This window comes from Catharus ustulatus, chromosome 4 (genome assembly GCF_009819885.2).
Source record: "Catharus ustulatus isolate bCatUst1 chromosome 4, bCatUst1.pri.v2, whole genome shotgun sequence".
Taxonomy (NCBI): Eukaryota; Metazoa; Chordata; class Aves; order Passeriformes; family Turdidae; genus Catharus; species Catharus ustulatus.
In genome coordinates this window covers 10,779,971-10,924,149 of record NC_046224.1, presented here as the reverse complement: position 1 = coordinate 10,924,149, position 144,179 = coordinate 10,779,971, and positions in this window count along the sequence as shown.

The following is a 144,179-nucleotide window of genomic DNA, read 5'->3' as shown; positions in this document are numbered from 1 at the left end:
TCTGAAGCAAGTAATCACAGATCTCCTTTCACCATGTTCTTCTGGGCTGATTTATGATCTCTGTGTAGGGCCCCTGGCAAACAGTTACAGTAAGACAGTGAACTCCCCGGAGGCAGCCCTGGTGAACCCTGCAGCCCCTCACAAGGGCTATTTTCTGAGGTCCTGTACAGTTGATGTTGGATTGAATACATCTGGGATAGATTTAGACCAAGTTTATTTCCAGCGGAGCTGTCCAACTGTTCAACACTTATTGAAAATCATTCTTATCCTTGAGATAACAGCGATCTATTTATCATTTTCTAATAGGTAGAGACCCATGAAAGGGATTATGATTCTGTGACAATTAGGAGGAAAGAAAAATAAGAAAAAAAAAAAAGGAAATCCTCAAAGTAAATGGCAAGCTGAGAATGTAAACTAAAATGGTGTTTATAAACTTCCTCTAAGGGCTGTTCACTATTTTCCATGAGTGTATTTTGTTGGAGATGTTGTTAATTGCAACAAAATGAAAAAAGTCAGGAAACCCTGAAGGGTTGTGTTCATTACAAGCTAAGAAGAAGGATGAAATCCTCCTGCTGTCCTCCCTGAGAGCAGATGGCAGCGCAGCAAAACATCAGAGTTCAAAGAAGAACTTTCAAATCAGCTGCACTTGGTATAAGGCTACAGCACTGCTGTTAGAACACTGACCAGCACCACACACTCTGGCATTATCAAAATCTCTCCTTATTCATCCTGAAGTGTACCTTACTACAAACATTCAGCAATTTGTATAATTTAAACCATGGTGTATAACTTTCTCCTGTTGTATTTCCTCACTTTATTCCCAAATTTATTAATGGGCAGAAGAAAAAGATAGCATAGCAAATAGAGTCACTACAGATGTGTGAAGTTAAGGCAAGAATAGATAAACCTATTAATAGGAGCTAGTCAAAATTGTTGTGTTTCAATAACTGCATATTCCCCGAGCTCTTGGACTGGTCTGTGCCTTTCTGCTACCTAGCAAACTAAAAAAAGTAGGCTTGTCTGTTTTTTTATATTTTTGTATTATAAAGAAATTGCTTGTTTCAATCTGAAATATGTAATTTTATGTTCCTTCCACTATTATTCAAAAGTTCACATTTTTCCTTGTCAATTTAATGTAATGCTTTTACAAAATGAAAAAAAAAAACAAAAACAAAAACAAGCACCTCTTGGATAGATAGGGTGTTAAATGCCCGTTAAAAATAATTCTTACCAAAAAAATTACTTTCTAAAGTAAAATATTTCCTTTTAAAACTTTTTAGTTTAGTATGCATTTCATGTGTGTCTCAATTTTGTATTAAAAATAAGACTATTCCTTTACTTCAGTGAGATAACAAAAAAACCCCCACAAATTGTGAATGATATTTGCAGAAAAATTAGAGAATTTTTTTTGTGTTAACTTTTTTGAAAAACAGTGTAACAAATAAAATTATTTATTTTTTTAAAAAAGGAGAAAAAAGGAAAAAAAAGGGAAAATTTATATAGTTTCCTAGAATCATAGAGTCATTCAGTTTGGAAAAGATCTTTAAGATCATTGAGCCGACTGATAACCCCGCACTTCCAGGTCCAGCACTGGATTGTGCCTCTGGGCAGTGCATGTAGAAATTTTGTCCTAGTATCCAACCTAAACCCAGTGAAATCAGAGGCCATTTACTTTAGTCCTATTTCCTGTTACTTGGGAGAAGACACTGCCCCCCATCTGGGTAGAACCTCCTTTCAGGTATCGATGAGAACAGTAGGATCTCACCTGAGCCTCCTTTTCTCCAGGCTAAACAACCCCCAGTCCCTCAGCCACTCTTTGTAAGACTTGTCCTCCAGAGCCTGTACCAACTTTTTATTCTTCTTTGGACACACTCCAGAACCTCAAGTCTTTCTTGTAATCTTATTTCAGTTTTATTGTGTTGCTACAACCTAAAAAAAAAAAAAAAAAAAAAAAAAAAAAAAAAAAATCAGATGAACAGATACCTCAGTGGGGAGTTTCCAGAACAACATCCATTTTTATTTTTTTCCATTTTTGGGGGGACAAACATTATGATTTGTTTGCCCTCAAATTTTATTTTCATTTTTGTGATTTAAACTCATATTGCCATGCACCCTTGAAAATAAGTTTGAGTTTTATTGGCTATATTGACTACATTACTCCACAGAGATGTCCTTTTAAACACTTGTAGCAATTTAAAGCTTAAAACCAAAAAGAACCAGTCATTATAAACAGATTGAGAGTAGAGAGTAAGATGGTAGATAGCAAGAAATGAAACCTCCTGACCTGATATACAGCTGATTACAGTCAGCACCTCTGGAGCTAATCATAAAAATATTAATCCTCAAGATTTTTCCCATCTATTAAATAACATCAGAAATCAGAAGTCTTCATTTTATGCACATGGTTATTTTGAATTCTAATACAGCTCAGATATGAAAACATCACCTGTTTCTTTTCAAAACTAAAATTGCCTGGATCTCAGGGTAGGATCCTGAATTGTACAGAAAGTCTTGAGCAGGCAGGAGGAGGGATAGGAAAAAAAGTTGGGGTCAGTATTTTGATTGAGATTGTTAATATCTGTATGGAGCTAAATTCAAATATCCCAAAGAGTAAGAACAAGAGGAATATACTTGGATAAAAGGGGAATATAAGAAGAAAGGTGGGAAAAACAGCTTGTTTCCTATCAACTTTAATAAAAGATGTTATATTTAAATCTTCTTCTTTAATTGTAAATCATACATAAATATATCCTTGCTCTATCTGGCTCAGACTACACCTTACAGGAGTTCACTTTGCACTATGGATCCTGAACCATACACTTGCTGTGTTTCTGGAAACTTCTTTCAAAAATATCACAAGAATCATCTGACCAAAGGCAGGCATCTGAGTGTGGTGTCCTGTAGCAATTCCAGGCTGATATTATTTGCTACTGTTGAGTTAGAGCTAAGTAAATTAATTGTCCCCTGAAGCTGATGATTTCTGTACAGCAGCTATGGAAAACAAGAACCATTTTAATGAGTTATAGGCATCTCGGGTCAAGTGAGTCAACAAGTATCATCACAAATGTTATTTAAAATTATTTGCTTCTTGAAAATTACCTGCTACTTGTTTGATAATTTGAAAATGAGATACAAGGGATTCTTTAGGGTGATTTTTTTAAAATTCAAATTTAGTTTATATTTTAAAGCTATATCACTAAGAATAATAATTTTACTATGGAAGTTCTTTTTTCATTTTGTGAGCATTTCTGTGGCCCTAAAATTGTGTTAATTAGAAAAACAAAGGATAATTGAATTTTTATACTAGATTTTCAAAATTAATTTTGAATTAATTTATTAAAATCTTCAAATAAATTGCAATCAGTCTATAGCTGTGATTGCAGGGAATTTTAAATGGAGTCTCTTTAACGTTATAATTAATTTATGAAATTCAGCAGGATAAACTTTGTGTTTCAGAATTATAAGTACAGATTTTTTTTGTATTTTTTGTAGCAATTTAAAACTTAAAACCAAAAAGAACAAGTCATTAGAAACAAATTGAGAGTAGAAATAAAGATGGGAGATATCCAGAAATGAAAGCTATTCTGTATATAATGCATGCAGTGATGCAGTGGCTTCTATGAAAATACCTGTTTATTTCTGAGCTGTAGCGATATTATGCAGAAATGGTGCAATTATTTGTGCTGACAAAAATTAAAAGCATGCATTTTTATGAAATTATGAAATACAGTTTTATTATGCAATTATTCTACATAATATCTGTATTGGTTACAGGAGACACAGCTGTGGTCTGGATATAAAGGACACATTTTTAAATCATTGTGGAATTTTAAATGCTCCTTTTAATATCAAAAGACCATCTGGGGACCACACAAGGTATGGTGTTTAAACGATTTGGAAGATCATAATAGAATGAGATTGCTGACTGCTCCAAGCTTTGAAAATTTCTAGAGGTCCCTGGCTATTAATCCCATCATATTTATTATCAGGAAGCACAGTACTTCACAGGTTTAGATGTAAATTTAATGATTCTTCATGAGGAAAAACTTCAGGTACAGGTAGGGGAATATATTGTCTTCTTGTCCCAAAAATTTAATGTTTCTAGCAAACATTTTAAAGTACCAAAAACTTAACCTTTTAAATGATTGATTGTTTTTAAGTTAATTTACACATTATGGGCTTAGACATTTGACTTTACAGGGAAGGTTTCTTCAAGACACAGTGATTCTAGATTTTCTTAATGCATGTTGGGCTGCAGTGTGAATATTTTTGCTATTAGCAAAGGACAATTACTAGTGTCAGTCCAGGGGAAAAGGTTCTCTGCCTAATTTCTAGGTGCAGCTGTTGCTGGTCACGCCCAGCCAACCTCTGGAGGCAGCTGGAGGAGCTGGAGGAGCGCGTTTCACCCAGGGGCTGACCCTTCACTCCCAGATGGATGAGCTCACCCAGCAGCAAAGCCTGGCCTTTCACCAGCAGCACGAGAAACTGGGAACAGAGACAAAATTTATGGCGTGGATCTTGCAAGACTGAAGCCCAGCTCTGTTCCTGAAGCTTAAGGAAAGGGAGGGGTTTAAAGATGCTGTCAGCAGATTATCCCATCTGAGGCATTTGGAGCAATGATACATTTTACCTGCAAGGATAAGCCTGTTCCTAATTTTTACATCCTTCTTGCATGGAGGAAAAATAATTAAAAGCAGCAATAAATAGAACTTGATTTACATTTGTTGGTTTTAGTTATTTACTTATCAATTACTGTCAAAGTATGCCACATTTCTTAAGTGTACCCAATACCATATTGTAATGATTTCGGCCAAATTTTGTCTGAAAGTTATATATGCCTTTACACTTTCTCTGGGATAAATACAGGAACAAACCATTTTATAGATCTTAATATATTTTTCTGGTCCATGCTTTTTCCTTACTTCACAATTCTTCCTGATTCTTCTGTGGTTCAGAGTAACTTTTATACTCTTCTAAGTGTAAAATGCAGCTAAAGGAAAACTTTTGTACTTCAGGAATGTTAATCCGTGCAAAGCCTTAATATCCTTAAATTAAAAACATGTTTTTAAAAGAAGAGTTCTTATTACACTAGTATTTCTCATAAAATGATACTTTATATAATTTATCCTATTTTACTTCGTTGAAATTTGCATCTTAATTGTGGCTCTATGAAGTTTACAGAGCTACATGCATATAGCCATGTATATGTTTTGTACTGTTTTTATTGTGTGGATGTAAAAATGAAGCCTATTTCTTGAGCTTGTCAAATTTTCAGAACATTTTATTTGTAATTTCATCTATTTGGTGTCTCATTAATTCTTGTAATTTTGGATTAATGCCATTTTTCTAAGCATTACTGATACAAAGACAATACCTTGGCAAAATAACAAAAGCTTACTAAGAACTATCACACTTTTTAATATTTCAATTACTTGCAATATTAAATTTGGTATCTGCATTTATTTTTAATATGAAGTCAATAATAAGTTATTACATAATTTTTAAATTTTACTCTCATCTCGGGAGGAAGGAAGGAAGGAAGGAAGGAAGGAAGGAAGGAAGGAAGGAAGGAAGGAAGGAAGGAAGGAAACAAGAGGAAACAATACTTGTGAAAAATAGACTATTAATGTATTTTTTTTTCTATTTGCTAAAATATCTATTTGAAGCAATCCAGAATGACATTCCTTTATAATTTCCAAAAAAGAAAATTTTGAAAATTGCTTGTCTCTTTTTGAGTGATGAAGAATATTCAAAATTAAAATTCCCTCTTTCTGGTCACTCACCAGGCAGATGCGTTTGGATTTACACACTGATTCTGCATGTTGAGAAAATATGTTGGGTTCAAGGACTGGATGTTTCTCTAGCCACCAATCTGTTTCTAGAACACAAATCCCTCCAGCCCAGCTCGCTCATGTTTCCAGGGTGTGTCAACACTTTGCAAACCTCTGCAATACCTGAAACACGACCTTTCCAAAGTACCCTGTCCCCATCTCCCCAGTCTATCACATCTTAACAAGTTAGGGACGTAGGAACAGGAGTGGAAAACCTGAATCCCTGTGGGATGATGAGTACTCTGATGATTTTTTGACAATCAGAAAAGCATACAAAAGCAGCCCTGACTAGTAACTTTATAGAAAGAGACAATAATTTTGCAAGTGGTGTAAATTATCTATTCTTTAGATTTATCGAATAGAATTGGACAAAAGAAACATGTAGAGATCTCCAACTTCAGATTGGAAGAATTAAATAAATTCCCATTCAAACAGAGAGAGTTTGATGTGAGCAGTGAGAAGCAGAATTGTGAAGGTTCCTTTTGTTGTTTATACAGTATAGTACATAGGCGTGGAACCTTCATTTTCATCTCAGTACATAAACTGTTCCGTCTGGATGGTCACATCCATGGGGTGGTCAGCAGCTCAGTGTTTTGATGGAGATTGGTGACACAGTTCCTACCAGATGGAGTCAGGAGTCCGTACCAGGATGGCTGCTGTCTAGTATCTTCATCAATGAGATAGACTGTGGGATCAAGTACACCCAAAGCAAGGTTGCAGACAACACTTAGCTGAGCTGTGTGGCCAATGTGTCCAAGGGATGGGAGACCTCCCAGAGGGACCCGGACAAGCTTGAGGAGCTGCCCATGGGAACCTCTTGAGTTTCAACAAGGGCAAGTACAAAGTCCTGCACCTGGCTTGGAGCAACAGCTGGTGTCAAGACAGGCTGAGGATAAACAGATTGAGAGCAGCTCTGTGAGAAGGACTTGTGGGTGCTGGTGGATGAGAGGCTGGACATGACCCAGAAATATGCACCAAAAACCAGTCTTGTCCTGGGCTGCATCCAAAGCAGTGTGGCTAGCAGGGAGAGGGAGGGGATTCTGTCCCTCTGCTCAGTGCTGCTGAGAGCCCACCTGCAGTGCTGCATCCAGCTCTGGGGTCCCAGCACAGGAAAGGGCGGAAAGGGCTGAATCTGCCAGAGCAGCTCCAGAGGAGGAACATGAAAATGATCATAGGCATGGACACCTCTCCTGTGAGGAAAGACAGAGAGTTCTATTGATCAACCTGAAGAAGAGAAGGCTCCAGACAGACTTATCTTAATTAAGACTTTATCTTAGAGTACCTAAAGGGGGCTCATAAGAAAGATGGGCATAAACTTTTTATCTGGGCTTTTTGTAATAGGACAATGGGTAATGGTTTCAAACTAAAAAAGGGAAATTTAGACTAGATATATGAAGGCTGTTTTGTAGTTGCAAAAATGACTGTTGGTTATGAGGCAGAAGAGAAACCACTTGGACAAAGCTGCAGAACCACTGAGAAGGGGAAACTGCTAGAAGTTTGATAAGACTCTAGGCTACTTTTCTTTCCTTAGGTAAGAAGTTTCTATTTTTTTCTTTTGATAAGACAGAGACCATTAGAAGAGTTAAGTGCTGAGGTACAGCCCCTTGCAGCATCCATGAGGATTTAGGAAGGAAGGAACTTCCCCAAAATGGCAGTGTTCAGTAAAATCTATATAACTCTTTACATACAGAAAGGGAGACTTATGAATTCAATAAAGCTTTTCCTGGTCAATAAGAATGAATATTTAGAAAAGCAGCACATGTTTATATAAACAAATTCTTCATATTTTAATACTGGCTTTTTAAAATCTTAACAAATATAGCAACTATTTTCCTCCCAAAATGTCTCCCAAACCAGGCCAGCAACACTATAAATTGATCAATCCTGTATGAAAGAAGTTTTTATAAAGAAGTCACATTAAAACTGTTTTGAAAGTATATATTTTTTTTTCTGGAATGCTAGCTATTAGCTATTAGTCTCCACTTTCAATTGGTGTTATATACTATAAACACCATTACAGAGATCAGGATACTTTGGAATACTGGTATGGAAAATAAAAGCCAGGCTTTTGATATTTGGGGTGGGATTCATACAATTTCCTTCCAACTCAGGATGTTCTATGATTCTAAAGTTGACAGGTCCTGAGTTGTTTATTAAAGCTGTAGAATATTTGGCGTAGCTACCTTGGCATGTCATGAGCCCTTTGTTGAAATCATTTGGGGTGGTTACAGGATTTCAGATGGTGCAACCAAGATTCCTAGGACCTTTCAACACAAATTTAGAGATCCCGTGTTTCTTTGATTATTTAATTTCCACATAAAAGTAGAACTTCATCTTACTGGGAAAGCTGCTGTTCACCAGATGTCTACCTTCTGAATTAGAACTCAGATTAGGTCATAGCCCAGTCCAAAGCTCTTGTTAGACATTTCTCTTCCTCCAAGATGCCCTGGTAGCCTGAAAGAATCAATTCCTTCCGTTAAAGTGGTACTTGTGCTTCAGAAAGATAGCTAGCAAGGACCTAAGTTATTGTTTGCTGAAGATTAAGTTCTCCAGATACTTGGTTCCCAGAAATTAATTAAATTCAGACTGAATAAAATTTTGAATTGGGATGGAGCCCGTTCTTCATTCTGTCAAATCACTAAAAATTATAGGCATAGAACCTTTTAAACCAAAGAGCCGCTGAATATCCTCATGAAAGCCATACACTTTGGTATAGCCTGGTAATGAGAACTTACTCCGTTGAGAAACAACAAATTTACCTTTTCATTTCCTCAAACCAATGAGGATATAGTACACAAGAATATTGTAGAAAAATTATAGTTAAACTATTATGTATTATTTGTTAATTTACAGGAACAGAAAGACTTCATGAAACACTGTGTGTAAAACCTGGGTGCTCTAGCCAAGGGAAGTCCCAGAAGGAGAAGGTGACATCCATTTGTAATTTCACATCCACACTCACACAACCTCTTCACAATATGGAACATATTTTATTTACATTTGTCATAGCTACTCTATGTTAACTTTTTTCATAGTAAGCAATATGAAACATTGCCGTGAGTTGATTATTGGCTGTGGTCAAACTTTTAGCTACTGTTTGTAAATTGAAATTAAACAGGAAAATTTGAGTCCTTTAAAGCTGTATATACAAACATACCTACACACAGACTTTGAGGAAGGTTAAATTTTAAATGAGTTCTGAAGGAAGGCCACCTCTAGTTCAACACAAATCCATCTAACTCTGAAATAGCTCCTTCAGTGTTAACACTATAACTCTTAAGACAGTTTTTCCACACATTTATTTGGCAACCTCAAAGCCTCCAACAAGGTAGCAACCATTTTCTAGGATTTTGTTTCTTGTTACCTTTTCCTACTTTCTGGTTGTTATAAATAGTACTTTTCTTCAGTCCTCTGCAACCCAGTTATATTTACAATCACATAGGACTGATACTCAAAAGCCATCTGGACGTGGTCCTGGACAACCTGGACCAGCTGACCCTGCTTGAAAAGGGGGCTGAACCATATGACCCCCAGAAGTCCATTCCAACATCAACCCTTCTGTGCTTTTGTCATTTTGTGTCTGCCATCATCAGTAATTTATCTTCTACACTTTCCCACCTTGTTACAAACTTCCAGGTTCTGCCTGTAATGAAGGGAAGTACATTGCACTGTTGAAAGGCAAGTAAATTACACCATTGAAGAGCTGATTTTAAAGAGTGAGTTTGATTGTGCACTGGTTATGAGGTTACAAGGGAGATAATCTGTGGTTCTTAAAGAGAAGAAATAAAGATGTTCAACATTTTGTCAAGGGGGAAGAAAAAAACAGATGGAGGAGTCAATAAAAAGAATGACTTTATCTTCCTTTTTTCCTTTGTCTAAAGTGGTGAAAGTAGACATATGTGTCACCAAAGACAGAAAAATTGAGACATAAAACACCTAGGGAAAAGACCAACTTGTGTATCATGTCCAAAAGTTATTTGGCCTAACATCTATCAGCTGGCTGCTTGAATTATTGCAAGTAAATAAAAGATTCTGTTTGAACTCTGTTGAAGTACACAAACTCAAATTGGCTTGAGATCTAAAATAAAGTAATTACAAGTTTTCCTTAATTTATCTTTCATTGTGATAGATTATAGAATTATTAGTTTTGGACGTTGCTTTATTTTTCCTCCATACTGTGTCACTCCTACATGCAGAATAGAAACCCCATAATAATAGTCCCTCTGTATTAAATATTCCAATTCAATCATGGACTTTTAACATTTAGGAATACTTGTCAAAGGAGTCATCTTTGTATGAATGGAAAGGGTGACTGGGACCCAGCTAACAGCACACCACTTATTGGGAGTTGGAAGAATGTCGTCAGTTTGATAGGAAATTGAGAAATTAAGGAAATTTTTCCACAGTTCTGAGGGAAGGCTTTTGATGTAATCACAAGCATCTGTCTTGCATGTCCCACTTTGTCATCTCCAAATATTATTGCAGCATATCATGCAGCTGTAACTAATTGAAAGTACAGTAATTTCACGAATACAAGCCACACTGAATGTAAGCCGCATCGACGGGTGTTGGCAAACATTTTGTTTTTTGTCCATAAATAAGCTACACCTGAGTATAAGCCGCTCTGTCGTTCGCAGGGAGGACCCACGTGCAACAAAGTTGCCAAATAGTAACAGAACTGTAGCAGGGCGGGGTTTACTGTCTCAGCTCGGCTGTGTGGGCTCAGGGCTACCGACAGGGCTGGGTGGCCCAGCTCGGCGCTGCCGCTCAGTGGGGCGGCTCGGGGCCAGCTGCTCTGCCGCTGGGCTCGTTCGCCCCAGCCCGGCGCTCCACCGTGGTGGCGGGGGGGCACAGAGCCCGCCGGCACCTGCGGCAGCGATGGGAGGCGGGGATGGAGCCACCTTGCTCCTGTGGCGGTGGCACACGGGGACAGGAGCCCCCCGAGCCGCGGGGCCAGCAGGAGAGAGCTGCCCCGCCTTCCTCACCCCGGGTGCTGCCTGCACAGAGCAGCTCCACCCACTACGCAACAGAGTAACCAATTTGTAACAACCGCGTAAATGCCAGGTTTTACTGGTGGGTGCTCGACTTTGCAGTTTACTCTGACTGGGTTTGCACTCCCAGGGTTGAAAATGTCAGAAAATTATTCACATATTGGCCGCTCCTGAGTATAAGCCACATTTCTGGTGTGGGAGCAAAATTTTGGTCAAAACGGTGCGGCTTGTATTTGTGAAATTACTGGTATTTCCACTGACCCATTCTAAAAGCAGCATAGCCAAAGAAAAAAAAACTTCCCAGACAGCAGAATCACAGGTGTACTGATAGTACCAGTGTGTGAATCCTTTTTGCAGGTGACTGCAGCTGATGTCTCAAAGTAGCTTTTTCACATCAAGTTGTGGTTCCTGAAGGGTTGGTGGCAGTAGTGATGCACATTCAGTAATTACATACTTACGTACAATTTTTTTCTAGCAAAAAATGATTATTCCACCATAGAAAGTATCATGGTAGCGTCCACATTCATAAATTCTTTCCTACACTTTTTTTTTCCTGTGTCTAACTTTGCATTTACATTTGGAGTTAAGAAATTTAACAGTCTTATTTGTTCCTTAAGTTATAGAAAGAGTTAAATATTTTATTCTCCTATTCCAAATATTTATCCTAAATGTATTCCTATAGCATTTCCCATCCTCCCTTTTTTTACTCCTCCCTTTATTTTGGAAGCTTCTCTTTTCCTTATTATCGTCTTTCTCAAATCAAATCTCTTAATCCTGTCTCAAGCACAGACTGATGAGTGCCAAAATACTGCTTTGGAAAATAAGGACATGACCTTTCCTTCCTCTCCCTTCTTTGAATTCCCTGGTTTGGCATAGTATTTTGCTACAATAAGCAGTCACATCAGTTTGTGTGGAGTGGGCTGCCCAGGGAAGTGGTGGAGTCACTGTCCCTGGAGATGTTCAGGAAACAGCTGGACATGACACAGTGCTATGATCTGATTGACACAGTAATGATTGGGCAAAAAATTGAACTCTGTGATTTCCAGGGTCTTTTCCAATCTAAATGATTCTGTAATTATATGAGTACCTGTGGTCAATATTAAAAGAAATGTCAGAAACAGTCACAGTGTGGTCATGAACATGTTTAGCATGCTTATGTCTATGCAGTCTTGAAATCACCCTCACATTGTGATTTCACAGATCATTCACTCCTTGACGTGGGGAAACCTAGTGCATACACAGATACACCTGAACAAATTGGACCATGGAAAGGAAATATTCACATTAGACTATAAGATGCTCATGTGTTGTGTCATATGGTGGCTGATCTTCAGAGCAGGGTGGGAGAGCATGAGACAGGAGCTTCAGATCAGGTCTGCCCCGAGAAAGCACAAACTCTCTCAGTGATGTTGGATTATAAAATATAAGTAAACTACACCATGCACAATTTTTGGAGTTTATAAAGTGGAAGAGTTCTAAAATAAGCTGAAGTAGGCATTATTGCATTGTTAGTGAAGAATTCAGATAGTAAAAATATTTTAGGAATCAAAAAAATGATCCCAAAACAGTCCAGACTGAAGATGTATCTTATGAAGTAGCACACTGTAAATCAAACTTACCTGCATGACAAAGATGTCGAATTCAATTCTTTACTATAGAACTTATTTTATGATGTATTATAAAATTCTTTTTTTTTAATGTTTTCTTCAGTATGTAATTAATGTACATTCACATTTTCATCGAACTCAGAATGGGTTTTCCTATCCTTTAGGCTTTTTTGTATGGCATTCATGCTATTGATTCAGTCAAGGATTATAGACAAGACAGGACCATTAAGATCTTTTCATCTGACCTCAGCAGACATAAATTTTTCCCTAGTAATTCCTAAAGTAAAACACCTTTCAGCCACAGTAATCAATTACAGCATTAACCTTTAACATTTACAGCCCACTAATATTTATAATCAGGGCTCTGAAAAGTATATGAGCAGTCAATTACGGTGTTTCTCTCAGAAGGAAAACTTCTTAAATTTTGTCTGGGGGTTTCTATAAATTCAGAAAACCCACTTTTTTCAGATAACTCTTGGAAAAAATAAAATTTAAAGAAAATTTAAATTTTTCTTAGGCTAAGTAGAGTGTGACATGTGTGGGAAATCATCCAGAAATATTTTTAAGTTTCTAATAATTAGAATAATGACTGATGTTTTTGTGAGTATTCACATGAAGACAAAGCTTCATTTGCTGGTGATCTTTGTAAGAGAGCACTGATTTTTGGCAGAAGCTAGGAATTTATTGCTTTAACATTCTCAATTGAGCATTGAATCATCCCTAAAATAAAAAAAAAAAATAATTGTGTCTCATTTTTTCTTAAAACGTATTTTATAAAGCAATATGGAAACCAAAACACTGAGATAATTATGTGATGAATGTTTTCTGGCTGTACTTTATGCCCTATAATACCTCAGAGAGACATTCTTATAATCACCACACCTCTGTTTTTGCATTTTGGCTCACAAAAATTGTATCTGTGAAGGCAGGATGTGCTACACTGAAACAGACTCAGTTTGCTCAGAGCTGATTTCATTCCTGCCTCTCAGAAAAATATCCTTAGAGACTTGTCAGGTGAGAGTGCTTTTGGACAAATTAAATCTTTGCATATTTCACTGAGTTCTGCAAACCAAAATTCTTATAGCTTGTCTCAATTTGGCAGGAGAAATCATAGGAATTGCATCTGTAAAAATGGGCTTCAATAAAACTTCTGTCAAACTGAAAGCAGATTAAGAAGTTTTTGACCCCTAGATAATTTTGATTAACCATGTAAGGTAGCCATAAGTCACCTTTTCTGTCAGTTGTGACTGTTTTGGGGTCGCAATTCTTTGAGCACAGTGATCCCTACATTTATGGGATTGCACAAACACCACAAAGTATATCTAGAAAATAAACGACAGGATCATAGAAATTTTGAAGACCTGAGTTTCAAGGATCATGAACAATACTAAAGCTGGTCAGCTATGGCTTTGCATATAGTTACATCTTGAAGAACTCCAAGAGATCCAAGCCTCCCTGGGTGATATTTTCTCAGTGAAAAATTCCTGATACCCAGTCTGAATCTTCAGTCTGTGGGGCTTATTATAGTCTTTGATAGTAGTGAGAATATTTTGCCCCATTATCTTTCTAACAGCCTTCAGAACTGTGCATTTAGATGTTAATTTAGTTTCCTCTAGACCAGACTAAAGAAACACATTTCCCTCAGCTTCATCTTGCAGATCACATGCAACTGGTGCTCAATATCTTTGTAGCCTTAAACTGAACCCTCTCCAGTTCCTTGACATCCTTTTGGAATAAGGGGGTTCCAGACCAGGCACCATATTCCAGCAACAGCTTCATGATGAGTAGAAGTATTATCTATCTGCTTGCCACACTCCATTTAATGGAGTTCATTATACAAATTCCATAATTTGTGATTTTTTTTTTTTATTCTTTGTCATTTGTGCATTCATCTGACCTCCACACAACACATTAGCACTTTCCAGTAGGGAAGCTGGAACTTTAGTTTAATTTATTTTAGTACTTTCCAGGATGTTGATGAAGGGGTTGAAGAGTATGTCTTGCAGTAGCAGTTCTGGGGTGCACACATCAATATTTACCACCATTGAATAATAACTTTGAGTAAAACTTTTGTACCCAGTAGCCCATTTAACTGGTATATAATTTCTTAGCAGTGTTTCTGCCTATCAATATTGAAGAATTGATCATGGAAAAGTGTTCCAAAGGGTTTGATAAATACGAAGTAAGTTAAGTGAATAGTTTTCCGGGGCTCATTTCCAATCCAAAATGACAAGATTTCTTATGGATTGTGATTTTTGAGAATACAGTAATTTCACGAATACAAGCCGCAGCAATTTGACAAAAATTTTGGTGGAAACCCGGAAGTGCGGCTAATACTTGGGGGCGGCTAATATGTGAATAATTTTCTGACATTTACAATCCCAGACGTGCCAGCCAGGGCGCCGAGCCAAGCACCTGCCAGTAAAAGCCGGCATTTCGCAATTGTTACAGTGTTACTGTGTTGCCCTGGCTCCCTGCAGGCAGCAGAGGGAGCGGGGAGAGAGGCAGGAGAGCTCCTTCTTCCCTCCTCTGCCGCAGCCCGGGGGAGAGATGGGGGGACCCCGCTCCGCCATTGTCGTGGCTCGGGGAGGAGGGGGGGCTCTACCCCCGCCCTCTGCCACCGTGGCAGGAGCAGGGGGTGCTCTGTACCCGGCCGGCGCCACGGCGTGAGCGGGGCCGGGGAGAGCGAATCCAGAGGCGGCGGCCAGCCCCGAGTGGCACCACCGAGCTGGGCCACCTGGCCCCGTCAGCAGCCCCTAGCGGGCCGAGCCTGCACAGCCTTAGTTGAGCCAGTAAACCCCACCATGCCGCGGTTCTGTTAGTATTTGGCAACTTTGTTGCACGCAGGTCCTCGCTGCGAATGACAGAGCGGCTTATATTCAGGTGTGGCTTATTTATGGACAAAAAACGAAATAATTGCCAACACCCATAGATGTGGCTTATACTCAGTGCGGCTTGTATTCGTGAATTTACTGTAACTGGATTATGGGATATTTGAGCAGTACTGTTTGATCAGCAGAATTTCTGGGGACCGAGAGAAGTGAGAAAAGTCTCTGTGGTTCTGCAGAGAAAAAAATGCCATGATAAATGAATCAGTCTTCCAAAGGAAGAATAAGATCATGACAAACTCATGTATTTGGAGTAGTCCTGGGAAGGACAGGCAGAATATTAATTATGTTCCTCCATTTTTGGTATGAATAAGAGATGAGACTCTAAGAAGATTTATCCATCAAATGGCACCAACTCTCCTCCACCCCCCAACCCCCAAAACCTCACCAGATATTTTATAACAATAAATATTTTATTAAAATATATCTCAGGAATCTATATGTGAGATAAGCAACTAATACCTACTGAAGGAAGCACCAGGAAAATTACACGCTTTCAAATAAATGTGTGATACTATAGCACAATAAACTCCCAAATCTTGCTCTGTATCAGGGTCATCACATAGCAGTGCCTACACCAAAAACTCAAGGCTAAGTTTGCTTGTCCCTAAAAATATAATTTTCTAGTTCCTGCTACTTCTCACAAACAGCACATCTTTATCACAAAGCTAGCTGTGGAGAAGAAGCTTCTTCTAGAATATTAATGAACAGCAGCAAAAATATTCTGGACCAACATTTATGTCCTGACAAAGAAATGGAATTTCTGCTTCTACAGGAAGAGGATTCAGTGTCAGGTTTGGCTCACTCAAGGTTGGCAATTATGGGCTTTGATCTTCACATACAATACCTTTAGATACATACCATGTTTCAACAGTTTAAAACCATATTTAATCCTATGCCTCTTCCTGTTAACTCAATACCAAAAATCTTTCTTCCATTTCACAGGGCAGAGCAGAGAGTGATTAAGCCTTCCCTATTCCTATTGCTTCCAACTCCAAAAAGCCTTATGATTTAGAGTGTATTTCATAGTCCAAACTTATTATAATGATAGACAGATGGAGATTTTCTAAAGGAAAAATAGCCAGAGGAGCAAGACAAATTATGGGCTACATACAATCCCAGCTTTGTTCTGGAAGAGAAGAGCCTCACCCACATGAGGTATTAGTCCTTGTATGAGAAAATAGCAGACTGCCTACACTTCATATGTGTGCGCATACATATCTCACTTCTTAAAAAACAGGTCACAAGAAAAATAAGATATCATATTTAACACATTAACACCACATGCCATTTCAGACAGGGAGATAAGATAGCATGGTGAGCAGGCCTTACTGTTGGTATTTAAACTATTAATCATAACTTCTCCTTTCTAGCAGCATGGGGGGAAAAGTTAGCATAGTTAACATATTTCTCATGCATATGCTAGTCTGCACTTCTGCACTGTAAATGAGCCATCTTTACAATACCTTGATTTGATCCACCGTGTCTTTTAATTTCATTGTGGATTACAGTAATCAATGGCAGCTGCAAAGGGAAACATTATTTTCATTATTTCAGACCAAACTGAAAACAAACTTCAGGGTATATGTCATGGAATAAGTTAAATCTTTTGTACTTCAGATTACATTCTAATTGTGATACATCAATCACACCCTCTGTGTGTTTTGTGGGCCCCTTTTCCATCATGTTCCTGGGTGACCTTTCACTCTGTTTAAAGGATAATATAACAAAGTAGTGTTACAGAGGTCATTTTACATCCCCCTCTTACTTTATATGCTTACAATCCATTGCAATAAAAACACATTAGAAATCTAAATCAAACAGACCTACATTATATATGTTCAACAGATCAACCACTGGCTGGTCTGATTAGGCAGCAGAAGTTTAAGAACACAAGCTACAACTTGTATAAACCACTAATATCAGTTCCAGTCAACTTTGAGTATTCAGAGTTCAGGGATTCATGTGGAAGTGCATTGAGTCTAAGGCCTGGTTTTGGTCTGAATACCTTATTGCAGAACAGTCAGGAAATGCAAGATAATCCTTGCCTATTTTTTCATTTTCCAAATCAATGCAATGGTTTCTGCAACTTATTTTGCTCATCTCCAGATTTTCCTACCAAAACTTATGTTTCAGTAGCTTGATTTTTAGGGGAGGGTGGGTGGGGGAAGGTAGGAAAAAGTATGGTAAAAATTAATCAAGCAAACAAAAAAGTATTCTAATGGATAATAAGGATGGTTAAACAATTATTAAACCTGTGTAGCTATAATTTTATGTTTCTCTATTTCTGAGAGATGACACTCAATCTAGGAAATGTAGCCCTAAACATATATACAGGCATTGGGCTTTGTATTCACCTTTTAAATCAATAAAGTAAAAATGCCCCAAATCTTACTGAGGTTAATAGGACAGCCTTTGATATATGCCTTTAAGATCCAAAGAAACCTTCATCTACTATTTTGCCTAATTTTATTGCAGTGAAGGCAAAAACTATTTTATTAAACAAGCATAATTCTTGTTTCATGAACCAGTACAGAACAAATCAGTTTCACTTTGATGTTTCCAAATGTACTGAATTTTGTTGTGATACTTATATCAAATGCATATTTTCAAAATGGAAATATCCCGAAGAATGACTCCTGGTAGCCCTTATTAGATTTCAAAATAATTTATTTGCGTTAATTCCTCAAGCTTGCAGAACAGTCTCACAATCATCCTAGAGCTTCTCTCCACATCAAGAGGAAGTTATCTCAAAGCAGAAATGGACAGGCTACACTTTAAAACACAACCACATACGTTCTATTTTTTTAATCAAAATGGAGCAGTTTATAGATTGGAAACCCTTGCTAGCTTTTCTTTTTCCCTCGTGCAAGAATGGCATGGACCAAGGCAGCTGCAATCTGTTCTTCCTTAACTCAAACTAATTTTCTATTTTCAGAGTTTCTCCTAAAGAACTTTAAAAGGTAAATAAGGACTTGACTTAGTGCCACATACTGCAAACCTTAAGTCTGCCATCAAGGAATTTGATTTTTTGTTATTCAGTGTGGAATTTGAGTTTCCTTACTTTTACCTCATTACTTTTTATTATGGCAAGTAATGATAATTTTCACTAAGGACGGGGCTTATTTTTTAGAGGGAAGGCAATTTAAGCCCATTTGAGCTCCTGATGGTAGCAGGAGTAATTTTCACAACTAACTTGTGGTGCTTTGCTTTTGCTGTACAATTATGTTGTTTAACTTTTCTATTTCTACAAAATGCAGGGGAAATTCAGATATATTGATTGTAGACTCATTGGAATGAGCCCATTTATCCCCACCCTGAACACATTCTTCCTTGTGAACTTTGTGACTGATATGAGTTTCATTCAAGTCAATAGGCAAATTTCAGCACTGCAAGGTTAGGGTCATAACTATTCTATTTCTCTGGGATCCTATATAAGTCTTAAGAGCATTTATTGTAAAGTCAAAGTATATTAAATGCAGAAGTCATATGATTGCCAACAATGTCTAAGAGAACATAAGCTACTGTAAGATGTATATCAAATACTGTGGGAAATAACAATATTTAAAGTTGTTATTATTGCTACCTTTAGAAACAGTTCCCTAATGTAAATTTCTTTGAAAAGCCACTCTCACAGAAGTCCATAGGCTGTAATTTAACTGCTGTTGCTTTAACAAAAATGACCAAGCTGCTGACAGAGCAGGGCAGGGCTGTGCTCTATCACTGAAATAACATCTCTTGAAATGGCTCTAAGTGTATTTCAGTATCACATGTATTTATTCAGTACAACTTGTTATAGAAAAGGTATAATACCCTTTTGACTGTAACATCATTATATCAGTTTCAGATATAAAATATGTATGTGTAATAACACATTTCTATACTGCAAACAAAAGTGTTTGTGATACTACAGGAAGAATGAGAAAGAACTGGTGGTTGGGGTGTTTTTTTAAAAGAAATGTTTCTCATTTAACTATTGTATTTCTACTTATCTTCTGCATTTTTTCTTTGGTAAAAATCCTTAGGATTGAGGTATAGGGTGGTTATATGTTTTGTATCCAAATGGCAAGTAAGGAGGCAATCGTTTGATACATAGCAAAATTTGGATAGAGTGGTAGGAAGGAAAAGTGGTATGTCAAGTCAGTGTCTAAAGAAAGGAAATTTTATGATGACTGTGGATATAGAACTTTTGACCAATACTGTCATCTCCACTGTTATCATTAAGCTATCCAACCTAACTTGAAGAACTGCTTTTTTACCTAGGATACAACATGGTCTTCCCAGTCTTCTTTTTTACTTTTTATAACGTAAGTCCTTTTGTACATCTCACACTGTGAATATTTTGTGTACTATAAGCCAGAAGTCAAGACAGGATAACTGGAAACTAGTCAGGTAGTAAAAATGACAGCAGGCACAATTACTTTGAAAGTATCCTGACTCTATAACTCAGTTTCCTGCTGAACATAAGTATATGGTCATCTCACTTTGACTGCTAAGTGGGAGGAACTGGTTTTGTCTCATAGGAGATGGTGAACAGGGATCATTAAAAACTTTAAGGTTTGCATGATGTAGCTGGCTTGTTTTGAAATCAAAGTTTTCTTTCTATCCTTCTAATTTTAAGTGGTTATAAATATTTCAACTACTTCTCATTTAAAGATTGCAATTTGAAAAAGGGAGGAATGCAAAGAGGATGTTTTCAATTGAAACCTGCTTTAGAGATGCTGTGTATCACCTTGCCTGCTTTAACAGACTGGTTAGCCTGGTGCCTGCCTGCAGAATGAGGCAATGAAGTGGCTCCAAAACTGTTCCTGGTTTGGTGATTACAGAATCTGTCAATAACCAGTATTGGTCTGGTCTGATAAACAGTTCACAGGAAATTAAAGCAATTCTAAATTGCAACAGCTGCATCAGTTCCATCTGGATTTCCAGAAGCCAGGGACTAGCAGTATAAAACCAACTGTTCATATCTCAGCAATGTTACACTCAAGACCTCGTTATGGCTAAAAGGGGACCTTTTGTGTGAAGCCTAGAATTTACTGTAGGCTGAATTGAAAGCTTTAGCAGTACAACCAAAATGAAACGAGCATGTACTATTATTAGTCCAGATACACTGCTGCTAATACAATAGAAAGCAAGCCTTGTTAGCAATACCACATTTCAAAAGTTTTATTTAAGTTAGCCATCTACCATCAAACTTTTATTATCTTTGTTTTTAGCCTCACCTTTCCACTGTTCTCTGCAGCCTAAAGTGAAGAGTTCAGCCTAGAGACAATTATGGAGATTCATGTGCTCCTTGAAACCTCTGCTGCAAAACCATGGTGCTAATGATGGAGGTTAATTCGTTTTCATTTTCAGATGGAGTGCAATGTTAATGGTTTCTTCTGTCCTCTTTATGCCATTTTGGTGTTTTCTAATGTGCTTTACACCCTGATCTTTTATCACTTTGCATTGTATGCTTGTTCCTTTTCCTTTTTTCCCCTACCAACTCCTGAGTTTTGATTTTTTAATTAACTGATAACTGGTGAGTTATTGATAGCCCTGCTACCACTGGGATCACATTGTGCCCTAATCTTCAAGGCCTCTGCTGTCATCTAAGCTTTGTCCTTTAAGCTTCATCATAATTACACTACAGTAGTTCACTTTTCTGTAACATAACCACAGGCATCTCACCACATAACCGTAAAATGCTAAATAAACTGAAACTGAGTAGCAGCCACCTTGTCATTTATCAGTTGTGAAGGCCAAACAAGCTGGCGGAAGGCAAGCCAAGTCCAAACAAAGCACATGTGATGGCCCCAGGCTTGCAGCCCAGCTCAACTTTCTGCAGAGCCAGAGCTCTGCTGTAGTGGGGATTCTGTAGCTGCTGGCCAACGAGATTACAGCAGACAAAAGTGTATTTACTGACTGTAACACATAGGAATTATCTCCTGGCATAGGCACCACAAATCTCAATCTGCCTTTGAATCCCAACAGCTAAATTATGTCACTGGTGCAGAAGTCCTGGCCCAGAACACTGAGCAACTGTATAGCAATGTACATTTTCAAATACTGTATGTTTATGTGCCTAAAAATTGCAGTATTAAATCATCAAAGATCCTTATTATCTTTACATTTTTACATTATAAAGTGACTTTGTGTGGTTTTTTCTTTACTTTTTATAAAACAAAAGAAAGTGAAATGAAAATTAAAATAATATTTAAATATGCAAGCAAAATATATACCACTTTTAGGGAGGGAGTTTAAGGAATTTTGAAGAAAAAGATTTGCTGGTCACCATAATCATATAAATCAAAGCTAGAATTCCCAATGACTATAAGACCTTTTCTTTTTTTAATTATGCTATAATTAAAATAACCTTTATATAAACCTTTGTAATTTGTGCCTTTGCAGATACACAAACTGTTCAATTTCAGCCTGAGCATAGATTAGAAAAGAAAGTTGTTTCCTTAAATAGGATTTCAAATTTGAAGTTCATGGAAGATTTTAGGTAACTGAAAATCTGTACGCATTGAAATGTCTCTACATGTTGAAAATAACCCTGTATGTAAAATAATAATTCTTTTCCTAAAGACTATGCAATAGCTATCTCACTGTAGCAGTTCAGAAGAGCTGTGTTGAAGGGGACCTCTTAAAGACAGGAAATGACAGCTTCCACTTGGGTAGGATCCTGCTGGTGTGAATATACAAAATTAGGGTCCATGATTCTATTACTTCTATCCTAGTTACTTCTTGCCTTCTCTACAAGCATCTGGAGAATAATATCTCATCTCCCCCTTGGACTCTGAAATCAGATGCAGGAAAACAGACTCAGAGTCTCATTAAATTAGATTTCTATTATAGCACTGGAAATTGTTTTAAATAGAAGTGGTCAGTTTGTCAGCTGCTAGAACTGGAGATGATAATACTTCACAGTACATCCATTAACTTTTGTTCACCAAGGAATCACTAAGGATTTTCTTGTCCCAAAGATGTTTGGGGTTTTTAAAAGAAAAACATTCAATGACACCTAATTTTCATTTGTTTGGGTACCTGCTGGGGTAATCACAATGGATCACTGAATTTGATTGTTAAAATTATGCTAAAATGTCCAAATCTTATGTCTTACATAGGTCACAAAATATGGCACAGATGCTCATCTTAGGAGTCATGTTGGTGGAGCTACTTCCAGCTTCTTTTGTATTTTAAGATTTGTGAATTCCCTCCTAGAGTATATGAGACTATAGCTCAAGTAGGTGAAGGGCCAACAATTGCACAAGTTTAGGAGCAAAAAGACAGTCGAGCGGTCCAAATTATGTCAAAGCCAAAATACAGCTGAAAGTGAAGAGATCTCATATAAAGCACGTACTTGTAGCAGTATGTAGACCTCTATACAGAATGCCTTGTTTGGCTGATGGAAGTGTAATTAGTTTGGTCTAGAAATCCATAGTATGAACAATGATGCAAGCTTCAGCTACACAATAAACTGATTTTCAGTCAGTTATCTAAAGAATTAAAAATAATCCCAAACCAAAAACCTGAAATATTTCTTATATATGAAAACATTTATGTGTCTCTGTTCTATATATACCTAAACTCACTCAGAAAAGCATAACAGGAACAAAATAAATGCAATATTTGCACTCTTTCTGTCACCAGTATGCTGTCACTCGCAGCAGGTCACAGGCATGAGAGACTACAATGGAGGAAGTGTGTGTGACACTCCCGTCCAGAACTCCCTAATAAACACTGGGGACCTGCTGTGCCAGAAGTGATGGCTCTGAACTCGCTTGTAGCTTTCAAGGGATTTCTCTCCCATGAACTTACGCAAATTGAACCTGTATATTCATTTGACATTCAGAATACTGCAGAAAATACCAATATGTAAATTCATGTCAAATGGATAAATATTTCTCTACTTAATTTTGAACCTAAGAATCCCCTGCCCAACCCGGTTTCATCTGAGAATCTTTGGTCCTTGAAGTTGAAGGTACAATGAATGGATATTTTCAGTTCAGGGTTTCTTCCATCCATAATTTTGCATTTTTCTATCATACTTCCATCATACTCCTTTCAGCCATCACCCTGTAAGGGCAAAGGACTCTTTTAGATATTCTGATTTTGATTTTGAGCAGGCTTTTGATCGGTGTCTGCACCACCCTTCTAATCCAGAAACTGTTCTCCTCTTGCACTTTCCCCAGTTCCTCTACATCTTCATTTTTACACAGTTACAGAGGTATAAAAAATGTTCTTTGTTTTGATTTCCACCTGGTAACCACAGGATCTCTTCTATCTAATTCATTATCTCATTTTGACATCATAACAGGTAAGTCAGAGCTATTCAATATAAATCTAGGGTTGATTTTTTTTTTTTTCACATTTATTCATATTCTCCCCCAGATACCCAGGCTTGGAAGTATTTTCTGCAAAACTTTATGGTCAGCTGTTGCTTTAAGTGCCCAAACACACAAAAATTGTCAGTTTGCCTTTTATTCTCCATTCTAAATCAGTGATGTTAACATCAGCTTTTTCCACAGATCTTTGAAGGATTTAGCTGTTTATCTCCCATTACTGTGAAATTCCATCACTAGTTTCCCATCTTCTAGCTAGTTCATTAGCAAAATGAATAACTCCTGTCATGTTCCATTGACTAGAATTAGGGCTCCAAAATAAGGAAATACCAAATTGGACAATTTCAGTATTTGTATTTCCTGTGCAATTTCAATATGACAAAGTCTTACATGTAATCTTCTATTTAAGTCTTCCAAAATTGCCTTGTCTTAGTTACAGCACAAAATCAGCCAGAGTTCTGTCCGGATGTTGCATCTTAACATTCCCACAGATACAGAAAATTAGTATTGAATGACAAGGGTTAAGTATGGGAAAATGAAGTGCTGTTGAACTTTGCCTTGAGAACCTCTAGTCTGCATTTGCCTTGAAGACAATCAATATTAGAACTCTTCTTCAGTGAAATTTGTCTTGAATGTCAGTAGCTGTTTTTTTTGATATTTATTTCTGTGTTCATCCCTATTTTCTGGTAAGAAATTTGCAAATACACTTAGTGTGTTTTGAACAGTGGCAGTGCTGTGTCATGTATATACTTAAAAAAACCAAACATGCCTCAAATTAATCTCACAGTCACCAATACCATCAAAGATGTGAAAATTAGTGAGCAAATGCAAAGGACTTGGATGTCATAGTGAGGAATGTCATGACAAAGCACATGCTGATTTTAATAATCTATTGCTACTCCTACATTTTGGGTAGCAAACATAACTTGGACTACACAGTAAACACTGCACACCGTATACACAATGTTGATTAGCTGCTCCCAAGTGAGCATTCCCCATTCACTGCATGGAATAAATAACATAAGATTATATAATATATCATACATTGTAATGAATACGTAAAGGACACCAGAATGAAATAACAAGAGTAATTTTAGTCACAATCTTTTCTAATCTGATGGCTTTACAGTATAGATTTATTTAAAAATATATATTCACTTAAATAATTGACTTGATTAATTATAATTGTTTATGAACTTTTTTTCAGAGAATTGTCTGAAGTCAGCAAATACCCAATAGCCGAAGTTGGCTGGTTCTAAATAGTGTAAGTAAATTTCCTTGACAATAGTTCACTGCAGTTATTCATGCTATTTCCAACTGGAGGTTTTACACCAAAATAATTTTGACAGAAAATATAATTTTTTAAAAAGTGAATCTTCCCAAAGTATCATAGTGAAGACAGTATTTTTTTTTTTTATGAAAGTTTTTTGATCAGGCAAGAGCTAATGTTTGTCAAAGCAAGTAGCAGACTAAGATAAGAAAGGAGGAAGGAAAAGAGAAGGATGCAGAGGAGAAGGGATTGACAGGGGTTAAGTGAGTGAGGACTTACAAGTAAACATGTCTGGCATGTTTCAGACCAAGGACTTGAATCACCATGAGTACAATTTGGGACTATTATTGAATGAGTTTATTGTAGTTTGTGTTGGTGATGTTGTCCCATTTTTAGTAAATAATTTCGTATTCCCAGAGACAGAGAGAATAATATTTTCTCTATGTCCACAGATATAGACATGTGATAGGGATATTCACCTCAACCATGGAAAATTAGGTCCAGGACTGAATAGAAAGTGCTAATTTAACACTGTTCAAAAGTTTCTTTTCTCTTCATTGTACAATGAAGGAATAAAATTTAGTGTCTCCTAATCTGTTACCTGGTGAACAGCTTATCCAACTAGTTTGTGGGTGCCTCATATTCAAGTTTCTCACATATGTCATGCAGAGTGGAGATGCAAGCTTTTGTACCTCCAGTAGTACTCCAATAATAGTACTAATACTAATATTAATAAATACTAATACTAATACTAAATCTATTTTGAGAACTAAATTTTATTTCAAAAAGGCCTGTAGATTAGTTTGTCAGTCATGAATAATTTTTTTTATTTTCTATTTAAATTTAAATTTCATATAATTTGACTTAACATTGCAATTTGGCAAGTGATATGAATGAGCACTTGAGAAACTAGAAAATTCTTTTTGGTCAAAAGGTAGTTGAGATAAGCTTATCCATAGAAGTTCTACTGCAGCTTGTTTAGATAGTTGTAGAAATCAGTTATGAAAGCATAGATTCCATTTCAGGAATCTTAAACACACCAGTGATCTCAGACATGTTCCAAGGCAAGTAGTCTGGATTGAAATTCATATTAACACAGTTTCACTAGTATTGTTAAAACAACAAAAATAGTGAGATCTTTCAGCTAACACTTGTTAGGGCATTGTCTGAAAGAAAAGCTATGGATTTGGTAGAGAAAAATGTGAGGACAAAATTAAGAACCATTAAAAATAAACTAACCTTTAAGGAGAGAAAAGATAGGCGAGTGAAAAGAGAAAGAATATGTCAAAAAAAAAATAGATGCAGAGAAAATGCTTGGTAAATTATGTAGAGCTGAAGACAAGAACAATGGGAAATGTATCAGGACCAGAAATCACCCTTCCTAAGATTGATTCAAATCACAGGGTTACAGGTCAGGATAACTGGGGAAGAGGAGACAGAAATAGTAGAGATAGAGTCTATGAAAATAAGGGTTTATAGCAATGGACAAAATCTTTCAGACAGGAATAAATCTGCCAGAGCTCAGGAGGGGTTAGGAGAAAGGATGTCTGAAGTTGATGCAAAGACTGAATAGCAGTGTGTGACAAAGAAGAATTGTAATTACTGGAATTAAAAAAGAAAAAAGAATGAGAAGTAATAAAAAATGTCTCATCATTCAGATCCAGCACTAATCAGAGATTAGCCTGTACTTCATTAAATTTCCATATTGTTACAGTAATTTAGAACTGCTTATATTTTTCTGCTATACACAGACTGAAGAGGAAAGTGTGAAGAAATGTGCTGCACACTGACTTTGAACCTTAGCACAACCCAGTTAAAGACACAAAAATAAGTGAGTACTTAATGTCAGGTTTCAGGGAGAATAATTATGTTTGGGTAGAGAATTAAAGGCAGATGAAAATGAGAATGTGAAAATGAAAACAACTCTTGGGCAGCAACAAAACCTAAAGAGGTATAATGTTCTCAAAATGGGAAGCCAGCGTATACTCATTGCAGTGTCATAAAAAACTGGCACGTGAAATCACAGACCCAGCACCAGGTACTGTTTAATGAAACTCATACAGAAGTTCTGATGTCTAGTGGGAGTCATGCAAGAGAAAAAAAGATATATTTCTCAATTGCATGCATATATTAGAATGAGCTATGGAGGTGGGGAATAATTAAAGACATAAGACAATAACAAATGAGGTAAACTTCAACATCTGTTTTCCAAAGGCAAATCTTCTCAGAGATCTTTGAAAAGGTAACTTTCTTGATAAGGAAATTCTTTTCCAAGCCAAAAGAAATGTTGCAGCTTTTGTTTCTGTCTACTTTGGTAAGGGATTAGATACAATGGCCCAAAGGAAATTCCATCTGAAACTGGAGGAGATGGGGATTAGCAGAGGAACTGAATATTGAACAAAGGGATGACTCAAGAAAGACAGTGATTGAGGAAGACAGTATCTGGCTGGAAAAAGGCTTTTAAGGGGATGTCTCAGTTTATAGACTTTAGAACAATCTGAGTTAAAGTTCTAATAGGAAAATTCAACCCTTATTAAAAATATTATTGGAAACCAGTAGGTACTGGGAAACAGCATAATTACAGAGGAAGGCTGGAATCACCATCCAAAATCTGAATGACTATGATGATCAAAAAATCTCTGTGGAGAGATCTCTGCTGAAGAAAATTAATTTAAACCAGAGGAGATTCCAAGTATGGCTACTGGGCTATCAGAAAGAGGGAAAACCTGCGATATATGGGGAGACTTTAGGAGCAGAGAACCTTAAAAACAAAAAAAATACTAAAGAAAATAATTTCTGCTCATAAATATATTAAAAAAAAAAAAAAAAAGAAGAAATGAAGCTACTAGAAAGCCCACAATACTATACATAAAAGCATATAATGAGGAAAAGGTGATATAATCACTAAAAGGGCTTTTGATTTTTGAGCAGATATCTGTGGTTAAAAACAGTATTTATGACATGGAGGTATAAAAACACACAGAAACAGAAGTGTTGCTGTTCCCTGCCACAGCAGGGCACCACATTTGACTGGAGGAAGACTGGGCAGTCTCACATGTTATATTACTGCCCTGTTTGATGTGTGGTCAAAATTAATCTTGCAGCTGTGTTTCAAAATTATCCACTATTAAAGGCTATTAATGTAGAAAACATCTATTACATTTAGTGTTGTTTAAGAAGGTACAACATTCAACTTCTTTGTGAGGCAATGTGTCATTTTGACTCACAGCAGATTATACTACTCTGGTGCCAATACTGGATTATTAGAAAGTTTATTTTGATTTTGAAATGTCAAAATCTGACTGCCACACCAAATCTGAATGTGACCTGTTTTGGTCCGACTGAGATCACTGGACAAAATAAAAGCTTTTGTTGGCATATCTTCCCTCTTGCCCAGCCAGATACACAACAAAAGAACTTTCTTCCAAGCTACCTGAGCTCCTGGTTTGTACTCCCAAAAGTTCATTGATGCAATTTATAAAACCAAGACTGTTGCCTTGAGCTCATTCAGGCTACTAATATATATATATATATATATGTATTTTTTTATTAGGCAAGCCCACAAATACTACAGAAAAGACATATCTATCTTAGCTCTTAGCCCCCTTTAAAGGACAAGGTTTTCTTAAATTTGATCAATTATTCATGTGCTATTCACAAAATGTTTTAGAGATTTGATCTTAAGTGCCTAAATGCCTAAAAATGAATGTTAGAGTTTTGCATTTCAGCTAGAGGTGAGTTTATTATATTAGTTCCTGGAAGACATGGTGCTCCTATGTGGCTTTTTTATTTAACATCAAGACAAGAGATCTGTGGTACTTAATGACTAATTTATAATTTTTAAAATATACACTTTTGACAGGTTTTAAGTAGTTTGCTACACCATTCTGTGACATTTTTGGCTATAAAAGAGAGTATTCCAGATATCAGGCCAAATAAGTGAATAGAAAAAGGAATTATGCTGACCCCAGATATGATGTCTTTGAATGTGAGTAGCATTTGTTACTTGTATCTCATCCTTTTGGTGTCTTCAGTCTGCAGCTTCCAGCCACCAGAGTAGTCACCTAGAGAAGTAAAAGCCACAGAATGAAGGTCAGAATGAATTGATTTAAATCACTTCAGGATGTAAATGACTGTCATGAATATTTCCATATTTAAAATCAACTTTTTCTTAATCTATATTTTTACTCTCCCACTAACATTTAGGATAAAAAATCAGAAAATACACATATATGCCATATATTTACATAACACTTGTCAGCAAATTTTTAAAATTGTCACTTCCTTCTCTTAAAAAAAAAAAGAAAGAAAAAAATAGAGGAAATCTTATTGTCTACATTGATTTTGTCCCAATATCCTTCTAAAATGTAAGTCTATTAGTATATTGGCATTGAATGATTTTAAGCATTTACTAAGAAGATGCATATATACAATCCTAGATGAAAACCTTTGGATATCTTTATTTTACTGCCACCTTTCCCACTTATTGGGGTCATCTTCAATAGGTGTGTTTGTGCTGGTCAAACATAGCTGGTATCTAAATTCCTGCCTACTCACTCATCTGTCTGCCTCAAAGGATGGGCTGCCTGTGAGGACTTGAGCAGCCTCAGCTGGTAGGTAAGATGTTTGCTGACGTTCAGGTGCTCATACTGCTGCAATATGAATTCAACTGCCTTAATTTTGTTTTAAAAGAGCGTTTCCATGTGATCTCATTAATGAACGCAGTTTTCCTGCTTTTCACTCTTCTTGAACTTGATTAACTGGATTATGCAAGCTACATGCTCCCAAGGAGGACAAAACCATTCTATGTCAGAGGCAAAAATGCTTCAAATAACCTTTGCATTGCTTTTTCTAGATTTGTACAGAATATAAAATATTTTTTTTGTTCAAACTTGAGTTCAAAATGTGTTTGAATTCTTAGAGCAGTCAAACCGTTTTTGTTATGTCAGGTTTTGAATTTTATTTTTCAGATATACTGATTTCTTTTATGTCTTTAATGCTAAGAGAATAAGGGAAAAAAAAAGATGAAGGAAGATAATGGATAGTGATGTGCTTGAATCAGTCTGGAATTATTAAAATCAGCAGGAGATTCTTCATACTGTTTTAACCTGACCAAATGAAAAAATAATCATGAACAAAATAATGATTTCAAAATGCTTGAGGGTGACATTTAATCTGTAGTGATTAGCATGGGGCTTACAATAACAAGCATTACCTCATTTATCCTTTAAACCAGGAGGGGCATTTTGTACTTTCAGGATGGCAACATTTTGTATTTCTTTTGTTCTTAATCCTGATGAAGTTGTAGCCATAAATAATAGGTGTATTTCAGGCTAAGACACTACATTTAATAATCCAAATAATTTTGCAATCTACAGAATTACTTTGTCATTAGAAACAAAGACAATTTGAACTTATTTATAAAGAAATGTTCATTACTCCTCAACCACATTCTCAGTAGGTGTTAATACATGTGTCAATGGAAAAGTAACTGCTTTCAGTAAAATTTAATTTCTCCCTTTTGCAAGAAAGAAAGTTATTTAAATATGTTTGGTCTCCAACACTTTCAGAAAAACATTGCTAGATTTCATGTTAAAAGAGAAAAGCATAAAAGATGTCTCACATAAAATTTTAATAATATGCAAAATCAAGTAAAACCCAGTAAGAAAGTTAAGAGTTAGTGATAAATGTATGACAGTAATACCAATTAAGCCCTTGCATGCATACAAGAATTGCAAAAAAAAAAAAGAGACACCTTTGTGTATGCCTGTAAAAATAAAAACATGCAAAAGAAATGCCTTGAAAAAAAATTCAGAAAAGGGATCTTGTAGCATAATGGAGCAGCACTATTTCTATTGTTGGTGAAGAATTGGTATTTTGCAAATATTCTCCTTCAGGCCCATTTTAAGGTGATGGATGGTGGGTTCAATCATGGATCTCCTAAAGACTAAATAATTCTGGGGTTGTTGCAGGAAGGACATTTAACTGATTATATTTATTTCACTTTTTCAGTAGAGAGCATATGTTTAAATGATTTATTGTAACTTTAGATTTGACTAAACCTTCCCTCCTATTTCAATTTACTATGCCAGATAGTAATTGAATAAGAAACTTTCCTTTGGATTGTATCTATTTTTTTACCCAAATTCTGAAATAAAAAATTCAGGAAAACTAAATTAATCTAACTTACATTAGCTTATTAAACAACAATTATGTCACAGCTTAATTGTACCTAAGATTTTTCAAGTAGTTACACACATCATTATTTTGTCAAGGGTAGTAGCTGCCTAATTTATAGAGTAGATATATTTACTGAAGTAACAGAAACAGACAGGTTTTTTGAGTTTGAGGCATCAAGGAAAATACTTTTACTACCATCAAAGAAAAGGCTTTTACTACCATCTGGAAGAATGTTTAATAAAACATAAAGTGTTTCAAAATCAAAATATTAAAAAAGAAGCTTCTAAACAACCTTAAGATAATTCAAAATTTCTCAGTAAATCATGCTCTGGAGCTAATGCCCCTCAAGAAGAAAGGGATGGTACTTATTCCAATGGAGTTCATGCTCTGATAGGTTGAGAATTTTTGATAGAATTGCAAAACTCTATAGAAGCACAGAGATTGGTTTCCAAAACAAGAATTTGTCTTATAAAGTTAAGGTACAAAGATAATAGTGGTCAACCTGCCACCACCACTATTTCATCTAATTTAAAAGAAAGACAAACATATCCACCATTTAAAATTGCTTGCATGCCCACAGACACAAAAAAATCTGCATCTAGCTCTTTTGCAAATATTCTTCACTGAATATTTATAACCCCCTATTTTTTACAAACTTGTGATAGCAAAGCCAGGTTGTGTCATGATTTTTCAATTATGAATCACAATTTGCAGAAAAAGACACTCATATTTCAAGTTACCAACACAAAGTTCTGATTTTGATGGACTATTAAAATGATATTCTGCTAATAGAGCTAAGAATCAAGGCAATAACAATTTTATTTTTTTTTCCTTTCAAGCAAATAGAACTTTGTTCTAACTCTTCAGTTTTACAGAGAGTCATTCAATCATTTTAAAGTTCAGTTAGCTGGACTGACTTTTTAAATATTTAGAGGATGATCCTATTAGAAACAAGTTCTACATGTGCTATGTATTTCCTCATATTAAGCAACTTTTTTGTGAGTCATAAGGAGGATTATCTATATAGTCTCTTTGGAGGCTCTTCTCTCTTCAGGATTTGCTATAAACTTCTTGATGTAATTTCACCTCTCTTTTGGCCTATGTTTATTAGCCATTTCATCTAGATTAAATCCATCCATAGGAATTAATGGCAAGTGAGCAAATCTAGTCAAACATGCAAATCCTGCTAAATAACTCAGGACAGGTAAATAAACTATGCACTTGAAAAATAAGATCAAAATAGTAAGTTTTAGAATGTTTCAGAGAGGTGTCTCAGTACCTCAGGTCAGCACTATGCTTTCCTCCCACTCAACGTGACTGAGGAATCTGTGTCCAAGCCAACCTCCCCAGGCTGACTCTGAATCCACACAGGAAATGTGAACCTCAAAAGGTGAATCATCTGACACATAACAATGCTGCTATAGATACCACGAGCAGCTCTCTGCAAGGGGATATTTCTCTCTGTTAACACAAAAACCCTCTGCAGGAACCAGCTGAAAAGCAGTTGAACATTGGAAGAGTTCATTTGGAGTGTACAGCTGATGGTCTCAGGTTTGCTGTACCCTGCAGTGGGGCTGAATCCTCCTTTAGAGCAATTCTGTGTTGGACACCTTCCTGCCCCTCTGAACCCTTCACACCTGATTTTTACAATTTAAGCAACAAAAAAGAAAGGGTAAAGCTCCTGTACCTCTGAGGATGTTATTAGAAGTAGGAGCTGCTCTTCAGCAATCAGAAAAAAAGGGAGTAACCCTGTAGTTCCACAGCAGCACCAAAATGAGCAGGTAGATTTTCTGCAAGTTTGCCCTACAAATTCGCTTATCTCTAAGAAGCTTTAGATAGCCAATGGTATTTTCACAGTTAAAAGTAATATATGCATGAAAGGGGACCATGTAGGCTTTCCTTACCTGCATAGGTGATGAAGATCTTCAGTATTTAGTATGCATGAATTTTTTTTCTGACTGGAGGACTAATTTGTCTCTTTTTTTTTAAAATTTTTTATTTTTAATTTTATTCAGATATTATTACAATAACTTGTTTATTTTAATGTATTCCTGTTCAATTTAAAACCTCATTGCTCCATTTAAATTAAACTTTTTTTACTACCAGTAATTACTTCATATAAAATTATAGATTTTGTGTTTTCTTTCCCTCAATATTAGGGTTGTCATAATAGTTCATCCCTGTGAACCTGCTTAGCTATCAGGAGTTCCAGTGCCAGCCATAGATGCACTCTTTTTATAACCCACATTAATCTCAGCAGCAGTGCCAAAATAATGCTTTTATTTGAACATTTTTGCTTTCCCACCCTATCCTAACATAGCCTATATATCTCAAAGTCTGCATTTGATCTGAATAAATATAATGGACTGCTGAGTGTTCTTACTGGGATGGGATGTCTCAGATTCATTCCACATGGCCTTGTTTGCTTTTTCATTTCTTCTGTATTTTTCCCTGTTTTCTATTGTGAATCTTTTGAAGTTTACAAGCCAAGCTCTCTCATTTATACAAGTGCAAACTCATCAACTCAAATGGGTCTAAGCTAAGACAGGACTTGGATCTATTCCTACCACTTGCTGAAAATTGTAGTCCCCTTTCTAGACAGGTATCTTAGCTGCTGGCCTCATTCTCCTGTTTCTTTTCAATTCATCTCTAAGAATGTGCAAGGATAAGCATTTATCATAACATGCCATGGATTCTGGAGTTTCTTTAATAAAAATAGCCCAGCATGTGCCTGTCACAAATTTCAGAGTCTGCATATTGCCTACTCAAAATAAAACAGCTCTTCTCCATACTTTGACCAGAGATGGACAAATAAGAAATTAAAGGCCAGCCAGGGAGATCTTAAGAAGTGCCTGCCAAATTCAAGCAACAAATACCCAAAGAATTTTTCTTCTTGGTTTTTGTTGTTGTTTGCATGTTCATTTTTTGTATGGGAGCAATTTTTAACATTCTTCTTGTTCAGCTAGCACAAGTGACTACTAGGTAGACAGTTATTTCCACTTAGAAATCTGGTTTAATAGGAAAACATGTATTTCTTATGTATGCAAATCAGTATTTATGCTGATGAATCTAGAAAACTGTGTTATTCATCGTAGATGAAAAAAAAATTCCTCCCTTCAGAAATCATACAATGCTTCCAGCTTTGCAACATGCTTATGAGACTGGCTGACTCCCCTACAATACCTACTGGGGTATGTTCATTTCAAATGTATTCCTGGCCAGCCACCTCAGTGGTTAGGAAATGTTGATTCAAATAGAAAAAGAGGTGAAAATATGCCATTAAAATTTGAAGTAAGGTGAAAAAATAACAGACAAAATCTGATAAAGAGAGGAAAGAGTATAAAAACTGAGAGATTTGGAGATATCTCTTGCCTGGAGAGGTTGTGGAGCCTCCTTCACTAGAGATATTCAGGAACTGTTGGGATTCAATCCTTTGCCAATCCTTTGCCAGGTTCTCTAGGGTAATCTTGCTTGATCAGGAAGGTTGGACCAGATGAACATCACCAGTGATCTCTTCCAATCTCAACCATTCTGAGATTCTGGGATGGGTGATGATCAGGTTCATCTACAACCTCAGCCTTGATGTTATGATCAAGAAGATTTCTTAGAAAAAGAAAGTAATGGGTAAGAGTCCCTGATCCTTAAATAAAATATTTAACTATAACATTTCATTTTTAAAGAGCAGGTTTCAGCTTAAACACTGCTTTCAGCCTGCTTCTAATTACAGTAGTTTCACGAATACAAGCCGCACGGATTATAAGCCGCACTTCCGGTGCCTCGACAATGTTGCTGTCTTTGTCAATAGATAAGCCGCACCCCGAATATTAGCCGCACTTTCGTTCGTCGCGAGAATCCGTGCGCAGCTTTCACAAATTGGCCAATTAGTAACAGGATCGCGGCATAGCGGGCTTTACTGGCTCGGCCTGCTCATGGTTGCCGACGGGGCCGGGTGGCCCAGCTCAGCGCCACGGCTCGGCGGGGCTGGCCGGGTGGTGCTGCCGCCGCCGCCGGGCTCGCTGGCCCCCCTCTCCCGTCAGCACCGCCCCGCTGCCGTGTTCGCTCGCCTGGCCAGCGGGCTGCCGCCGCCGCCGCCGGGCTCGCCGGCCGCCCCCTCCCGTCAGCACCGCCGCTGTGTTTCCTCGCCCTGGCCGGCACTGCAGGCCCCCGCACCGCCGGGCTCCCCCACGCTGCTGGCCCCGATTCTGCTGGGCTTCCCCCGCTGCCAGGCAGCCCCACCCGCCGGCCTTCCTGCTTCTGCCATGCTCCCCTGCACTGCTAGCCCCAGTTCTCCCGGGCTCCCCCGCCCTGCTGGCCCGGGCTCTGCCGCCCCCCTGCCCCGCCCTGCTGGCTCAGGCTCTGCCGCCCGCCCCCACACTGCTGGCCCCGCCTCTGCCAGGCTTTCCCACCTCTGCCGGGGCCGGCCGGGCTCCAGCTTGGCTTGGGGCTGCCGCGGGCTCTCACTTCCATGTTGGCAGCTTTTAGAATTTTGTTCATGTATTAGCCACCCCGGAATATTGACCGCACTTCCGGGTTTCCACCAAAATTTTGGTCAAATTGGTGCGGCTTGTATTCGTGAAATTACTGTAAGTTTGGAGTTTTAAAAATTTTAAAAATGTATTTTATCACCTATCTTACCTTTTACTCCAATGGTTTTCTATGTAATCAGAAACATTCTGCATCCCTTAAAGACACATTGTATAAAAAGTTTTGTTAAAAATGTTGGCAGACCCTGATTCCGGGCTGAAGCCTAAGTTAATGAGCAAATAAAACTGTTTTAATGTTTGTGACCACCTCCTTGAACAGGCAAAATTTACACTAATTCAGAGAAGCAATTGTTCATCTTCTGAATCTCATGGTTTAACCTGACACATGAATGCAGCCTGGTTTTAATCAGTTCATAGTGTAGTTGAATCAAAGTTATTAATATCACCTGGAGGTAAGTGGTCTTCATTTATTCAAATCTCTTTGAAATATCATAGTCTGCTTGAGTAAAGGCCAAGGAAAAATAAAAAGACTCTTCAATGAAATTAAACAATATGATGAACAAATTCTCCAGTGAGGAAAGCTTATGGAAAAGCCAGTACCATCAGTGCTGTGACTGCAGTGTACAGGGTACATTTGTTAATGTACTCAGTAATGATTTTTTTAACCAGAAATGGCTGGAGACAGGGCCAGTAAATCTTTGAAAAAGAGAGAAACATCTCCTTAAATAACTACTACAATAGGAAATTGCTACTTCACATTTATCATCTGATCAGAGCTACTAAAATTTGTGTTCTGTCAATGCCCTTTTTATCTGTTACCCTTACACTGGTTGCAGTTAAATAAGTGATGCCCATCCTATTCCAGGTGCTTTAAGTTTGATGGTTTTGCCTGCTCTCCCTCACCTCCCAGCAGCTGAAGGCCTGGGTTCAGTAACAAAACAGTCCGTGTTTTCAGCATAGACATGTCTGAAAGAAACTCATGGCAAGCCTGAGGAGCAAGATCATAAAAAATTTGAGAGCAAATCTGAGGTTGGGGACTCTCCTTACTCAGGTTTTTTGGTTTTTTTGGTCTTTAGTTGTCAAGATATTTTAATATTTGTCAATTGCTTTACCCGTCATGGTCTTTTTTTTCAGTAGTGAAAAAATATTTTCTTTCATTCATTTAGATTCTTACACTTCACAAAACTCTCTCTCAAGAAAAAAAAAGGAGGAGGAGTTTCTGATCTCCTCCATTAACACCTTCTGATTTTCCAACGCTGTGTGATTTTTCAGCTGCTGTACCTTAGTTTAGAGTTAACTGACCACAGGCTGCCTGCCTGATTAGAGTTATTTGGTTTGGTAATGTAATTATTTATTAACCATTGCCAGGATTCTCAGGAGAATGCAGAAAAAGAATTAAGTTACTGGATTAAATGCTCCCTCTGCTGTCAAAGGGAAGTAGTGGAAGGTTTGTTACTAATGCTGCAAACACTACCAGGGACAGAGGATATCACAATCCATTAAGTGTTTTTCTGACTATACTGGTTAGCTGTGCAGTCTCCAAGATCCCAGCTCTTACCTGTAGTCTGAGGAAACTTAATATCTGAGTTTGAATGCTTCCTCTTGAGCATTCAACATTATTAAAAGAGATAAAACAAAACCAGCCTAGTTCTTGCACCATAAATCCCACTGTTAATCTATTTCAGGTACATCACAGACAGGCAGCAGCTGCTGAAAAGTCCTTTAACAGGCACAAGTTGTTCTCTTGACTTTGGTGGGTTTTGCACTGGACTGTCAAATAAAGTTTATCTCCATTTAATTTCAATTTGATTTCAGCAAACAATCCAAGCAATCAAGAGAAAGTTATGTCCTGAGAATTAGGTGGAAGTAAAGGATGGAATAATACATGAATTTATGAAATAACTATTGAAGCCAGGAAGTAGGAGAGCTGTCCCTCAGTTTATCAGGGCTAGAATATCATCCAGGGAACTCTCCAAGAACAATGATCTTCTCATTCTTGCTACAGTAATGCTTATCTTTGAATCTGCAAAAGTGCAGTTCTGTACATTGTGCAGAAACCCTGTCGGCATTGGCTCTGTCCTGCAAAAATGTGATCATAAATGTTCATGTACCAGGCGCCACATGTATTTGCTTTGATAATGTTCCTAAGTTCTTTTATTCACCTTTTGAGAACTGTTGTACAAGCAAATATTTGTTCACAAGACCATTTCCAGAATGTGAAAATGTGAAGAGCACTCATGCAAGCAAGAATGTGTGCGAATGTTTGAACAGTGATTTTTTTAAAAGTCCTTCTGGGGTAAATAATCCAAATGCGAAAGAACAAAATACCTCATTTTAAAAAGTCAGTAAAAAGAAAAAAAAGAGTCCAAAACCCAGCAAAATTTGGAGATTCTCCAAATCATAATGTTTTCTTATAACATTACTATACCAGACAGCACTGTAATCTCTTTTTTTTCTCAATCTCTTCATCAGGAGCCTAGATGAAGTCAGTCTTATGCCAACAGAAGAGGCCTTTTGAAATATGATTTAATCCAATTAGGACATTCAATCAACAGCACTTTTTCTTTTTTTTTTTTTCCCTTTTTTTATTTTATAAGGATCATGAAGAAGGAAAAGTAGCCTGGAGGAACCCCAAGCTCACTAGCACCAGGCTTCAGCTACTCATTTCTCTGTCCTGAGTCCAGAAACTCTCCATATGTCATTTATAGATTTTATAGATTATACAATTTTGGGATAAACCCCATAATTTATCTTGACAGCAGAGCCCTCTGCTGCTTCACACCCAGCATGATACTCTATACTCTCTAGGAGTTCCAGGCATGGTTTAACCATTCTCTCCTTTTGAGGGTATGAAGTGCTGAGGGTGTAAGGATACCACAACCCCTCAGTTGCTTATAATTTGTAGTCTGGCCATTATAACATTTTTCTGTGTGAGCAAATAGGATTGAAACCTCCATAGGCTTAGGAAATCCTTGAATTCAGGTCTTTTATTTCTGAGTTAATGTTCTACCACACAGATGTCACCACTGCAAGCAAACAGGAGAACCAACATGTTTATGCTCTGAATGTGCCCAGGAGCACATCAGGGATTCTGGGAGGCATGCAGCAGGAGAAGGACCTGTGTGAACTAAAATCCTTGAAGATACTGCTGAGGACATCATTAACATGATTTTAGGATGCTGAAGAAGTCTCTTTTTTTTCCCCTTCTGAAGTCTAAGACCTTACTGATCAATTGAAGAAGTCAGTCAAGTTTTCCCTGCCTTGCCTTCTCATACTCATATATTACTGTCTAAATTCACAGTTTCTGGGTGTAAGTGAATGCTTACCTGGAAGGCTGAGTACAGAAGACACCATATTGCTACAGCCTTTTAATTGCCAACAAAGCCTCATTTATTGAACAAATAGTCCATAAAACAATAGCACTGAAATGTCCATTCCCTTTGGCAGATATACCTGGAAAATGGGGACAGTACCTAGACAAAATAACCATTGTATCTGCCCTGAAGTCAGGAGCCAGGCATTTTGAGACCTATAACTCCAGAACTCCCTAGAGTTTTCAGGAGTTTTTCTTGGAACAAGGTGAACCTCACTGCAGGTGGGGTTTAACTCCTGACCCTGCAGATGGACTCCCCTGTTACAAACCTGCCAGTCCTGGCTCACCTCTTGATGTCAGAGCTCCCAAAGCTCCCAGGGAACAGGTTGTGGAGTTTGCCCCTTGGCAGCAGGGAGCCAGAGCTTTGGAATTTCTCTTGCTGCTCTGTGACACTGGTGCTATTGTCCCTTCAAGCTCCACCAAGCTGGATGCCAATTTCCCAGAGCAGCCACCCATCTCATTATCCTACTCTTATTTTCATGTGGTTCATAAACAAAGCATGGATTTTAGAAAAGGCTGTGTGTCATCTCACACCTTTAGGCACTATCACAATAATTGGACAGTACATTCAAGTACTGCAAGGAGTATATTAAGCTGTTTATCACTGGTACATTAAAACAGTAAATCAAACAGTAGACTTGGAGAAGCCAACACAAGATTTGTGTCTATTAGAGCAAAGCCACAGGCCAGAACCTCAGCAAAAAGGCAGTGAATTAAATTAGTCAAAGAGTAAGCTGCACTTTTCATGGTTGTGTGCAATTACATGCAGATTAACTTTCTTTGAAAGAATTTGACAGGAGAAAATTTAAACTAAAAGTTTCTGGTAGACCAATAAATCTTGCTTTCCATGACTCATATCTCTGTCCCCTGGCCAAAAAAGAAGCCAGATATTTTATCTGTGTTTTCATATGTGGCTAGAATTATAAAGCCCCACTCAAGAAAACCTAAAGGGGAAAATATGATATTTCATAGTATTCTTTGAATATAAAGGCCGTGTTCTTATTCAGTTTCCATTACACAAGATATTACAGTCCCATTCATGAGAAAATTCAGGCACAATAAAAGTATATTACATCTAGTCCAGAATTTTTTGATCTATCAAAATGTTAAGCCTTTAACTGAACAAAGATGTCTTTGTTATTTAGGAGTATACACTGTAGATTATAAGATCTTGATGCTAAAATCAGAGTTTTTGAGAGAGATTAATTATGTTTATTTTTCTTTAAATATTTAATTGTGTATAAAATGTGTGTTTTAATAAATGTTATTGATTTTCTCTTCAGGTTCCTTTCCTTACCTGAAACTTTACTGCCTTGCTTTGTGTATAACTAATTCCATAAAGCTATACAAATCCTAGTTTTTAAAAAAATTAATCAGGGTAGAGCCAAAGCAAGTAAAAACAAAGTCTGGAGCAGAAATCACAACCTTGTTTATCAGATGTATTTAACATGAGATATTCAAATCACAAATTATTTGGAAAAAAAGGAGCCCTTCATCAGCTGAAAAATGGGGAAGAATTTCTACTTTGTGGAGGATTTTGCAAGACTCTATAGAAGAGAATTATTGCATCTCATTTTGTCAAATATTAGGTTCCTAATTTAGGGTCTCAAGATTGTCCCCAAGAAGCATTTGTCTTTCTCCATTGATTACCCAGTTAGTCTTGGACCCTGACATAGATATCTTCAAGAGTATTTATCTGTTAGGAAAGTGGTGATTAACACATAGATATATTAAATATAAAATGAATAATAACTTCAATTAAAAACTAAGGGTTAAAGATGCCTAATTATGTTTTATATATGCTACATTTATCTATTTTGTCTGTGTCAAAATCAAGTGGGAAAGCTGAAGAAGAGGTAATGTGCTAGAGGTGACATCAAGGTTAGTAAATCTTGTGGGACCTCCGTTAACTCAATGTGACAAGTCTCTTGCACACACAAGGGAGTATCCTTGCTCCTCAAAGGAAAGACTGCTGGGAATAGTCTGTCTGACACTAACCCCTAAATAACATCCAATGTGAAGGTAGGCTGGAGGCAATGATTCTAACAAGTTGTAAGGCTGGATTTTCTCAGGGCAGGTCACTCGCACATGCTTTGGTCCTTTGTCTTCCAGTACAGCCCAAATGTCCTTGTACCTAAATCACTTTACCTATCTCTTTGTTATGTACAAAGCCAAAAATATCTCATGAGTTTACAGCGTAGAGAAAGCATGTGCTCCCTCTGGGTCAGGCAGGTCAAGGATCCAGGATGCTGAGATGGATAAACTAATTTCTACCTAGGGAAACAAGGGCCAGAAAGGGCCAGAGAGGCCAAGGGAAGATGTCATTCCCAGCCTCAGAAAGTCAACACCTGCATCTGCTCACATTTTTACACTATGAAATGTCCAGAAACTTGGCCTTTCTGAAGAACATTTCATCAAACACCTGCACATTTTAAAGCTAATAAAGCAAAGGTGGGAAAGACAATAAAATGCTGAAAGTCCCCACTCAGGACATTTGTGTCTGATTTCCCCAGCTGCTGAGCTGGGACTCAGCAATTGTATCAGGCTCAGGACCATTCACCATCAGTTTTATGCCAGGCACTCCTGTTGCCAAGCACTGAGCCCTCCTCCCAGTGCCCCAGGAGAGCATCCAGCACAGCCCATGGTACCCCTTGTGCAGGCATTCACCAAACCCCTTTGTTACCCCTCCCTGGCAGTCTGGCAATGCCTCACACAGGGGAGCACCTCAGGAGCACTGCCACAGCCAGAAGCAAATATTGCCAGAAGGATTTAATTTCCTCCTCTCACAGTTAGTAGAATTTTTTTGCAGATCTACTTACCCAGGTACCTTTGAAGGCAAAGCAGTTTGCTGCAGGCCAACAGCTCGTGAGCCAGTTACCAGCTCCTGTATCTGCAGCAATACACACATTACAGAAAACAATTTGGCTTTCAAGGTCAGTGTCCTGGGTTAGAGAACCACTGGTGTGATGAGAGAGGGAAGGAGGCAAGCCAGCATTACTGCTGCCAGGAGAGCTGAACAGTCTATAGCTTTTCCATTCCACCCTATGCTTGCTCAGTAATGAATGAGCAGTTATTAGAGTTGGAGAGAAATTTCCCATTGAAATGTGTTGATGAGAAAAAAAAGGAGATTAAATACGAAATTTTCCATTCAGATACTTCATTAAAACCTTAGAAAAGATCAAGATAGGAGTCAAGAATAGACATTGACACCAGAAACACAGTAAAGCACTTTGTGATTTTGATTAAACTGCAATATTATGACAAATGGTATATAGAGACCTGGTTTAAACTTGTGTTGGATAGAAGGGTTTTTAGAGAGAAATAAAGAATCTGCAAATAAAGTGCTGCCTGAGTTCTTAATGCATACTTTTGAGTGAAAAATATAGGCTTTTTCCCTTTCTTTTATTGGACCATCTCTAGGGTTATAAATAATTACTGTATTTTTGCATGCACTTACCATCTTTTCCTCACCAATTAACACCATTTTTCATGTCTTTTAAATGCAAGACTCAGAAATTATAGTAGCACATCACCATAGGCAGTTTGATATCTCTATATCTCTTCTATCTCATACTGAAAACAAATTTCCATGTCTGTTGTGTTACGTATGAGGTGACAGCAGGGCACACCCATAATGCTTCTTTCCAACTCTTGTGATGAATCTGTTCTAGTTCTAGCTCCCCTTGCATAGTTTAAACTGTGTCTCACAGGCTTATTCCAGATTCCACTGAAGACAGAAATTTTGTAGATCAGAGAATGATGGAATCATAGAATTCCCTGAGTTGTAAGGGCACATCAAGGATGGTTGAGTCCAACTCTGCCCCAAAGGATCACACCAGGGGCCTTCTCAAGCTCTGTGAGGCTTGGTGCTGTGACAACCTCCCTGGGGAGCCTGTTCCATGCCCAGCCAATGCCTAACCTAAACCTCCCCTAGCACAACTTCACACCGTTCCTATCACTGGTCACTGCATCAGTGCCTGCTCCTCTGCTTCTCCTCATGGGGAAGTGCCAGATGGCCATGGGGTCTCACCTCAGCTCCTCAGAAACCTCTGGTGCAGACCCCTGAAAAATGGGAAAAACTCTTCCCTCTGTAAGAGCCAAACAGAGGCCCCTTCTGAACCCCACACATTCCAGACAATGCTGGCTAATGGCACCTAAAGCCATGAAGGTGTCTGATGCCTCCTGGAATCTGTCATTTTATGTGAAACCTTGAAAGACCTGTCTGCTCAGGACTTGGCTGATATGCACATTCCTTCACACACAAGTGTGTGTGGTGAAACAAAAGTGAATCTAAGATTATCCTTCAATAACCGCGCTTCAATAAACGTTTTCTTACAAGATTTTTTCATTTTGTTTTGTTTCTTCTGAACTTCACTTTGATGCTAGACAATAATATCATCTAACTGAGAACTAAAGACCAAGCTATACAAGCACACTGTGCATTAAGGTAATTTTCCTTGCTTCCCAGTGATAAAGCATATGAAAGAAATTACAGCTTTTCCCTATTATTCATGGGGCTGATCCAAAGCCCATTAAAATCAATGGGGAACTTTTGCATTAGTATGTGTTTCAAAGCAGATTTTAGGTGATTTGAGATGCAAGGCCAGTATTTTCAAGGGTGTCAGAGAAGAAATTTAGGACATGGGCAAGAAACAAAAAACAAATAAAGGATTACATAGTTAATGAGTTACCACTCAAGAGAAGAACCATAGTAACTGACAGCATGCAGAATCTCAGAATTTTATGGATTCACAAGAAAATGTTAATTTAATTATTTTTTAGCTGCTATCGACTCAGGATAATCATTTATCCACAACACTTCATCTAGGGATTCAACTCACTGACTCTAACTTTCTAAGTGGCTGAGATTCAAGCTGCAGGGTATCCTGTGCTGCCAAAGGAGTTTTTTTTACAGCTTCTCCCATTACAGTTTCTCTGCTTACTTTGAAATGCTATAACATTCATCTTTCACTGGAAAGAAGAAAGGAACAGGACTTTTCATGGTGAATTGCCTAAAATTTTCTCTAGCCTTTTAAACCTGTGATTATTGTATGCAATATAGAACTGATAAAACTTCAACAGGAGAGATTGAGAAGGTGCCTAACTCTTACACCAGTGTTTTAGCAGAATGGCATTCTGAGCAATAGCATCACCTAACTAAAGCCCATCTAGTGAAGCTGGATTGTTGCAGGTTTCAAACAGTGGGACTACAGGAGCATAGCACACTAAGTAACTACCCAGCAGCATTTATTTTTGTGCTTCAACACAGAATCAGGCTGAAGCAAATCACACTCCAAGTGCTGCTTGAATTGCTTTTATTCTAGAACAGCAAGCTTTGACAAGAGTGAGGAACTGAGTTTTCATGGATTTCCTGTCACTGAAAAGGTTTGGCAACTTGGGAGAGGCTACCAAGCTCGAAGTTGCAGCATCAACCATTCATTCATTTTCCTATTTCTGTTAGCTTCACATATATGCAAAAGCAGCACAGTATCACCATGATTAGATAATTTTATTCAGAAAATATCAGAGACTGGAACAACAGGAGCACTGCTATTCAGGGATTGAATGCATTGGCCAGACTGAGGATTTTAAAAATTATGCAGCACTTCATCTTGACAGTATGCCTTGGCTTAGCCAGAAGCTGCATTTTGTGATTAGTATAGTCAGACACTTTCTTTTCTTTATGTTCAGAATCCAACTGTTCTGCAGATCTGAGAAACAGAGCAAAATGAGAAATATGCTTTTAAAACCAGTCTGACAACTGCAATTAAATCAATCACCCACTCAATTTCAGATATTTGTAACATCAAGCAATTTAACAAACACCTTTCATCCATAACAGCTCAAGGCATGTTTGCTTTAAAAGCACTTCAGTAGAAAATTCCAGCATTCCACCCCCACTAAGATCCCCTTATGAAGAATGCACTTCTAACTATAGAGAATAAAAAGGGTTGAATACTCACTAGTATATAATTTTCAGCACGGTTCACAGACTCCTGAGCTATTCCGAGATGAGGGCAAATCCACTGCTTCTTGAGGGAATACGTTTAAAAATAGCAAAGAAATTATTATAGAATCATCATAAAATATCCTAAATTGGAAGGGACCCGCAAGGATCACTGAAGTCAAATGGCACAGGACGATCCCCAAAATCACCCCATGTGCCTCAGAGTGTCATCCAAACACTTCTTGAACTCTGTCAGGCTTGGTGCTGTGACAAATTAGTATACTGAACTACAAAACAACTAAGTGTAAATAGAAACTTCCCTTTCTGTTGTGCTTTTGTGCAATCCTACTCAGCTATGAAATCAGAACAGGTGCTTGAGTTCCATCCTTGACAAATTGTCTTCCAGCAAAATTGCTGGAAACTTTAGTCTCTCACAGTTTGCAGTCCTGTTCTGCAGGAGGTCAAGAGGAGCTGAAACCTATATGGATATGTCCAGCAGAGCACACCATTAGTGGGATACTGCTTTGAAGTATTGTAAACTAAACAGAATCATTTTCTCATATATTCTCCATCTTTGTGCCAGGAGAAGATACACCTCAAGGCATGGTTAAAGGTTGCTAGAAGTTTTGCTGACATGACAAACCATGACATAATTTTTCACAGTCTTTGTACAGTTATGATGAATGTTTATCAGTCTAGCAGGCCTAGAAATTTATTTGGTCTTTCTTTTTTAAACAACTACCTAAATTTTCTGCCCTATGGAGAATACAATGTACAGTAAATTCACGAATACAAGCCGCACTGACTATAAGCCGCATCTCTGGGTGTTGGCAAACATTTCGGTTTTTGTCCATAGATAAGCCGCACCCGAATATAAGCCGCTTTGTCGGTCGCAGCGAGGACCCGCGTGCAATTAGTAACAGAACCGCGGGAGGGCGGGGTTTACTGGCTGAGCTAAGGCTGTGCAGGCTCGGCCCGCTAGGGGCCGCTGACGGGGCCAGGTGGCCCAGCACGGTGCTGCCGCTCGGGGCCGGCCGCCGCTGCCCCTGGGCTCGGTCACCCCGGGTCGGCGCTGCCCCGCGGTGGCAGGCAGGGACGGAGCTTCCCCCGCTCCTACGGCAGCGGCGGCGGGCGGGGACGGAGCTTTCCCGCGCCCGTGGCGCCGGCGGCGGGCACAGACAAAGCACCCCGCCTCCTCCCCGAGCTGCGGCAATGACGGTGTGCGCTTCCCGCCCCCCCCCGGGCCGCGGCAATGGCGGCGCAGGGCTCCCGTCGGCTCCCCGAGACGCGGCAATGGCGGTGCGCACTTCCCCCCCCCTCCCCGGGCCGCGGCAATGGCGGCGCCCCCCCCCGTCGGCTCCCGGAGCCGCGGCAATGGCGGCGCGGCTCCCCCGCGTCCTCCCTGAGCCGCGGCAATGGCGGCGCCCCACCCCCGTCGGCTCCCGGGGCCACGGCAATGGCGGCGCCCCCCCCCCCCGTCGGCTCCCTGGGCCGCGGCAATGGCGGCGCCCCCCCCCCCTCCTCCCCTGGGCTGCGGCAGAGGAGGGAAGAAGAGAGCTCTCCCGCCTCTCTCCCCGCCCCCCGTGCTGCCTGCAGGGAGCCAGGGCGACACGGTAACACTGTAACAATTGCGAAATGCCGGCTTTTACTGGCAGGTGCTCGGCTCGGCACTCTGGCTGGCACGTCTGGGGTTGTAAATGTCAGAAAATTATTAATATATTAGCCGCACCCAACTATTAGCCGCACTTCCGGGTTTCCACCAAAATTTTTGTCAAATTGCTGCGGCTTGTATTCGTGAAATTACTGTAATACCCTCAGCCCTGTAGTTATGAGTAGGATTCAGAGCTCAGGAGGATGCATAGGCTATGTGCTTAATCAATGAGATAAATAATTGCAGTCTGATGAAAGATCTATTTAACTCCAAAGCACTTTGTTGGCTGCATTCCTGCCATGCTCCTTCCTCTGGCAGACATTGGTGGTGCCTTTATGGCAGGAACTGACCTCAGGACTATGCAAAGGGAGACCAGCTGCGCAGCAAATGTGTGTTCTATCATTCCTTTTAGATATGAGTGTGGGGCTAATCTTTTAAAATTATAATTTTGGTTTTTTATGTTTGCTTTTTTAAAAAAAAATATTTCATTTAAACCTCGTGTTAGAATAGGAATATAAGGGGAGATGAATAGATGGCAATGGTTTTATATACAGAAGTAAACTTGCATAGAATAAAAACAGATCTAGGAAAATCCATTAGAAAACAGTGGTAAACACAAATGACAGCAAGAACTCTTACCTGTGTGTTACTGGTGCTATGCAGCCAGTAAAATAAAAATAATTACAAAAATAAAATTATTTTCCTTTTGGTTCTTAAAGTCTTCTAGAGAATATGGGATGCAGATTGGAACATTTTAATTTTATTAATAAACTGGATTTTTTTTTTTTTTATTTCCCCAACAAAATAATGCACTTAATTGGAAGAAATGTGTGTATCCTAGATGTACCTCTTTAAACCTGCAGAAAACTAAACAATGAATAAATACTTCAACAACATGATGACTTACCTTTTAAAACATTCTCACTTTATTTCTAATTATTTCTCTGCATACTAAAATTTTTACAATAAATAATTTCAAAGATAGCATATTTATAGCAGATAAGGAAGAGAGTGAACATTTTGCAGATTACCTGAGCTGAGTTTCTAAGAAAATTATTAAAGAACATCTGAAGTAAAAAATGGCACTGCAGAATTCTTATTTAAAAAATTATGATCTTAGACCATAGCATGACTGAAAACCAGACCTCAAATAACTTCACTTTAATTTACTTCATAAGTTATAATAAATAGAATTTCTGGCTATATAAAATTACAGGTGAAAATTACCAAGTCAAAATTAATTTCTCTCAAATATGAGAAAATAGTAATTATTGATATTAGCAAAATTCTCCAAGAACCAGACTCCTTAAGCATCATATAGCTAAGTAAACACAGTAAGAGCATATAAATGATATGACTGTACAACTTTTCCTAAAATCTTAGAATATCATTAATTAAAAAATGAAAATAATAAAATTAAAGCTCTTGTTACACATACAGATGCAATGTTATTTCCCTGACATCAACCTGAAGACCCTACCAAAGAAAATCAATTATATTAATCAATGGTGTTAAATGGTGTTGTTTGCCACTCTTACAGGAGAAGCTGAAATGATAGAGCATGACATTAGAGAGATAAAACATAAATGCTTTATTTTTTTCCAAATGTATGCAGCAGTTAAAATAATAAAAAAAAAAAGTGGTGATTACATCCTTTTCTGTCAATGCAAGAAATGTGTTTCATAGGAGAGATACAGTGGTCTGCAGGTGTGTCAAGACACACACATGCATAATATCTGACTCTGGTTGCTGGTTAAGTAACTTCTCAGAAGTTTCTGTCCCATTTAGGCATAATATGACAACTCTAGCCATGATGTCAAAACACTCTTTAAGAGTATAGAGATGCTTAAAATTCTTAGAAGAAGCTGATTGCTCACCACACTATTTTACTAATCTTGGGCATCCACAACATTAAGACTCCTTAATATATTCTTGATATAATATTTCTATAAATCAGAATGTTTTACAGAAAAAGGTGTTTTTTCTATAAGCCTCTTTTGAGAGAAATGGGTTTGAAAAATAGGTAAAACACACAAAGCACTTAGCTATGCTTATCTGAAGAGCTGTTCTATAAAAATAAGCAGTATGATACAAGAAGGATGATTCACCCCCAGCAGGTGGTGAATTTGGTCGACTGAGCAAAATCCTTTGCTCTATTGTCTCTTCAAGGAATCTAATAACCTGCTTAGAAGGTAAAAGCTAAAATTATATAAAAATAATCTAATTCCAGTACTAAAACACTTTTCCCTTTGTTCTTAGCACTAACCCATCCGAGGTCCTTCGCTTTATGACTTAGAAAATATCTGTGTCAAGTTGTGGCTTAAAAATGAGCTTCAAGTGCAGAGACAAATAGGAGAATTCAGAGTCAAAACCTTTTCCAAACAATGGAAAAGAGCTTCTAGAGCTTCTCAGAGAGATGCTGAGAGAGGTGGTAGATGCCTCATTTCTGGAAACATTCAGGGTCCAATTGGATGGGGCTCTGAACAGCCTGAACTAGTTGAAGACTTTGCTGGTCATTGCAGGGAGCATGGACTGGATGACATCTAAAGATCCCTTCTGACCCAAACTACTCCATAGTTCTGTGTTTATATTATTATACTAACACTAAATCAGTTTCACAAAGTTCTTCAAGCAGGACAGCCACCTGTCCCCTGTGTCAGCAAAGAAATGGCAATATATATCACAGCCCTCTGAAGTTGCATGGAGGGAAAGAAACAGCTGTGAGAATTTAATCAAAATATTATCCTATATGAAAGCCAGTAAGACTCGTGACATTTCTCTAAAAATGTTATACCCTATCTATTGCTGTTGCAATTGAGTCACAGCTGTGGCAGGATGCTGTGCACGTGCTGCCAGACTTGCTGTGGTCATCCTGAATCCTGCACTGCATTGGAAAGGACCACACAGCTCAGAGACAGTGATGGGATGGAGCCACTGCAAAGTGTCTTCACCCCTGGATAGTATTTTGGGACAAGTTTTGAGCAAATGAAGCAATAAAAGTATAACAATCAGGGAACAATAAGAACTGGATATCCTAAATGTGGGTTTTTCCCATTGTCTATTTGGTTGCTTAGCTGTATGTATATATGTGTGTATATATATTCACTGACAAGGAACAGTAGTATTACTTGGATCATCGAGGGACAGCTCTGAGATAGGTGAGAGCTGCCATAAAATATTCACTGATTTTTGAAATTTTGAAGCAAATTTTTCCAGTCTCTCTGAAAGCATAGGCATGAGGGTCATTGATCCTTTAGAAGTAGCAGACAGGATCTGAAATCTTGCCAGCCTGGTTGGCAATTGCTTTTGCTGCTGGAAAACAAACACAGACAGCCAGTTATTGTTTAACATACGAGACCTTGAAGAGTTTCCAGCTGCACAAGACTTTGATTTAAAGCAATATATAGGAAATAGCAGGGCATTTTGAAGCAGTCTGGTGGAGCAGGAATGGAATTGATATTTCAGTGCTGCTTTTAGCTACATGTATCAATACTGTAAAAAACACCTACTCTAAATTATGGAAGTGCTAGCAGATCCTAAGTATATTGATCTAACAAAGACAATGACGATGGTGATGATGATGGTGATGATGAAGGACTCAGACAACTTTGGTGAGGCTGTTTGCTTTAAAAGGCTCTTTTAATTGAACTGTTCCCATAACCATGAGAAAAACAGCAAAATAGACCTGAACGTGAACCTCTCTACCAGAGACAAAGTTTGTTCCAGAGTTTCTGCACCATTCCCTTTTCTTTGGAGGGTTACTGCATAGGATAAGTAGTCAGAAATGTAAATGCTGCAAGACACCTCTGAATGATAACAAATTATCCTTTACACTCTGTAACAACCATAATTTATTAAAAGACAAGGTTTCCAGTTTTTAGTGAACTCAACAGATATAAGAATCCTGTGTTCATAGGCTCTCTCTGTCCAGCTTGGACTATGAGATAAAATTCATGTCTCCTGTTTTTTGTTAAAAAGAGTTTGAGGAGTGAGGGAGGAAAGCAATGCAACTCTGGAGCCATTTTAAATTACATAAACCTGTTTGTTACGCTGGATATCATCCATCATTAAAAAATGACTTGGTTTCCCCTGAGGTATGCAGGACATGTGAATCCTTCTGCCCATTCTGTCTGCCAGAGAATATGGAATATAACCTCATAATATCTGAACAAAGCACACTCTGTTCTTTCATTTACTCTAATATTAAATGGTTTGTAACTGAACATAACAATTTGCTCTTCAAGAAGTTGAAAACATTTCATTCAATCAAAAAAAAAAAAAAAGATTGTCTGAAAATACCACAAAAATCAGTTTTATTTGCCGCTTACATCTGAATTGAGAAACTTCAAGATATTATACATACATGTTTAGTCTTAGGCTTGCCCTAACATGGAATGGGAATTTTCTAAAGGCATTAACATTTTTGTGGACAGGAAAGCCATTTCTATCCAGCTAAAGTAGAATCATGAGAACATAATATAACTATTACATGTGACAACATGATTATGCAGATTGTCTGCAGATGTGAACCAGAAGGGCTTTAATGAATACAGTGGGGTTCTGCTGATCTGCATTACCTGATGATCTCAATTTGCTGCATTTGGGATGAAAGATAGAAACAATTTGCCCTTATTCTTTTTTCAGAGATCCTAGAATACTTTCGGGAATCTCCAGTCCGCATATTCTAATTAAGCTCTGTCTTAGAATGTCAGACTACTTTCCCCTGCAGTACTATCCAAAATAATCGCAGAATAGGTTTAAAAAGCAAGAGACTCTGCCATTGGTAAAGCAGAAATGGAGTACCACAGTAAATTTTTGAGTAGACAGCAGTAGATTAAAAAAAAAAAAGAATTAAGTTCAACCAAATCCTGTTGGCTCCATTTGTACAAGTTCTCACAACACTATAGGTTGGAGTCTATCCTTCTAGTGATAACACTGATAATGATTTTGTTGCTATTGCACTTCATCAGCAACCATATTGCATATTGGTTACATTGAGCTCAGGGGTGCTTCAAATGTAGACTGCCATTATTACAGGTGTCTTGCAAAAGCTTGCTCAGTGGGGGTGATGAAGAAATTGAATTCAGAATGAAGAATACTTAATGTAGATAGTTTGTATTGTGGAGTTAAGTTCTCTACTACAGTTCTTTCTAGGGAGAACACTTGTTCTGCACTGTCTGAAAATTTCTGGCTGATGAGTCTTATATCTAGGTAACACTGCAAAATATGTGTCACATTTTCAGCACTTAATGTTATATGATGCTATGGACTCCAGGACAGGTCTTCAGATTTTGTGATTGTTCATTGCTTGATTAAATGGAACCATTGCAACTCAGTTTAAATTTTACCTCAGTGGAAAGAAATTTGTCATCAGTTTTTACCTAAAGTTAGCAGAAATAGAAGGAGATAGATGGTAAAATTTTAAGATGAGACTTGAATGTAGTAATAATTCTACAAATCCTATTATTCTGACTCTACTCTGAAATCCTTTTCAGGAAGGACTGATTTGTAAATAGTTGTTCTGGGAAGAAAGATTTACCCCAATTTCTTGAATCTTGCACCTTCTCCTGTCATGCAAACTGATGCTTTTAAAATCTGTGTAGTTTTGGATGTATCTGTCTTCATGCTGTGAAGCAGACTCTAAAGCAGAGAGTTCTGAATGCACACTTAGCAGAGACGTTGTCAACCATATGAATGTGGCAAAAACCTTGTCAGTAAACAATGTACAGGTGGCTTTTCTGTTCTTTATAGCAAAGCAAAAGTTAGAGGAAAATAATCTTTTTCACAAGCAGGAAAAACTCTAGCGAATACATCAAGAGAGAAATTTCAGGGAGTTTCTCTCTTCTCCATAAGAATTCTATACAAGGGTTACATTGGTTTTGTAAGTCTGCCTGGTGTAATTAAGACTATCTGTGTTAAATTTAACAACAAAGAGTTGCTATTTTTAAAACCCACATGCTTTTATTTTCTGCACTAAGGCAGTTTTCTATTTCTCTGCTTTTAACTTCTTTTAAGAACAATGAGATCCAAATTCTACAAGGAAGAAGTATTAAATCTTTATAGAAGCAGATGTTGCATGCTTGTTGACTGCATGAATTATCAGGTACATGGCTCTTAAAAAGACTGGTGTGCTTGCCTACAAACATTTTGTGGCTTAATAAAATGTTTTTATACACTATCAGATGTGTGTGTTTGCAGTAGGGCTGTGCTGCATTACAGCTGAATAAATCAGAGGCCAAACTTGAGCTGGTATTATATTCTAGGAGTCAGAACATGTGCATTAAAGACATTGTAACTACTTTAAAGACATTGTAACTACTAAGAGGGTGCTGCACTATCATGTCAAACAGTATGCATTTGCTCATTGCGGTTTACAAATCTTTTTTTTAGGACTGTGAGGTCAAATTCTATGCAGTAGTTAATACTACTGACTTCAGTTCTGCGTTGCTGTTACTATCATAGTGTGTTTCTTAATAAGAAAAGATATTATTATAGGAAAAATGGTATATTTTCTTATGTTTTCTGTTACAAAATCCTTCTGTAAAGCCACAACTAAAGGTTTCCCAGAACCAGTGTATCAGGAAGGAGAATGTAATAGAGTGTATGAAATGCTGAGTTCCCTCATGCTGGAATTACTTAATCATGAGAAAGGGTTATATAAATCTAAACCTTATAGAGTGCATTTGGAAAACATTTCAGGTTACTGAAGTTGGGTTCTTCACGTGAAAAAGGAAGAGTGAACCAACATATTCTGACAACAGCACCGTGCAGAGATTCCTCCACCAAAATCCTCATGTTGAACGCACCTGATACAGGAGAATGGTTTCTTAAAGTCTATTTACAAACTGCTTCAGATGTTAATCATTCTTTCATGGTACTATTTCAGATTTAAAAGAGATTTATTGCTAGCATTTGCTGGGTGACTATCAGAGAAGGACAATTCACTGCAGAAAGCAGAGAGATTATGTAAAAACCTATGGGCAGCTTGAGAAGAGTTTCACCTGCCCAGGAATCAACTTGGGCATCCAGCAGTTGGATGCTTATGCCTGAACTAGGTATTCTGTGTGTATTAAATGGTCAATGGAGAGAAAAAGATAACTTCAAAAGGGGAATTCTTCTGACCTGACATGTTTGGATTATAAAACACTTCTCTCCACAGAGACATTACTATAACTTAGACTTAATGTGTTCAGCTATCAGTATTCACAGATGAGATGGGTTCCTCTTATTTAGACTGGAAGATTAAGTTACTGATTTATGGAACTTAGGTGTCACATTTTTTTCCTTTCTTTTTCCCTGTTCTGATTCACTCACCCACAAATCCCTCACAGTTTTGAATTAGGACTTGAAGAGAGCTCCTGAGATCTTTGTTCCTACAACCTTAGCCTAGGAAACAGCTTTTCTAATACATTTCTCTAGCTATTTTGTAGTGTCCACAAGTGTTTGTAATACCCGACTCAGAGATAAAGAGATAAATAGAGAGATAAAGAGATAAGAGATAAAGAGAAAATTGTAAAACTGAAGATGTGCAGGCACTCCAAAAGTGGTGATGTGTCTCATGGATCCTGTGAGAGACAGATACAGAAAGTGTTCATTTTAGAGGCCCAATCATGTTGATGAAATGTAGAATGAAATTCAATACTTCTAAATACAGATTTGCCATTGCCCTCGAGCAGGACTGGCTAAGTAATCCTCATTCTCCCATCACCACAATAAAGAAATTAAAATATTACTATTGAGTTTTTTATTTGCAAAGCTGTTTTGGTAATTTTCTAATTCTTATAATATATTTGAACATGAGCTATTATAAGACACCATTTAGTACTACCTAGATATGAATTCAATTATGGCTCATATTTCAGCTGAGAAAAGGATTTCTTAGTTTTTCTTTGCTTTGTACAACTGATGCCATTTTTTATGCTTGTACTTGGAATTAAGGCTTTGAAGTACATTATTGCATAGGATTTATTAACATGTTTAATGGTGGATATTTGATAGCCTTTTTTGTAAATTAATAGGGCAGCTAGAGTGTTTAAATTTAGGAATATTCAATGCCTCTGCCTATGGGGAAGAGTAATTATGTGCAAAGAGGTTTTAAAGAAAGTTTCACCACGCAAAAAAAAATATTTTCATACTACTAAACTTTCCCAAGTAGAGGAGACCAATATTTGTGTTACCTCATTTCAAAGTTACTACAGGTTTTCCTGAGAAGCTTGGCATATGCCTAGTAATTACTGTAAAACTGCAAGGAAATCAGCCATTCCAATTTGCTTAGATAAAGTTTCTTTGAACTCCCTTCCAACACTGGGCTCCATTCATAGCACGTTTCATTCTAACAGTGTTTCCACTGTCTGCTATAGAGGGGCAGTTTGCATAAGTTTTATGAAGCACAGCATATGGAATTCCACATGCTATTTGTTACAACCAGTGCATAAATTACATGCACTTTACCAAAGACCTTTATCCACAGTGATAAAAAGAGGTGTGTTTTTTCAACAAGATGATATTTTCAATCAGGGTAGTTTCCTCCTGATTTTTTATCAATATTAATGCCATTTTAAGTGATTTTCTGAAGCTTATTTTATAGGCATACGTTGCACTCCAAGAGCTTATCTGTTCTTATAATATTCATATTCAAAAGTTGGAAAAGTTAAGCAGCCTCCTACTTAAAATCTCAGGTGGATTACTGCAGGTGTCTAGCAGGCACAAAACAAAAACCCAAGAAAACAATCCAAACCAAAATAAATCCAAAACTCAAACAAACAAACAAAAACCCCAAAGAATCTAACATTTTAATTCCCAGAAGAGAAAAAGGTTTAGTTTTCAAAACTAATGGAAACTCAATGACAGTCAAGGTTTAGAATTAGAGATGGATCAACTGCTTCATCAAGGGGAAAAATTTATATCTAACTCCCCTTCATAAGAAATGAGCCCTAAGTTGTAAAATTAAGTGAGCTTTTTAATATGAGAAACCATTTATTGTGTGCAAATTAAACCATATACACTTCCAACCAGTAACACTGCATACCTATTAATATTCTAGCTCCCAACAATCAAGTATGTGATATTTATGGCTGTTCAATTAAAAAAAAAAAAAAAAGCAAAACCAAGATGCACACTGTGCATATAAATATGTTTTTATTTGCATTTCATATTGTGATTGTTCTTCATTTCTAATTTGGAAGAAATAGAAAATTTACAGGAGCCAAATGTGAAATGCGTCTTTCCTGATTCTGAACAGGATCCAGTCTGTTGAAAAGATTCCTGTAATAATGACAGATTGCCTCAGTACAAGATGAGATAACTTAGAATTTTCTTCTATCAACCATGGGTAGAAGCAAAGGTACATTTTTTTGATTGAGAAATATCATCAAAATTATTAAGCAATGAGATTTAAAACTAGAAATCTGCAAAAAACAAGGGGATTTTGCAATGGTCTGCATTCAGCAATTTCTAGAAACCCCAGGTAAATATAAATTAGTACCACGAAATAGGATTTAAAAAAAATTTTAAATGTTAACCCATTTTTGTTCTCTTTTGTTGCAATGTATGGAACCACTTACTGTGAAAGGATTGCAATAGGAGGTACTGAGCTTCAACCAAGTGTTCTCCATTAAGTGCTTTTGAACCTGCTTCTAGGTACTGTATTGAATGTGAAATGTGGGCTGAGCCCACTTTTCTCCTCTGGCAAGGCCAGCCATTGGGAACCAGCCATGACCCAGTTGCTGAGGAGCTCTGTGCCAGCAGAGGAATTACTTTTAATGACAAAGACATATTTTTCTCAGACTTAAAGTTGAAACCACTTCTGAAATCATCATCACCTTTGTTGGTGTGTGGATACTCCTTAATTTTTTGCTTTGCTTATACAAGTTGTACCCAAGTTGAAGCCATAGTTGAAACCAAGCAGTTAATATTATTGTAAACTGGGGATAGCTTGAACTTTAGGACATTAAAAATAAGGGCATATGGCTTTTAGAAACACTGGATGCTTTATTATTCATTCTCCTCTTTAATATTTTAGTAAAGATTTTAAGCTGACTCAGATTTAGGACTTCTTACAGATATCAGATTGCAGGCACAGTGAAAAGCAAAACAATTATTGGGTGTTATCCATTAAGAAGAATTCAAATAGCAACTGTTAACAATCTGTAACACCAGGGTAGCTGTGGGCTCTTCTCTATGCTATAAAAGACCCTCAAAGTTACCATAAAGCTTCATTCACTTTTAGTGTGATAGGTTACACATGTGATGGTTTATTTTACAAGCAAAATCTGCATGTAAACTGTAAAGTGCCTGAATGCTTGGATTGCAAGATGGAAAAATAAACAACTGCAATTAAGGGATCAAGCATTCCAATATTGCTCCTATTATATGATGTGATTTTATTTTCCTAAAAGTACTTCAGAGAAATCTACTGCCAAATTAGGACCTTTGATGTCTTCTGAGATGATCAGTGATACATGGATATCCTATTCAGAAAAAAAGCATTAACACATAGACTATTGAAACCATTTTCTGTAAAATCTCTTCTAGTAATTTGAAAGCTTTACATAAAAGTTTAACTGCTGAAATCATCTGTCTAGTTAAAATATAAATTATTTAATTCTAATAAAAATTTTATAATAATTTTATATATAATTTCATTTTAATAACATTTTTCTTCCTCTGAAGGATTATTATACACTCTGCATTTTAGCCTAGAAGAGTTATTAAAAATAAAAAAATGTTTTAGAGTTTTTATAAATTTGGAAAGCACCCATGAAATTGGGTGCAATACAGCAAGTACTTTTTCAATTTATATCACATTATATGCTGATTGTGAAGTTCATGCAGTTCATTCTATTTTCCATGTTAAAAAGATTTAATTGAATATAGTAAAAAGAGTATTGCACAATGATATTGCAAAGAATTCTGCAAAAGGTGCTTCCATGTATTTGATTTGTAAGTAAAACTCTAATTCTGAATTCAGGTACCTGACAAAAGCTTGACTAAGCAAAGTCTGCAGCACTGGAGCAACTGGAATCCATCAGTGATATATTCAAGTACACATATTTTCACCAGTTATTAACACTCACCCTACTCTCTCAGGCACTTCATTTTTTGAAATACTTTGTGAGTATTAGCTTTTAGAATGTCACATATTCAGAAAGGCAAGAGATTATTTATGTTGATGTGTTTAAAAAAATTTATTTAAAAACAAAAGAAATTCTCCAAAAATATCCTTCCAGGTGGTGTAAGATTTCTGACTTCAGAATGGCTTTGATTTTACAAATTTTATTAGCATTAGCAAAAAAAATGAAATATCAAGTTTTAGTTTTAAAAAAAGTTGTATTTTGCACCATATTCAACTGTTTAATCTAATTAAATCACTAAGATGAAGGAATGCCTAAACATTAAGGAAAAAAATCTTAAATAAAAGAAGAAAAAAAAAAACGTGCTATTTTTCTCCAACATTGCTATCTACTTGGCAAGGCAATATTATGTGTATTTTCCTATAAGTACAGAATCTTTAAACACTGCAGAGACTGTATGAAGAATATTATATACATCTTCAACAGACTTTTACTACCTCAGCACCCTAAACGTCTGTCAAGAAAAAGCTATATATGGATTTTGAGGGAATAGTGCCACCTGCTGAGCCAGTATCTTCCATTTCTGCAGCATTCCCTAAATATAGATTTAATCCAGTGCAGTGAACTTGAAAAATCTTCCATTTCTTAATCTGTGAATATTATTCTTATGTTTATAACTAATTGGGTGTTGTTTGGGGTTTTTTTAATAAATTCCACTAGCACCTAAATTAAAGGCTCGGCTCCTTGGATGTTCCCCATTCCTACCAATGGGCTTGTGCTCTCTAGCACGGGAGGCTCAGAGCCTCTGTGATATCACAAAGTGCTGCTGGAATATAAATAATGACAAATATGGGTCCAGGCTCTTATCTAAGGAAGGAAGTCTACTCTTTCCAGTTGAATTATACTGGCAAACCTCAGGTTTTTTGCAAGTAACTAAGCCAAGGAAATTGGTTTAGCATATCTTAAATAAAATGTATCCTATGCATAGCAATGATATTTAGGTCTATGCAATGTTTTAAGTAGTTTTTTTATTGGACTCTAAAGAGAAAAAAGATGATCCAAGTAAAACAGAAATACAGAAGGTTTGTCTCATTTGAGAATATTTTATTTCACAGCCTTAATTATGTACAGTAATTTCACGAATACAAGCCGCACCAATTTGACCAAAATTTTGGTGGAAACCCGGAAGTGCAGCTAATATTCCGGGGCGGCTAATCTATTAACAAAATTCTAAAAGCTGCCAACACGGAAGTCAGAGCCCGCGGCAGCCCCAAGCCAAGCTGGAGCCCGGCCGGCCCCGGCTGAGGTGGGTAAGCCTGGCAAAGGCGGGGCCAGCAGTGTCGGGGGCGGGCGGCTGAGCCTGAGCCAGCAGGGCGGGGCAGGGAGGGCGGCAGAGCCTGAGCCAGCAGGGCGGGGGAGCCCGGGAGAACTGGGGCTAGCAGTGCAGGGGAGCATGGCAGAAGCAGGAAGGCCGGCGGGTGGGGCTGCCTGGCAGCGGGGGAAGCCCAGCAGAATCGGGGCCAGCAGCGTGGGGGAGCCCGGCGGTGCGGGGGCCTGCAGTGCCGGCCAGGGCGAGGAAACGCGGCGGCGGTGCAGACGGGAGGGGGCGGCCGGCGAGCCCGGCGGCGGGGCTAGGGAACGCGGCGCGCCGCGGCCGGCGAGCCCGGCGGCGGGGCTAGGGAACGCGGCGCGCCGCGGCCGGCGAGCCCGGCGGCGGGGCTAGGGAACGCGACGCGGCCGGCGAGCCCGCCGGCGGGGCTAAGGAACGCGGCAGCGGGGCGGTGCTGACGGGAGAGGGGGGCCAGCGAGCCCGGCGGCGGCGGCAGTACCACCCGGCCAGCCCCGCCGAGCCGTGGCGCTGAGCTGGGCCACCCGGCCCCGTCGGCAACCATGAGCGGGCCGAGCCTGCCTGGCCCCGCCCCGGGCCAGTAAAGCCCCCTATGCCGCGATCCTGTTACTAATTGGCCAATTTGTGAAAGCTGCGCACGAACGAAAGTGCGGCTAATATTCGGGGTGCGGCTTATCTATTGACAAAGACAGCAACATTGTCGAGGCACCGGGGGTGCGGCTTATAATCCGTGCGGCTTGTATTCGTGAAACTACTGTACTTTGATGGGATCAAAGGGCGTATAAGTTCAGTTAGGAAGTTTATAATTCAATAAAAAAGCATCCAAAGTAAATGGACTAGAAAATAAACATTTTTCTTAAAAAAGACATTTTTATCAAAGTAATCAAGGCAAGACATGCGATGGCAAAGGGAATCAGTCTATTACTCAGTTATCCCATCAATTTAGGAGAAAGAGAAAGGCCCAATGTGAATGGAGCTGTGGGGTTTATATCCTTAAAAAGTTGTTGAGGCATCAGTAGTTAAAAATTGCATTTGAGTTTACACAGAAAGGAGATTTGAAAACCTCTCCTTACATTTTGTGGACTGAATTTATTCCCCAAAATCATCATAATAACTCTTAATAGAAAATTTTATAAAACTTTTTCTTTAAATATTTAGTAGCAAATCTTGTAGAAAAACATATTTGAGTATTCTCATTTTTCAGTCTTCTCATATTTCTTTCTGTTCTGTATGATCACTTTCCATTAGTGTTTCTACTACATTTGCAGGACAAATAACTGAGAGTAACTATGAATTTAGGACATATCATTGTGTGAAATCCTGAGATTATTGAATCAAAACTTCTAGATCTCTAGTGTTCAATCATAGTTCTCATATTTTGCTGATCCATTTATAAATGTGTTTCCAATTAACACATAATCTGTGATTTATGACTGTGATGTCTGAGTTATAATTTTCTTCCATTTTTTCTGCAGTTAATGAAGGATGACAAAGAGCAGTGAAAGAAAACTTCTGCAGGAGATCTGTTCTTATCAGTAAAGAATGAATATGAGAACTCAGAATTAAGTGGAATTTCCACTTGGTTTTCAAAATTAATTTCCTGAAGAGTAAGAGGAAAAAAGCCAGAAAAATGAAGTGATTTTGTGTAATGAAAAATAAAATTAAAAAAAAAAAATTCTGCATTTGAATGAATGAAATAATAGATTAAACAAGAGTAGTATCATATTCTAAATTGCAGTTTAGCACTTTGGAATTCTTGGTTGGAAAATTATAAGGACCACAGCATTATCGGCTGTGCCTTATTTCAGAGTGACCAGGCATTACTTTGCAAGAAAACATCCAAATGTCCAAGTGTGCATTCGCAGGATTTTATATTCTAATGTAAAATGTACCATTACATTTCAATTTAATTTTGTTCTCCCTATTTGTTCATTAAGATTTGTCATGGAGCAAATTCAGGGACCATTTGAAAACAAGCAAATCAGATCTGTTCCAGCTGGACATCTCCCTTTACATTTAAGAATGTGAAACAGGACAGAATTCAGCTCCTACTCTATGACTAGCAAACAGCTTATTCTCAACATTAATTGTTCAGCTGAAGCCTACTTTTGAGGATAAATAGTTAGAATCCTCTTGGATTCAGTAGTCTTTGCTAAATGTAGTAGGAGCGAAATATTATGAAACTTTTGTGTCATAAATTTGAATGAAATGAATAGAATAGAATAGAATAGAATAGAATATTAATTTTCCTAATATATACAATAAACCCCTGTATCTGTATTCATCAGAGGGAGGACTGAAACCTTCCCATTTGAAATAGAATTCCTTTTTAGAAAAATCTGGAAAGTGTTTTCTAAGGGGGCAAGGGGGACACAAGGGTAAATAAGAGTATTAAGTATTCCAGCATGAATAGTGTCTAGGTTGTGTTCCTCAAAGACCTGCACTTGACATTGGAGACAGGAGTCTATTATAGAAAAATAAAGCAGATTTTATAGCAGTTTTTACAAAAAACAGTCAAGAATTGTTCAAGGAGAGGGGATTTTATTAGCTACAAGTGAAAAAAAAAATCGTCATAAGACCCTCTTTCCATTAGGAAGGGGTGGCCCTGGTGCTGTTTTTTAAATGCCAGTGGCATAGCAAGTGAACACGATCCATTAGACTCCTACAGCTCATCTTGAAGTGTGTTCTTGGGAAGTTCACATTTTTTTTAATAATTTAACGCAGGTATAGTTCATGACATTTCTCATACTTATTAAATCCTTATAATAATACTATAATGATATAGTTTACAGATTGTGTCTAAAAAGAAAACTCCCACAAAATTTATAAAGCGCTTTGGTTTTATCGTATTACAGTTAGAATGGTTAAGTCAATCTTTTCCCAGCTCTGGCTGTGAACCAAAGAAGCAGGTACTTTATTTTTACTTGATCAGAGAGAAGATGAAAAATAACAACCTTGCTCTACATTAGAATTTCTAGAGTTACATTGGTAGTATTTGGTAAACCACACTATACAAGTCTTTCCACTGTGATTGCAAGAGTATAAATTTGGGTTCTAATGCAGACATTTACGTGCTTTTTTTCAATTTCATTTTCTATAACTAGTGTATAGTATCTTCTGTTTCTAGATTTTATTGTTTTTTTGAAAATTTTGACCTCTGCTTCTCTACAAAAGACAAAGGAGCATTAAAACTGTTGCAGGGAACTTACTGGAAATGAATCATAAAACAATAAACCCCAAGAAATTGAGTACAGAAGGAGAATCAAAGTGCTGCCATTATGTGATGATCTTTACTCAATTAATACATTATACATCTCTTCCTCTACTTGATATGAAAGATCATGATACAAATAAATCAGAAATTACTGTAGATAGGCATGAGTCACAATTGTGACAATTTCTACTAACTGAGAATCTGTCTGACATGATCATTTGTCAAGGCATGAAATAAGTTATATTTTTTAATACAATAGCAGAGAGGAAATTTAATGACAGAAATTTATTTCCTTTTGCCATGCTCCCTTAACTCCCACTCGTGAGCTGTTTTGCTCCACGGCAGAGATGTGCCCCTTTTCAGACAGGGCATGTTCCAGTTCCTGCTGAGGCTGGGTGGATTCAGTGGGATTTAGGTCATGTTCTTAAAATGGGTTCTGAGCAGTCAGCAAAGAGCACGGATCAGCTTTTTGTGAACCAGTTTCATTGCAGTCTGGCATGTCTGAGGTAACACTTCTCCCACTGCCTTCTCCCAGCCCAATGGCAAGTTGACCATCTGTCTATAAAGGAGAAAGCTTTGAAATGAATGAGCCACTCAGCTTTTACTCAGCTTGGGAGCATTCTGAAATGCTCTTGGAAAGCCTACTATGACAGTTTTATGAATGGAGTCCATTGTAAATTTAAACTTTGAAATAGAATTTATGGACTATGCTTAATGCATAAAAAAAGAGTCATCTGGGCCAGGTATCTTGGAAAATCTCTATGGTTCATGAATAGCTAGCTCCAACTTTTGCTTTGTGCTTCAGGGAATTATTTTTTAATTTTAAGATTTTTAATTTTTAAATTTAATTTTAATTTGTTTTCCTTCATAGTGCTGATGAAATAAAGTAAGGAGAAAACATTAAAAGAAAGAAGAAAATAGAAAAGAAACCATTAAAACCTAAAAAAAAAAAAATTAAATTCCTGCATCAACATATGCACAAGAAATTAAAGTAACAAAACCAAAAATCAGTAAAATATACTTCCTTATTTCTAGAGTAATTTTAACTTTCCAGGAAGGTTAAAGAGCTAGAAGTTCATATTGAGCTATTCATGATACTACCATGCAACAGGCATTACTTTGTTCTGAAAAAGAACCTTGGAATGAAGGTTTCCTGCGTGCACAATTCAGATGGAGATTTGAAGGCTCTGACACCTTTTATGGATGGGTTTTCCTTTGAACTTTAAGGATTATTAACATAATCTAACAAACATTTATTTCTAGAAACAACCCATTGATTGTTGTTAATGGCATCTTGAAGCTTTTTTTCTACCTTAACTACTACTCCTCTGCCTACTTTAGCTGTCTGATCCAAGAGCTTTCATCATTTAACTACACATTTTTCAACTGAGTTTCCACACTTTGTCAACTCTTCTTTCCTTCATCCCTGAACCCTCCCATACTTTTCAATTTCCTTTCTTTCCTTTCCATTTCTTTCCAACTGGTCAAATGATCCCCTTCCTCTACTGTCACCTCAAACCATCAAGGCACTGTGTGATTGGTTAACCCCAGCACATCTTTTCTATGTAGGCATTTTGCCTGTTTTCACTGTCATCTGACTTGTGTTTTAGATTTTGCGCTTACTAGCAGAGACAAGCTAAGAAAGTTGGTTTGGCAGAGCCAAAAGAATTAGTTTTGATTAGTGGCTCTGCATTACAGATTTTCTTTTATACAGTCTTTGATCTAAGTTTTTGATATGATTTATTTTGCATTTATAGTAAAATGGTGGTTCAGCTAGACAGTCCACTGGATACCTACAAGAGCTGACTATAGCATCTCTTAGTCAGGCAGCTTTGGAAATACTTAGTCAGTCTGGAAATACTGTTTTTTCACAAACTGCTTCACTTTACTGTTCCTCACACTAGCACATCCATTCTGGGACCTAGAACTGGCCAGCTTCTGCCAAATGAGCAAAGGCAGCACTGACCCATCCTCCCAGGGACATATCTGGAATATGATTAAGGGAAAAAGAATTTTTGTTTAATTTACTCTGAATCTTCTTTAATGTTTAACTCCAGAAAATATTGTAATGTTCCAGACTATTTTAGCATGGAAGAGATGTTGCTATTGAAGTAAAATTTTCCTATATTTTCTCAAGTTAAATATGTCTATAATACACTGGACTTCAATGACATTTCTTACATCAGAACCTTTCAATTCCTCAAGCCAGTATAGCCTGCATCTTAGATTTTCCCTCAGCTGCACATTGCCTCGATAACTTGTCATAGTTCATTATAAACATAGACTCAGATTGCCATTCTAAAGATGTTTTTCCATTTTCTCCGACATTTATAGTGAATTGTTCTTATCTCAAATTCTAATAATACTCTTGGAAGCAGCAATGTGAAGAACGTAGGGAAAGATGTTTATTAAAAGTGCAAATTATTACACATACAAAAACAAATTGTTGAAAAGAAACTACATAATTTTATCCACTGCATAAAAAACCCCACTCATCTTTTACTTTGTTTTTCAGCATATTATATATTGAAAAAAAAAAACCAAACAACTAAACATCAACCATTTAATAAAGAAACAAAGATAATTTCTTTCCATTATATATGTAAGGGAATGCCTTATTTATTCCCCTACTGGTGGTTGGAAGGAATTCATAACATTGAAGGCTGATACAGCATAGAAGCCTGAATACTGTATCTGCTTAAATAATTTATTTTTTCATCAACAATAAAGGGATGGAAGCTGGCCAAGAATGATCAGCACCGGCCCCAAAATGAATATGCATCTCAGTGTCCACTGGTGTCAGATTCTGGAATGGTTTCAGGATCTGGCTGCATGGTAACTATATGTGCCACTTAGTAAATTATATTAGTAATTTAATTCAGCAAAAGGACAAAAGAAACTAGTGAAGTCAAATCAATGGTGAATTTGAACCCTTTCATCAAAACACAAACATGATTTGATTGAAACATTTGCATTAGGCAGGGTGATTTGTGAGTGAATTAAGTGTAGGATTTCTTTCACTATTAACCCTTCACCACACTTGGAAAAGCCTAAGAAATTCAGAACAGTTTTTCAGAATGAATGAGGAACATATTCAGAATGTATGAGGAACATAGTATGACCACTGATTTATTTTTCTAAATATGTATTAGTTGGGGCCTTTTTGTTGTTTGTTTTGGGGTTTTTTGGTTGGTTGGTTTTGGTTTTGTTTTGTTTTGTTTTTTTTTGAGGGGGGGTTGTTTTGGTTTGTTGGTTTGGGTTTTGGTTTGGTTTGGTTTGTTTTTTGGGTTTTTTGGGTTGTTGTTTTTTTTTGTTTATTTTTTTTTTTTCGGTAATCCAAAATGTCTGAAATAGCAAATTCCTTGTATAAATCTTAAGATTACCAATCTCTCAAGTGGCCAATGTCACTTTGTCACTTGTTGAATAGGAGAGTGAATCATAGTGAGTAGCACCCTGACCTTCGAGTCAAGTACTGATTCACACAATGCATCCTCTCTTAAAATCCAATAAGAGGCATTATTGGCAATTGAGCTTGTAGAATTACTTTTCAATTGTAGAGACCCAGGTCTGAAGTTTAGTCTAAAGACAAGCTTCATTAGTTATAGCTGCTCCTTGTTTCCCATATATTTCCTGTCCTAGGAAAAAGTTATTCAGACAAATTATATGATAGTCAACTCCTGTGTGAAGCTGTAGCCAATAAATTCATGCTCAGATTTATCTTTTGTTTAAGATGAATTCATATCTCTCTTTAAAGCCATGACAGTACAGGTAAGCATCACCTTTAAATGACTGAGGGAATAAGAAACATGGTGATGGGTTTCTTTCTGTTTTAGAGATTGTCGTCTAAGGCCAAAAAGAGACTGTGAACAAAGGTTTTGAATGTGAAGTAAGTTAAGGCAAGCTTGTCACCAGATAGCACGTGGTCAGTTAATTTATCAGTCTTTTTGGATTTATCTGGCCACAGGATAAGCTAGGACACACTTGAAAGGAACAAAAATAATCTTGCTTCAGTAATTCCTTTAGCCTGAGAGCTGAAAGTATTCTCATCGTGTTTGTAGCCAGAACAAAGCTAGATACAAATGAAACATAAAATGGTCTGGTTCAATCATACACATCAGCTTCTGGAGGGAACACTGTGATTTTCATGGCTCCTGAGCCAGTCATATCTTACACTTGAATTGGACTCAAAAGGAGAATGGTGCTTGATAAGATAGCCTATGATTAATAAGGCGTTTACGTGTGTGAAAATATTCCCAAATTCCTGTGTACCAACCTCCCATCAGATTGGCTTTGCCTTCTAAAAGGATTTGGTGCAACAAAGGAACAAGGTCAACTATACTAGACTAGTATTTCTTCTTACTTTTCCAAATGTTTGTTTGAAAAGGGAAAGGGTTTTTCTTTAGCATTTATAAAGTCATTAAAGTCAGGAAATCATTACCAAAAAATGTAAATTATTATACTATTAGTATGGTTTTATCTACAGAAATTAGGTTAGATTTTCATTCTCCTATTTTGTATTAGTATAGTCTTTTCAACCCTACTCTGATTCTAGCATCATTTGGAATTTCAAACACTCCTTTTACTTTAATCATCAGGAATAAAATCAGATTCCAGAGTCACATGCTGCTTTATTCTACTGGAAATGTTCACATATTTCTTGATTGCTGTAAGTGATGAGACCGCACACAAAGTGAAAGCAGACTAAGGAAATTACAGAAAAAACCCTATAACTCTATCCCTTATGCTTATCATGTGGTTTGGACAGAAAAAAGCACAGTGTGACTCTGTCTCATAAATAAGCTTATCCTAGGATGGCAAATTCTGTACCTCTGAATACAAATAGGCTGGTGGTGGCAATTTGGTTTCAAATATCTCCATTCAGATCCTTAGGCAAATGTGTGTGCTTTGGATTTTTGAGCTGGGAATGTTAAACCTTCTCAACAGATTTCCAACAATTTCTGGTTTCAGCCAGCATGGAAACAGCCTCTGAGAATTTAACTTACAGATGTGTTCATTAATCAGCTCAACCACTGGCATCTAAAGATCTGTAAACTCTGCAGAATTATGACATCCCTAAAGTTTTCTTTCCCTGCCCCTGCAAAAAAAGTAATATTTGAACAAGCAGCAACTGTAATTTGCAATGTAAATCAATAGTTAACCCAGAGGCTGGCTAAAATCTCTGCTATTATTAAATGTTGATTAGACAAGCCTTGAGAAAACACTCTCCTGTTTGGTTTTTATTGTGTTGGGTTTTTTTCTTTTTTTTTTTTTCTTAAACATTTGAAAGAAGTGGGAACTTTAGACATTTGTAGTAATATTAGTAGACCTCAGCTCCCTTGGTTTTCCATAACAAGAAGATTATTAATTCATCTGTGACATATATTGCCCACTACTTTAAAAATTGCAAGGGTTTACTTGAGTATTTGCTTGTCTCTGTAATAACCTTCAGAAAATAAATCATGTAACCACTCAATCCCAAAGGTACCTTCAAGACATTTCCTCCTGGTGTGAACTGAAGTTAAGCTACTTTGAGCATCAAGCTGCTGAAGGTTCCACTTTCATGTATTTAAAAAAAAACTTGCATCAAACTTAGCTAAAAAAAGAACCTTATCTGTTACTTCCAGTAGACTGGATAATATGAAATCTCAACAACATTGCAATTAAAAATTTAAATCAAACAGTTTTTTTGAAAGGTAAAAACCACATTTTGGGATGGTTCATCTGCGCAGTAAACTTGTCTCATTGTAAGTTGATAAACACAACTGGCTCTGTGACAGGTCTCAACCGGCTTCGTGTATTTCGTCTAGGATCGTTATTTAAAAATAAAAAGTTCTTCTTCTGACAATATCATATTATGTTTTTTGGGTTACAGAAGGAATGTGGGAAGGTTTCTATTTTGCCAGAAAAGGGGTAAATGCTCTGGAGAGGGCAGCAGGCACACATGAGCAGATAATTCAATATGAGGTTTTTTTTGAAATGTTGAAGCCCTATGTTTCAGGTCAGGAATACATATCAAAATAAACCAAGGATGTACTTTCATCTTGTCTCTTACCATGTTATGACACCTCATCTTTTCAGTGCCCAACAGCCTTTTGGACATTCTATTTTCCTTTCCAAGTAATGGAGATAAACTGACCTTTATAGGTGTCCAAGAAATCTAAGAAACTTGAAGTGGTGGTTCAAGATAATTTATAATAATCTATTTTTTTTTTATATTGTGTACTTAAAAAGAAGGTGCTCTTTAAAAGTCTGATTTGGACTTCTGTAGAAAAGTTTCCTGGTGTTGTTTTCTTTTGTTGATTTGGGATTTTTTACTTCTTTAGAAACACTGATTTATTTATTATGTTATGAAATCTGATTATATTTTTTGCACATATATTGGGTCTGAGCCGTTACTTACACTGCTTGACACGAACACAGCAAGAGAAGCTCTGGATCTCTGTCCTTGTTAGCTTTGGTGATTCTGGGTTTTATTTCACTAACTTCTGCTCTGCTGCTTGACCTTCTGATCTGCGACTTCAAACCGTCAGAAGGAGGTCATTCATGTATACACTTAATTTCATTAGGTCTTGAATTTTGTTTCTGGCAGTTCTCTCACCTTGGATCAAAACCACTCACTTAGGTAGATGGACTGTTTAAGGAGAGATATTTTCACTACCTCAATGCAGTATAGAACTGCATTTGTCTACAAAGCTTTCCTTTTAATTTGTGACATTTTACATCTTTCTTTATAATTTATGGACCTGAAAGAGGAACAATCAACAAAAATATTTTTAAGTTCCTATAAAAAGGAGAAAGAGAAATCAGTTCAGGTGATCCAAAGAAGATGAAGTTATTTGTGGATTTTTTTTTATTTTCTATGTAATTGCTGATATTTCCATGCTTATTTCACTTGGAACCCCTACAACATCTGTCCAACCTAACATCTTACACTTTGGAAACCATTCTGAGAAAATTTGTTAAAACTCTCATTCTTAAGCCAAAAGTTGGATTTATACAAGTGTGTGAAACAACCCATTTGGGGAATCACACAATTTTGCCATAACCTTGTATTTACATTGGGAAAAGAAATCTCTTTTCCCTTCCTACATCAGAGTTATACTGACAAACACAGCTATTGAATGGAAATGGTTCCTTGCTCTTTATCTGAGCAAACCTAGCCCATGACAGCCAGATACAAAACTGGAATTATGGAATTAAACCTTCTGGCTCTCTGGGATGGTTACTGACTGCCTTCACCAAACTCTCAGCTTCTGACTACTCTCACTCTTTTCGTAAATGCCTCAGCTAAAGCAACTTCACTTTGCTTTTCTTCTGATCATTCCAGTGTTGAATTCTACAGAAAAAGTCTCCACATACAGGCCACATATAGTCAATAGCAGAAGAAAGGAAAGCATGTAATATATGGGAAACCTGGAGGAAGATTTTGTCTCCCCATAGGAGAGTCAGTGACAACATGGTCCTCCATGCATGAGCTCTGATTGGCAAAAACTTGTTTCTAATTTGATCATAGCCTGATCACTCCTTTTATCTCAATCTACTGAGGAAGCAGAGTTTCCATCTTTCTCTTATTCTATTCTATTCTATTCTATTCTATTCTATTCTATTCTATTCTATTCTATTCTATTCTATTCTATTCTATTCTATTCTATTCTATTCTATTCTATTCTATTCTATTCTATTCTTCTAATAATTTTACTCACAAGTTGTTTTCCTGGTCCAGTCTCTATCTAAAAGTGCTTTGGCTCCTCACCCAGCCATACAAGTGTTCCTGCTGGCACAAGGCAAAGGGGGGAATTTCCCTTTGGTTGACTTTGATTAACTTAGCCAGTTGTGAGGCTGGAGCCACAGGAGCCATACTAGTGTGATAGCACATTCAGGGTGAAATCCTTCCGGTTTGGGCACCAGAACAGAAAGTTCTGACTTCTGAGATATTCACTGCAGGACATGAAGTCTGCCTGAGCTCTTTCCTGGTGTGGCCAAACCTGCTGATGTGGAGCCAGCACGGCAGTGTGGCTGCTTTTGCCTTGCTCAGCCCTGTCTGGATCCAGTCTGTGTTTAAATAAAGAAAAAAAAAAAAAAAGAAAAAAGAACAAAACGCAAACAAACTAAAAAAAAAACCCAAAAAAACCCAACCAAACAAAAAAACCAAATAACCCCCAAAAAAACAAACAAAAAACCCCCAACAACAACAACAACAAAAAACCCCGAAAAGTAAACAAACAAAGAAAAACACCAAAGCCACCAAATATCCTACTTGGTTTCGTATCCATAGTGTGGACAGGACTATTCTATTGAGTTGAATATTCCTTGGTCACTTTGAGAAAATAACATCTGAAAACCTGTTTTTAGAATAAAAGCTTGGAAGCTCTACCTCTAAGGCTAGAGATATACATGAGGGAAAATAGACTGCTAAGAGAGGATGGGGTCTTACAGTAATTTTAGGTCTCTAGAAAATTAATTTGTCCAGCAAAAATCCAGATGAAGAAACGAGAGTATCCAAACCCAACACAGTAAACTATTTTAGAAATTCACTTTGTTGTCATGCTAGGTTGCAATAAAATTTTTGCCAGATTAGATTTACAAAACTTTTGCCTCAATCCAGAAAATACAGATTGTTTAAACATAAATTATTTAAAATTCTTTAATTAAGAGGAGTTCAACCATACTGTATTGAGGAATAGTTTAGAAACAGCTTATGCTTATATTTTAAAAGGTCAGAGAAAATAACATCTGGAGGAGGTAATGCCTCAAGAAAAATTTGAATGCATTTCTAAGTCAATTATGAGCATAAAATTTTAGTTCAATATATTCGGTAATAGACTAACCAGACTATATAGACACATGTATTCCTATAAATATCTATATATTTAACCACTTTTTCCATAAAACACATTTTAAAAATATATACAAGTCCCTAAAAATGTTGCCAGTTAACTACAAGCTGTATTATGTCAGCATAGAGCTTGAGGTCAATTGGAACTCTCCAGTATACTTTTTAAGTAAAAAAATCAGGCTCTTTCTGAGCTTCCAGTAGTTTTTAGCAACCCTCAGAAAGAAACCTGGCATACTATCTACAGGATTATAGAAACAATCTGGGGAAAGATAAGACTCCATTCTTGAAAGAATTCCTAAGACTTCTTCCACTTTCAGTAGCACTTAATAACAGTTAATACCAGCTCTTTAATTGCCAAAATATTTTAGCATCAGTACTGGCAATTATTTTGAAGGTCTTAAAAGGGATATAGACATCTGGAGCTTTGCAAATCTAAATCAGATTACCTTGATTTATGGACTAGTTTTCACCTGAAAGCTCAACTGTATTCATAGTTCTCATAATTTCTGCCTTAGATGGTGGATTTGAAATAAAATATTGTGTAAATCCACTTAATAAAGAAATCTATAGGGACTTGCTTACAGTCTGGTGACCTGTCACAGTGCTCCATCCTCAGCCCCGTTCTCTTCAATACATTTATTTACAACTTGGACACATGACTCAAATTAATAATAAGGAAGTTTGTCAACGTCACAAAAGTGGGAGGAGATTTTTTTCTCCCTTGGGGGCAGAGAGGTCCTGCAGAGAGACCCCAACAAATCAGAGAGATGGGCAATCACCGACCACATGAAGTTCAAACAGGGAAAGGGCTGGATTGTGCACCTGGTACAGGGCAGCCCTGGATGTGTGTAAAGACTGGAGAATGAGAGGCTGGAGAGCAGCTGCAGAAAGGGACCTGGGGGTCCAGCAGTGCCCTGGTAGCCAGGAGGGCAAACCATATCCAAGGGGCATCAGGGCTAGGGAGGGGATTGTTCTACTCTGCTCTGCACTGGGGCAGCCTCACTTTGAGTCCTGGGGGCAGTTTTGGGCACCGCAATATAAAAAAGACACTGAGATATAGGAGAGTGTCCAGAGGAAGGCCATAAGGATGATGGAGGATCTGGAGGAGAATCCTTACGAGCAGCTGAGGTCGCTTGATTTATTCAGTCTGCAAAAGAGAAGACAGAGGTGAGACCTCATTGTGGTTTTCAATACCCTCATGAGGGGCAATGGAGAAGCAGGTAATGATTTGTTCACTCTCGTGGTCAGAGACAGGACTTGAGGGAATGGCAGGGAGCTGAGCCAGGAGAGGTTTAGTTTGGATATCAAGAAAAGATTTTTACCCTGAAGGTTGAGCACTGCAACAGGCTCCCCAGGCACACCAAGCCTGAGAGAGTTCTAAAAGCACTTGGACAATGTTCTCAGCCCTTGGCGTGATTCTTGAGCTGTCATGTGCAGGGCTCCATTCTGATGTATCCCTTCCGGCTCAGCAGATTCTATGGTTTTATTATTCTGTGACTTGCACATCAGATTGGAGATGTTTGACACCATTTTCACAATTAAAGTCACCTTGGACTAGATGTTACCCAATATCCAATACTTGGACTAGCACAATATTTGGCATTTCTCATCTGCACTAGACCTGAACACACAAATCAGTTTAGAGTGAATTGAATCCATGGAATCAAATGAGATGATTTTTCCTCTCCTGTGTATGTTTTACTACATAATTGGCATGTGGAATCTCTCACTGTTCTGCAGAGTACTCTTTGAACTCTAATGTTTGTGCATTGCCAGAGTCCCCTCTCTGGAAAAAATGGTTTGTGATAGCAACAGAGCTTTCACAGCATGGCACACAAACTAACTCATGCAGATGAAAAGTCTCAGAACACTGGACATGGTAGATTGAAGCAGCCCGCTACATTTCTGGAACTAAATATTTAGCACAAAAAACACCTGAAGAATATCACCATGAAAGTAGAAAAAATAATTTGTAAACTTCTGAGGCAAAAGCTAGCACAATTTACTTTTCTAATTGTTCTTATTCTAAAATATTCCTTAGCTTTTAACACTGTGTTGTTGTTTGAGGATCTATGCATCACAAGGTTGGTTTTGTTGCTTTATTTCTTTTGTAATGGCCTATCTATGTAATTACCTTTGCTGCCCTCTGACTGGCCTCAATCTGTCAGACCAGCTTTGCCTCACTGTCAGGTGAGACACTTTATCTACGATGTGGAAAGTTCTGGAACATCTGCAGAGGGGTGACTAACAATACCATCAGTTTGTGCATCAATTTTTCAAGATACCCTCTTTCAGAAAACCTAGTCCTTAGTTTGAAAAGAAGGAGTTTTGTGTCAAGAGGTGGTTGTTGCTTTTCATGTGGAAAAGCATCAACCAGCACAGCTAAAAGTAGTTCATGTACAGTTCAAGGTGTTCCTTGCCCAGCTCTTCTCACAGGAATGACAGCCTGGGTTACAGGGCAGCACACACTGAGCTTCTCCTTTGTTACTAGAGTGAAGTTTTGCAGCAGTTTCTGGGCTCTGTCTTAAAACCTTCCACATATTTTTGAGCCTTATTCTGGGATCATCAAGGACCTTTCTTTGTTATAGAAATGGAAAGAGCTTCTTTTGAACTTTAAATGCATTGCTACTTGTGGGAAGTATCTCACATTGGCTTGTAAGTTACTGCATTAATATAATTTAGTGAATATGGAATATTTACCTCATCTCCCTTTGAAAAGGTGCTCATGGCAACTATGATGAAAACACTATCAGCTGCTTCTTTAAAATTGCCCATTTATTTTCATTGTAATGATCACAAATGCTGTTCAGCAACACATCATGACCCTCTTTACTAAGGATGCCTGTTGACATTATGAAAAATGCAATTTTCTTGTTCTTTTCCCTTCCCTCTTACAGCCTTTTCAATTGACAGCTTTGGAGAAGAAAAAAATTAAAGGAAAAAAGTTGGTAAAACAATAGTAAATTGTTTTCATACAAAACTTGTCTTACCTGTATCTAATATCGGCATGTTTATGGTGATAAAGGATTCTGCTGTTTCAGCCTTCCAAAATCATGTAGGGAAGCACATTGTTCCAAGACTGAGAAGCAAGACCTCACTGGTCATCCAAACCCTGTGGTACAGTTTGTAGAACACACATTAGTGATGCACCAAGGAGTCTTTAATGTGTTAACTACAGGAGCAGAGAGAAACCATGGTTATTGTGCAGAGCTGGGATTATTTTCTGCATATTTTGAATATGTAGTGTTTTTGCAGTCAGAAAACGTTACTAACCTTGTGTTTTCTGAAATACTTGACATTTCTGTTTAGTTACACTTGAGGCTAAGTTTTTGGATGATTTTTAGAGGTTTGTTGCCTGTTGAGGTTTTTTTACTGAGGACAAAGGGAAGTTTGTAAGACAGGTTTATTGACTGTCTAGAGTACTTTATATTCCAGTTTCTCTTGTCACTTTAACAAGTAATCACATATGTTTTTAGCTTAGTTTCAATGCTTTCAGCCAGACTGATGTCTGGATTTTTATTTCATAGAGTGTCTGGGCTGTTGCTGAGAGGATTCAGAGCTCCACTGGGCATTCCCTCCTTCCATACAGAGCACTTACACAACACATGCTTCACACTTCTGTCAAGAAGCAGAATTTCCCTGCATTCTGCCATGCTGCATTTTTACTACTATCCTAAAGGATAAAGGGATGCTCTAATAGACATTCTTATCTGTCTGTGAAACTAGCTTTCCTCATGCCACAGCATGAAGAAAATATGCTGTGATGTTATCATAAGAGTTAATTTTTATTACCTTACATCTCCTTGTTTTAATTGACAGTTTCTACAAATGATGACTCTTCCATATCAGAGCAGGTACAAATTCAGAGATATGGCTCACCTCAATACATTCTCCTGGACCAGCTGCTTTCTCTTTTTCATGTGTGCATGCTGGGGGGGAGGAGTTGGCTTTTTTGTTGTTGCTTTGATCCTGTTTGTAGGTTTTCTTTTTTGGCTTTCTCATTAAGCTTCATGTTGATGCTTTGCACAATGCTGACTAGCTTGTTTAAAACAAGAGACTGAAGCAAAAATTTGTAATACTTTTGGGCAGCTACAGAGAAAAAAGCAAAAAGAAATTATTTTGGCACATATTGGTTGAAGAGAGGCCAAAGATAGGGTTATTTTGGAGGCATTGTCTGGCTAAGCTTTAGACATGCAGCCCTTGGTGTCCTTGGAATAGTTCTCCTTTATTCTTTCTGTAGCACCTGTGGTGCTGATAACAACTTTTTGGTGATGTAGATGCATTCATCACTATAGACTTTACATATACTCTGAAACTAACTATTTTTGAATTCTGAGCAACATAAATATTCCTGAGAGAACGCACAGTGAGAGCATAGGTTATAGGAAACAAAAATGAGAACATCTGTAACACCTTGGGAGTCATAGAAGCAAGAGAAAGGCTTCAGTAAGGTTTTTGATAGGGTATCACAAAACAGCCCTGTAGCCAAATTATTGCCAAGAAGGATTTGGACTAGATAGGTGGACTGCAGGGTAGGTGAAAAGCAGCTTGTGCTGCTGGATTTGGGATTATGTCAATTCTTTGAAATGTCTCATTTTAGCTGTGCATAATTTCAAAGAGTGGAAGTACTTTAATATAAAACAGCAAGCTACTGTTTAAAACCTGTCTGGTGCTGAGCTACAAATAATGTTCCTAAGGGGTTGGTACAGTGCCAATAATGTTTAATTTATCCACTGAAAACCTGGAGAATGGGACAGGAAGACAGCCTCACTTCCTTCACAAGCGTCACCCTGCAGGATAGTGTCAAACCCCAGCAGGGAAGGGCTGCTCTTCAGAGGAAAAGGACCTTGACAAGCCAAAATTATGGACCCAGAGAAGTGGCAGGAGTTTCAACAAAAAACACATGTGAACCAGGTAGAGACCTTATTGAAAGTCTGTCCTCAGAAAATTTCAAAACGTGTTTTTTTTAATCTAAGCCTGAATTTAGCCATCCTCCAAGAAATTGGATTAGAAACCTCTGTGATTCTCTCCAAATATTTTTTTTTTTATTTCTGTAATTTTTCTATAAGTCTTTGCTTAGGGAAAAAAAACCAAACAAAAACAAACCAACAAATTAAAAGAGCTTGAGAGGAAGTTAAGTGAAAAGTAGTCGTCAAAATAGAACCAGTAGCACATGAAAGATTTGGGGAGAGATTACTCTTGTCCTTTCGGTAAATCAAGCAATTAATGGTGTTTATGAATATATCCTCTTGAAGCACTCTGTATTAAGTTACTGGATATTAAGTTAGAATCAAGTTCCAGAAGAATTTTTTTGTCCCTCTGACTTTGTCAGTAGGGACAGTTGGATGATCTGAGCTTCATTCTGATAAAGGAGGATGCCTTGAATATCTTCTGATCTTTTATTGTGAAGTAGTTGTAGCGTTTGGTCTAGAGTTTGAAGGCATGGCTATGCAAATATCCTCCTTGCAGTCCCCCACTTCTATGGCTGATATAAAGTTCTCATCTGCCATAGCAGTTTGGTTTCTGTTCCAGAGCTTTGCTCTCTGACTAAGTAATCCTGTGGTGTTTAACTACTAAGGACCATCTGTGGTCCCTTTTGAGTTTTCCTGTACCCTCTATTTCTATAATTTCTAACTTTTTTTGATTTGAGAGACATAAGAAAATTCTTCCCTGGTTTCACATAGGAGTACATATCACAGACTAAAGCTTGCTTTATTTTGTATTAAATACAGGCTTTCCCCTTGTTCTTGTTTTGTTATTTTTGGAAGTAAGGAGCATTCCCGTGCAGTGTGCCAGTGTGTTGGCAGATACTGAGCTAATGATGTGAAGTGCTTCTGCATAGTGAAGGCTGAAGAATACCAGGCTAAGCTTTCAACTCTCTCCCTCACCCCTAAATAGAAAACAGCAGTGCTTTGTAAATGCTGTGGGCTGAGGGTTAGACTACTTCTTTGGTGAAGAAAAACCGGTGGAAGTGGCCAAATGACAGCTTGCCCTGCAGCACAGAGCCAATGCAAATAGCTTGAGCCAATATTGCAGGGCAGAGTCAGTGATGCCTGGCAGTAACCTGCTAATCTGGCAATCCACAGCTACTGAAATAGCTTCAAGTTTCTTCAGGTTGTGAGCTAAAACATTTTTAGAGTCACTCCAGGCTTTATAAAAGGAAATGAATTGCACGAGTATGTTGTTCTAGTGCAAACACCTATGCTGAGCCTTCCTTCCCAGTAATTAATTGGTGCAGCTCAGTACAGATCTGAACATCAGTATCTACTTTCCTAAACTTCCTTCTAAAAGCTGAGTTTGGGCCCATTTAGAGAGAGAAATACACACAAGAGGGAGGGTGGATTATATCGCTATTTTTATAACTGTCATAATTCAAGTTTATCTAATTTTTCTCCAGTCAAGGTATCTTGCATGGAATTGCCCTTTTCTGTCTTCTCTGAGTTAAAATAGTTAAAGAGGTGAAAAGATTCAAAAAACTTGTCCCAAAAAGGTATGTATAGAAAGGCAAGAAGAAGTTTGAGGGGCTATGACCAAGGGAGTTTTTGTTCTACCACTGTTGGAATAGAGAAGCAACCTTATTATAAACAGCATGTGTATTTAAATATATATATATTTATATGAATTTTAAATATTTACATTAATATATGAATTAATACATGAGAACTGTGACCCTCAGTTGCAGAAAAAATATATAAGCAAAACTAAATAACCTGTCTTTTACTGTAAAATGCCTGTTTCCTACTGTCTAGCACGGTGACAGATATTTCCCTAATTCCCTGTGATTTCACAGAGTGATCAAGTGCAAAGGTGACCATTAGAGCTAAAAGAGTCTCTGGACCTGAATCAATGCTGCTGTAAATATCACCAGGATTGCAACATTTTATAAGTAAGGGGACATAATTCATTCTGCCAGTGGATTGTTATGGTCTCAGTCTACATGATTTGTTCAGACTTTTTGAAACAAATCTCAAAGGATTTTAGACTGTTTTGGACCAAAGAGAGTTGGTCAAAAGCACACAATATAGAGCTCTATAACAAATATTGAAGTTGGAACTAATTGCGCAATGTTTCTTTTTCACTGACTGGAAAGAAACAGAATAAAAACCAAACTCATCTCATCCAAATTTGGGAGTCAAACAAAAATCAGCCCAAGTTGTTTCCTACATGTATGAATTTCTCTTCACTGACTGTGAAAGGGGTGCAGGGTAATCAGCTCACACATGTGAACAATCACCTTGCAAATCAAATGGTAAGAATCACACCTGAGTGCAAACAACCTTGAGCACTGTAACTCCGAAATCAAGTAGGGCACCATAAATGCCATAAACAAATTTTAGTTAAGTCACCTTGAGCCTCACACTCCTGTCATTGACTGTCTATATCTGAAAGCAGAGAAGACACAGCAAGTTTTCAATACAAGCACTCACCTTGCTTGTGCTTCTCCTGTTTAAATGCAGATATTTCTCATTCATTATCCTCTTCTATCCAGTCTTCCTTGTCTTTGAGGGGCCTTGGTCTCGCCAATCTTCTGAGATGAGAATCCATTTTCTTGCCTACTCTTTGCCTTATTATTTATTTTCAGTAGTCTTTGGTTAAGTTGTGGACTTGAAAGTGTTGAGTTTATAATTAGACTTGATGGTCTTATAGATCTTTTCCAACCTTAATGATCCTATGATTTTTCTCTCTGTTATTTTTGTATTTTTTTTTCAGAAAATAGAAATTGAGCTACTCACACTGAATGTACAAATTGTAGCTGCTGTTCCTCCTTTTGCTTGATCCTGTTTTTGCCAGTTTCATGTGTTCCTCGCTGCCTTTCCTCAGTCATAGTGACAGTCAGGGTGGATCTGCCTGGTCTTAGCCATAGTCACTTGCACACCAGATCACCTCATCTGACCAACATCAGCCCGGTCATCTTCCTCCCATATAACCAATCTAGAATATCTCCCTTTCCTACCCACCTTCAGCTAAAGGTTTTGCCCAGTCTTTCATCATCTTGCCCTTCTATTATGAATATCCTTTGCTGGGCTTGGCCAAATGCAGTCCCACACACCAAACCTGCTGTGAGAGCTCTTGCCTTGTCACATCCATTTTGCAGCACTTGTGACTTCCCTTGCTACATGCAGTCCCACAATGGTTTGCCTTAATGTTAAAGTTTGTCCTGCCATCTCATCATTTGTATTGAAGCACCGGCTTAATCTCCAATATTATTAGTGCTTTTCACTGCCCATTTTTAAACTGTGAGTTCTGAGGCATTTGACTTTTGATGGGTTTTTTTTCCCATCTTGCACTTCATTTCATTTAACAGGCACATATCTATTGTGTTATTTCCCTCAAAATCCTTTCTGAAACACTTTTTCCACAACAGAGAAAGAAAACAGCAGTTTCTAAATTAATAATACGCTCTGGATAATTTTTTCTCATGGCTTTCTCACAGTCCATGATTTTTATTACTACATTTATGGTTTCTGATACTGGATTCATGTCAGAACTCTCCTGATACAGAGTAACAATTTTGGTACTTTTCTTACTGCCATGCAAAAGGACTTGGTCCATGAATCAGTCTTCAGTAGTCTATTAAGAAAAAATCCCACCAAATTTAAAATGTATTTGTAATACAGTTGTGCTGTTCATGTGTTTTAGCATCATTCTTGTCCAATATTAAACTAATATTTGTGCCTGTGGGTTGCCCAGTAAAGATTTCAGCATGAGAGGAATGTAGTCAGATTGTGTGCCTCTAGATCCCTGCTGTCATGAGTAAAATTTTTGTTAACAGCAATGGCTGGATGATGCAGTAGAAAATATGACAAATGCAAAAATCTGATTGCTAAAATGTATTATTGAATGTAGGACGTTCTGTAAGATTTATCGTCACAATGCACTAGAAATATTCTGTTGTCACTGTCATCTCCAAACACTTTTTATGGCATTTCTACAAAATGCATGTTCTGTGACTCTGATCCCTGCATGCTACTGCTGTTTAGACACCTAATAAGTCAATAGGAGTTGAGATAAATACCAAGGGACTATCAGTGGCTATGTTTGGCTGGAATTGTATTGAGGTCTATGAAACTTTGGTTTTCACTCACTAAGGATCTACCAGACAGTCTGCAAAACCCAAAAGTTTCATGCTGGCTCCTTTACAAGTGTAGCAGTTCAAACAGAGTCTGGAAGTGGATTAATAATGTGACTCATGGATGTGACAGTCGCTGGGACCTTGCTATAGCCATAACCAGACTGGAATGTGAGAACTGTAAATCATAAAATTGTCTGAAAATACATGAAACCTTACTGACCCGATGATAGAAAAACAGTTCAAACTTGTGACATCCCCCTTGCTTCTTTTATCAGGTTTATAAGATTTAAAGGGAAAGTTCAGGGTGAGAAGAAACTAGTGATGAGACGGGCTTTTAGTTTTTGCTATGTGTAGACAAAAATTTTAAGTGTACATTGTTCATAAATCTTATTCAAATCTGTATGGTTTCATATACTCATATTGAAATTCACAAGGTTTAAGAACTGTTGTACCCAGAGGAATCATAAAGTACATACACTTTTTTTCACATAAAAGATGGAATAAATCTCCCAGCTGGATTTTATCCAATTCACTTTTTTTCATTGTATTTTATTTTTTGGGAGCTCAGCATGCTTTAATTTTTATGAGAACTTACAGTTCATTGACACAAAAAGACACTCAGTTCACTACATTATAGTAATTGGTGTGAGCTAGCACGCAGTGAGAAGATGTGTTCCAAATGAGGAAAACTGTAAAACATAAAAATAGTTCTTTAGATAGCATAGTAACCTACTTATCAGTGTTTGGCATTGATTATGTGTTTCTTAATTCTGTGTTTTCAGTGTATCCCTTCACTTTTCACAATATCTGCCCATTTTTAAGATGGATTTTTCTTCATGGAGTTCCTTTCAAACATGGTGCTCTCTAATTGAAAATAGATTCCCGTAACAGCTAATTTTTTACGACTAAATATCCCATCAAAATCATCCTGGGTGTGCTGGCTTCCAGCTGAGTCATTCAGCCCTGAGCAATGGCTGCACCAGTCCAAGGCCTGTCTGAGAGCAGATCCATCCAGATTTTCTTAAACTCAGATCTTCTGCCTGGTCTTTTAGGCACAGGGGGAAGAGACCAACAATTTATAACAATACCAGCAATAGTTCTTTTCCTTTTTAACATCAGTCAGAACAGTTAATCTACTGGCAAGCAAAGCATTTTCTAAATGTTTGGTACGTTTCTGGATACATAGAGAATTGTCATCAGAATAAAGCAGCTCTTAAAATATTTCCCAACTGCAAAAGCTCTTTGGAAATTAGATCACATGATTCTGTCAATAATAAAAAGTTATCCCAGACTTGAACATCTACCTGAATTTGAGGGCTGAGAAAAAGATTGTCTGATACCTTAAAGATTACTTTGGAAGCAAATTCCTATCAGATTTAGTAATAAAAGAGCTCCATAGGGAAAGAGGGCTCAAGACACATATCCACTTAGAAAAAGAGATCCTGTTTTTTCTAAAATTCAATGATTTGCAAATCACTGAATGTTCCAGCCAGGAAAAACAAACAAACAAACAAACAAACAAACAAAAACACTCATCTCCATCTCTTTATGACACATAAAATTTTTGAAAAGTAGTAATAACTATTTACATGGCTTTAGCTTTCAAATTATCTCATCCATATATCTCTGCACAGCAGTCATAATTTATTTATTATGAGAGGATACAAACTTGGGTCTTAAAATAGCAATTTAATTTTCAGCTGTAGGCTAACTAAATATATATTTTTTTTTTTACTGTGAAGGTGACCATGCACTGAAACAAGTTGCCAGAGAAGTTGGGGAGGATGCCATCTCTTTTAGTGTTCAAGTCCACATTGGATGAGGCTTTCAGAAACCTGGTCTAGTGGAAGATGTCCCTGCCCATGGCAGCAGGATTGGAATGAAATTATTTTTAAGGTCCCTTCCAACATATTCCATGATTTTATGGATAACCTGCCATTTGGAAGCAGTAGGTTAAATTTATCTTTGAGTTAAATAGAAGTTTGGATGGCAAGTTTACATTTGACTAAGCAATTCATTAAAATAAGAGTTATTTTCTACTTTAAAGTAAATGAGGATGGAGCCTGAAGGGGATAAATTGTGTCTATTGCTTTGGCAAGTGTTGAAAAGTTTACAAGCACCTATCCCCAGTAGCTTTACTTGCACTCAGCGCTACAAAACTTCCCCAAATAAATGAATAGAGTTCACCCTAAAGTTGTCATGTGGGGGAACACCACAAAGATACTGAATTTATGTTTGATTTTCTAACACAAGAAATAAATGTTTCCAAAACAGTTTGGCCTCAGAAATTGCAGGTGACCAAGCTACTAATGTGATTCTTCACACTGAGTTGTGGCTAAGTAGTGTTTACCCTGGGAATTTCTTTGTACACAGCCAGGAAATAAGATAAACAGGAGAAGTAGGTTTTATAAAGCCTGATTCCTGTGAGTTTTTTACAGTTCTGTTCTGTGTGGTTTATGAAGTATCTAACAGTAACATACGTGACTTCTCTGGAGATATTTTTATTCTTCAGTTGGGGATAGTTATCTTGGTATTCCTCCTCTACTCAGCTACCAAGGTTTTAATAATACTTTGCTACCCTTCTGTCAGCTACAAGTAAAGCTATGGGTAATAAGATGCAAAATTCTTTGGAACTAATGTGGAGGTAAAGGTGGACAAAGAGTAAAATTGCTAAGAGCTACACTTTTAAGACAAACACTTGCTCAGATACCCTAGCTCTCCTGACCCCATTTTTTCTCACAAAGGATAGGTACACTGCTAAAGCACTATTTAAAACAGTTCTTATTCTGTGGGACATTTCAGTTTTGATCACCCTATATCATATAAGAACTAATGAATAGGAATTAAAAAATTCCATATTAAGGAATTCCATAATTAAGGATATTGATTTTTAGCACTGATGTCATGCTGGTCCAGAGCAGAGGTTTTGATGCTCACTTTACCATCATTTTCAAGAAAACTTTGTGATGTTAAATATCTGTATCAATGCATGAAATGAAATATATCTAGACTAAATCTGTCACTCATGTCTGTACATTGGCAATGGAATGATAGAATGTATGCACATATGATATGATGAATTATGTGAATCTGAAAACCTTGAAATAGAACTGATTTCTTTTTTTTGTGACCTCAGATATTCAAGGAATACAGGAACTTCAACATTCTTTATTGTAGTCCAAACAGACACTAATTTGTGAGAGAGGCATTCATTTATTTCAGTGAGGTCTAGGAAATTATCTTAATGCTCTCTGAAATAAACTTTGATTACTTTCTTCTCTGAGAGAATTTAACCTGCAGCTGATTGATAACAAGAGAGGCTGCAGGAGTCTATGGGGTCAGATTTCATTCCTGTGTTTGGAGACTTCTGATTCCATCATCACAATAATCTGTTTTGGCTTAGTGTTGACAAGCAGCATCATCTTCATTGTCACCAAAGTTGTTGCAGAGTTCTCAAGCCTGGGAAGAGAAAAGAGTTGGGTTTTAAAACATATATGGTAATCATTTCTATTGGAAGGTTAATGGCCTCTTCATTAGTTTTCATAAAATAAATACCAACTTTCTTCAATTTCCAGTCTGCTCACTCAATCACATTCTAGCTAAAATACTGCAAAATTAGTTTCATATGAGTTACCTCTAGGGGATTAATTGCTCAAAACAGATGTAGAAGATCTCCCCAGCCCGACTTGTTGTTGCTGTTCTGCATCAAAATCCTGTCAGGCTGAGGTTGCCCTTTGCAGGGGATGCTCAGCTCTCAGCCTTCAGGCCTGTGCATGTGAGGAGAATGACAGGAGACAGACAGTGTCTGAAGGGAAATTTGACTGGTTTTTCATTCTCTAGCAAATACCCAGATGATCCCAGAGCTGTCACCATTCAGCCTCCTTAAGGCTACAATTATTCTTTGGCCTTGTTGACATCAGTGGGATATAAGTACATGGTGAAAAATAAACAATATTACATTATCTATTTTTTTCTGACTGAAAGAAAGGGAAAGTCACAGATTATGTTGAATACTTGTGACACTTGAGAGCCAGATGAAATACTTGATAACTCACTTCTTCCCACCTTCTTTCCTATGCTCTGTCCTTTCCTGGAACCATTCCTAGGAAACAAATACACACTATAACATTTTGTGCTATAGCTGAGTCTGCTGAGAGCTGGGAAATGAAAGAGGGAACAAGAAAAACAGTTCCTTTTTAAATTAAATATTTAATTTAGTACAGAGCTGAATACAGTTTTACAGCTTTTACCTTGGTTGCAATAAAAGACCATTTCAAAAAAGACATTTTGAAAGAATATCCTTCAGGTTTTTTTCTTTTATTATAATGAAACAAAAATCAGGTATTCTCAAAGCCATGCTCATAACCTTAATTAAATGCATTCCTAAACTTTTCTTTAGCCAGTGTAACATGCCAAACATAGATTTGGCAATTTAATAGATTTGTTTGGGAAACAAGAATACATTTCTATAAGAACGGTTGACTAAGAAGGTTCATCCAAAGAATATTAGCATCTCTCTTTTATTCATTTTAATCTTATTTTTTGAGTGATAGCTTTCACAGTGCTTGTCAAAAAATTTCCAGAGTGACTTGGGAAATACCTTAAATAGAAATTATTTGATATCTCACTATAGTCTTTTAGGTATTAGTGATCATGAGGACATTAAGAATTTAGGCCCTGTCTTTAAAAAAATTGTCTACTAGTTTAACAATTTAAATCTAGTCTTCTTCAAAACAAAAGACCCTACTTTATCGCATTAATTGCAGCTGAATGTCTCAGTGATGCAAATCATTAGATGTAATTATGATTTATATTGTTATGTGCCATATCCATTCTTGCTCTTTAATGGCCCAATCCTAATAAATTAGCCTTAATAGGCTTTGATAAATTCAATTAATATTTCTCCTTAGTTTGCAACATCTTTCATTTCTCTTCTATATAATCAGCAAATAATTGTTTCACCAACTCTGTGGAACAGAACATCTTCCCTACCAAATTCAAAAGTGTTTGTAATTTATACATATCCCAAGAAAAGTTACAGCTGTTATAATTAACAGAAAATTAAGAATATTGGAAAAGCTTTGAAGAGTCCCTATTTCAGGTTTAAATCAATCTCTTTTACGTGAAAGATTAAAAGGAAATCTTTCTGGAAGAAATTATTCCTATTGTGCATCCTTTGCATCTTTTCTAAAGCATCTGGGTTTTATCACTAAAAGTGAGAAAATTAGAACAGCTTTGCTTTCCTGTAGCATCTTATTAGCTATTTCTGGATGAGCAGAAGACCTTACCACTGTCACTCACACACAGAGGTTGTGGGTTTTTTTCTTATTAGTTTGAACTACTCTTTAGGAGCTCTAGCACCTGGAGTGAAGAAAAAAAAAAAAAGAAAAAATAAAGTAGAAAATGATAAAGAAAAAGAGCCCTTTTTTTCTCAAAACTTATGGCATCCCACTCAGATACCTAATGTCTCAAAATGATAATTAAAAAAATTCTAAGACTGTGTAGCCAGTCCTAATGCTAGTTTGGCCCTCTTCTTGTAAGCATGGATGTTGGACTTCAACTTCTATGCAGTCTGAGTGAAGCTGCAAATCATGATATCATTTCTACAGCAGAACTAGGAGGCCTGTTAGTAGGCATGAGAACAAAGCACTTCCTTGAATATTTCTGTACAGCGGATGTGAGCGCTAGAAAAAGTGCCAGCTGATGACATTTTTACCTCATTAGATGTATTTTGTACCATTATTATTATTTTTTTAGAGGTCTGCAGCATGACTTTTCTTCTACTTCCTTCACCCATCTGTTTTTCATATAAGAGAGATCCACTATCTAATGTACTAAGTTATTTTAGTTTTACAGGAGTTTGGAGAGGTTTTTAGCTATGCTAATCCTTCTTGTTTGTGTCTGTCCGGGTTTTGTTCGGATCTTGTTTTTTTCTAATTTACTTTTTTAAAGGAAAACTCTTATGAAAATGACTGGGTTTGAATTGTAAAATATTTGCAGTGCTCTTTAGAGTAGCTCTAACTATATGCTGGTGTATTTTGCAGCCCTCTCTGGCTGAAAGCCTGTGTTATACATGGGATATCTGAAGGATGCCCTTTGCCAGGACCAGAGGTAGCAGTCCTCATTTGGAGTATATACATTTACAAGAGGATTTAGAGTTCTTGCCTGCACTTCATGCATGCTTCAGACACTGTTTCAGCCACCTTCTGCAAAATAAATATTGCTGTTCTTTGTGTTATCTCTAAGCTCCAGGCTAGGGTATGTACCGCTATAGAGATACCTTCAAAAATACAAAGTGAAATGGCCAAGGCTGGAGACTGCACTCCTTAAATGAGAGAGCAGCAGTGTGTAAGGAAAGAGAGACAAATGCTTATTTGCTCCTTGTGACTCTACAGGTTTGTGAAAGGCAAATGCCACTGCCCAGACCAAGCAGGCTGCACTTAATGAAATTTATTAATATGGCTCTTACTTTCTTTGTACATGATTAATAATTAGGGGTTAGAATATGCCGCACCTTTAGTCACTCAAATATTATTCACTCAGCTCCAGTCACCAGGCTTCAAATTGCTAAGCAAATACAGTATAGGGAGTTCAAAATTTAGTGATACACAAAAAAAAAATAAACAGGAGAAAACAAATATAAGAACACCAGCTACTAAGTTTTTTGTGTTCTGCTAGAAAAACCTAACAAACCAGGCCATTAATCTTTTCAAACATTCCTATCAACTCAGGCTTTTGTCTGCAATCTATTCTTAGCTTTTCCTTGTAATTACTCTTGCATAATAAAATAAAAATAGCAACAATGTTAAGCAGAGTTTATTCTGGTGAGAAGCTGTTTATTAAGCAGATTTACTGCTGAGGGACAGTATAGTTTTTCAATCTTTAGCTTCCTGGAGAAAACTAACCACATTTTTTTCTAGGACAAGCCAAGTCTTTTTTGAATGCACCACAGCTTTGATTACTTTGTTTTATTGAGGACATGGGCTGTAGAAGAAATCCAGCAGGCTTTAATTATGCCTTGTATATTTTGTTCTTAGGCAACCATTAGTTAATACTAAAATAGAAAAGATTTAATGTACACACATTTCCTCTGCAATTCTGGGGGTTAAAAGCTGTCTGCATTTCCTGGCACTCTTTGGACAAAGAACCTTCTATTATTCTCCTAACGGGACATGGCTTAAAACACTGACAAAATTATGGGCTGAAATTCTACAACCATATTATGCAGGAGTTTGAACTAGACAAGAACACTCCTCTGCTTCTCACCTTAATTAATACATTTTTGAGGCAAATATGGCTTATATTACCCTACTCTGCTCACTACAGAAATATGATGAAACTCAAAGATTGAGCTATACTAGAGAAAATGCAGCAATACATTCAGTGCAATGTCTCCTACATCTGCCTGAGGATGGCAATTCAATCGGTGCTCTTGCATGAACATAAATGTGAAAGCTACGGCAGACTGATGGCATTCACCAAAAGTTAAAAATTAAAGATGTGCCCATGCTCAGCAAAAAATCAAAGAAAGAAGGTTTTGAGGTCGCACTTCATCTGAGAGGGGCAGAGCTGCAGAACTGAGCAGCCAGGCCAGTGTGGCTGTGGGAGTGCAGTGTCACAGTATGAGCACTGAACCATCATCAGGGTGGGAGAGCTCAGATGCAGCACCGAGAGGACAGAGTTTGTCTGTGTCCTTATCCTGAGAAGTTCTGGATGACAGCAATGCCTGTGGCACAGAGCAGCCATGCTCTGAGAGGCACAGAGGTCCTTCCACCTCTGAGGGATGTGCATGGGCACTGCAGCAGGAGCTAGCACTGGATTCTAGCGTAATACTGACATGAATCAAAACTGGCCTTATTTACCTGTAGGAAATGATCACTAGTGCAAGCCCAGCTTGGATGCCAAATTGAACACTCCACTTGTGGAAAGTGCCTGAAGGAACATCATCATGCATATGCAAACTCTAAATTATTTAGTGTGGTTTTTAAGAAAGATTCTTTCCTTGAGTTATCCTGGTTTAGAGCTGACATTACTACAGTAACTGGAATTAGTGAAGAGGGGGATAAAGAAAAATAGCTTCATTAGACCTTGTGCAGACTGAGTATATGAAATTCAGATTACAAAAAGAAACAAAAGAATAAAATTTATGAACCATTTTAATCTTAAATATCATATATACCCATAGCAAAATATACCATGTCATTGACCTATGTTTCCTTTAAATCTTGCTAATATGATAAAGAGGTGACCCAATTTAAACTTGAGCAGAAAAGGTGGGAATTCATGACAACTGAGCTCACCTGAATGCTTGGTATCTTCTTCAGGGTGCATTGAGAAGCCAAGAGCCTGCAGCAGGACTTGCTGTGTGGGAAATCATTGATAGATTGCAAGTAACTCCTGGCTGCGGTGAAAAAAAAAGATGCAATTATGTCATGTGAAATTAGAAACAGTAAATGGTAGCTCTGATGTCTTAAATAAAGAAGTACTAAGTACAATGAAATCATCTTGCCTTTACAAAATATGTAACTAAAAAGACCATTAATGGAATAATATCTCATGTTCAAGTACAAGAAGATATTAATAAAGTAAAAAGGGTTCACTCAAATGCTATGTATGTAATTCATTGCACAGTTAACTTCCTGAACTAACATTAAATTATTTTTTTTATTCTTAAGGAATTTTCAGGGGTTTTAATGCTTTTCTTCTTTTACTTCAAAGCATAAACTGAACAATTTCTTTTGTTATCTGTCACTACTCCCCCTCTGCTCCCCTTGACAGGATCAGAAGTGTCTGTTGTCTAGGGCCCTAGCTCAGGACACAGAAAACTCACAGTCAGGTCCCTGCAGAGGGAGTGTTGATACATCATTAATCTATCACTTCAGCTGACGAAAATGAACGACAGAAAGTGGCAAAGAGCAAATGCTCTAAGATTTTTCCACAAGTGTTCTTGTACAGAGTGAACACTAAAGCTACCCCAGACTAAGTTAACAGTGTACATCAGAGTTGTCTTCTGAAGAGGATCATGTGTGAGAATAATTGCCTATTCACTGGTCTAGAGGAAGAACAAGAGAAGGATTCAAGAGAAAAACCAGTGTGGGTTTTGCAAGGCACAGGCTAAAATGCCCCAGCATGTCAGAGTTTGGCTCAACTGGACCCACTTTCTTTATATTTCTTTTCCACTACAACTTTCCTCTTTATACCAGGAAAACATTTTTAGCAAATTATTTTGGAGGAAAAAAAGTTTAAAAAAACCCTAAAAAAATCAAACCACAACAAAAAACACCAAAAAAACCAAAACAAAACAAAACAACAAAAACCCAAAACAAAATTTTGAAAAACCAAACAAAAAACCAACAAAAAACTCCCAAACAAAACAACAACAACAAAAAACCCCACAAAAGAAGCCACCCAATATCTAAATTCTAAATTTCTACAAGCTTTCATTTCCTTGTAAAAAGACTACTGTTGAAAACTTCTGTGACACATATATCCCAGTCTGTGAATTACAGAACCTCTCACTTCCTAACTTATTTTTCTGGATCCATCAAGAAAATGATGACTTAAGCTGTGTGAGCAGGGTGTCATTCACAGACATTGTTTGCTTTCTTTTGAGCACGGGTGAATTTCCACTACTGGGAGGTGAAGCCTCAGGTGTGTCTGTTGCAGGCTCAGGGGTTACCTGTTCTGGCCATTGTATGGCACATCATGTGCAGCAATTCACACAGCAGGGCTTTAGGGCAGAGGGAGAAGTGGTGCCCTCTTCTTGGGAGACAAGCTTTTGTTTCAGCTCACCTGAACCTGTTTTAGAAGAAAATACAAAGAATCACATCTATTGAGCTTTTTTCTTCCTCTACTTCTGTAATGCCAGGGAGAGTACCAGTTTGGATAGTGGGTAGAGTTATTGGTTCTGGGCAGATCTTCATAATATTGCTTGGCTTACCTATTTTCTGACATTCTTTGTGCTGGTGCTGTGTGATTGGAATAGATAAATGATTCTTCAGCTGGAAAACATTTCAAAATAACCTGTGGCTCAAATACATAATACTCAATATTTCCTAAATGAAGACAACAGGAGGAAGCTCTGGATTTTGGGGCTCTTGGGAAGCAAAGTTCTTGGTGAATGGCCTTTGGCTCCTTTATATTCTTTTCTTTAAATATCAAAATTACACTGTTACACTGTTGAGCTTTTGATTTCAGCATATGTTGCACCCAGCATGAGACAAACACAATAAGAAGAGATTAAAGTATTTCCATCTGCTTAGATAATTTACTGGTGATTGAATGGTAGGAAAAAAAAAGTCATTTCGTCCAGACACTCGGGAATTACAACATAATTTTAATACAGTAGTAGGAAAAATCACTGTAAAATTGTATTGGTTTATTGCTACTGGCTTAATACAAAATCAAAGAAATCTTGTTTGATTTCCTTGTCAACTGTGATGTCCTGGACAACTTTGAAAAATGTCCATTTTATTAAATACTCACAGGAGACATTTACAGACCTGCTTTTGTGTTTGCAAATCATATTGAACTGGAATTGTTTGGTGGTTCTGGGAAAGGCAATATGCCTCTAAACCAAAATCTTTGTAATTCCTGAATTGCCTCTGTTATTGAAACTTTGTGTACTGTTCTGCTGAAGGGAAGTAAAACCAGATTTCTGCAACAACAGCTGCTTCTTTCATCTGAAAATTGATGGCTTGCCTGTAGTACTTGTAAGTTTCAGGAATGATTCACAATTCATGTCAGAATTGTTGGGCCACAGAGAACATGAGTAATTGAACCAAGCTCTTGGTAAACTAATTTCCTCTGTATGAATATGGTAGGGTTTTTTAGGGAGAAAATTTGCACATACTTGGAATGTAATTCTCATACACACAAACAACTGTTATTAAACCTACATCTGATGATATTTTCTACTCTCTGCTGAACTACACCCTGTTTTGAAATTTGATTTCAGTAGCAATTTCTCTTGAGAGTACTGCAACTTTCTAATATCTGTCTAGTTATTGGAAAAGTTCAATGCAGAGAAGAAAAGCAAGCGTCTTTTATTGAATATTTACTTTAAATTACAAGGTCAATTAAGATCTGCTTACTCTTCAGGTAGATCTACCAGCACTTTGTGTCCAAGTAGAAAGAAGGACAGGGACACAGCCAGGACCTTGGTCATGAAACTACCAACTACCAATTACTAACAAAATTACCAATTTTCTTAGCACACTGTTTTAGCAGAAACACAAAGTCAGTAGACGTTAAAGCAAACTCAGCTGGGGAGAGGGAATCATCCTGAAGAAATACTGCATGGTTACATTCAGTGTTTGTAACACCATCAATCCTTTCCAACAGAGATACTAACACTACCTCATCTTACCTTTAAATAAGAGTAAATAAGAGACTTAGTTTTGAATTTGTTATCAAAGACTACAAAAGTATTTCATAGAGTTTTTAAGGGAAAATTGGTATGTTAAATAAAAATATATTGTTTTATGTAGTTGCTCTATTTAGAAATGCTTTCTTTTTCTAATACTTTGAAACAAAATAAAAGACTAGTTTAATTTTAAACATGAAGAAAATTTTATGGGACTGACTGCTGTAGGGTAAAGAAAAAAAGCTAAAATTCTACATATGGGATTTATGGGGACTTTTATTCACTCCTAAGCAGAAAATGGTATTTAAGCCTAATTAAAGTTTTTAAAGACTTGATGGTTTAAACATTTGGCCCAGCTGCTGTTGTTTTGTTTTTGTTTTTGGTTTTTTTTTTTTGGTTTTTTTTTTGGTTTTTTTTGTTTTTTAAAATGTGGCTTGTAATAAAATTATATGTATGTATTCTACTAAACATTTTTTCCCTTAAGGATTTGGCAAATTCAATATATAAAAGATATAGGATGCTAATTTGCATCATTTTATTTTGGCTATAAAAATTTGAAGCATTCAAGATTTTTCTCTTTTAGATAGTGCTTTCTAAAAAAGAGAGATTAAGCAACTTTTATCAGCAAGCCCTGCATTTCTACAAGCCCAAATCCAATTTTAGATACCAGTAAGAAGATGACCACTGACAGTAGTAGGAGTTACATGCAGAGCAGAGCTTGATTGCATCCCTGTAAATTCTGCAATAGGAAGAATATTCAGGATTTGTGCACATATCCTTAACTACACGAGCTGAGGTCAGTTTCCAGTTTTTGAAGGAACCTTCCTCCTTATAGAAGTAGTTTTTTGCCCCCTTCCCCGACTTAATAAATTAGAGTTATAATGAGAGACAAGAATTGGCCAGAAGTCCACTCAACACCACACACTGTCTCTGAGTCAGTGAATTTTTCATTCCTGGATGTATAGTGAGTCAACTTTGACAAGCAGAATAGTGAGAGAACATTTTAATCTACCCTTCTTCTTATGTGAGAAATACCCACAGGGATATATTGCAATGAGGCATGAGAAGGGACAGTATCCTAAAGATCTGGCTTTCTATGCAGTGCTCTACTACTGTTGGGGAAGTGGGGGGGAAAGAAATAGGAGATTTTTTAAGAGGAAAAAAATATGTTTAACAAAAAGTGCATTAAGCTGTTTCAGACTCTGAATCTTCATAGCACAACAGCACCTAAGCTGGAGAAAGTGTCAGATCTATATCTGCAACATTCAATGTTGTCTAGTTTAGGTACCATGTGCACCACTTGTGGAATGTGTTGGGGCAAATCTGGCTCTATGTAACTCATGGGAAGAGCTGGGAACTGCATAGAACAGATGGTGAGGCCTCACAGTGAGCTCAGGTCACTGTGCACAACAGACTTGTACCTGCAACGTGGGCCCTATGCACTGTGCCTTAAATCCACATTTCTTTTTGAACCTAGCCTTAAGTCTAATCTTAAGTATCTGAAGGTCTAGATAAAATATCCTCTGAAAATTAACAACAGAAGTCAGATTAGGTCACAGCAAGAAGGACAATAAGAAATTATTATGGATAAATAACACCCATTATCCTGTTGCATAACATCATAACCCCAGTTTTACATATTCATAAAAAGACCCTGTTTCTAACCCTGATCACCTGAAAACCTTTAGTAAAAGAAATATCTAAAATGTGTCTGGAACATGTAACCAGCCTCCTGTGCCAGGGCCTCAGAGAACAGAAACCAGTGTAACTTCTGTAGATCTATAATTTCTTATAGGGGTTAAGTATATGGCTTGCTGGTTTTACCCCAAAATAACAGATATTCCATATAAATAAATTTACACTATTGAAAACATAGCAGACTGTGATTTTGTTTATTTAATCTGAATCAATTTAACAAACTGACCCAAAGAAAAGTATTTCAAATTCCATGACTTGTAAATGTCGGTTGTTGAGGTTTTTTAAAGAAACAATAAGACAGATGGTGTGTTAGATTAACCTGAGCTAGGAAAATAGAGACATAGCCAAAATTAAAGACAAAGACTAATATCTGTGCAAGGAAACACGCTGAAAACAAACTAAGTTTGACCTCTGGTAATGCTAGCAGCTGGGCTATACTATACATGAGTGCAACCTCAGACCTGTTCTCTTTAAATTGCTTTTTAAGAGTCCATTTTCTTGGACTCTTCCTGATAAATTAAGTCTTGGGTGAGTTTGCTGCTATTTTCTTTTTTTTCTCTAAGGAAAACCTTCAGACCAATCTACTGAGAAACAGAATGAAAGTTCATCCTGTGGTCTGTTGCTGTATAAATTTTCATAAGAAAGAAATTTATGCTAGGCCCAAAATGCCGAAGTAGTGAATTAGCACACTTCCTGTAGATTCCTGTCTTGCAGTAAAATTTTCTTAGCCAGTTATTTCAAACGAATTTTCTCTAATAATGGTGCAATTTTGCATATATTTTGTCTCCATGTTGCAGCTTTTTTCCAATATTGCTGCCTATTCTCAACTGCTGGTTGCCACCTTGGGCTGCAGTTCCCTGCCCCTTTAAATGCCACATTGTGAAATGAGATAAGGAATTACTTTTGTCTTTGGTGTTTTAGTTTGGGGTTTTGTGGTTTAGTTTTGGTTTTTTTTTTTTTTTTTGTTTATTTGTTTTTTTTTTCTGGAGTCAGTGTTTATTTCATCGTATCAGTGTGACTGAGGGGTGTGATAAATCACAAGCATAGATGAGCAGACCAAAGTGTCTCTTAAAATGGTCATGTCTGCAGCTAAAAATGTATATGTTATTGCACTCTTGTAGACCTTGGAACAACATGATATCAAAAAATCAGTGAGAAATAGTTTTGATGAGGTTAATTAATTGAAAAAGGTTGTCAGGATTTTACCTAACAGTGGAGATTTGGTGAGGATGGAATTGCGGTGCTAAGACAGGAGCACTCAGATGAGATGCTCTCAGATTGTGTCTCCCATCCAAAACTCTATGCAAGACTCAGGTACTTTGAAAACAGCAATTGAAATCTGATTGAGAAGTCCTGGTCTAAGAGTGAATAGTTTGTCTCTAGACATGAAATCTCACTCAAATCTAGTATAATGGGCATATGTAAAAATTTATTCTTTAAAAAAATATTTGTATGTATTTACAAGAACACATCAGCTTTACATCATGTTTAAATGAATATGACAGAGCTCAAACATGATGTGGCATACATAAGCTTTCATACAACTCTCACACCTCATGATTTTTCTTGAGACTGCGGTACTTTTAATCTTGACTTACAAGTGTTTAAGGACATGGCAATTTAACAAATTCTCTTACATGTGTTCCAATGTGTTGCAATACTGCCATACAATATGAATGTCTTACTGAAAACAAATATTAGAAAGTATTGCTACTAAAGTGGGATAAATAAATGCGCCAATCCATTTCTTTTAAAAAACAATCAAGGCAGCTCCCATAGTATGGAACATCTGTGAGGCAGCTACCTCCATCCTAGACTATTTATTGTGTATGAACTAGAAAAAAGTGACTTTTAATTGTATAGTTTAATATTTTTATAGCAACTTTCATCTTCTGCCAGAGGACTTTTAAAACTGGTATAAAAGCCATGTAAGATTGGATGCTCTTGGCATCAATATTTAGGATTCTTGAGTTATGTTTCTGCAGCTGGAAAGCCAGGGACAAATAATTTCTCTGATCAGGGCTTTTACAACCTCAATAAAGTTGATTAATAATAACACTCCAGTTCTTCTCAAAATGATAAATACACATTGACAAAACATGAAGTCTAATATCTAGGTTATTATTATTTAATTTCTGTCTCAACATGCCCTTGGTATAAAAGCACCCTTACATTCCTCTAAAGAGCAGAGCTTGAATGGGACCAAAAGGTGTCAGTGGAAGTTTCAAGGGGTCTGGAGAGAGGCAAAACATTTTTTTTTTCTTGAGCACAATTTTTTAGTGCTGTCTAAATTACTTCAGTGAGCAAGAATTTAGGTTTAACCCAAAGATAAAATCTCTAATGCTGCAGGTTTCTCATCCCTATGGGTTACAGTTTCTTTCATACTGAAAGATTTTCTTTAGGAAAAAAGTTTATTGCCATTACCCAGAGGTAAGATGATTCATGATCATGTATTCCACTTTGCAGAGGAATTTTGCCTTTATGCAGTAACTAGGTAGTTGTTCAATGTCTGTTTTCTAGTCTTGTTTAATATCCTCATTCAAATTTTGATCAAGATCTATTTCGTTAATCAGTCAGAGACGTGTTTTGTCAATTTATTGTTTAAAGATTCACTCTCAACCACACATATAGCTATTCCCTCACAGTGACCCATCAAGAGATTATGGTCAGTGCCTCTTTAAAGTATTTTAAATAATACAATTTTTAAAAAATTAAAAAGCAAAATGCTGAATGAATGAGAATGCAAATTGTAATCTGCTTGCTGAAGATAAGAAGAAAGCAGTCTTGATGCTCATCTGAGAGTCATAAGAGTGGTTTGGAGACTCTCCCACTGATGTATAGTTCTGTGTAAACTGTAAAAAGTAATTTACAGCTTACAGAGAACTATAGCATAGCTGCCAGGAAGAATCCTGAATTATCCAACTTTGCAAATGTTAGATGTGACAGCATGGAGGCAACACCTCATATTCTGCACTTAGGCAGAGATCCCAAAGAACTGCTGTGTGTCTGTGTACCTGACCATGCTCCAGTGCATATCAGATTGTCAGTGAGAGTAAGAAAAGTCTATACTAATCACCATTTTCACAAATTATGTTTAGCTACCTCATATGCTCAAAAGGTAGCACATGGATCCACTTTTAAACTCTCTCAGTGGGGTGATAAAACTCCCTGGTTTTAAAGTACATTTGTAGAATTAATACACCTATTATTAAAATATAAAATAAAAAGTCTTGCTAGCTCAGTTGTAAGAATTTGTGGTTTTTAGAGAAAGGTAAAGTCTGCATCATCCTGTTCAAGCTTAGCAAATGCACTGTCTTGCAGTCAGCAATTTTACTACTCAATTTAAAAGCAATTATGTTAAAATGCTTTAAATTGTGCTTTCCATCTCATTTCCTTTATATTTCAGCTTCAAACCTTTTAAAGCATCTGTTATCTGAACTTGTGGGATTAATTGCCTGTCTTACATGTCTGTACAGGTTTTGTGATATAGACTGCTTAATCACCTCTTTCACAGTAGTTCTTAACATTTTTGTGTTGTCTGTGATGAACAGGTTGGTATTTTATTTCATTTCCCTATTGCATATCAGTAGCTAAACAAATTATAGAGTGGTATAAACAACTATTTTTTCCTAAGCATAGGTTTGGATACAAAATGCTATATCTTACATGCTTCCTATCTTTGCAGGAAATTTGGGGGCCGGTGTCTCAAATGATATTTGCCCAATCATGATCGTGCAGAGGCACAAAAGGTACCTGTTATTTTATTAATAGCCTTTTCCACATCCAAGATATTTTTTAATTCTGACATTGTACCAGAACAGAAATTAATGCACTACAAGGCTTTTAAAATATTGTTACTCTCCTCCTACCTATAGAACCTTCATTGTTGATCCCTGCTCTGAGAAAGGAGTCAGATATAATTTAATTTAGTATCCCTTGAGCCTTTAATTCCTAGAAACTCCCACTTCATTCCATTTTTCATATTCAAATCACAGAAATATTTAAACACTCTGTTTTTTTGTTTTTGTTTTTGTTTTTTTTTAAATATATATGATCCACAGGTCTTTCATATCTTCCCATTCCAAAGTGTGTCTTATACATAATGTTGGGAATCATATTATTTTAATTTTTTTCAGCAGATGCATTGACTAATTTCATTAGTTACAGGACACTATGACAGCATATATGAAATCAGCAGATGTGGCTAGACTTTTAACTCTCCATTTATCCTCTGAGAACCAAATTCTGAAAGCTGACTAATTTTTTAAGATTCCTGAAATATCTTATTTGATTCATAGTATGTGTATCCATCTGAATATATGGAAAATCAGTTACCATAAGTGTAATCTGCTTATCTGATGCATTTTTTTCCCCCATTAGGTGTTTTTATTTCACTGTGGATGTTATTTCAACTACTTATTTAAACACACTGAAGATGGGGGTAAGTACAGAGAAAGTATTGTGAAAGTCTGTTTCTACACTTATGCAGGTCAAATGTAACTGAAGCTCATTAGTGACCCTGATTTCACCACAAAAATCACGACAACTTTATAAAATATACATTTAACTTATGTTATGACATTCGTGTCTAGAAAAGGGGATTTGATCAGTTAATATGAAAACTACCAGGATAGTTCCATTAATCAGATTTTGTTTCTTCTATGGATATGAATGTAAACAGTTGAGCAAGTGTGAGTTTGGGAAATGTGTTTATTATGTTATCCTTTTAACCTCATGAACTCTTTAGTGTATTTAATGTAGAATTGCATCAATCACTCTTTCCAGACAAGACTCTGTATAGATACTTTGCATTCCTGAGAAATCACTTGACTAAAGTAAGAGGAAATAATCAATAAGCAAACCAAGAAAATCTACATAAAAGGATTTTTGCTAACTTTTATTTTCCCCTGGGGTGGTAAATCACTGCTGTCCTACAGCAGGGTCAGGTAGGTTGCCCAGGGGAATGAGAAGTGGCTCAAGAACACTGGGAAAGTGGGATGGGGGCTAGAGGGAATTGCAGCTGCAGAGAGGACAGTGCTGAGCTGGATGGGCCAGGCAATGCATCTGCCCAATGGCCCAGCCCCACAAGCAGGAGTACACTAAGAACCTCCCATCATCACAGTCATGGACCTTGTCAGCAGGTAGGACATTAAACTTTCAAACCTTCACAGGGAAAAAATGAGTTTTAACCACTTCTTCTTCTCCTGGTTATGGTCTTTAACTTAATAAGTATCCGAATCTTGTCAAGCAAGGAAGCACATACTGCATTAAACTAACCTTAGAAGAGGGAGTAAATGTATTTAAGAAGAGTCAGAGTGGATGAGAGGGTTTGCTGAATTCTGTGGCTTGCCAGAACTTGACAGCTCAGAGCTGTCCCTTACTTCATCCATGTTCTTTGAGAAGGGACAAAACATGCAGTCAGAGGAAAATGGACTACATAGAGAGCTCTCTTGATATACTCTGTGATATAAGAGAGATCACATCTGGGCCTTGCCCATCTCAGCTGGAATGTTCTCACCTATGGCTGTCATACAGAAAAAAAAATTCCCTAATCTCAAAGCATTTCCTAGTTCTTCTATAAATTACTTAACAGTAAGACTATTTTGAATTTTAATTTGTTTCAATGCAAACAATTCAACAGTGAGCACAGTGTATGTACAATCAAAAGTTTATCTGGCTCTGGTTTCCCCCAAAGCAAAGACGAGCTGCCAGGTCACTGCTGTCACCACTGACCCACTTGGGTTGGCCCCCTGTGTAAATGCTGCTTCAGTGGAAACTAAAGCAACATCAAGACATTTCTTACCTCCCAGTCAGAGGCCACAAGTGTCCTCCCCACAGAACCAGGATGACTGCAGAACTCACTATCAATTCTTTTGGTGACAGAACATCCTGATGGCTGCTGTGTGTTCAGGATTTGGTGGCTTGTTCCAATCCATGGAAGACATGACCTGCTGCAATGCTGCTGAGTGACTCTTCATCCTCACTGAAACCACAGGTGACATGGTTGCACTATTATTCCACATTCAGTAATTTACTTTTGTTTATAAATTAAACCTCTATGTAGGAATAAGAGTTATTTTAGGATAAATTGAGACTAAGAGACTGCTCTAAATCTGTTTCTCTTTACAGTTCGTTACAATTAACTACAGTGAAAAAGCTCATGATCTGCATCTTTGGCCTGGCAGATGCTCTTTTTGCTGTGTGGAAAGTGATTCATTAAACTGGTCACAAAGGGTAACTCTCAGAGTAATTTTACTTAAAATCTTTGTCCTGTAGTTTATTGTATACAAAGTAGGAACAGGCAAAATTGGTTTACTTTATCACCTTACTCATACAGCACACTTTGACAAATGAGATGCTTATCTCAGTATGGAGTGCATTTTTGTCTGTTTAGTCAAGCTGGAAAGGAGATGGATGAAGACATGAAAAAGGAAAAAGAAATAAAAGTCAAAAGGGGAAGTGTGAAATAGGTCATAATTTTAATGAATGAGTGTATATACAGTGAATATAATGCATAAAAATTGTGGATATCTGATACCTTCCAATAAAGGATTATATGCACTTCATTTAGGAAACCTCTTAAATCAGCCAATATTTACAATGTCTCTGAGACAGACAAGACTGTCAGAGCTGAAGCAAAGTCCAGAGCTTTTTACCAGATGATTTTTAGTAACTTATTTCTCAGGCAAAAATTACATAAAGTGAGACAAACACAGGCCAGTATTTCAGAGTGGAGCCCCTGCCTTCTTTCAGCATTGTAGGAAATCCTGAGCTGGGCAGTTCATCCAGGCATGATGCACACACATACCTGTACATCACAGCGCGATCTACACCAGATGAATTTGTCAGAGCTCATTTTTAAACTCATATGCACTTGGGGTCAGAATCTTACAGCAATGCATCCTAAGGGTTAATTATGTGCACAATGAAAATGTACTTCTTTCAAACCTTCTACATTATAATCCTGAGGAATTATAACTTCCCTCTATAAGCAGTGCCCAGTACAGATCATGACTTTACAAACTCCTGTAATCTCTAGAGTCCACTGTTTTCATAGGTGGACTTGAATCTCTAGATTCCAATGATTTTAACAGCCCTTCATGGCTTATGCAAATCTCTGGATTGGAAACCTTTTTTGTTTAATGAATTTGCACTAATTCAATGCCTGACTCATTGGCTTAATTAAATGGAAACATCTTCCATGAATCACAGTATTTGTTTACAGGAGTGAAAAAAAATAGTCCCAAGTTCCCTTGTGTATATGCAAATTTTATTCAGAAGATGGAGTGTGGCTGCACTAACTTGATTAATACTGATGGTTATGTAACTAGGATGAGTGGTAAGGAAACATCATGTATCAACACAATCAGATCAATATGTATTTATTTATGTCTTAGTCCACAAGAACTGTGAGATAACTTGAGAATGCCCTAAGCACAGAGTCTCTTTTCTGTATCAACTGCTTATGATTCTTATTCATTCAACGAATCTTATTCAGCTAAGCTTCTGCATTTTACTAAATGCTCAGTTAAGCCCATAAGAACCACTAGATGGCATTTGTTAGCTGCAAATGAACTAAATCCAACTGGCTCTGGGGGAGGACTGGAGGGAAAGGATTTATCTACTAGTAACAGTCATGTGGACAGTTTTAAGTGAACAATTCTGTGATTTAGACAGGGGAAAACGTTAGAATTAGGGCTAAAATTAAATCCAGAACATCAGAGGCACAAAAGAGAAGAGTCTTGTGGAAGTGATAAGCACAGCTAGTCCAAGAGCAAAATTCTTGGCAAGGAAAATAATTCATTAGAGTCTGACTGACAGCCAAGCAAAGTTTCCCAGTGGTCGCCACAGGTAAGAGTCACTTCACTTTCCTGTTACAGAAGTTACGTTCCTGCTTGTCCAGGTGGTTCAAAGCCCTGCCCTGACCACCTGAGCCCTTCATTTCACCTGGATCCTGAGCCACTCTCTGAGATCTTGGTCCCAGTCTCCCCCAGTAGAGCAATGTCTCTGCATTTGCCATCCAGAGCTCCCACCCTGAGCAATCTGAGCTCCCCCAGCCCCTGACCACTGCAGCCGTGCCCATCTCTGGACACTTGTCCTGCTCCTCTGGTCCCCAGCTCACTGACCTGCCATGCTGCCATCCATGGCTTTGCCATCTCCCTGTCCCCACAGCCCTGCCCACTTCTTCCAGGCTCCGTCCAACCCCAGTTCTCCTCTCCAAATCCTGCTCTGCCCCACATGCAGGATGATGTCCCAGCCTGGCTGTGGCCAGTTGAGTTGTTGTGTGCAAGTAGGGTGCTTGAAACAAAATAATATAAAAAGTTACAAAATATATGCTTTCCTATTTAAAAAAAAATCCGGAAGAAAACATCTGAGGTTATTTGTAACAAACCTCAGTTGGAACCTGAAAAAAGTTGCTTGAAAACCTGCTTTGGGGTTTATAGAAGTGGGGTTTCCCCTTTTCCTGCTTTTGCAGCCCAGTGCCTCCCCACCCTGCAGTCCAGGCAGCTGGGGTGCAGGGCAGGGGGATGGTTGGACTTGGACACCTGACATAAAGCACTGGAGGGCATTTCCAAGTCTCTGGTTTGTTTTGTTTTCAGCCAAAGGGTTTTCAGCTGTCAGGTGTTCTTTCTTCCAACAAAAATAAAAGATTAAATTGTCTGCAGAAAGCAGGCACCTTCCAAAAAAATGTCCTTCTAAAGAAAACCCAATATCCTGTTGGAAAACAGCTTCAGTGGAAAACAACCAACAAGAACTTTGTGTGGTTTTGTCCCAAGGCCAGCTGCTTCCCTTAAAACTTAACCCACTTCTGGAGAGCTACTTGCTGCTTCAGTGTAAGAGAAGGGAAAAAACAGAAATGTTCCAGTGGTCGCTGGAAGGACAGTGTCAAATGTGAACATCTAGTAATGGATCAAGCATCTCTCTGTTTAATTAAGGAGATGGAGACAGAGTTGTGCTGATCAGGCAGTTGCATTGCTGTTTTTCTACCCTGGGCATTTTGTGAAGAATTTTGCAGAACCAAAATGGTATAAGTATAACAACAGTTTATAATATTAACACCAATATATTACTTAAACTGGAAATATCCAGAGCCTGTTGCAAATAATTCCAGTGTTAAAATTATGTCAATGTTATCATCTGTTAAAAAGAGCTTATATTTGATTTATATTGATAATTTATTTTCAAGCTGAAGTGGTCAAGAGTATAACGTCTTTGGTTCTGGACTATGATTGTTGTCGTCTTTGATGATCAACATATTTGATAGTCCAATAAATGTATTGCAATAGTTTTACTGCCATAGATGTAACTGCATACCTGTTATTAAATTTAAAAAACAAACAAACAAAAAAAAAAACCACAACAAAAAAAAAAACCCAACTGAGATATTGAGATATTAATAGATTTGGAAATGGGATATTAATTGTAGTTACCAAATATTGTGCTGCTATTGTGTTTTATTTAGAGCTGAAGTGAATAAAAGTTGTAGTTTCAAAGTCAATCCTACTAACATTTCCAAATGGATCTTGTGTTAATTCTTCCTGAAAATACAAAATTTACCAAACCAAAGTTCATTATGGGTTAAAATTCCCCATAAAGTGTTCCTGATGGAAGATATACATAAAAATAACCTTATCAAAGTTAAGATTAACTAAGTCTTAATCATGAGACTACACATATAGATAAAAATCAAATAGATAGAAGAAATAGAAAATAGAAGGAAAACATTTTTGCCCCATATTTTCAAAGAGAAAAAAAAGACAACCAAAAAAAAACCCAAACCCCAAAAAAACAACCAACCAAAAACAAAACAAAAAAGGAGACAATTTAAACAAACACTGGGTGAAAATGAAAATAATGTTTATGGACTTTGTTTATTTCTCAGACAGTATTGCTTAGCCAGCTCTTAGCAAGAACAATAAAGTGGTATAAGGGTTAAAATGTTTTGAAGACACTTACTATAACTAAAGGCATGGATTTGGTCCAGTGACTCTGCTATTTTTACATCTGTTCTATGAATTTTCAAGTGTCTGAAATATAATACTCTTGTCACCTTCCCAGAAGGAACCAAAAACCATTCAAGAGCCACATCAAATATTCTGAGTCTCCAGCAGGTCCCTTCTGCAGGTTCTAGAGGTAAAGAAAGGAGGAAAAAAAAAAAAAAAAGGGTCTAACCAAATTCATTCCTGGCTCACTGGTGGCATCTGGTGGCCACCCTGCAAACCAGCAGCGTGCGCCATACGGAATCGGTTTAGGGCAGGTGGGGGGAGCCCTGCTCTCCTGCTCTTCTCCACGGGGCAGAATACCTCCTGTCCCTGGTTTAACCAGTCATTTCTTGTTTTTCCTGCTTCTTTTTGCTGTTCCCTCCTATCCTTCACTCCCAGCAGTCGAGGCAGGTGACTGTCACTTTCTGTTTTGCGGCGTCACCTCAAGTCCTGTATGCAGTTTTGGGCACATAAATATATAAACGATATAAAGTTCTTAGACAGTTTCCAAAAAGGACCACAAAGATGGTGAAGAACCTTGAGGGAAAGCCCTATGAGGAGTGGCTGAGGTCACTTGGTCTGTTCAGCCTGGATAAAAGACAGAGGAAACTTCATCTGGTTTGCAGCTTCCTCATGAGTGGAAGAGGAGGGGCAGGTGCTGATCTCTTCCCTCTGGTGACCAGGGACAGGACCTGAGGAAATGGCCTGGAGCTGTCAGAGGGTCTAGGTTAGATACTTGGAGCAGATTCTTCTCCCTGTGGGTGTTTGGGCATTGGAGGAGGCTCCCCAGGGAACTGGTCATAACATCAAGCCTGACAGAGTTCAAGAGCATGTTCCAAGTGTCTGGACAGGGCTCTCAGGGACATCCTGTGGTTCTTGGGACTGTCCTGGGCAGGGGCAGGCAGTGGAGTCAATGACTCTTGTGGATCCCTTCCAACTCAGGATATTTTATAGCACCGTGCTGATTACCTGCCTCCCTCCTTCTCTCTGGTAAAGCCCAGATCCTGGCTGGACTGTAGAGCAAGGTGGTGATCCTGGGGGTAGCTCAGGAAATCCCTGCCCTCCATCAGTGAGGGGAGGCTGCTCTGAGGTACCCGGGCATGCCCTAGAGCTGGGCAACCCCTCTGCTGGTTCAGAGCTGCACCCGAGCTGATGCCAGAACACTTGAACTATTGGACTGGGACTCTGAAGAGAACAGTTTCAATTTGGGCTCCAGGAGAGGCAAGAGACATTTTAAATACGGTCTAGATTTAATTCCTGACATCTGCACTATTTATTCTTCTTTCCCATAACTACTCCTACTGCTTGACTACTCTTTGTTGACTCCTGGGAATGAGTAAGTTCAGAACATGATTAAGACATAATAAGGATGGCTGAAAGCGAGCACATGCCTGTGACATCTGCTCTGACTGGAGGAGGTGGAGACACTGAGGGCAAAAGTTAAGTTACTCCTTCACTCCATTCTTGGGAGAGCCAAGAATAAATAATAGCTCATTCTCATTCATGGGAATGCAAAATACAAGGAAGTGTAGAGCAAGCCAGAGACTAGAGGCCAGCTATGCTCATAAACTGTATATGTGGAACATTTCCATAGGAAAAGGTTGTTCCATGTACTGATAGCAATCTCCAATGGTTCACTTAAAATAAACAGATCATGTCTTGAGTTTCTGAATTTCAGTGGCTATCTGGAAAAGTTAGTAAAAAAAAAAAACACAGTTCTGTAAAAAGTTGATGTATTAATGTTGTATTTTACTTACAGTGTATCCATAATTATTGAAGGCCGCAAGAAAAATAAATAACTCACGATAAATTACTTAACAGCTATTTCTAATTTGAAGGGATTTTTTCCCACAAATATGAGTTACTCCCATACTGGACAGTCCCCACAATCTTCCCCACACAAATTGCATTTGATGGATAATAAAGAATCAGGTTTTTCTAATCATGTAAGATTTCTATTCTATCCTTCAGGGAACACCAGTACCACTCACATGTAAATCCTCTTCCTCTACTCAGTCAAGGTATTAACTAAAATGTTTTCTCTCCATTAAGTGTCCAAATGCATCCTAAACAAGATTTAACATATTTTGAACCTTTATGATTATAATGCTTCATTAAAAGTAGATGTATGAAATAATTTTATCACACATATTATTATTAGACAAGTCTGTAAAGCCCTAGAAGTTCTGATGTTTGGTTTTGCTCTAAACAAGACAAGAAGACTAAGTTTTAGGATTTTTCATAAAATGCAATATTTCAAAATATTTAATTTTTTAATTATAACTGAAATAGTGATGTCTAAAGGAAACACTTTATTGTGTTTATAATATTTAGAGAAATCCAAAAATGACATTCTTTTGACAGTTTTTCCAGTGCTGCTTCTCTTTTAAGGTTAGAAGATGCTAAACTTATTTGACAAATTTTTAGCAGTTTTTACTATTGAACATCCCTGTTTTGGACACTCCTTCTGCAGTATAAAATATGTAATTAAAAAAAAAAAAAGCCACTTGCTAATATAAAACTATAATCATAGAATTATGGAATCATAGAATGGCTGTGGTTTGGAAGGGGCCTCAAAAATTCATTTGGTTCCAACCCCATGCTGTGGGCAGGGACATCTTCCACTAGACCAGGCTACTCCAAGCCCCATCCAACCTGGCCTTGAACACTTCCAGGGACGGAGCATCCTCAGCTCCTCTGGGCAACCTGTTCCAGTGCCTCACCTCAGTGATCCAAGAATTTCTTCCTAACATCTAATCTAAATCTCTCCTCTTTTAGTTCAAAACCCTCCCCCCCTCGTCCTATTTAAATCTGCCTGTGTAAGAAGTTGCTCAGTGATGCAAATTTGAAACATTTGAAAGCAAATGAGAAGCAGCCTTTGCTTTTGTGTATCTTTCTCTTTTTCCCTCTGTACTCCCTCATTGCATCACATCGGATAGGAAGAGCCTTGTCTGAGTCCCCTCAGAGCCATTCACTGGGGAGCTCCTGCAGCCCTCTCAGTGCTTCAGCATCAAACCTGCGCACGTCCAACCTGGCAACACTCCTGCAAAGAGGGGCTGTGCTGCTCTTTTGTACTCAGGCAACTGAGGCATAGCTGATCTGACATCCCCAAGCAGAGACAACACCCGAGTCTCCCAAACTAACACCCCAACCACTGACGTACAAAGGAGCTGGAACAAATAAATCCCCTGCTGGTGCTAAAGCAATCCAGGCTGCAGTGCTGCTTTTCCAGAGCAAGGGGAATGCTGACACAGATCACACGCATGTGTTGGTGGATGATGTCTGGGGTTAATATGCCCCTGGAATTTTGACATTATTATGTGCATATTTAGTCATTTTAGCATTTCCTTATGAAGGAAGACCATGGTACCTGGTACCAGTGTTTGTACAACATGACATCAACTTTCATTACAAAATAAAACTTTTTTTAAAATTTTATCTTTACTTCAGGATCTTTTCTAATGTATTTCTGGTTATTTCCTCTCATTATTTCATGACTTGAAAATAATAATTTTCCATTTTTGCAGGTTTTAGTAATTCCATTTGTTCCTCTTTAACTGCTTTTGCCTTTATTTCTGAAACCAAGAAAAAGTGAGTTTCAACATAAATTTCAAAGAACAATGCAAAAACGTGTATGTTCCTATATCATTGATACCTAGATGGTTATTCTGTTTACCAGTAAAAGTGTTCATTACCATAACATTGATACAAATTTTAACACATGAGTAATTCTAATGATGTTAATGTGCTTATCTGTTGATGAAAAGATGAATGAGATTTTTTTTTAATCTTTCAGAAGTAGAATCTTAATATTTACATCTAATTCCTCCTAACTAACCCCTAATTCTAAAATTTGAAATACATTGTAAAGGAAAGTCAAGAATAATGTTATTTTGGGGGGAAAAAACACACTAGGATATACAGTTTTATGAAAACCAGAACTCTGTTACTTTAATAATGCAAGAAAGCCCAGATGAGTAGCTCAGTAAACTGATATTCAAACCAACAGTGTTATTTACCTGGTAATGTAAAAAATACATGGTAATGCAAAAAACCCCACAAACCAATAGGGGTTTTCTTTTAATAAGTGGCTTATCAATCTCAAAAATGAAGGAATGTTTGCATATGCACGCTCTAGAAGCAACCATCTTACCTTACTTCGTGCAGCAGTTCCCATGATGTGATCATGAAAAGTCCCTTGATGTTTTTGCAAGACTTGGTTTGCTAAGCCAAGTGTCCTGGACTAATGCCACTACATCTGGGGCTATAATGAGAATACTTTTTCTGCTGGTGCTCAAGTGATTCCCAGAATGAATTTTCATTTGTTTGCTCATGATCACTGCATGTTCAGTTAATCCAAACATTAAACAGTAGAGCTTCAGCTCAACTAGAGTCAGTGTCTTAGAAATCACCTCAAAGATATAATGACAAAAAATTACTAAATTTTTGCTCTAGAACATGTATTCTCCTTCAGTGTTTCAGGATAAAACCCGAACAGACAGAATGCCTTGTGGTTTATAGGGTTAAAACACTCAGAATAAACCATGATTGAAAATAGTCAATTGTAAACTAACTACATAAACAAATTGCTGTGAAATGAACATTTCACTGAAGCATTTGAGAACAGGAAAAGGAAAAAAAAACCTGGGTGGATTTATTTTTCTTATTAAGTTGCTTGGCTAAGCTAATGGAAATATTGCACCTGCTTAAAATCTGAATTTTATTTTAATTAAATAATCAATCTTCCACTTACTCTAAATTTGCATGCAGTATATCAGTCCCTATGGCATTTGGAATTATGCTTACCTGTACATGTCCTATGATGAAAATAATTTTTTAGTCTTATGGCAATCAATTTTTTTAAGTACGAGCCTGTCCCCCATATTTTCAAAGGAAAAATTGAAATTTCAATTAATAAACTCCACAAACTTTCATAATCCAGATAACTTTTCAGCCACTTAACCATCATAAAATTGTTATTATCATTGCAATATTCTGTTCTGCCTTGTGAAAGTCACCCAACAGGAGTCAAGGTAGGAGGATGACTTTTTACTTTGTTTGTGAGTCATCAATGAGAAAAAATGGCTAAAAAAAAAAAGAACAAAAATCAGGTAAAAGAGAATAGCTGTCCATATTTGCTTCTCTTCTTATATAACAAAGACAGAAAAAAAAATTAACAAAAAACAGCTCTACTTTTTTTTTTTTTTCAGTTTTCTTTGGACTTTGAAAATATAAAACATGCAAACTAAAAAGTATATACTAAGAAAATTTTTTTTTTTCTTTTCCTCACTAGCTGCCCCACTTTGCCAGTTCAAACAGGAAATGAAGAAATACTGAAAGCAGAAATATGGCCACCTAATTTTTAATGTTTATTTCTTTCTTGAGAGTCTACATATGTATTTGCCTTTCTAAAATCTTGTTTTCCCTTGAGGTAACCTAACCATTCTGATTTCATCAGACATCTTAGAGTGCAGTAATAGGTTCCCACAGCAGTTTCAAAAGAAAAAGTTCATTTTCCAAGTTCACTGTGTAGATCTTTCAATGCCATTCTTATAATTATATTCTAGGATAGATATTCTTACAGTGAATATCTAAAAAAAAAAAATTAGTGAATTGCATTTTCAAGAGTAACGAAATCTAGGTCTGCTGTGGCATGCTCCATTTACTAATGAAAATCATAGTTAAAAGAATGGTTAAATTCTGCAGCAAAGATTTTTAGCCTTTTGAATGAATGCTCTTTCTCAGCAAAAGTTTTCTAAAAAGTATCCTGGAAAACATTCAGTACACAGAATATTAAATATGGGAAGTGTCAATACCAGGGCTACACTGCCCCATATGTCTTTTTTTCTAATATAGAGCAGAACTTTTCGTTTCAAAAGATGATGTGGTTTCACTTGCAGCCACTACATTGGTTCATTTAATCCAAAAAGTTTTTTACTTTTTGGCTTGTTTCACTAAAATCTATTCCCTCAGCTCTCTGCACTGACCTTCATAAACAGCCTTATCTCTGTAACAGGCCAACCCACAGGCTTGGAAACATTTACTGGAAATCTGTGCAGCTTTGGATGTGACTTGAACTTTGCTTTCTAGGCTGATTCTAATGGCAATGTAAAAAGAGCTGAATTCTGCATTTCAGCTGATGAAATGAGGGTCTTTTGCAGCAGTCTTAACTTAATCTCTAAAGATCTCATGCTGTGCAAGTAAATTGTTAATGAGCCTTAAAATGTCAAGAATTATATAATTTTAGGTGTCATTTAAAGAGAGGAAAGAAAAAACTCTGTCCTGGAGGAGAGATTTCTTAAACACCCATGGTTAAACCTTAATATTTCGAGTTTCATAAATATTTTTGCTGTTCACAAAAATTTCAGATGGGCATTGGAAAGTGTAAGTATGAAGTCTGCAAGTGATGAGGATAACACAAATCTGCTTAACCTTAAGTAGTTAAAAGCTCTATTTTCATCTCTTTCCAGAAGATGGTAGCATACTCTCAAAGACTTTTACAGAACCTAAACAGTCTTTTACAGCAGGAGTGCTAAAACTAAAATTAAACAGAGAGTAATTAAGAAGAGAATAGTTCAAAAAGTGGTGCTTATAGAGTTTCAGCTGCAAGGAGAGTTACTTTGGTCTGTGCTTTCATGATTAAATTTGAATCTTGTATTTGCTAACATCAAAATATTATTGAATAAATGGGTTACAGAAATATTGCATAAAATGGAGCAGAATATATGTTTTTGATTCTGAAGATTATTTTGCTGTATCTGAGAAAAGAACAAATTTAAATAAATACGTAATATATTTTCACTCAGAAAGCAAGAACAGGAGGACTACAGGTTTCATAACCTGTCACAGTAATATTAATACTCTTCTGAAAAGGACTTGTAGGAGCAGAGAAAAGGTAAAAAAATGCAATTTAAAACAAATAAACAAACAAATAAGATATAAAAGCAATTAATATTGCTATGTCAAATATGTATCATAAATATGGAAGTATGTCTGTAACCAAACACTGTCAGTGTCCACAGCTGTAATAGTTCTGAAAAGGAAATATTTGTTTGATTTACAAAATTTAAGTTCTGAAGAATCCTCCTTATGTTTACTGTAACTGACTGTAAATTGTAGACCATTCCTTGCCCTTATTCCACATAGGCTTTCAGACTTGTGAAATCAAACAAATCAAGCCAATCCAAACTGAAACCCAGAACAAACAAAAGCAAACACATACACACAGCCCCTGAATAATTTCTGATACTAATTTCAAGTATTACTCTTTGGGTATCTCTATGTTTGAATTAATTATCCATTGTCTGAATCAAGTAAGTGGGATTTAATTAGATTCTACAAACTAAAAACCTATTCAGTCCAACAGAGAATTTAAGATTTTTCTTCCTTTTTTGGTACTTTTCATCTATAGTTAACCACTCACAGTTACACTGTGTAGGCCATAAATCAAAATCAAGGAGTTGTTTTGTATTTTTAGGTGTATGGAGGGTTTAATACCTTTCTAGCTTAAAACAAGGTCCAAATGATGTTAAGTACTTCTTTCTCTGAAGGCATTCAGGCACTTTAATTAAGTAATGGTCACATTAATTATCTCTTTCTGAAAAACTACATCTTTCAATTAAGGGATTTCTTCAGCCACTGAAATAATTTTCCTCTATTTTATTAATTTGTGTTCATGTTTTATAAGCCTTTAAAAATTTTGAACACAAAAATATGGAAGCTGTACTCCTGGAAAGTATAAAGAAAGAAAATACTTCCTTCTTCAGTCTTACTGATTGTTTCCCTGTAAATAAAGTCCAGAATAGGACAGGTTTTATGTAACAGTCAGAGATCAGGATACAACGATGAGTAGTGTCAGACACCTTCAGTCTTTCCAGGTGTGTAGTTTGTATTGACAGCTTACAAAGCATTTTGTGGAATGGTGCAACCAGGACAGTTGCAGCTCTGGACAGAGCTATTCCATCTTCTGCTTCCTGCCACGGTGTCAACTTTGTATCATCTCTGAACTATTATTAATTATGCATCATTTCAGATAATTCATAAGAAGGCTGAATTCTTGGTCTGTCATTCTGAAAGCTCTTTAGGAGCTCCTGCTTCTGTAGGTGGCAGCACACTGACAGCTTCTCTCTGGGCTCTGAGAAATCCTTCTGAAACTGTTCTGTGCACTCCCCTGTGATCGTCCTGCAAATGTTTTGACAACATTGCCATAAAATCCACAATAAGGAGCAGCAAGAGTTATTGCCTTGATAAATTGTAATGCCCGAAATGAAGAGAGAAAACTTCACTCCTGGAAAAGTGTTAATAAAATACTGATCTTCAAATCTTTGGCTATTATCTCAGTTTCCCATACTTAGATCAAAAGTAAAAAAAAAATTACAGCTAAGGTTTTGTGAAAAGAAATTAGTATTCCAGTGAGTCTAGTCAAATATTACCAATAATGCTGATAAAATTTCAACATTTTTTCTCTGTTTGTCACAGATTTAAACCGATTTTAAATTAAAATACCTTAATTTTAATTAGAATTTGCTTTTGAGGTATTGTAACTGCCTTCCCCCATCTGTTGGGGCATCTACCATGAGTAGTTGTACTGAACCCACACAAAATCCTTGCCACAAAATACAGGCTAAAAGGGATCTTTCTTCTTAAGGAAAACCACAAAAATGAGCTATCCATCTCACTAACCAAAGCTTCTTCATTGCAACAAACTGAAAATGCAGTGATGTTTGTTTAGAGTGACCCTGTGCGTCATGGTTTGATTGTCTGCATTTTTTCCAGATGTGACTTAACTTTTACATTCATTCTAATGTAAATTCCTCCAACTAAATGCCTCTGGATGCAGCAAAATATATGTGCAAATTAACCCCAGCCACTAGTAGATCTTCTACAGCCCTAGTGGTGTCAATTAATGGTTTAATCCTGTGTTTTTAAACTGTTAACTCCCTGTAAATGTGGTTTATCTGGAAAGCACCACATTTGTCTAATAAGCGTGTCATCTTACTTTCCAAATACAGGACAGAAATATTTATAGAAGATAAGTGCAACATTGAAGATCACTGTCATCTCTATTCAGCAACAAACCATTAGTGTTGCTAAACGTTAAAAATCCTTGTTTTCTTTGTCATACTTGTATTCTTCTTTCTCATTCTAGTCTCTTTTTTACTCTTATTTTTAACTTTCTCTATACTCCATTTTCTTTCTTTCTTGTCTCCTTTTCTTCTCATTCTTTTTCTTTCTCTCTTTTCCAGTTTTTATTTCATTTCTATCTTTCCTTCCTTCTCTCACTCATTTGTCTCACTCGTTCTTCCTGCTTTCTCTCTTTACTTTCCAGTTTATGTATATCAGACCACTCTATTTCCTTCCTGAGCTCTTTTACACATTCTCATTCAATTTCTAACCAGTGTACTTACTCTTTCAGTAAATCAAATTAATTTGTTTTATCTTTTTTTCTTTTTGGGTTTTAAACAATGGCTTTTCAACCATGTGAGAAAGCCTTCTTTACTTTTTATATCATAAATTTTTCAGTCCATTCTGGTTTTATTTGTCTTCAGAATAAATGACCTACTGGCTACGCATTATCAGATATGGTTTCTTACACTGACTATAACAAGATTATGATACCAAGTCCCTTTTCAATCACAGCCCTACAAAGTTTAATAACTTCATCTTATATAATGAGGCCTACAATATTGTTTCCTCATGCTATGTGCATTATCTTTTGTATTATAAAATTAACAAAGACTTTTATATTCAATTCATTACTGTTGGTTTTTGTTGTTTTTTTCTGTGTAACAGACTGTTCCTTCCAACCTTATTAGACTCTGCTAATTTGGACCAAGTCATCTACACACATTGGAGAAGGTGTCCATCAGTTTTGACCCTTTAATATTTCTTTTGTTTTTTTCGTGATCCACTGCATTACAATATGAATTATTAGTTCTGAGTTTTTTATTCCATAATCTTTTTCTCTTTTTTGTTCTCTCCGTCATGTGTGTGCTACCTTCTTCAGTCTCTGATTCTCTCAAACCCACTGCTGACAATCTTTTCAATAGGTTTTCTGGCTATTTTATTTTTCTGCTCCAAGAAGTGTTCCCTCATGTTTCTACCTGGGTAAGACAAACCTCGTGCATGCTGCAATGTCAGTACCATGGAATTAGGATCCCAGCTCTGTGCTGCTGGGCTGAGCAGACAGCTCTGACATGCAGAGCAGCAGGTACAAGACTAAGGCTGTGGCACTGAAGTAGCCATAGACAAATTCAGAGAGGGTTTTAGTAACATTTTGTCAGAAATAAGTACTCAAATAATGGGGTAGAAGGGAATGAAAGACTGAATTAACAATGTCTTTAAACACTGGGGATATCTGTAATTGTAGGGATATGCGTGAGAGACATTTATTTCAATATTGTGTCACTGAACAAAGAAATTAAAGGAGTTGGACAGTTACCATCTGTTGTGTCTGGTCTGCAAGTGTCCTGACACTCTGAGTTCCCTATGGCACTGGCTTCTTAATTTGATTTACTGGCTCAGTGTGTTAATTACTTATCTGGCTATCTCACTCCAGGTTGTATTATTTTTAGAATTTGGACAGGTTCTAACTAAGTTAAATTCATTTTTGGAGTAGCGTGTATCAAGGAAATACCCAGAAACAGATGCCACATAGAAAGAATAAGCTTGGTTATTTTATAAGGGATTGGGTCTCATCCAGTTCCCCTGAGGTACTGTGAGTCTCTCTATATCACTTCCTTTTTTCACTGGATGATTGTAAAGGCATTTCAGTGTTTCTTGTGAAAAAGACTTCATTGCACAAGAAAAAATATTATTTACTTGAAAGAAATAAATGAATAAATTAAAACCTGTGATCCATGTACCCACACTTATAAAGTACTGCTGTGCTTATGGCTCCTGAACTCTTCACCAAGTGTTTTCCAAACTTTTTAAGTTCTTACAGGTCTCCTAATTCAGGGCTGCCTTAGGCAGAACTCTTAAGGAACAAGCTCCAGCTAAGAAATATCATTAAAGTTCCCAGAGTGATCAGATACAAGAGTCAGAGATAAAAAATGTAGGATTTCCTAATTTTTTTTCCCTAATTTGCTAAGATATTAATGTGCCTTCAAAATCTCTCCATAAACTTTTGTACCATGACCACCATCCTGTAGTTAATATGCTTGAAGATGTGGCAAATCCCAAACACCAGAGTACTCAGGCAGTTTATTCATCTTCTTGTTTATTAGATTATTTGAAAAAAACCAAACCAAACCAAAAAATAACAAAAAAAAACCCACACAAAAACCAAGTGGAGCAACTGGTGTTTTAGGTTATTCAAGTTAGACAAGAAAAAAATGCACTTTAATTCTTTCAAAAACAAGTATGGAAACTCAGGTCTGGATGCAGAGGTGTACCTGAAATACCTGCATTGTCTGTGAAAAGGCACAAAAAAATATATAACTCTGTATTAACATTTGCTCTCATATAGATTAGTTGGTTCTGGTAAGATGCACATGTTTGAATCAGGCTACTTTATTGTACATTGGCAAATTCATTGGTTTTGCAGCTATCAAAATGTATAAGAAAGATGCAGGTGATCCATCTATAAAGTCAAAGTAAGAAAAGTGCCACAAAAGCAATAAAAATTCAGGAAACACAAGAGCCAGGTAAAATGCACAGACACAGCAGGCAGATACATTCTTGTGGGATAAGCAATCTGTTCAGAGTGTTTCATTAAAATGCTTTATTGCCTGCAAAGAAATCTATCATTATCTCTTGATTCTTAAGTAGAAAGGCAGCTGATGAGAAGATTCAAAAGCAATTTCAAATCTACTTATAATAGGATGGTAGTATTCTGTGACATAGCCGTGGAAGTAATAGCATGAAGGTGAGTGTGATGCCAAGCAGAACGTGGAGAGAAATACATAAAAGTAGAACATAGCCATCCATACAGAAATTTGGCAAGGATAGTGATATCAAGTTTCAAATTCTTGCAAAAAGGGGTATATCATCATTAAAGTAAAAACTGTTCCTGGTTTCTATCCTATCCAAGACAGAAAACTCTCTAAGATAACATATCCTTCCTCTTACTGGCTTGGTTTCAAGTTGTAGAATTATAAGTTTTAAATTGTCTTTCAGCACAATTATAGCGATCCAGAGAGCTTGCTCCAGACTGTTCTCACTTAATTTTAGGCAACACACTTAGCATCTAAAATAGGAATATAGCTGTCACAGACTTTCTACGTACTATGTGTTGTAGAATAAACAGGAAAAATTTCAGATTACAGTGATATAATACTGTATTATTTTGAAAGTTTTCTTCTCCCTAAGTGTCACTCTTAATCTGTAATTCAGTGAAGTAGATATATCCTTTCAAAACAACTTTATTTTTATTTTACAAAATCGTAGTCAAACTATTATGGGGTCACAGTCAGACCATGGCCTTATGTCAGCAAGGTGCTCTCTTGATATTAAATTCAAATTAAGATATTTCGCTTTCTGATTTTTTTATGAATGTTTAACAGAATAAACTTGCTGCGAGAAAAAAAAAAAAAGTTTTTAATCTGTATTGAATAATTTTCCTTCACCCACTGACCATTATGTAAAAAAGTCTGATGTCACTTTGAAGGGAAATCAAGCACTGATTGCATCCCTCAGTGCAGCCACAGGCACGTTGCTAACTGCGGAATGGTAGGCTTTGGAATCAAATACACAAGTACAGCTATTCTTGCTAGGTAGTTTTGCTCTCAGCTCACTCAAAAATCATTTCAATCAGTGGCTGTAAGTCTAATAATATCATGATTTGATCAAAATGCATTCGGCTGGAAAGCCTAAGAAGTTGGCAGAGAAAGAATATGAACCAATTATTTGTGTTGTCTGGAAAAAAGAGGTTGCAGAGCAGAGGACCAAAAACCCAGAAAAATAAATGCTAAGTTGTTTTTTTATTTTATTTTTATTATCCTGGTTTTTTAGTTTCTAAGCTGATCGTGCACACAAAGCAGCCTAATATTTTATTTTTCATTTCCAGAGTATTAGAGGCCTATCTTATCAATAAAAAAGCCTGTCACTATTATTTCTCTAAATAAAATAAATGAAGTGAAAAAGTAAATATTTATCCAAACACTTCAAAGGAAGAAAATGGCTCTGACTTGTGTAGTATATATTATTTTATATGCCAGACTACAAACAGAATGTTTGTACCTCCTAAAACACAACACCAAAAACTTACTGTTGCAAGTACCTCCACTTCTCCAAGAGCCAGTAAATGCCTTGCAGAAACACATATCTATATAACTCCTAAACTTGCATGAACACGTCAAATCATTCTCAATCTGCTGATATTTGACATGAAAAATTAATAATATCTGTTATTACTATTTATATTTTGAATGACATGCATGCAGAGACACATGACTCAGGTTAGATAACCTTTAATCAATACTGACAAATGCACACATACAACAATTGAGTAAAAATCCAAAGTATTTCAAAACAAAGAAGTAAATATGCATCTGTCTGAGGTTGGGCTTCTGATATCAGAGACTGGTGAGCAGTTTTCATTAATAAATATTGAAAGATTGGGGGATAACTAAAAGCTTTTCACATAGTAACACTTCGCTGGTGGTGTCCTCTGATGTATTGTTTCTCTTTTTCTCATGTGTTATAATTTGCTAATGGCAAACATCTGTAATTTATTAAACATTGTTTATTAGCATATTTTATTTCTACTGTTGTACTCAGAATCTTGTTTATGGGAAAAGAGGAAACATGCCTCATATAGAAAGCAGATAATTTATTGTTAGCATAATTGAAATCTCAAGAGTCTATTCAAGAATCACTATGAGCCCAGATAAATTTATCATAGCAAGAGAAAATGAAAATTAAGAAATTAATGCTTCTATAATGAAAAAGTATAATACTAATGATAGTAGTAGTAGTAGTAGTAGTAGTAGTAGTAGTAGTAGTAGTAGTAGTAGTAGTAGTAGAAGTAATAGTAGTAATAGTAGTTTAAATTGTTGTATAGACACTTCATTGTTTCTATCCCTCCTCTTGGTGGTGAACTCACCTACCATTTCTCCTCTGAATCCCAGGCTGGTGGCTGAATCTGCTGCTGGAGTGATGCCATGATGAATTGTCCAGAGTTTTCACTGGCAGGAAGATGATGTGTGTGTCAATCACTTATTCTCTGTTGCTCTGTGATTCACTTAGGTAGTTTGCTACACCTCTTCCCATTCTGCATTGCTCTGTAACTCCATGTTACATCTGAATTTCCAGAATGTGGTGAATTTAACAGATGTTGCATAATTCTTTCATTCTCTTTGTTACTCCTAGGAGAAACTTTGGCCAGCTGCAGGTTGGCATTTCTTCTGCAGACCACAAGTGAGTTTTTTGCAGTCATCTCTGGTCCCCATCTCTTCCCACCCCAGCCCTGCACTCCTCTGCTCTGCCTCCTGCCTCTCTGCCTCTCAAGCTGTCTGCTTTGTGCCAGGATTGAATGTGTCTACTTGACACTTTGTGTTAATGCTGAAAATATCTCCTCCTGCACAAAAGAATTACTTGTCAGTGCAAGCTCTATAAAATTATGATTGCACCACTGTCATAGCTTAACCCCAGAAAGCAAAGGTGAACCAAACCAGCCACAGCCACCTGATCAGAATAAAATTTCTATTTCAGTTAAACCAAGAAAAAACAAATCTGTAGGTTGGGCAATGAAAATTTATATAGGCATGTGTGAACAGCCTCAGACCCCAAGCCTGGCCAGTTCAGCATAAAGCCTGTGGCCTTCTACAAGTGATAATGTGCTACAGGAGTGCACATTAGGCTTGTAAAGGTTTAAAATGTTATCAGTAAAAAATATCCATATGGGCTTCCCTATATCTCACAGAATAAATACAAAATAACTCTTCATTGTCCTATTAAAAGACATATTCTGTCTACTGCTGAAGTTTCAGATTAAGTTTAAAAAAAATCCGTATGAGAAGTTTTCTCATGCAAATTTTTGAGTGCAGTCAGGCAAAATATATTCCTCTGGGGCAGAAATCTTGACAGATAATTCAGGACATCTAGAAACTCTGTCTCATACCCTTAAGACAGCTAAAAAGTTTTCAGGAAAAGCTGTCAATCACTGAGGTTAGTGTTGGACTAAGATTTAACAGTGCTTTTCTCTTTCAGGCATTGTGAATAATGATCACTAGCTTCAAAGACACTAAAAACTAAAGTTTTCCTAATGATTTATGAGATTATTAATATTTTCTAACATAGTTCCATAATAGCCAGAATGCAGCGGGCAGGCATATTCCAAAGTGTTTTGCAGAAACATGAAAATTTATGTTACATGAAAACTAAAATCTTGATTTCTCTTTTTTTTTTTCACATATTTTCCACTACAATGACCCCAAACATTCAATTTCAGCAATACCAAGCTGAACTTGCCCCCTAGTCAGCTAACTACCCTTTCTTTCTATGATGCTTTTCCTGTTGTCTAGGTCTGTATATAATTTTCCAGGCCTGTGAGCCAAATGACACTTGCAGAGAGCTCTGCTTTGCCATGGCTCAGCCATAGATATTCTATCCATAACCAGACAGGATCACAAACTAATTTTGCTAAACACACCTTGTGTTTGTTCTCTATTTAAATGGTCTAATTTCTCAAATACACCTTACTGAGTATTTGCCAAAGTGTGTCAAGGAAAAGCTGAATTATACTTTTAATTTTCTCTAATTGCACAGGGCTAAATAGCACTTGTATAAAAGAAGTCTTTGATGAAAGTGTGAATTACTGTTTTTCCATTGCTGGGTATCACCCTGGATTCACTTTCAAAGGCAAGCACCAGTGTCAGCCCCAAAAGGTGCACTGCCAGCCACAGCTTTAATGCTTTGCAGAGAGTTAATGTTACACGGGGTCTGAAGAAAGGACCTGTCAGCCAATTTGTCTGGGAATCTGTAAGTCTTTATAACCTGTTACCAATTAAAAAAACTAATCAAACCACGACCTCTCAGTTAATCTTCCCGTGTAATGGTGTAAACAGGAAAGTAGTTCTAAATGCTTATCTTATTAAATATTCCATTAAATGATTTAGTAAGTAAAATAAAGCTGTCTACTCTTTCCTGATAAGGGATCTTTACTTTTAGAAACAAAATATCATGTATTCAATCCATATTTACACAAAGATTGATACAATTTAAAATAATGATGTGGCAGACTGAAGAACAGTGGGTGTGCTATGAAGCAGTGAATGTTTGCAATAAAATCTATTAACAAAATGGCAAAATCTGCCCTGAATTTTGTAGTCGCCAGCACCGTGTAGAAGAATGAAAATAGCTCTCCTTAGCCTCAGATTCACACGGTTTGTCACACTTTTTCCATGCCAAATGTAAAAGGCACCTTGCCATAAGAAGCTCAAGCAATACAGATAAAAGAAGTTGGAAGTTAATTTTATCAATTGTAAAATAGAGATCTGAAAATGGTATACAGAGCTGGGCTTCTCAATCTGTGCACCAGCATTTTTCATTCTATCACATCATTAACTTAAAATATATCAGAATTATTCAGACACAGCTTATTTCTTCTGAACATGGTACAAATAAAAGGCAATTGAGTGATAAAACTGCATTTCACAAATTTTTTTTTCATTTTCACTCTCTCTTTTTTTGTGTTTTGTTTTGTTTATTTGTTTGTTGGTTTTTTTTGTTTGTTTGTTTGGGGTTTTTTTGTTGGTTTTTTGTTGTTGTTGCCTATGGGTTTAGCCTCATTTCCACTTTTAAGCCTAGATTTGAAAATAGTATAATCAATCTTTATTATGCAATGGTTTTCAGAACTGGCAATAACAACAAATATCATAGTATGGCATCAATGCATTTCTCTGATTTAAAGACACAGATTCAGATGTGAAAACTTTGAAATCTAATTAAAATTACATGTGATTCCCTCTACGAACCAGGTAGGTATTTTGTCAAAAAATATAGTTTCTAAGACAATTATAATAGAAACTGGTCTCTATTTGGACTGAAAAACAGACAGGCAGCTTAACGTGTACTGAGTGTCAACTTAAGTGAAAAGTTTTGTATCAACAGAGCATATAAAGCTAAACAATTGTTTGCAACTAAAACTTTGTTTACATCCATGTTGAAAACTGTGGTGCACAGTTTAAAATTTGGACATCAGTAAGATCTCATAGCCTTCTCTTTCTTTAGGTATGAAGGTACATTCAGAGGGTGACTTTTCCCATCCAAAATCAGTATTTTCAGGATAGTCTCATACTTTGGATTAACCTCTTATCTGAGTATCAGATTTTGGTCCTCTAGCCATTGTTCTTATATCCAAGTTCAGGCAGAGACTTCAGATCTACTTAGGCCTCCTTTCACACAATTCTTTGCACTGGACGTAGACACAGAAAAATCTCCCTCCTCAGTTTTAGGGCTCAATTATCAGCCAAACCAAGGCAGTTAACTGTTGCAAAAATGCTGATGGGTAGATAACTCTTGTAAAATATATTTGTCTCATCCCACTCATAGTTAATGCTCTAGAAGTGTTTCCTTCTTCTGCCCAGTTGCTTTATTTGGTGGTCTGTGAGTAGTTCAAAATGCATTTAATAAGGATGAAAAGGATAGATCACAGAAGATCAACACTTTGTATCATGCATGCAATTAAACATGCATGGTGCATTTGTTTCGTCTGTGTATGAAAGCTTTGATTATTTCAGAAATTGGAGACACATTGGTCAGAAAATTCCATCTCTGGTAGGCTTTAGTGTCGTCTCATTGACGAAATGTTAAATCTCTTTCTGTTAAAAGTGCATTGAGGCAAATTTAGTCACACACACGCAAAAAAAAAAGAAAATCCAACATGAGATACTACAAAGAACCTGTGAGAAATTACAGAGGTCTTCTCCATCCTTATTTTCTTTACAGTATTATAGAAAGTAACTGAAAGCCTGTGAGTATCACTGCTTGTTATTTACTGCAGAGTAATATAGCTGGTGTGGCTTGTTTTTTCTCAGCAAAATTCTCCCTGACGCTTCAGTCCTTAGCTTTATTACTTACAAATTCTTTCAGTTCACTCTCTTGCTTCACTGTGAGGTTTTTAAAGCTTGGCTACCTCTGCATAACTTAAGTACTCTTCTATCTGTGGTAATTAGTCATCTGAAGCATAAACAGTCCTCCAGTCTAGGTTAAGCTGGTGTCAGCATGTTGTGTTGGCTGGAGTTTTGCTTGTGCTTGTCTATATTCATGTTCAAAGACCAGACCTTCCAAAATGCTGTGGGATAGCCTGTGCAGACCTCCACATGCTCACCTCTTTTGTTCAGGCTCAGCCTTCCACAGAGCGTTCAGTGCTGAGTGGAAAGTTCTCATCTGGCTTTCCCTGTTTCAAAACACACATGTACAAGCTTTCTTGGAAGTCTACAACATTTCACTTGTCTCAAAGGACTCCTGGAAGAATCCTTCAATGTCATTTTTGTGTTTAACACATGACTTGGCAACAACTTCTGTTTGCATGATTGGGATGGGACTTTAAACTCTTTGAGGTTAAAGGATCTTTCAACAGTGGGTGGGCATATTGTGTAATACACTTTTACAGCAATTACACTTTCATATCTGAATCCTACTTAAGTCTGTATTAAAAGGTCTGCCATCATCACAATAGCTTTCAAGTATTCTGGGTGGCAACTCTAATAAATAAATCATAGATGAAAACTATATTTATAAAAAGGCTTTTTTCCTGCTATAACATCGTAAGAGCTCTACAAGTTTATAAAATACATCAAAATTGTTAACGATGCAATAGAGACATGGTTTTGATTGACTGGGGTTTTTTCCACCTCCACAGTTGGTCATGAATAGTACAATCAAGAAAAACAATGATATTTACTCAAATGCAACAGCACCAAGCCTTAAAACATATATTATTTCTGAGATACCCTTCACTGAAAATAAGACTAAATGGAAGAAGAACAGTTTTTTGTGCTGATCTATACTTGGCTAATTTTTATTTTATATATAAAATATACTTTCAGAAATTCAGCTTTATTCACATGTATACCTGTAACATTTTTCATGATCTGAGCCTGAGCTTTTGTACTGAAGTCCTTTGTAAAATGGGTTCAAGTCATGTTTTTCAATCGTCTATTAAATAAAATCAGAAGTTGCAAAACAAAACTCTAATAAAAACATGCATGTCTATTGCACATGAGAGGGTTCACAATGAAGTCTGTGTGGTAACTCAGAAATAAAACTGTTGGAGTTGAAGAGGTAAACCTTATCGAGAGGGTCATTATTGACTAAAAAACTACATAAGATTCTGAAGCCATGATGTAACATTATTCTCTTTAAGGAGAAAAGAAAAGAAAGGAAAATAATCCCAGAATCACAAAATATGTCAAGTTGGAAGGAACCCAGGGGGATCATTGAGTCCAACTCCTGGCCCTGCACAGGACACCCCAAGGTCACACCCTGTGCCTGAGAGCATGGTCCAAACACTCCTTGAGCTCTGTCAGGTTGGTGTTGTGACCACTGCCCTGGGGAGCTGTGCCAGTGCCCAACCACCCTCTAGGGGAAGAACCTTTTCCTAATATTGAACCTAAACTTCCCAGACACAACTTCGGGACCTGTCACTGTCACCACAGAGCAGAGATCAGTGCCTGCCCCTCTTCCCTCCATGAGGAAGCTGCAACTGCAGCGAGGTCTCCCCTCAGTCTCCTCCAGGCTGAGCAGACCAAGTAACCTCAGCTGCTCATACAGCTTTTTCTTGAGGCCCTTCACCATCTACATTGCCCTCCTTTGGACAAAAAACAAGCAAAACCCCAAAATCCAGTTCTGAATGCCTCAGTGAAGAAAAATAATAACAAACATGAAATTTATTAATTGAAATTATACTCTGCTATAAATTTTAAAATTGAAATTTTGAATCAAATATCAAATTTCTGCTGAGAAGTAAGGTAAAAGGTAAAGAGTTGACCAGGAAATGTAGAGAATTCAAACGTGGCTGATATATCTGGTAGATAATCAGTAGCCCAGAAGTAGAAAGTGTGATAGATTGTTTTACTGACATCTAGGACTTGACAGAATTTAATTTAAAGTTCATTAGCCTTTTATAAACTGAACTTAATTATAAACAGTGACCAAATAACCACAGTAATTAAACAACAGGTGGCCAACCCTGCTCACAGATCACAAAATCTTCCTGCTACATGTCTCTGTTTTGTTGAGCTCACCAGAGGGAAGTAAACATCTGGAAGCCTCAAACTAAAGCAAACATTTATGATAGTAAATCATAGCTCAACAAGCAAAGAAAAGTATGGAATAAATTTTACTCTTCATTCTGCCATCCTTGTTATTTTTAAGGAGTAAACTTTTAACTGAAATAAGAAGATCAGAGACTTCTAACAAGAGATGCATGTTAGGAATATATAAACATCTTGAGACAGTGGAACCTACTAGCTCCACCATTAAGAACTACAGTGGCAGAGGTTTATGTAATTCTTGATGATTTCTGTAAATACACATCAACATTGCTATACAGTCACATTATCAGTCACACATTCCACTCCACAGCAGTTTTTTGTGGTTTTAGGGTATTTTATTTTATTCTCCACACAAATCTGCTCTGTACCCAAGACAGAGCCACCATCATTTCTACAGCTCTGTGATTCAACAAGGACTGCATCTTGTTAGGGAACTGTGTTTTAGAAACTGAAACATGCAGGGCAACAAGCACTCTTTTGGTAGTCATTTGCAAATACCATTGTGCAATCACAATCTATTAATATTATTATTTAAATGGACAAGGCAGGGAAGAAAGAAGAGAGAGGAGAGGAGAGGAGAGGAGAGGAGAGGAGAGGAGAGGAGAGGAGAGGAGAGGAGAGGAGAGGAGAGGAGAGGAGAGGAGAGGAGAGGAGAGGAGAGGAGAGGAGAGGAGAGGAGAGGAGAGGAGAGGAGAGGAGAGAAAATATCCAAGCTAATTTAAATGATCAGAAACAGTGATAGAAAGGGAATTTCATACAGGTCAGTTTTTGCTACCACTTCTGCAGGACTATAGCTGACTGTCCATTGCAGGATGTATTTTATTTAATGTAGATATTTCCATGTTAGCTTCTTCTCCAGATTTCTTCAACAATCTAACATTTCTAGGCAGTTCCATGCTTAGAATTTATTTCCTTTTTGAAAATCCAAGAAATGTAATTTCTTGCCATTCATTCTGTGGACAGGATTTTTTTTTTTTTTAATTCAAGTCTTTCAATATATATCTCTAAAGCAATTTGTCTCTATCAATCTACAAACTCTATCTTTTTTGAAGGTTAGACTTGCAGCAGATTCAAAGCATTCCCAGAGTGTTAAGAAGATTTTATATGGCAATAGCATGATGACATATTACGTATGGATCTGGAGAGGAGAGAGGGAGGAGAAGGGTTGCAAATGAATATGAGGTTCCTTTTTTAAAAAAAAAATAATTAAATAGCTTCATTTCTATTGTATAGTTGCTTACTTTGGGCAAATGGGAAATGGGACAGAAATAAAAGGAGTCAAAACAGCAGGTTAAATGTTAATATTAGAGTCAAGAAATGCTTTATCCCTACAGCACCTCAGCACTTCCAGGATGAAAGGATTAGAGCCTCCATGTGAAACCAGTAATTGTCAATGAATCTTACACACAGGAATTAAGCTAGATAAAAGACAGGTGAGCACCAAGCCAGAAACACTGAATGGAAATGTTTACCCTGTAAGACAATAAAAAAAGAGATACAGAATGTGCTAAGACATTATGAGTATTCTTGTTTTATAGTATATGGAAATATTAAGCTAAAGGGAATAGCAGCAGCATAACTCCGTAAATGGTAAACAAGATTTCCCTTTATGGAATTAGACCAAAAACCATAAGCAGCGATCAAAAGTAAGAAGAGTTAACTATTTAAGCACAAAGTAGAGCTTAATTTCTTGCATATCAACTTGATACTTATGTTTAATTTTATGGGGTGATGTTTCCATTTATAAGCCTATGTTATAATTATTAAAATTTTTAAAAAGGTGTATTGTATAAGTGATACTGAATCATGCAGAATCACAAAAGATTTAGACTGGAATGAACTAGCCTTCATAAGCATTTTCACCTCAGCTTTGCCAGGGACTACATTGTGACTGAGCAGTCAGTGGTTTCTGGGACTCTCCTTGTCCTTAGAGAGCATGAGCAGTACATTTTATTTTTCTGTGTCCATGAGCTTGAAAAACAAGCCTTCTGCAATGCCTACTTATGGGCCCTCACAGTCTGCTCTTTGCAGCTGATAAGCCATTACTTTGCCTTTAGCATCCATCAGCAGTTGTAAATCAAACCAAATGAGGGTTTGGTCTTCCCAGCTCCATCCCTATGTGATCCTTCTACATTCCTTATGGGCAGACCCTCCCTGCTTCTGCCCTCTCCACATTTTCTTTTTGCCTTTCCTCTGTCATCCTCCATTCAGCTAAGCTGGCATCCTGCTGTTCTTCACAGGGAGTTTCTCATAAATAAATAGTTCTATATTACAATGGGCTGTTTTCCACAGCTTTCAGTCACGGGGTAGATACTGACATCAGTTAAGCTGTTTAAATTCACTGAGTTCAGTGAAGGTACTCAGTTTGTGCCAGCTCCAAATCTGGGTCATTCACAGAGTTACAATTAATTATGATTTATTTACAATGATGGAATTATGTTGTTCATGAAACACTGTGCGAAATGTACTTACAGTTTTTTATGAAGTACTTTGGCATAAGAGTTGATACACTGAAGTAAGAATATATGATTCTGTGAAATACATGATGGCATCTTGCAATATATTCCCTAGGCTGGATTGTGTGTATGTTAGAGCAATTATTAGAATTATTTATTAGCATAATAATAAGAATTAATTATTAGAATACTTAATTCTATTTTAGTTTTGAAATTAATTTCTGGTTCATTTTATAGTCATGGTATACAAGTAAATCTATCCTTAACACGTATACATGTGCTACCTCTTTCTTAGTAGTATGGACCTACCTATATCTACAGGCACAGATATGAAATTATCTCCTCTGAATGCTCAGAAAATGGAAGACATTTGCACATCCTCCACAATATGTTTTCAGTCTATGGCATAATATCATATTACTGCAATTGTGGTTTTCACACACATAGTTCTCCATTTGAACAAAACAATAATGGTCAGCAGAATTTTGCAATTGTAAAATTAAGTATTCAATGGCATATAATGGATCATTATATGTGAGAAAAAAACAGTGTCTCACACTATTATGCTGTTCTATAGCTAAAAATTCGTTTCTGTTCTTTACAGAATCATGGAAATACAGAACTTGAAGATATCATATTCATACTCACCATGCAATGTTGCATCATACAGATTTTACTTCTGTAAAAGATGTAGAATTGTTTATTATTACTATTGTTATTATTATTATTATTATTATTATTATTATTATTACTATTATTATTATTATTATCATCCACCTATTGGTTGACATCAGAAGGTTGATTGTGCTGACAGCAAAAACAGCCTTGTGTCTGATGGAACCAGATTTACTAAAAATATTTCAATCTCCCACTCTAGCTGTGAGAGACTATTGAGATTCAGTTTTGGTTTTCAGTGCAATTATTATTATCTATATATACCTGGCAACCTAAGCAACCGGTATATTTTTTACTGATTTTAATTATAGAGCAGGATTTTTTAAAAGGGCTAATATAACTTTAAAAATAACTATAATGTACAACTTAGAATAAACTTATTTTCACAGAATTATAAATCACCATTTGTTGTCATAATTAGGTAATCAGTTTACACTATCAAATGAAGTTAACAGATTTTTTTTAAAAAAAAGCAGTACAAATTTTTAAAACTTAATATTGTCTGTATATCTGGTTCTATAAAATCTAAAGTCTTCTAAATTTTTACCAGTAGCAGTTCAGCTTACGAAAGGTGGCACTTCTAATATCCAAATGTAAGTCTCCCCAACAGGGAGTTTGTGCAGCTATTGTCAAAAATATGTAAACACTGGTAGCCTGTTCATTAACACAAATCTCTTTCAATAAACTCTCTCAGTACCTGTGGAAAACCAAGTCAATTTATGACATTAAGATTATACATACTGGGAGAAAGGTCAACACAAAGCACGGAAGAAATCTGACAAAAATTGATTGATCAGCAAATAAAGAAAGAGTAACAATAAAAATAATAATGATGATAATAATTTTTAAAATTGCCTTTGCACCTTCTCAGCAGCCTTGAAAGGAGAGCAGTTGTTTATGTCGTGCCTGGTGTGCTCCCAGGTGTACTTTTATGCGTTTCTTTGAACACATCACATCTCCTGCCCTGACAGTGGTGAGCAGCACCTCGGCAGGCAGCAGGAGCCCCTGGGGCTCCCCAGGGAGAGATTCTGCACGGCAGCTGTGGAGCCTGCTCAGCCTCAGCCCGGGGCTCAGCACAGCTCTCCCTGACACACTATTCCAACGAGAATAATGCTGCCAGAGTTTTGGCAGCTCGACCTTAACACTGCAACCTCTCAGCCTGCACTCCTCATCAAAAAAGGACCCCAAAGTGCCCTAAATTCTCTAACAATTGCCCTGTGTCCAGATCCATTTAGCTAGTTTAAATCAAAGCAATCCCCACAAAGAAATACGCCACAATAAACTGGCTAATGGAAGTTTGGCTCCTTATTAAATAGAAAAGTACATTCCCATCATTAATAATCTGCTAAAATATATCAGCAATTTCCACATTCCCTAGCATGCGGTGCTATAAAAATACATTAATAATGTTATTGACCCCTGATGTTTGCCTTTTATTCTGCTGTTTACTGTACTTGCCTCAATTGTCACAAATTGTCTTATATGGCTTGGGGAAGGGTGGGCTGGGGTGGGGGAATAATGCCCTTAATGCATAAGGCACTGTTGTGAAAAACATGGGAGCATGGTGTGTTGTTCTTGGACAAATACCTGTAGGCACAACATAAAAAAATTAATTTAATGACTTAGTTCAAATACAATTAATTTAAAGAAGGTGATAGAAATGTCACGGTTTTTATAGATGGCGCATGAGAATATTATGCTTAATTTGTGAATTGTCCTTTCATCTTGCTTCCCCACCAGCACAAAAGGTCTTTGGGGTTTCTGGAGTTTTAAGTCAAAGACTGCCACTGTTTAATTTTACATAAAGGTGCAATGAATGAACCTATTTCCACCTACATTTTTGGAATCTACCTGCTTGGCTTCAGCAATGTTTGAAATTCCAGCCAAGATGCAAACTTTGTTCTCCTCTTCGAGGTAACTAGAGTTAAAGAATTTTTTTTCTATTTAAATACCTTGTACTGCAATCATGAGGTACAGCTTATGTGTGAGTAGATGGCACATGGAAATGTGTCTGTATCAGAGAAACTGAACTTTCTACTTTATTGGCAGGCTTCAGAGAAAAGTACATTTAGTCAACTCAGCCAAGAGGCTCTGGTATGAAATATCAAAGGCTTTTTTTTTTGATGGGGAGGATGAGTAGCTTTAGTTGATTTTTTTTTTTTTCACAATTAGTGCTATTTTTTCACAACGAGAAAACTTTGTATGACCATTCCCACTTTGCACATACATATATTTCAGCTACAAGGTGGGAGAATTTCTCTCCTCTATTGTTGGAGTCTGTGAGTCAAGGGCCTGCCTGAATCCTTCAGGTAGAAGCCAGAGTGCAGGAATTGAATTAAAGCCCTTGGATGGATTGAAACATGTCAAACCACCCACACTTAGAATGGGAGTTTAAGTAGAAGAATAAGTTTAGATGTAAGTTTGAGTATTAGGATAAATAACTAAGTCAGTCAGTAAGTAAGTAAGTAAGTTTCAGTGAGAGTTGCAGTGTTTTTAGTAAGTAAAATGTCCAGATACCAGAAGAGAAGAACAAGTTCTAGTGAAGGTTATCAAACATACTAATGTTTTCAGTAGAGGCTCCAGAAACTCCTTCTTAGACACTACTTAGACAAAATAGAACTTCAGTGAGAATATTGCTTACATTTTTCAGATAGAACAAGATAGATTGTATACGTAGTTTATACGTATCCTAGCGCATTAAGAAATTAGGATTTTCATAGGTTGAGACAAAGTGGTTTGAATTTACATGTTAGCTTGTTAGAAAAACTTATATAAGATTATATATTGGGGAGAGTTTGTGCTTTTTGCCTTTTGCTTTTTGCCATCACTTTGCCGTGCCTGCAGCTTCTCCAACGCTCTAGAAGAAGACAGGAGCTCTGGCAGCAACACCAGCCCTCACCAGGACCCCCAGGGACAGCTCCTGCTTTTATTCGGGACTTCATGCCAAATTTAGCATGGACTTTAATGTCTATGACTGTGCCTTTGAAGACTGATGCATTTTTGCAATAAATAACCTCTTTAGCAACTACTAGCTGCTTTAATCATTTAGAGATAACCCGGCACAAGGGGTGCGTGAAGAGCACCGGGGTGATAACCCCACACTCTAATAACTTCCAAGGCTTGAAAATTGCTCCTTTTTTCGTAATAGGATCCTTCCATCAGATACATAGATCATCATAGACGATCATGCTAAAACTGCATCCCTGCAAAAGTGTCTGAATTGTAATTTATATATTTAGACTAGAACTATGGCAATAATTTAATAATATTAATTTCTTTTTCAGGCACCTAGATCTAGCAGATTATTATGAACAGGATTTGTACTGGACTTTGAGCTCAGCTAAATGCTGATATTTGAAAAACATATGGAGTTCCCTTCTCCTTGCATCTAAATTTTATCAGCCATGGTTCTATGTGAATGATCCTACTCCTGTTTGAACCTCTATGAAACTGAAATGCTTTCACCACTAATACACACAGTAAGGCCCTTTCTTCTACAAAGACAGATACAGACATGCTTTGTTTTGCACAGCTTAAATGTGCACCATTAGAATCATCTGGATTATTTAGACACCATAACTTTAGATAAACATATAATTCTTTGCTGGGCTGTGGCTTAACCATACTTATAAGTCTGTAATTCATCACAGCCTTATTAAGCTCCACTTTAACTGAGTTGTTTGTAACACTTAAAATATAAAAAGAGACAGAAAGCAAAGAAGGGAAGATCCTTCAGACTTCGGCAGATGCTTGGCAGGGGCAAGTTGCAGACTCTTGAAGTCTGGCAAAATTATAATAGAATGAAAAAGGTTCCTAAACTTCCAAGTATTAGCCAATGTTAAATGGATTTTCCTGCTGCCATAATGATAATTAGTAGGTAGAATAGGCTATCAAAAATCACTAAGATTATCATTATAGTATATTATTATTTCCCCTCTTACACAGTGACAGGTATACATTTGTTATTAATGATAATGCTTTTAATTTAATTGACTGCTTTGGAGTCAGTGCAAAAGTTATGGACACTTAGGAAACGATCAGTTTGTAATTCCATATGCTTAATATTAAAATAAAGTGCCTCACACTGGTACTCTGGTAGATGTCACTTCACAGTGAATTAAAATTGCTTCAGACCTCAAGAATCAAAGAAGAATTGAAAATTATTCAGCTATATAGTCACACTCACGGATATAATTAAAGGTCTGTCAGCACTTTCATTACATAAAGCCATTTTTAAGCAGTTTGTATGTTGGCCATGACATTTTGCTTTAAGTTGGAAATGGGCTGTGAATTTCCTGGCTAGAAGTGAAGTTTAGTTTCTTATGAATGTAATTGAAATCAGATTATTTTCCTGAGTTTCCTATCCATGACAAAGGGGTTAAAGAACATTGGTTTTTTGTATTCCTCACACACATTCAAAAAAGCTCTGCACTTCAACTTAGCACCTTGCAGATAATTAGGCTCCACCAATATATAGACAAATAAAACTCATCCAGGGCACAGGCTAGATCACTGACCCACTGACATGCACTGTTTAATGTGCAGCCCTGGAATGGGTTTTTTCCATCTCAGCTGGGGCTTTCCCAATGTTCAGGAGTTCTTTGGGGAATGCCACAGGTTAAGGTAGTTTTGATGCAGCCATACAGTTTGGGAGGTTTGGGGGAAAGCGTTTAGTCATACCTCTGATATAAAGAATGACAAGGCATTTAGCTTTAGGGCCAGAGAAGAAACATTTTGTTTGCCTTTTTTATAGATAGCAAGTAGATAAGCCCATTTTATTAATCAGTATGGACATATCCTTAAAATATTTTTCAGAAACTTTTCACTGGGCCAAGGTGTTTCCAATTTGGCATGTGCTCACCATACAGGCTGGTACATGAAAGTCTAGCACCATTTTAAGATACCAATTTGGTGTGAGCTTAATTATAGACAATAAAAAATCAATTTCCATGGGAGGTTCAGAACACAGAATAAATTTGCTCCACTATTAATACCAGAATATATCCAAAATACATTATTATTTAGGCAGAGTTTCAAGAAATTCAAAGTCTGACATTGTGACAGGATTATTTAAAGAATGACAGTTCACAGATACGCTGCTTAATTGACTGCTGTGAGCTTTGGAGGTCAAAGTCAAGATGGATATATGCACAGTACTGCCAAGGAATCCATTGAAAGCAAAGTGCTTGCTCATTCCCAAGAGAAATCACAAGATTATTCAAGAGGTTAAAAGAGCTCAGCATGCCCATCCTCCATCCAGACAAATCTTTTTCAGCGTATGGAGTATTTCCATCACTTCTCTCATCACCTTGAATTGCATCCCAAGTGGATCACAAGTTGTTCTCACGACTGAAAGATAAGCAGTACAGACTTTATTTATTTATGTGAAAGTGTCATCACAAATCAGGAAGTATAACTGAAACATTTTAATTTCATTAGAAGTCAGAGCAATTTTTTAATCATAAAACTCACAAAGAATTAAATCTTTGGTGAGAAGGTTACCATAGCCTGTTCCATCTCTACAGCTGCTTAAGAAGGTAACCAGGAGTTCTCTGAGAGAAACTGTGTTGGGAAGGTCAATAAAAAAAATCTTAAATAAGACATTCCAAAAGCTATCAACAGCATAAGATTTGTCAGTCTCATAAACATATGCACAGTAATCAGACCTTTACACTTTTTACCCAGAAAATAATAATAATATTCATATGGTGGTATCAGTTCACCTAAGATGGAAGGAAATCATCTGCTTGCACTGAGAATGAATTTATGTAAATAAATTCAGTTTCTGCAGAAGGTAGAGCCCAGACATAAAAGTATTACTGTTACTATCAGAAACAAACAAACAAACAAGCAAAACAAACATTTAAAAAATCCCAAACAAAAAAAAAAAGCCAAACCCAAAACAAACAACAACAACAACAAAGGAAAAATAATAGAACAGAAAATTAAAGAAAAAAAAATTTAAAAAACCAAAATTAAAATGAAAGAAAAAAACCTCATGATCAAGGAGCTCTGGAAGTGTAGCCCTTTCCAGAGATACTTTACCCCAAGGCTTAGACCAGTATTAGGGCTGAAGAGAACTGAGTAAGAACCAGAGAGATAACAACATGTTTTGCTTTCAAAAAAGACCACATCAAGCTGGACCTACCCTTAATGAGCAGTGGTGATGGCCTGGAGGAGCGAGCAACAGGGCTCAGAAGCAAAATTCTCCATTGCGGGCTGCTCTGCCAGTGACACCGACAAGACAATTAAAGAAATATGAAGATATGGATTAAGACTGTCACTTCAAGTTACTGGAACCCCAGATCAAGTGAATTATGGGTTCCATCTGCTGTGATTGATTTGCAGTGAGTTGCAAAGAAGTAAAATCTCTCAGTCTTATGCAGATAAACCATGGGGTTTTCTTGCTGTTTTCTCAATGTTCACAAAAATACTTCATGCAAAATGCAATGGTCATGTTTGACTGGCATTTCAACTGTTTGTGCAGTGACACAACACAGGAGATTTCTGAAATGGAAGGGGAAGATTATTGTCTACACCCTTTGAAATAGCAGGTACTTCTGCAGTGGGAAGATACATTCTGTGGCTCTCTGCCTCAGACTGCAGAAGCCCTCTGGTGAGGAGCAGCAAGGTTGTCAGGGTTCAAGGAGACTGTGGCCTAATGTTACCTCAGTGAAAGGTATTTTGAAAATATAAATAATGAGATAAACCAGAAGGGACATAATGAAAAGATTGAGGTAACCTGTACAGAGCCAAAAATGAAAGTGAAACACTAGACTCAGGGAACAATTGGAATGGGAAAAGATGCATTTTGCCATTATTGAATTCCTTGAGACGCATTTTGGAAATAGGAAAAATAATACAAATTACATCTGAGATCTGGTCCTGGGACTAATTAAGTGTGAAGGATCCATGCAAACTGGCCTTTAGACTTTGGAAGCAAACTGACATCAGAGGAAGTATAAGCATAGCATGGCTTCACCTCCACATGGCCCAGCACTCCAGAAAACTTTTCAACTGAGTGTAGAGACCAAGTGAGGAACAAGCTCGTGGTTGATACTGCTGGAAACAATTTTATTTCTTCCTTTAATAAGAAGTTAGTGAAGGGCTGTTCTGCACATGGGCAGCAATTTTGAGTTCACATCATTGTGCTCATTGAAGACCAGAAGACAGCAGAAGAAAAAAAAAAATACATGAAAAGCATCATAAACTTAGTTGAATTTTGTATATAGTCTTCCTGTCGAAAAACATGTATTTTGAAGAGAAAGAACAATATTGACTCCAGGAGTTGATCTTGATTTTTTCCAATCTATCATTTGGAAGTTTAAAGCGGTGAGAGTTGTAGAGCACAGTCCCAGCCAGCATGTACTAAGTCAATAGATTTACAGACTAAGGAAACATTTATTTCTCCATTTAGTTTATTATGAGTCTAAAACTTTCATGAATTTATGATGGGTTTTTAGGCACCATCCAAGGTAACTTAGGGGGTCATACGTGCACTGTCACTGTACTGTGAACGCAGATATTTTAAAATGTGCAGATTTTGATTCTGAAACAAATGGTTTTGAATCATTCCTTTGGGGATATATATTTTTATTACTTCACCAGTTCTAATATTCTAAGAATATTAAAAAGTACTTAAATAATTGATTTTATAACACAGTTTATAGGTAATAAACTTTCAGGGTCTTGGAAATATCTATCACATGAAACAGTTTAGTAAAATGAAAAGGCATGTTTTGATTCTGTCACATATCCCCCCTGTGACTCAGAGATTGGACAATGTTTCCTTTTAAGTTTCTGTAACATTATCCCAGGTATGATATAATGAATACTAACATGTTAAAGAAAATGAAACTTCACCTTAAGCTTCATGATGTTATATTCCAAAATAAATGCTGTATCGCATATTCTTTCTTAAAATAAAGTAGGTCAAGCTACTATAAAAGTAATACCCCTTTATTACTGTTGATAACCAGTGATCATCTTCCCCAATCCTTAGCCAGTTTAAAGCTATTTTGTTATTTTTGGGCCAACTGGCTGATTGGCAAGAAAACCACACAGCTGCAAGGCTGCTGGCTTCAGCTTAAACTCTGAGTGTTCAGCCCTTCTAAAAATCAGGTCAGATAGCTGAGGTCAGAGTCTGGGCTGCTATCAGTTCCTTACCTTCCTGGTTTGCACTGTGGTAAAGAAAAACAGACTGGATGAGCGAAGAAGTCTCCTCTCGTTTTAAAGCCTGTACAATTATTACTAACAGGAAGTTTTGTATTGTTTTTTGTATTTTTTTCAAAACCCAAAGACTCCATTACTTTTTTCAAGATGGAAGTAAGTGTAAATAAAAATAGCATTTTGACTGAATAGACTGATCTACATTTTCCAGGTTCATCTAAATGATATTGATATGGGATATCTTCCTGAGGTCATTATTATTGCAAACAATTGGTGCGAATTACTTTGCTGAACACCTTTGAGTGAGGGAAGGTTGTTCTGTTTGTACTGAAAATTCTTCATTTTCTTGAGGCTTTTTTGTGAAAAAAATATTACTGACAGAAAGTGTTTTTACTTGAAAATGGGAAGTTAGAATTTTTTTTTTTCTTGGATTACTTCATTTGATTAGGCAGACACAAGTACAGGGAAAAAAATTTAGAATTATAAACATGAAAAGTTTCTCACAGTCTGCAAATGCATCCAAAAGCAAAAAGCTGGGATTCTTTGCTGAAAAAAACATGAAGAATTTTCAGGCAGAAAACCTAATATTTTTCAGGAAACACATTTTTGCAAAGCAGAAATTATAAATTCCAGCTGTTCTGCTCAAGTTCAAAACTTTTCTCAGCTCATGAACTGTGTTTTATTGAGTTACCATCCAGTTTTCTGGCCCTCTAGTTCTTATTTCTAAATTCTACTTTCATTTAAAACACAGTATCACTGTGCAGATGCACAGCATTACAGGAGACACCTTGCTATGTTTATCTTCAAAGAATGCTAAGATGGTGGATTTATATTAGAAAAAGTCTGTATAATTTCTTTCTAAAACCTGCCTACTTTTTAAAACTGGATACTTCTTTTTAGCTAAGTTAGAAAAGTTGCTCAAAAACTTGAAGGAATAACAGACTGGTTAACTCCAAGTATGGGGCTATTGTATTTAGCTTGAAGAAATATAGGAAATAAGGTCTTTATAGTGAACTAAGTACCAAGAAAAAGCTTCAGTCATTGTGATTAAATTGCAGGTCACATTACACGCTCAGTTTTTGGATTTACAATGAATGTAGTAATTTTCCTCCTCCAGGTTTTCCATATCCTAAAAATAAATTGTTATAAGCGGAGCATTATATACTTGAGTTCCACTCTTCTGCCTGTGTGTTGTAAGCATCTACCAAGATGCACCACAATATATTAGTTCTGATTAGATAATTCACTTTTTCTTCCGAAATTGCTCTCCATGTTAAATGCATACACATACATTCTTTACAGAATTTTCATAAAATAGTTTTGTAAGGGATTTTAATCTCTGTCACGTAAATGAAATTCCAGATTTAGGTCTACATCTGCATATTTGCCTGAGTTAATCAGGAGAAAAAATAATTCTATTTTTTTATTAGTCTTAAGAGCTTGAAAAGCACCCCTTTAAACCAGATAGCATCTTTCACCATGAAACAAAGGAGTTTGTTGTTGAAGGCAAAATAATATATTGTAAAGAATGTTTTTGAAGCAGTGATTGAAACTAACATTGAGACTATATTTCATCTGTCTATTTAAAAGAACTCCTCAGGCACTAGAAAAACCAGACTTTATCATTTGATTTTCACTGCTAAACTCCAGAATCATGATCAGCACCTAAAACGTCACCTTTAATATTTTCTTACTTTCGTATTAGTATTTAATTGTAAATAAATCTTCATATTGTTAAACATTCTTGACCTATGCAGTGATAAGTTGAACTTGACCGACCTGTTTCTTATTGATGCATTTTTGTTGCCTGTCTCACTCCTGACCATCTGATCTGCTTTATTCACTTCTGAGATTGGCCTTGTTAGCAGGGCTTGCAGCTCTGCTATGCATATCAGTGGCCAGCACATTTGAATTAATTATGTTTTTCTGAAGAAGAAATGGGACAAGAAACTAGGCCAATTATTCACTGTTAACCAACAGAAAACATTCACACTAGTGGTCCCAAATGTTCCCTGTGCCTCTGTTTAAAATTAATCCATCAGAAAATCACAGGGAGGATGCTCAAGACCCCCCTCCAATTATTTAAAATCATGTCATTAAATCAGACAAATGCTGGCACTGCAACTCAGCAGGCGTTAATTTAACCCATATGCTTTGGGTCTGTTCCTACATCCTTTTGTCTTAGCCAGAATTTATGCAAGAGTTATTTTTTTTTCTATAAAATAAAATTGTATTATAAGATCACCAAATAATTTTAAGCTCAATGGGTTCTAAATAGAAGCTGGATAAATATGAAAAAACTTCAGCTCAGCAAAACACATAATGACTTCTTGGAGACTAATATTATAGAAAGGAAGATCCAAAAAGTGCCAAAAATCTGAAGACTGGAACCCAAGCGTGGAAGTCCAGCCACCATGGAATTATGTTCCTTAATGAAAATAATCAAGATATACTCCTACAGATATATGACAATATTTTGGAAATACCCTAGTAAAAATGTTATATGTGTGCTTCCATCTCAGCCTCATAATCATCATAATTTCCTTATTTTCCTTCTTTTTTTCATACTTTCTTTTTTCCTTATTTTTTTTCATTGTTTCTTCCTTCATGCTTTGTCACTTTTTTAATATCCTTATATATTTCCCTTCTGTTTTATCTGTCATATTATTTCTCATTCTTTCCAATGTTTAGTATACCTTCCCTGAAAATCTGTGTGTGAAAGAAAGGCACAAAACAAGTCAAAGTTTAACATAACTTGGATTTGTCAAAAATGATGTTGTCATTATGCACTATAGATATAGATATAGCCTATACATTAGCTTTTCATACTGTACTGATTACAAAAGAAACGTTGATTAAATCATCCTATTTATTTGTACATGACTTATAAGGGAAACTGTGATTTTTGGTGTTTGAAAACTCATAATAATGGTTAAAAAGCACTAAAATTCTGTATTTACTACAACATCAAGTAGGAGAAGAAGAAAAAAATGAGCTTTTTCACTGCAGTCATGGCAGTGACACCACACTGCTGGCCATTTGCTATGTAGTTATATGTGTTTTAGAGCAGTAATTTCAAAAGATTATGAAGGAAGCACTTACCTGCATTAAAAACAAACAAACAAACAAACAAACAAACAAACAAAACCACATTATTTGTTACTTTGATTCATGTTGTGATTGTGCCAATGTATGATATAAGAATTTTATATGTGTATTTTTTTGTGTCTGTCACAGCAACTTACCATCTGGAAATGCTAACAGTGCATAAAAGAAAATAGGATTTATATGCAGAAACAATAACCTTCAAACTTTCTTCAATCGGGGCTATGCTTTTGAATACAAGTTGCCCTTTTCAACTGTCATTTGCTTTTTGTTTTTGTAATTGGTCATCATCATGAAACTAGTATATAAATCTATGAACAATTCTATGTATAAAGAGTGTTTCCATTGATTGAAGAATAGGCCTCTTTACAGAAAACTCAAGGGATGCATGCAGTTCAAACTGAAATACTTTCATTTTTGTAAGCAAACTGGGAATTGCAAATAACTTTTATTCAAGAAAAATCAAAATTCAATATTACCAAAGCAACCTCATGCCTTGGACAAAGCAACTTCATATGAATTTGACATTCTTCACTGAATTTGACATTCTTATCAGTGTCATACCACTGCAAATGACCATGAACTTGATATAACTTGGTTACAAAATATGATGTCTGTGTCCAGAGTCTTCCTGCTGAAACGAAGTTCCTTCAGGCACAGACTTTGGAATCTCATCTTAGGATCACCTGTCCTTTGGCTGAAAGAGTTTTGAAGGTCTTGCAGCCTATTAGCCAGCAGAGTTCTTGAAGCCTTAGCTGGCAAAATCTTCCCTTGCTGCCTTTTCAAAGTATGAGGTGACCATTTAATCTCCTCTTTCCCTGATCAGTCATGCCCTTACTGATCGGCATACATGCACAAAAGGTAATGACAGGGGAGACTGCACTTCAATGAAGTGTTTGATCTGTATTTACAGTCATTCCCATTGGAAATTCCCAAGGGTGAATTGGCTGAACCAAGAGTACAAAATCTGAGGGATGGAGACTGTACAGAAGTGGCAGAGGGAACAGAGGAAACAGTTCGTAGCAGTGGAAGTTTGGAGGGGAAAAGGGCACAGACTGTGTAAGTGACACGTTGTTGATGGATAGATGGATGTACTTGCAGAGTTCCCAGGAAACATCAGACAGAACAGAGAACACCTTTAACTGGAGATCTGCAGGAATGTTTGTTTAATGGTCTTTTTTGTCCCTCCACTATGATTCACAGATGAACAGGATGTTGGGTGTGATCTTTGCAGGGTATTGACTCTAAAGATGTGTTCCTGCTCAGTTTTTCTGCTAGATTATCAAAGCGTGGTATGACTAAGAGAACTGTGCAGTCGGGAGTCTGTACAGACCAGCACTGAAATTGTCCATAAACCGGTCCTGCTGTGATAACTTGAAAGTTACAGATCGCTTTCAAGAGAGGAAAATAGAAAAGTAAATACTCTAGGTCTCAGCCAGGTCTAAACTGCTATCAGATGCCCATTTTCAAACAAACTCAAGGAATGTGCATGTCTAAAGAGTTCCACTGCATAGATGGCTTTCCTGGGTAGAAAATAAAAGTAGCACAGAACATTTTAGCTGTGTTAGTTTAATAATGATTGAAATGTGCACATCTATCAGAGTAATTAATATTGAACCCATAAGAACCCATACAAGCCAGAATAGCAAAGCCATATGATAATTTATACAATCTTTCTGAAAATATTTACATTTTCCCCCTCTCTTTTCCTCCCTCTCCATAAAGCAGCTGTAAACCATTCTTTCGTTGCTGTGTCTAGTGATATCCATGAGGTAAAGCATCCTGAGCTTTGCCTCAGGGGACACATGGCAAGAGGCACTTGTGTGACATGCATACACTGGCATGCATGCCTCCATGAACATCAGTAAATATTATCTAGTCAAAAAAGCTCCCTTTACAGCCAATGGAAAGAATTAGGCACCCCAAAAATGAGATTCAAGTAATAAAGAGGTTATACACCTCACAGTTGTCTACTTTGCTCCATTGAATACAACTAAGGATTATTCAAAATTGCATAATACCTTATTATCATAAATTCAGTTGAATGTTTCCCAGCATGTGTTTTCTTCTCCATGTCTTTGTTGAATTCCCCATGATACTTTGGGTTATTTTGTACTTGCCACAGTGAGGAGCTTCTGGTAGACAATAAATAATCATTCTAGTACTTAGGTTTTTGACAGAATCCGATTAGAGGTGGTGTTAAACGTCTTATGGCTCAGTTTGAATCCCAGTGAAATCAACTGAAAGTCTCTCAAGTATGTGCACTGGAACTGTATTTCAAATTTGTTATTCTAAGCTGTGATTTTTCAAAAAAATCTCAATTTTAGTTTTAAGGAGTTGGTAGTGAAAAATGCATGTTAGTGTATAGCTTTGGACTGAGAACATGCTTCTATAAATATCAAATTCTCTTACTTGTTAACAGCTTAACTGCAAAGCAAATTTCATATATAAGAAGAAGCTGTGGAAATTGTAGAAGTAAATTCTTTCTGAAGACTTGCTACTCCTATTGTCTAATCCTCTTCCACTCTCCACAGGACTTTTATTGTTCAAAATACCTTAAAGCAAAATTAATCTTTAAAATCAATAGAAAGTAATAGGAAGAGTTTAACAGAGACCATCTATTTGGAATAAACATTGTTTGCTGATCATTTTGTAGTCTTACTTTATGGTCGGTTTCATAACTCAAAGCTGGTTCAGAGGTTTTATAAATCATTCACTATCTGGATCCACTAAAAAGAATGCAGTTGTTTTAGCTAAAGAATGCATCAGAGAAAAATTAAAAACAAAATAGTTAAATGAGCAACATGATTTTTTTTTTCTTATGCCTTTTGTAAAAGTAATTTTAAAAATAACATACTGTGAGCTAATATTAATCATATGAGGAGGGATCACGTAAACAAAGCCTATCTAGTGATCTAGTTCCAAACTTCAGAAGGACTGTGAATCCTGTTAAATTTTCATTTTTATATATCCAAACCATTTTTATAATGTAACATTTATTTTTGATAATTCTCAGAACTATAAATCAGTTTACTTTGCAGCCCTGTAGTCATAGGATTTATGAATACAGCACAAAATCTGTTTCCTATTTGTATGCTCCACTGTTTGGAATTACATGCTAGCTGAAAAAAATTTGCCCTTGTACAAATGTGATAACACAAAAATATATGTAAGTGTCCTTGCTTAGGTATGACTAGTCGGGCTCAGTTGGGCAAATTTGGTGTGTTATATTACTTGAACTATATAATGATAAATAAAGTTCTTGGCTCACAAGAAGAAGAATGTTATTACAAAAATACATGGGCCATATACTTCATTCTGTTTCTGTTTTGTGCCTGTAATTCATTGTAAGACACAAAGGTTGAGGATCAAATGTTACAAATGTTACATAAATTTATATCACCTTAATTCCCAGTGACTACCCAGACTGGCACAATTTGTCTTAGGGTGTAAATTCCTTTCTTTAGTTCAGACCAAAATTCTATTGTGCACTTAAGGTTACTGTTTTCCAAAAGGAAGTCCTATGCCTTCATCAAGATTTCTCATATCAAAAAAATGAAAACATTAATAAAAAAACTCTCAACATCCTATAGCTTTTGCAAAACAGTTGCTGCTTTTTAAATACAGCGCAGAAACACACAGTAAATGTACTATTTGTATCAGTACAAAAATGCCTCCAAATAGCAATGGGCCTAAATTATTAAAGAAGTTTATTTTTGTCCTAATAATCCTTAAAAAATACATAATTTTGAAGAAAATGTGTGTAGTTTTCGTAGACTTTGATAGAACTAGATATTTAGAGCTTTTTACACAGTCAAGATTCTTCTGCAAAAGTTGAGCTCCTTTACAAATATATGTGATATTTTATTCACTGAAAATTGAGGTCCATGGACAAAGAAGATGCCAAAAAACATCAACAGTCTCTTAGGTATCTGGTCAAGCTAATTTAGGGAAGACTAATGTCTGAAGACAGTGACATACAAGAGAATATCTCTTCATTTTACTGTCTCTTTTCTTAAGGGAGTTCATAGGAAAAAATCCAACGTGGTTACTTGAGATTTCTTTCAATAATATTTCAAGAGCATATCTTTAGACTTAGACATATCAACCATCCTCCTGCTGAGAGCCAAAGCAATTTCACAAGAGTGCTGCAAGCTTTGCGACTCAGCCCTGATGGACTAGGTCAAGGGAAGAAAGATGGGAACACATCACACCAAAAGAAAAACTCTCCTGGGCCAGGGTTATTTTTCTGTTTTGATATTATGAAAGCACTGATACCAGCTAGGAATGCTGCCAGAATTTCCCAGGTGTTGACTGTACAGCAACTTCTGTAGGACAGTTTCATGTGCCTGCACAAGTCCTACTGAAGTCCGAGTTGCAATCAAACACAAGTTGATGCCATTGCAGCATCTTAACAGAAAAGAAAATGTAAATAATAAAAAAATATTATTTTTCAGAAGAGTAGTTAAAATAATTGACATTTTAATTCATCTAATAATATATTTAATTAGCCAAAAATGCATTCTCAAAGCACTCCTTATCTCTTGAAACATATGTGTGTAATTGTGTTCCATGCTAAATGAATGCCCTAATACTTAACATTTAAATGCCATTCCTCTTCAATAATCCATCTGCTCAAACAAGGCTTCTATCAATGGATCTCAAGTTCAGTCTAACAGATCAAAACAGCTACATCATCTTTCCAGGGATACTCTCCTCACTGTTTTCCTCAAGGACTTAAGTGGACTTCTCTTTATCTTTGGCTTTCCTTTGGGAAAATGGTGGGAAAAGGTCATTGCAAGGCCAGTCCTTGGCTACATAATGTGCCACATGTCCAGAAGTCCCCTCTGGAACGTTCATATCACATCAATTTAACAATTTTTCCAGGAATTTTCAATGAGAAATCATAAAAAGGTTGATTATGTAGGGCTTTTTTTAAACAGTTTTTACAGTTTATTTCACGAGTTTCTTCAGGATATGGATCTCTTGCAAGAACTGTACAGTTCTGAAATAGTGCACATTTCAGAAATTAACACTGATGTGTTTAGGCCATAAAAGAAGACAAATAATTTGGATGGAATAAAGTTTTCCCAGTGTTTCAAAATGTCTGGTTTTATTTACATATGATTATGTATTACATTTAAGTTGTCAGCACTATCTATAGTTCTTAGACATAAGATAACATTAGTTGATTTCAATGAAATGAACTTTTTAAAAAGACATTGAGTTTAATTAATTTCAAGCAGAAAAAATAATAATCACCCATGCATGGTTACACATAATTTTCTGACAAAGGTCATATGTTTTTTAAAATGTATCAACAGCCACTTAAGAATCTGAGGTCAAAACCTGGTGTTGTACTGATTTGTATTCATTCCTTAAGTGCAACCTTTCCCTGGAATTATTTCACCTTAATGTCTCTCATAACACAAAGTCAAGAACAAACAAGAATGATGAGCTAGAATGGGTCTTCCAGTAGTCTGCTGTACTTTAGGAAATGGTTCTTTGCATACCCTCTTCTCATTAGACAAAAGTGCATTCACAGTGAAGGCTCATCCTATTCCTATTTTTTTTCAAAATTATCCTTTAGATAATGATTGTTGTAGAATTTTTCCTACTGACTATCATGGTAAAGTACTTTGTTCTAGATTTTTCCTATAATTTACCATGTGTCAGTAGTCTTTTTTCTTGTCCTAGCCTGTAGTCTTTAGCTGAGATTGTTTTTTTGCCCTTGAACACCTGGCACGCTATTACTCTGGTCCACTGGGTCAAGGTGTTTAATATAGAACACGTGCTCATTCATTTCACATTGTTAAATAAACCTTCTGCCTGCCTAGCTAGATACCCTACATTATAGCAGTGAACGAGTTAGCTGAAAATGTGCATGAGAAATATCACATTTACCAAATGCCAGAGACAATGTGAATTGTGCAAATAAAACAGAAAGTGCCTATAGGAAGGGTTTGCATAGCATACTTGTTTTTTGCACCCCTGAAACATTCTCCAAGCCAAATCTACATTGGCTGCTACAGAAGGTTGGCTTAATAGCTGAAAAGAGCGTCCAGGGCACTTGTTCAAACATATCCAGTACCCCTGGCTCTTGCACAGCCTGCAGGAGGGGGAGCCAGGCTGTGTTTTGAAAAGCAGCTGTGAAGTGAGGGGTTATGCAAAAGGCATGTGCTCTGACTCTCCTCTTGGCAGGGGTGATTTCCAGATCCTCAGTTCCTTTGCACTCCACCTAAACAGATTCAAGCTACTGCAAATTTATGTGACTAGACCTAATTTTTCTCCAGGCACTGGCTGAACAGTCATGATGAAAGAGAATAGGCATAGTAACATGAGCTTTCATTGTTCCTTTGCCATATAGCACGCTATAGGAGCTGCTCTTTGCTAGCCACATCCACTATTGATTGT